General features: G+C 44.8%; 1 pseudogene; it reads left to right on the forward strand.

Annotated features, from left to right (window-relative positions):
• The first annotated feature begins 67,429 nt into the window (after positions 1 to 67,429).
• On the forward strand, positions 67,430 to 114,184 carry LOC141088522 (cytosol aminopeptidase-like; annotated as a pseudogene).
• The last annotated feature ends 10,889 nt before the right edge of the window (positions 114,185 to 125,073 follow it).

The raw sequence follows: 125,073 nt of genomic DNA on the forward strand, positions 1-125,073 counted from the left end.
AAAGCGGAAAGCTGGAGTCCCAGAGGTACTCAACGAAAGAGAGACCGGGAGGCTGTCAGAGGTTGTACCGGACAGCGCTGTAGGGAAGACAGGAATCCGTACCACAGAAGAATCACCGGCAAGGAGTGAGAGCCCTGTGGAGTGCTAAATAGGAAAAAGGCAGGACATAAGCACAGGAAACAGTGAAGCAGCCAATCACCAGAACGGAGGAAGAACAATGAACGAAAAAGAACTAGTTGAACAGAAACTGTATATTAAGAATGGTTGTGTGGCACAGCAAGTAAGGCAGCGAGACTTGCTGTGGAACACAGACTAGACCCCGGTACGAATCCTGACATTACCCCCTCCTTTATGAGGGGCCCCTGGACCCTCACACAGGGAAGGCTTCTCAGGAAAATTGATATGGAACCTCTTACATAACCTGGGAGCATGAACCTCAGAATGAGACACCCACAACCACTCCTCAGGGCCATACCCCTTCCAGTCCACCAGGTACTGCAGGACCCCACGAACTTTCCTGGAATCCAAGCTCTTTTTTACCTCAAACTCGGGGTGACCAAGTACAACAACAGGAGCAGGAGGTGTGTCAGCCGGACAAACTGGAGGTACATAAGGTTTTAGGAGAGAGACATGGAATACCTTATGCACTCTCATCGCCTGGGGGAGATCCAATTTGACAGAAACAGAGTTGATTATCTGAGATATTTTAAAAGGACCAATGTACCGGGGAGCCAGTTTACCAGAGGGGACTCTTAGTTTCAGATTTTTAGTAGAAAGCCACACTTTCTGCCCAACTTCAAAGGAAGGACTTCTCCTCCTTTTCATATTAGCAAAGTGGCATTGTGACTCATGAGCCTTTTTGATGTTGCTTTGGACTTGCTCCCAAACTGACCGCAGATCAGAGGAAACAATCTCTACCTCAGGATTGTCCGAGGGGTCCTCAGAGAAAGAGCTGGATTTAGGGTGAAATCCCATGTTGCAGAAGAAGGGAGATATCCCTGTGGAAGAGTTCACCCTATTATTTATGGCAAACTCTGCCAGGGCAATAAAAGATGCCCAGGTCTCTTGCTTATCAGCCACATAGCAACGTAAGAATTGTTCAAGGGCTTGATTGGCCCGTTCTGTCTGCCCATTGGTCTCCGGGTGAAAGGCCGATGAGAAAGCAAGGGAAACGCCAATCTTACTACAGAAAGCTCTCCAGAATTTGGAGACAAATTGGGTACCCCTATCTGACACAATATTAGAAGGAATTCCATGCAGCCGCACCACATGATTTAGAAACAAGGGGACCAATTGCTTGGCGGATGGCAATTTGGGTAAAGGAATAAAGTGCGCCATCTTACTAAAGCGATCCACCACAACCCACAAGGTAGTCATTCCCAGGGAGGAAGGTAAATCAGTAACAAAGTCCATGGAAAGATGGGTCCATGGCTTGGAGGGAACAGGTAGAGGACATAGTTCACCCAAAGGCCGTGAGCGGTTAACCTTAGACCGGGCACAAATGTCACACGCCTTGACATAGGCAGTGGCATCCCGGCGTAAAGTCGGCCACCAAAAATTTCTGGAGATTGACTCCATAGTACCAGAGATACCAGGGTGACCTGAAAGAGGAGAGTTGTGGTGTTCATTCAGCAGTCTCAAACGCAAATGACAGGGAACGAACCATTTATTATCAGGAGAGCCGGACGGAGACAAATGTTGAAATTGCTTAACTTCAGCAAACAAATCAGAGGAATTAGCAACCAAAAATACTTTATCAGGTAAAATGGGAACAGGTGGGATGTTTGACGGTTGTTCAGGCAAGAAGCTTCTAGATAGCGCGTCTGCTCTGGCGTTTTTGCAGCCGGGTCTGAAAGAAATCACAAAATTAAAACGTGAAAAGAACAACGCCCACCTTGCCTGTCTTGGATTAAGCGGTTTGGCCGTTTTGAGATATTCAAGATTCTTATGGCCGGTGATTCTGTTATGATTACACCACACGGCAGGGGAAGAGGGTGCCACTGAGCTTCACCCACCACTGACCCTACCTACTTGCCGGTCCCACCCTAGCCGGTGGGCGACAACTGGGCGGCGGTCCCTACCTCAGCGTAAGTGCAGAGAGCTACAGTGAGGGTAAACCGAGGGTGGAATGAGTGCAGGACAACCTAAGGGAGACAAGCAGCAGCAAGGAGGACTCCTAGAGTGAAACTAAAGAGTGAATGAACCTGAAGGGTAAAACCACGAAACCCCAAGCTAACACAAAAAATACTAAGATTTCAGCAAAGACCAAAGAGGAAAGCTGGAGTCCCAGAGGTACTCAACGAAAGAGAGAACGGGAGGCTGTCAGAGGTTGTACCGGACAGCGCTGTAGGGAAGACAGGAATCCGTACCACAGAAGAATCACCGGCAAGGAGTGAGAGCCCTGTGGAGTGCTAAATAGGAAAAAGGCGGGACATAAGCACAGGAAACAGTGAAGCAGCCAATCACCAGAACGGAGGAAGAACAATGAACGAAAAAGAACTAGTTGAACAGAAACTGTATATTAAGAATGGTTGTGTGGCACAGCAAGTAAGGCAGCGAGACTTGCTGTGGAACACAGACTAAACCCCGGTACGAATCCTGACAGATACTGAGTTCCCAAACTTTTTGCATATCGAATACCGAAATTGGAAGTTCCCATAATGCTATGAGCCAGTTTGATTTGATTCAGCCAATGAGGAATCCTCAGAAGTGTGGGCACATCCTGTTAGGCATGTAGGCATGTTAAGTAATGGCATGGCTGTGATTGGCTGCTGAAATGATGTCATGATGCACTATAAAAGCCGCCGCTGCCATTTAGGATTCACTCTGCTGTGAATTCAGTTAGGGACAGGCTGCTGTTCAAGACTCTGAGGGACAGTTAGAAATAGCGATTTGCTAAATAATATTGTGCTTTACCCAGGCTACATTATCAGTCACTGTAGCTTTCTTTTGCCTTGCAGCGCTGTTCACAGCTTTCTGCAAGGTCTGTGTGTGTGCAGCTCATGCTGTAGTGTGTACTGCACCATCTCTGGTTGTAGGCCGCTCAGCGTGCATCACTGCCTCATACATATTTTTGTTTTATTGCTGCTCATTTTTCATTAATTCTCCTATTAGTGTGCATCCATCCGTATCCATATACGTTGGTTGCAAACCCTATAGGAGTAGACAGCGGAGCCTTTCTGCAGCCTTTCAGTGCTAGTGCCCAGTTCTATTGAACTGTTCACGGCTGTCTGTGAGGTCTCTGTGTGTGAGTGCAGCTCACGTTGTAGTGTGTTCTGCAGCCACCTCTGGTTGTAGTCCGCTCAGCGTGCGTCACTGCCTCATACGTAGTCCTTTTTTTGTTTTATTGTAGCTCATTTTTCCTGATTTTTTTATCCTATTAGTGTGCTTCCATCCATATCCATCTACATTGGTTGGTTGCAACACTATATAGGAGTAGATAGAGGAGCCTTTTTGCTGGCTTGTGCCCTGCAGCCGCTGCCAGATTAGTATTAGCCTATTTTTTGGAGCCTGATCTTTTGCATTGTAGGTTACCTTCCTGCATTGTAATAGCTCCAAAAAGTTTGTGATACTATCGCTTTCACATCTTTAGTCACATCCTTTTCGGTTTTTTTTTAAAAAAAAAACACGTAAATAGAGTTCACCAAACACTCCACTTGACAGTTGTGTAGGCCACATTAGCTCATATTAAAGTGTAGTCCACACACTTTATAAGATTAGTGTTTCTTATACATGTTAGCAGCTGTTCAGAGATAAGCACACTAAGCCCCCCCTTTGTACTTTTCTGCCTATCTTTATCAGTCTACCAAGATGAAGAAGGCAGGGAGTATGGCACGTGGTCGTGGGCGTGGAGATTCAGCAGGGAGAGGACGTGGGGATTCTGTGCCTGCTGCGGGCACCAGTGACTCAGCATCCCCCAGTTTTACCTGGCAACAGTCCTTTATGCGCAGCTTTGTAGGACCTCGCCGTACCCCACTGCTCCGGGACGAACAAATTGAAGCCATTGTCGGATGGATGGCAGCTAACGCATCGACTTCAATGACTTCCACATCCTCTCAGGGCCAGAGCCCTGAAGAGCAACTGGGTTGCCCTCCCAGGGCTGTGGTGTACTCTGTACCGGGCCGGTGTCAGCGGGATGTGTCACAGCAGCGGTGACCCGGTCCTTGGCCCTGGGCGCCCATGTAACAGGGGAGATTGAATAGTGGAATGTAGTTAGATGAATAGTTCATGACGCCACCTGTGGTGCTCGGCAAGGGGGTGTTGAGCCGACGCTGCATGCAGATCCGCTGGGACTGATGGTATGGTGCAGTAAAGATGTAAAAGCTCCCCACAGGTGAAGCTGTAGTCCCAGGGCAGTGTAGATGTGGTTGGCACGGGGATGTAGCAGTGCGAGAAAGGTAGGAAGCAGACAAGACACAGCGGGGTGCAATTTCTGTACCTTTACTTGATAACTGCAGTCCAGGGTCCTGATTACAGATGGTAACGGAGAAGGCTAGCCTGAAAGCAACTCAGGGTTTCTCTCTCAGCAGAAGGGCTGTGCAGTCTCCTTTCCTAGCGCTTACTTAAGGGATCTCCAGTACTGAGTTACACTGAAGTTCCTCCTGTCAGATGTTCTCAAGAACCTTACTTCCACGGCAGACAGCTGTAGCCTATCTCGGGAACTCCTTTCTCGTGAGTCCCGGCTCACTATCCAAGCTGCTGTTGTGCCCTCAAGTCTTAGATGGGAATAGGGCATTTACAGCCCCCTACTCCTCTGGTGTCTGTTGTAGGACCGTTAGTATCCATACAACCGTGGAGACCAGGCTCCAGTTCATGCGTTCTCACTTGAGATGAGCTCTTCCTCTCAGCTCTATCTCAGTGCTCCTTCCACACGTCTGCACACTTCACCCTCCACAGACTAACTGACTCCTCCTTCCTCTTGGCCCTCAGAGAGCACTCCTCCCCTTAATTCCGGTTCAGAGTCCCCCCTGCTGGCCTGGAGTGGAACTGTGTTGCATGCATAGATTGACTGCGAGAGAGACCCATCATTGCCTCCAAGCCTGGCATTACCCTCCCTTGGAGGAAGGCAAAGCCAGTGTGGTGGCCATACTCCTGGGGGTGCCATATTCCCCCCTAGTGCAAGTCTGCACTCCTTGGCTGAACAAAACATGAAAACATACAAACAGTTAAACAATAATAATTGTACAAGATTTTAAAAATGAAAAAGTTGCAAAGGCCAAGTGCTTCAAAAATGGTCCTATGATGATAAGTTCAAGCATCATTGTCCATGTCATGGTATCTGGAATTTTGGTCTGACAAGCGAAGGCTTAACATGGTATCTGGAATTTTGGTCTGACAAGCGAAGGGTTAATGGTTGGGGCCTCTCTTTGGTCTCAGGGAGGGTATTTATGGCCACAGGCGAGCAACCTTCCCTGTCGTTTATACGTCATACTTGAGTGTGTCCGACCCTGCCTTTGCTAAGTGCCTCTCGCCTGTTTCCGTGTTTGTGGTGTGTATGACCTGGTGGTCTGGATTTTGGTTTTTGTCTCTAGGCTTCCTGATTTGGTACCATCCTGCTCGACCCGTGTTCTGACCTTTGGCTCCCCTAGACTACTCTCTGACTTTCTGATTTTGTACCGTGCAGCCGACCCGTGCCTGACCTCCTGCTTCCCTGACCATTCTTGCTCTGCCTGACTCTGTACCGCATTGATTCTCCTGTGTATGACTTCTGGATTGCCCGACTATCGCTACTGTATAAACCCCTGGCTCTCTGAGCCCTCTGCCTGTCACTTCAGTGTCCCTGCGATAAGCTCCGCCCCCTCTGACATCACATGTCACGTGGTGCTAGGTCCTGCAGCCTCTGAGTGCTTCTGCAAGCACTCCGCCCCTTCCACAGGTCCTGCGACCTCCCAAGCTGTGCTCCTGCACTGCTCCCTCTGACAGCCCCGTGGTCTGAGTTCCTTCCCCAACACCGGGACCGCTGACCGGTCACGCTACACTCCTGCAGATAAGGGTAAGCGTGATAGTCCATGGTCCATTCCTGGCAAATGGTGAATTATATACAAGTAAAGTTTTTGACCACACAAGTCCTGTGGTACAATGTCCATAAAACAAAACGGGAAAATTTTTAAAGGAAAGTCTTACAGGTTATCTGTAGGCACAAAAATCTTGAGAATAGTTATATATATACATACAATTTCAACATTTACATTCACTTTGCTGTATACGATAGCTGATGGGTGGTATACCTTGTGTGGTGCGGGTAGACCTGCGTAACTCTGATGTGGATAAACTGGGTAAACTAGGTAGCATTCTCCTATGGACTCTTAGACTCACCACGGGTATAACATGTTCACCACTGGCAGGGCAAGGGTTCTCTGGCTCCACTGCTGGTGTGGCATTTGCTGCCTGATTTTCCTGATCCTCAGGGTTTTCTGTAGTTACGTCTCCTGTGCTACCAATTGGGAAAATGTCAACACTGGCACCACTTTCGCATCGTTTACTTTAGTCCAATTCGCAGGGAATTCTCCAAGTATTGTGCTGACCTTCTCTTCTTCCTCTATGGGTTGGATGTTATCTGGTTCTTCCACTCTTTCCCTTAACAAGTCAGGACACAGCTTCAGATGATCTCTTGATATTTCTGCTGAGGTTTCTCCTCCATCTTTGCTAATAAGGCATACCTTGGTATTATCAAAATTTGAGGGCAGAATGGTATAAGGTTCAGCTTCCCATTGATCATCCAGCTTATGCAGTCTTCGTTTTCTCTTGAGAACTTGCTCTCCCGGGGACAAGGGAACTGCAGGTGCATTCTGATTGTAAAGCTTCTCCTGCTTTTGTCTTGCCTGGGCCAAACTCTTTTCCACACGTTCTTGTTCTCTTCTGTACTGCTGTTGTCTTTCTGTATCCTAGTCAGCATCTGGGGATGGCACCTCAGGTGTAAGGACTCCCATGTTCAAATCTATAGGCAATTTGCCAGGCCTCGCTCTCATCAGGTATGCCGGGGTACAGTTGGTGGAGTTCACTGGAATATGATTGTAAAGGTCTACCAGATCTGGCAACTTCTCTGGCCACAGATTTCTCTCCTCCAAGGGCAAAGCCTTCAGAAGGTCAATCACTACCTGGTTCATGTTCTCGCACATGCCATTGGTCTGTGGGTGGTACGGGGTTGTCCGGATCGTCTTACAACCATACAGGTTACAGAATTCTTGGAACACTTCTGCCTCGAAAGCTGGACCTTGATCTGTAAGCACTCTTTCAGGATACCCATGTGGTCTACAGAAGTGCTGTTGGAATGCTCTGGCTGCTGTCCGGGCCATTTGAGCTTTGACAGGCACAACTACCAGGAATCTTGAGTAGTGGTCAACGATGGTAAGAGCATAGATGTAGCCTGACCGGCTTGGAACCAGCTTCACATGGTCCAGGGCCACCACCTCAAGGGGCTGTTTGGTGATGATTGGCTGTAGAGGAGCTCTCTGGCTGTTTAGATCCTTTCTGCGCAGGTTGCAATGTCCACACTCCCGGCACCACCTCTCAATGACTTTCCTCATACCAGCCCAATAGAACCTCTCCCGGAGCAATGCTTCCAACTTCTTCCATCCAAAGTGTCCAGCTCCATTGTGGTATGCTTCCAGGACCATTGATGCCTCTCTCTTTGGGACTATCACCTGCCAGACCAGCTCATGAGTGCGGCGGGTATTGATACTCCTCTGACACAGCTTTCCTTCATAGATGAACAGCCGGCCTCTCTCCTTCCACAACTGCTGGGTTTCTTTAGGGGCATCCGACTCTGGGCGTGAGTCAGCTTGTGCCAGCAACTCTTTCACCAGGTGGACTTCAGGGTCACTATCTTGCATTTCTGCCCAGTCATGATGGGGCAATGGATTCAGGGTGACCTCCTTCAAGCCAGACCGCCCGTTTCTTACTCCTTGAGCACGTTGGGCCGCAATTGGCTGGTGGAAGGGAGGTAGCTCTATTTCTTCAAGAGCCTCAGGGTCTTCTCCTGCATCTGGCAGATTAGGCATCCTGGACAGCGCATCAGGGTTGGCATTCTTGTGCCCTGCCCAGTACATGATGGTAAACTCATAGTTAGATAGCCGAGCCATCCATCACTGTTCCAGTGCACCTAGTTTTGCAGTGTCCAAGTGTGTCGACGGGTTGTTGTCCGTGAAGATGGTAAACTTGGCGGAGGTTGGGTAATGTTTGAACCTTTCGGTGACAGCCCAAACTATGGCATGGAACTCCAGCTTGAAAGAACTGTAGTTGTCAGGGTTCGCAGCTTCCTGCTGGCGTAAGAGATTACTCTTTCTTTTCCGTTCTGTACCTGCGACAGTACTGCTCCTAGTCCCACATTGCTGACATCAATGTACAGCAAAAAGGGTTTGTCATAATCTGGGTAGGCCAGAACTTCGTCACCTGTGAGAGCCATCTTCAATCTGGTGAAGGACCTCTCCAACTCCTCCGACCATTCAAAGGTGGAATTCTTCTGTTTGGTTTTCTTGGACTGCCCCACCAGGAGATGTTGCATAGGGGTGGCTATTTCAGTAAAGCCTTTGATGAATCTTCGGTAGTAACCTACCAGTCCAAGGAATTGGCGTACTTCATGGAGGCTGCTGGGCTTCGGCCAGTCCTGGATGACTGTGACCTTGTCAGGATCTGGTGCCACACCTTCTGCACTGACCACATGACCGAGGTACTGTACCTTGGGCTTCAGGAGGTGGCATTTGGAAGACTTCACCTTCCAAATGGACTCCAGTCACAGAACATCTTTCTTGCCAGTAGAGAAACAGAAATCGGTGAGGAGCAGAATGAGAGAGCTCCTGAAAGGTCACGTTTCCATCAGATCCACAATGAGAGTTTTGGGCCTCATGATGGCTTGTATCCCCTGTGTTCATTGGGCACAGTTTCACTCGAGCCCTGCAGTGAGAGGTCCTGTCAGCCTGGGATCGACGACAGTCTACCCTTGACAGAAGAATATCCTTATCCCCAGCAGAAAGGAGGTCACTACTTTGGTGGATTCAGCCAGGAAACCTAAAAGTGGGCTTTAATTTGATTGCCTCTTCATGGGTGGTAATAACCACGGACTCCGGCAAGTAGCGATGCGGAGCGCACCTGGTAGGAAGTATTCTCCAGGTAGAATGGCCATCGGACATGCGTTCCAGGTCTTCCAACTACAGAGAACTCTACGCTGTGTCGGAAGCCCTAAGATTTAATCGAGCACTGTTAAGGGGCCAGCACGTCAAGATTCTGTCAGACAATGTGACGACGGTGTCCTTCCTGTGTGTCCAAGGGGGTCCCAGACATTGAATGCTCCAGGATCTGGCAAAAGAGATTGTTTTCATGGGCATAGAAGACAGTCCGACAGCAGTTCATCTCGAGGGGTCTCAAAATGTTGTGGCGGACTACCTGAGCAGACCAAAGGTCTGACAACGAAATGGGAGCTAAACAAGGTGTTCCAGTACTTCTGTCATCCAATCCAGAAGCCGTCGACGCATTAAGTCAGAGATGATGACGGTCCCTGTCCTACGCATCCCCCCCATAGCACTCATTCCAGCCATCCTCAGGAAGATACAGGAGGATCAGGCAAAGGTACTTCTGATCACCACGTTCTGGCCAAAAGGAAGTTGGTCTTTGCTGCTGCTAACTATGGCATTAGAAGACTTGGTTCTGCTTCCATGGAGTAAAGACCTCATCTATCAGAGCCCAGTCTTCCATCTGGATCCGGAAAGGCTACATTTTTCAGCTTGGATCCTGAGCAGGACATCCTGAGAGCTTGGAGGCTGTCAGACCAGGTTCTAACCACAATCCAGGCCAGTAGGAAGCCAGTTACTTCTGCAATATATTATAAGATCTGGAAGATCTGTTTTTAGAGTGGCAGTTCTGATTTTATTGCGGGGAAGCCCGATATCCCAAGCGTCTTAGACTTCCTTCAGGCTGGTTTTAATAAGGGGCTTAGACCCAGTACCTTAAAAGTCCAGATAGCGAAGTTAGGCCGGGGTCAGACTTGCGAGAAACTCGCACGAGTCTCGCATCTCAATACCCGGCACTGCTATCGGCACGTGGGACCAGAGTGCTCAGCTGGAAATACATGCAGCTGAGCGCTCCGGTCCCGAGTACTGGTGGCAGTGCCGGATATTGAGATGTGAGACTCATGCAAGTTTCTCGCAAGTCTGACCCCGACCTTAAGCACTTTCTTTGCCTACTCTCTGGCCACTCTCCCATGGGTAATAAGGTTTGTCAGGGCAATCCAGCATCTGTGCCCCACAATCAGGTGGTCAGTTCCCTCCTGGGATCTTAATTTGGTCCTTAGGTCCCCATGTTCGAATCCTTATGTCCCTGGGGAAAAGATGTCCATTTCACAGTGTACCGTAAAAACAGCATTTTTGGTAGCTGGTACTACAGGAAAACATGTACGGGAGATTCAGGCCTTGTCCATTCGGGACCCATATCTTCAGATTTGGGATGACCATATAATCCTAAAATTAGAACGCCTTTTGTACCAACCAAGAAATTGTTCTACCCTCGTTCTGCAAAAACCCCTCAAATGAGAAGGAGCGGCCCTTCACAAGTTATATGTCAAACAGGTTGTCATTATTATTTTTTTTTTATTATTATTATTTATTTATATAGCACCATTGATTCCATGGTGCTGTACACGAGAAGGGGTTACATACAAATTACAGATATCATTTACAGTAAACAAACTAACAAAGACAGACTGATACAGAGGACCCTGCCCTTTTGGGCTTACATGCTACAGGATGGTGGGGAAGGAGACAGTAGGTTGGTGGGTTGCAGCAGTTTCTTTGTTGGTTGAGGTGAGATCACCGGTAGTGGTGAGAGAGAAGGAGGTAGCGGGGTCATTGCAGGCTGTAGGCTTTCTTGAAGAGGTGGGTTTTCAGGTTCCGTCTGAAGGATCCAAATGTGGTTGATAGTCGGATTTGTTGGGGCAAAGAATTCCAGAGAATAGGGGCTATTCGGGAGAAGTCTTGGAGGCAGTTGGGTGAGGAGCGAATAACTGTGGAGGAGAGGAGATTACATGAGGGAAGGTATTGGGAGATTAGTTCAGAGACATGTTATAGATGGCCTTGTAGGTCAGTATTAGTAATTTGAACTGTATACGCTGAGGGTATAGGAGCCAGTGAAGAGATTTGCAGAGGGGAGAAGCGGAGGAGTAGTGAGGAGAGAGATGAATTAGTCGGGCGGCAGAGTTAAGGATAGACTGGAGAGGTGCGAGGGTGTTAGCAGGGAGACCGCAGAAAAGGATGTTGCAGTAGTCGAGGCGGGAGATGATGAGGACATGCACAAGCATTTTAGTAGACTGAGGGTTGAGGAAAGGACGGGTTCTGGAAATATTTTTGAGCTGGAGGCGACAGGAGGTAGAAAGAGCTTGGATGTGCGGTTTGAAGGACAGGGCAGAGTCAAAGGTTACTCCGAGGCAGCGGACTTCCGGTACTGGGGAAAGGCTAGGTCGGGTAAGGAAGATCTGAGAGATGGAGGAAAGATGATGAGTTCAGATTTGTCCACATTGAGCTTGAGGAAGCGAGAGGAGAAGAAGGAGGATATGGCTGATAGACACTCTGGGATTCTGGACAGCAGAGAGGTGACGTCTGGGCCAGAGAGGTAGATCTGGGTGTCATCAGCATAAAGATGGTAGTGTGAATCCGTGGGACTTTATGAGTTGCCCCAGACCAAGTGTATAGACTGAGAAGAGTTGGGGTCCTAAAACAGAGCCTTGGGGGACTCCAACAGGGAGAGGATGGGATGACGAGGTGGTGTGGGAGTGGGAGACGCTGAATGTGCGATTGGAAAGGTATGAGGAGATCCAGGATAGGGAAAGGCCTTTGATGCCAAAGGAGGAGAGGATCTGTAGTAGGAGGCAGTGGTCAACTGTGTCGAATGCAGTGGACAGGTCTAGAAGCAGGAGTATAGAGTATTGTCCATTTGATTTGGCTGTAAGTAGGTCGATAGTAATTTTGGTCAGGGCTGTCTCAGTGGAGTGGTGGGGGCGGAAACCAGATTGTAGATTGTCAAAGAGCAAGTTAGATGATAGGTGGGAGGAAAGTTCAGCATGGACTTGCTGTTCCAGGAGTTTGGAAGCGAATGCGGGCAACGATATTGGGCGATAGCTGGACATAGCGGTTGGGTCGAGGGTTGGCTTTTTAACCCCTTTCTGCCATAAGACGTACTATCCTGTCCATGTGCCCTGGGATTTAATCCCCAGGGACGGGATAGTACGTCTAGCGCGATCAGCGGCGCCCACGTGGTGAGCCCCGCTGATCGCGGCCGGGTGTAGCTGATTATCACAGCTGACACCCGGCACAATGTGTCAGGGGCGGTCACGGACCGTCCCAGACATGGTAACCCCTTGTACACCGCGATCAAACACGATTGCGGTGTAGCGGGGGTTAAAGAGAAGCATCGGCAGGGAGGGGGCTCCCTCCGTGCTTCCCTGAGCCCCCCACGGCAGCGTAATGTGCAGTGCTGCTGCGGGAGGCTCTTTCCCTACAGGCCCCTGCATCCAAGATGGCGACGGGGACCTTCGGGGGCCTGTAGGGAGCTGACTTCCTCACTGCCTGCAAAGCGCAGGCATGAGGAAGTCTGCAGCAGTGCCTGTGACAGATCGCCGATCTGTCACAGTGAGAGATCAGCGATCTGTCACAGGACAGTGATGTCCCACCTGGGACAATGTAATAAAGTTAAAAAAATAAAAAAAAATGTAAAAATAATTTTTAAAAAATCGCTAAATAAATTAGTAAAAAAAAAAAAAAAATATTCCCCAATAAATTCATTTTTTGAAAATAAAAAAAACAAAACAATAAAAGTACATATATTTGGTATCGCCGCGCCCGTAACGACCCGCCCTATAAACCTGTCCCATTAGTTAACCTCCTTAGGGAACCGCTTAAAAAATAAAAATAAAAAACGAAGCAAAAAATAATGATTTATTATCATACTGCCGAACAAAAAGTGCAATAACGCGCGATCAAAAAGACGCATATAAATATTCATGGTACCACTGAAAACATCATCTTGTCCCGCAAAAAAGAGCCGCAATCCAGCATCATTAGCGAAAAAATACAAAAGTTATAGCTCGCAGAATAAAGCCATGCAAAAATAATTAGTTTTTATATAAAATAGTTTTCATTGCATAAAACCGCCAAAACATAAAAAAAGACCTAAATGAGGTATTGCTGTAACCGTACTGACCCGAAGAATAAAACCGCTTTATCAATTTTACCGCACGTGGAACGGTGTAAACGCACCCCCCAAAAGAAATTCATGAAACGCTGGCTTTTGCTCATTCTGCGTCCCAAAAATCGGAATAAAAAGCGATCAAAAAATGTCACGTGCCCGAAAATGGTACCAATAAAAACGTCAACTCGTCCCGCAGAGAATATGACCTCACATGACTCGGTGGGTCAAAATACGGAAAAATTATAGCTCTCAATATGTGATGATGCAAAAACTATTTTTACAATAAAAAGCGTCTTTTAGTGTGTGACAGCTGCCAAACATAAAAACCGCCATAAATAGTAAATCAAACCCCCCGTTATCACCCCCTTAGTTAGGGAAAAATAATAAAATAAAAAAAATGTATTTATTTCCATTTTCCCGTTAGGGTTAGGGTTAGGGCTAGGGTTAGGGCTAGGGTTAGGGCTAGTGTTAGGGCTGAGATTAGGGTTAGGGGTGTGTTGGGGTTAGGGTTGGAGTTATAATTGGGGTGCTTCCACTGTTTGGGCACATCAGGGGCTCTCCAAATGCAACATGGTGTCTGATCTCAATTCCAGCCAATTCTGCGTTGAAAAAGTCATATGGTGCTCCTTCCCTTCCAAGCTCTGCCATGCGCCCAAACAGTGTTTTACCCCCACATATAGGGTATCAGCCTACTCAGGACAAATTGCAAAACAACTTTTGGGGTCCAATTTCTCCTGTTACCCTTAGGAAAATAAAAAATTGGGGGCAAAAATATCATTTTTGTGGAAAAAAATGATTTTTTTATTTTAACGCCTAGGCGTTATAAACTTCTGTGAAGCACTTGGGGCTTCAAAGTGCTCACCACACATCTAGATAAGTTCCATGGGGGGTCTAGTTTCCAAAATGGGGTCACTTGTGGGGAGTTTCAATAGTTTAGGTACATCAGGGGCTCTTCAAACGCACATGACACGCGCAGACCAATCCATCAAAGTCTGCATTCCAAAACGTCACTACTTCCCTTCCGAGCCCCGACGTGTGCCAATACAGTAGTTTTCGCCCACATATGAGGTATCAGGGTACTCAGGACAAATTGGACAACAACTCTTGGGGTCCAATTTCTCCTGTTACCGTTGGGAAAATAAAAAAATTGGAGACTAATTGATGTTTGTGGAAAAAATAAGATTTTTTTATTTTCATGCCCTGGCATTATAAACCTCTGTGAAGTCCTTGGGGGTTCAAAATGCTCACCACACATCTAGATAAGTTCCTTAGGGGATCTAGTTTCCAAAATGGGGTCATTTGTGGGGGGTTTCCACTGTTTAAGTACATTAGGGGCTCTCCAAAGGCAACATGACAGCTGCAGACCATTCCATCAAAGTCTGCATTCTAAAACGTCACTACTTCCCTTCCGAGCCTCGACGTGTGCCCGTACAGTAGTTTTCTCCCACATATGAGGTATCAGCGAATTCAGGACAATTTGGACAACAACTTTTGGTGTCCAATTTTTCCTTGTACCCTTGGGAAAATAAAAAAATTGGGGACTAAAAGATGATGTTTGTTGAAAAAATATGATATTTTTATTTTCACGCCCGGTCATTATAAACTTCTGTGAAGCCCTTGGGGGTTCAATGTGCTCACCACACATCTAGATAAGTTCCTTGGGGGGTCTAGTTTCCAAAATGGGTTCACTTGTGGGGGTTTTCCACTGTTTAGGTACATCAGGGGCTCTCCAAAAGCAACATGACACCCGCAGACCATTCCATCAAAGTCTGCATTCCTTAATGTCACTGCTTTCCTTCCGAGCCCCGACGTGTGCACATACAGTAGTTTTCTCCCACATATAAGGTATCAGCGTACTCAGGACAAATTGGACAACAACTTTTGGGGTCCAATTTTTCCTTGTACCCTTGGGAAAATAAAAAAATTGGTGACTAAATGATCATGTTTGTGGAAAAAATACGATATTTTTAAAGTCAAACGGCGCTCCTTCCCTTCTGAGGCTTGTCATGCGCCGAAACAGTGGTTCCCCCCACATATCAGGTATCAGCGTACTCAGGACAAAATGCACAATAACTTTTGCAGTCCAATTTCTCCTCTTACACTTGGTAAAATAAAAAAAATTGAACCTGAAATATTTTTTTTGTGAAAAAAAGTTAAATGTTCATTTTTTTTAAATATTCAAAAAATTCCTGTGACGTACCTAAAGGGTTAATAAACCTCTTGAATATGGTTTTGAGCACCTTAAGGGGTGCAGCTTTTAGAATGGTGTGACTTTTGGGTATTTTCTATCATATAGACCCCTCAAAGTGGCTTCAAATGTGATGTGGTCCATAAAAATAAAATGGTGTTGCAAAAATGAGAAATCGCTGGTCAATTTTTAACCCTTATAACTTCCTATCAAAAAAAAATTTTGGTTCCAAAATTGTGCTGATGTAAAGTAAACATGTGGGAAATGTTATTTATTAAGTTATTTGTGTGCCGTATCTCTTAGATTTAAGGGCATAAAAATTCAAATTTAGAAAATTGCGAAATTTTCAAAATTTTCGCCAAATTTCCATTTTTTCACAAATAAACGCAAGTTATATGAATTAAATTTTACCACTATCATGAAGTACAGTATGTAATGAGAAAACATTGTCAGAATCACTGGGATCCATGGAAGCGTTTCAGAGTTGTAACCTCATAAAGGGACAGTGGTCAGAATTGTAAAAATTGGCCCGGTCATGAACATGCAAACCACCCTTGGGGCTTAAGGGGTTAAGGATAGGCATGATTGTGGCATGTTTGAAAGCAGAAAGGAAGGTATCGGACATTAGTGATAGGTTGAAGTGGTGGGTTAGGCATGGGATAAGTGTGGTGGTGAGGTTGGAGAGGAGGTGGGATGGGATGGGATAGAGTGCACATGTTGTGAGGTGCGATTTGGAGAAGAGACAACTAAGCTCCCCTTCAGTGATGTTGGAGAGTGAGGTTATGGGGTTTGGGGTTTGGGCATTGGTCTGGTATACAAAGGGGTTGTGGTGGTTGAGTGATGAAGACTTGCCTTGTTTGGTCAATCTTGTTTTTGAAGTGTGTACCAAAGTCCTTGGCAGAGATGAGGGAGGTTGGAGGACGTAGTGGTGGGTGGAGGAGGGAGTTAAAAGTTTTGAATAGCTGTTTGGGGTTGTAAGATAGACCACTGAGTAAGTCCAAAGGATGAAGTAAGGGACAGGAGTTTGGAGGCTGCTGACTGAAGGGTATCAGTGGGGATGTTGAAGTCACCCATGATGATAGTGGGGGTGTCAGTTGAAAGAAAATGAAGAAGCCAGGTAGAGAATTGGTCAATGAAGGCAGTGGTCAGGCCTGGAGGTCGGTATATGACAGCCACTTGGAGGTTGGAGGGAGAGTAGATGCGGACAGAGTGGACTTCAAAAGAGAGGAGGATTAGGGAGGGAAGAGGTGGGATTGGGTTGAAGGTGCAATTGGAAGAAAGGAGAAGACTCACTCCTCCACCGTGTCTGTTGCCAGGGTGAGGAGTTTGGGTGAAGTGGAGGCCCGCTGTAACACAGCGCAGCAGGGGAGGCGGTGTCAGAGGATGTCAGCCATGTTTCTGTGAGGCCGAGGAAGGCAAGATTGCAAGAGAAAAAGAAGTCATGAATCACATGGAGCTTATTGCAGATGGAGCGGGCATTCCAAAGTGTTCCCGAGAGAGGGAGCAGGGGGTTGAGTGTCAATGGCACAGGTTTTAAGTTGGAAAGATTGCGGTAGTTCTTATTAGATAGGGAGCGGTAGGAAGGGGTATTAATGGGGGTATGAGCTGTGGGGGTCCAGGATTGGGAGATATGTCACCAGCAGTGAGGAGAAGCAGAGAAAGGGAGAGCAGATGGGAGAAGGAGAGTGGGCAGCTTGTTTTATGTTTCATTCAGACAGATTTGAGATTGATTAGCAGTTCAGCAGAGGAGGTCAGGTGGGGAGGGAAGAGGGAAGGGGAGATGATTATTTGGTTAGAGGGTGCTGGGGTTTGGGGATAGCGAATAACTGCCATAGTAATAACTGCATCTTCAGATACTTATGCTGCAGGGAGACACACGTGCCTGACCCGCACACGTGCCCCCCTAGGCGGCATCTGAATATATAGGACTGAGTAGAGGATCAGGTGAGAGGGATTGTGGGAACTGATTTGAAATAAATTACCAATTGCCTAGCACACCAGGGGAGGTTAGACAATCAAAGGCACAGGGCCTGGCTACATCCATATGCTAGTAACACCTTACACCTGATAACATCTCTACTGGCCCCAACATGGCTGGACAGCAGTAAGTATTGAGTTCAATGCAACAAATGAATTTAGCAAACATTCAGTAGGCACTGTTATATACCATTAAATGAAAGGTTGCACTAGATGACAGCAAACAGGGAATGTAGCAGGAGCAGAGATTGTACCATTAAAAGAAAGGATTACATAGAAGCCACTTGTAGTTGGAGGCAGGACCATAACTTGTTCCTCTTGTTTGGGGGAAAGAATAGAGGGAAGAAAGACTGGGCATGTGCAGTAGTTCTCTGCGGCTCCCATGCCCAAGATTCTCAGCCCCGCAGTGTGAATAAATCATAAGCGACTGTGGGGCGGGATCTCTGGCAGCGCATCCACACAGGTGCGATAGCCAGGCCATGAAGTGATGTGAGAGAACAGGCAGCGCTAACTGCGCATGCCCAAGAAAATATATTACAGCGCAGGCGCCAGCATTTGAATTGAACACAGAGGAGGCGGAGCAAAGACATAAGGAGGAAATGAATGATGGATGCGAGACATCGGTGTCAGAGGGGGAAAGACCTGCCCCCCGGTCAAAATTCTGGCATGTCTGACTAATTTTAAAAACTCTTATTTCGGTGGTGGAAGGGACGCTAAGTAATGAGCCACCTTGACATAATGCAGCATTAGTGCTGCACAAGGTGTCTCTTTTACTTAAAAATGCCTGGGGGGGTGACAGGTTCCCTTTAAGAGCCCACTCGGCTAGAGTGGTATCAACCTCCTGGGCCAAGAGGGTTGGTGGCATCAGTAGACTAAATTTTTAAGGCCTCAACCTGGGCTAGGCTTAATACATTTTGCAGTCATTACAAATTAGACATGTTATCTAGCTAACAGACTGCTTTTGGGAGAAAAGTTCTCCACGCAGTAATCCCACCCTGAGGAGGTACTTTGGTATTCTCCATGGTGCTGTCAGGAGGGACGTCCTGGAAAATAGGTATTAGACCTACCGGCAATTATGTTTCCAGGAATCCATCCTGACAGCACCATTAGTTCTCTCCCTGATTATGTTATGTCATATGTTGTAATATGATATTGTTTAATAAATGTGTTAAGTTGCTTCATCCATGGTGTGGTACTTGCTAAACACTGAGGGAATTGGGGTGGGGAGGGGCCTTTTAACCTCTTGTGTACTTTCTTGTCCCTGTAAGGAGGAGGAGGACGACCTCCATGGTGCTGTCAGGATGGACACCTGGAAACATAATTACCGGTAGGTCTAATACCTATTTTTGGATCCAAGGGATGCAGACAGTTAGTCAAATGACCTCCAAACTCAGGATACAAGCCATAGTACACTCTGAAGACCGTGAAGCATGGTGGTGCAAGCGTCATAATATAGGCATGTTTCTCTTACTATGGTGCCGGACCTATTTACTGCATACCCGGGATCAAGGACCAGTTTGCATATATTAAAATACTTGAAGAGGTCATGTTGCCTTACACTGAAGAGGATATGCTCTTGAAATGGGTGTTTGAACAAGACAACGACGGTAAACACCAGTAAACAAGCAAAATCTTGGATCCAGTCCAACAAAATTGAGGTTTTGGAGCGGCCAGCCCAATTCCCAGACCTTAATCTGATAGAACATTTGTGGGGCGACATCAAAAATGCCGTTTCTGAGGCAAAGCCAACAAATACCAAAAAATTGTGGGACGTAGTCCAAGCATCCTGGGCTGGAATAACAGCTGTCAGGGGCCAGAAGTTGGTTGACTCTATGCAACATAGATGTGAAGCAGGTGTATAAAAGTGTGAGTATACAACTAAATATTAGGTTAGTGATTCACAGGAATGCTAAATCCACAAAAACAATACATATTGTGACTTTGTAAAGACAATTGCAGACGCTGCTATTTTTTAGAACAGCACAATGTTCATTTTTTTGCTATTTTCAGTAAAGTTGTTAAAATTATCTACATTTCTCTTCATGTTTTAAATTAGAAAACAGTGTCCAATATTCCCAATGCTGGAAATAAAAACTAGTATCAAGATTTTGTGCATAACTCATGTTTTTGAACACACTGCTATTATTTTGAACACTACTGTATTGGGGTCGCTGACTTGGTGCAGATCTGCCCCTCTGGGAACATTTTATACACATATTTTTTATATGGTCGAGATTGTAAGATTCATTTAAGAAATTATTAGTTTTAATCCAAATTAATTTTAACTACAATTTACATAAACATATAGTAATCAGAAAGTTTTTTTTAGATATACTGTCACTATTCAAATGGAAAAAATACTATTGATAAAATCTTACCATAAGACCTACAGACCCATCCTTATGAATGCCTGTCACCTGCCCGTTTGGTAGAATATCCCATGGGATCAATTTATGCTATTAAATCCATAGACAGCCTCTTCTGACCTTAGCACTCCGGTATCTCTAGTATTAGATCAGATAGACATGGTGGACAGCAGTGTGAGCAGTCTCCTCTTTCTGAATCAACCCTGGTATCTCCAGTGTAAGATCACATAGATAGGACACACACAAGTTTTAGTGGCCTTTTCTTACCGCAGCACCTCTGGGATCTCCAGTAGTATTAGTGGAGCACATCTTCCTATACATGAAGGAGGGCGCAGCGTCCTGCTGCACATGCTCGCAGGTACCTGTCCTCACATTCTAGGACAGGTTTCTGTCAGTTTAAGAGGATGGCAGCCATTTTAATTTTGTAGTGATTACCTCCTTAGACAAAATTATTATGATTTGATAATTAAAGGGAACCTGTCACCTCTTTTTCCCTCTATAAAAATGTGGCCACCGCCTTTCAGGGCTTAGGCTGGGATCACATTGCGTTAGGGTCAATCCGCTAGCGCTATCCGTTAGATAGCGGCGCAAACACTATCTAACGGATCCGTTAGCACAGCCATTGACTGCAATGTTAATAACGCATACTAACGCATGCCGTTATTTCCTAACGCATACTAACGCATGCCGTTATTTCCTAACGCACCCTCGAACGCTGCTTGCAGCGTTTTTGGGTGCGTTGGTATTAATGCACAGCGAACAGACCCATTCGCTGTGCATAGGAATGTATGGGCTAACGCATGGTAGCACTAGGTACTGGAGCGCTACCATGCGTTAACGCATACAGTTAGTGCTATGGCGCTAAAGATTCCAAAAATGACATTAACGTTAGGCACTGTGAACCTAGCCTTATCTACAGTATTCTATAATGCTGTAGATAAGCTCCCGGTCCGACCTGAAAGATAAGAAAAATAAGTTTTACTATACTCATCCAGGGAGGCGGTCCGTTGCAGGCCGGTCTAATGGGTGTCGCAGGTCTAGGTCCGGCACCTCCCATCTTCATGCGATGTCGTCCTCCTACTTGCTTTGTGTCGCACTCCTGCGCAGGTGTAACTCTCTGCCCTGTTGAGGGCAGAACAAAGTACTGCAGTGCGCAGGCGCTGGGCCTCTCTGACCTTTCCCGGTGCCTGTGCACTGCAGTACTTTGCTCTGCCCTTAAGAGGGCAGAGAAGTACGCCTGTGCTGGAGCTCAATGCCGGGGAGCTATGAATCAAGCAGGAGAGCGGCGTCACAAGAAGATGGGAGGCGCCGGACCCGGACTGCGACACCCATAAGACCAGACTGCATCGGACCGCCCCCCTGTGAGTATAATAAAACTTATTTTTCTTATCTTGCAGGTCGGACCGGGGGCTTATCTACAGCATTATAGAATGCAATTTTCAAACTTTGAATTTTCATGCCCTTAGATCACAGAGATATATCACACAAAATAGTTAACGGATAACATTTCCCACATGTCTACTTTACATCAGCACAATCTTGGAGCCAAAAATTTTTCATCTTAGGAAGTTATAAGGGTTAAAAGTTGACCAGCGATTTCTCATTTTTACAACAAAATTTGCAAAACCATTTTTTTAGGGACCATATCTGATTTGAAGTCCCTTTAGGGGTCTATATGATAGAAGATGCCCAAAAGTGACATCATTCTAAAAACTGTATACCTCAATGTGCTTAAAGCCACATTCAAGAAGTTTATTAACCCTTCAGATGCTTCACAGGAATTTTTGGAATGTGGAAAAAAAATGAACATTTAACTTTTTTCACAAAAAAATTGCTTGAAACTTTATCTTTACAAGGGTAGCAGGAAAAACTGGACCCCAACATTTGTTGTGTAATTCCTCCTGAACATGCTGATACCCCATATGAGGGAGAAAACTACTCTTTGCGTGCACGGCAGAGATTGGAAGGGAAGGAGCGTCATTTGACTTTTTGAAAGTAAAATTTCTTGGAATCCTTAACAGACATCATGTTTCATTTAGAAAGCCCCTGATAAGCCTAAACAGTGGAAACCCCCACAGTTGACCACATTTTGGAAAGTAGACCCCTCAGGGAATGTATTTAACTGTGTGGTGAGCATATTGAAGACCAGGTACTTCACAGAAGCTTATAACCTTGAGCCATGAAAATAAAAAAAAATCACATTTTCCATTTTGGCCACAAATTTAGCATTTTCATAAGGGTAAGAGGAGAGATTGCACCATACAATTTGTTGTGTAATTGCTCCTGAGTACGCCCATACCCCAAATGTGGGGGAATACTATGTTTGAGGCACAGTGCAAAGCTCAGAAGGGAAGAAGCGCCATATTGGAGTTCAGATTTTGCTGGAATGGTTTGAGGGTGCCATGTCACATTGGCAGAGCGTAAGTACTGTGAAGGATAAATTTCAGCTCACCTTTAGTAAGTTCATGAGAACTGATTGAAAGCTCCGAGCACGGACACGTCTCTGCCAAGACGTATATGGAAGTCCAGAAAAGAAAAGAAAGGTCCAGCTCCAGGAGATAAAATCCAGAAATTTTGATTGAATCATGAATAAAAACAGATTCATGGCTGCTGTGATCAAATATCGGCAAACAAATTGAGTTACCGCGTGGGATATTTCCAAAGATCTCTGTACGTGTATTGTAACTATACAATAGGTGGTTACTGTCCTCCCAGCAGGCTGCTTAACACCACTATTCATTTGAGTATTGGCGCCAGTGGACTCCTTTTCTTTCTGATATCTTATTCCATTTGCCTATATATTTCTCACATCTTTCAGCTAACTTGGCTTTTACCAACTATGTACAAGTTACTTGCTCCTGCCCATAGAGCTTCATGTATAATGATCTTTGTGATACACTTTATTCAAAATCAATTTGGCGATGTCCCTTGATCTATTACTTTACAGGTGCATCTCACAAAATTAGAATATCATCAAAAAGTTAATTTATTTCAGTTCTTCAATACAAAAAGTGAAACTCATATATTATATAGAGTCATTACACGCAGAGTGATCTATTTCACGTGTTTATTTCTGTTAATGTTGATGATTATGGCTTACAGCCAATGAAAACCCAAAAGTCATTATCTCAGGAAATTAGAATACTTTATAACACCAGCTTCAAAAAATTATTTTAAAATCCAAAATGTTGGCCTACTGAAATGTACTGTATGTATACTACATGCACTGAATACTTGGTCGGGGCTCCTGTGGCATCAATTACTGCATCAATAACAATAATAATCTTTATTTATATAGCGCCAACATATTCCACAGCGCTTTGCATTTTAACAGTTTCAAAACACAAGTCATAAATAATGCGGCGTGGTATGGATGTGATCAGCCTGTGGCACTGCTGAGGTGTTATGGAAGCCCAGGTTGCTTTGATAGCAGCCTTCAGCTCATCTGCATTGTTGGGTCTGGTGTCTCTCATCTTCCTCTTGATAATACCCCATAGGTCAGGCGAATTTGCTGGCTAACCAAGCACAGTGATACTGTTGTTTATAAACCAGGTATTGGTACTGTTATCAAAGCAACCTGGACTTCCATAACCCCTCAGCAGTGCCACAGGCTGATCGCTTCCATGCCACGCCGCATTGATGCAGTAATTGATGCAAAAGGAGCTCCGACCAAGTATTGAGTGCATTCACTGAACATACATTTCAGTAGGCCAACATTTTGGATTTTAAAATCATTTTTCAAGCTGGTGTTATAAAGTATTCTAATTTACTGAGATAATGACTTTTGGGTTTTCATTGGCTGTAAGCCATAATCATAAACATTAACAGAAAATAAACACATGAAATAGATCACTCTGTGTGTAATGACTCTATATAATATAGGAGTTTCACTTTTTGTACTGAAGAACTGAAATAAATGAACTTTTTGATGATATTCTAATTTTGTGAGAAGCAGCTCATTCATGGATCACTGCAGCCATTATTGCCATCTATACCATCCTTTCTGTTTAGTTTTATTTTTTTGTCTGCTTGGGTCTCTTATTTCTTTTTTTAATGGTTTTTCAATAACGCTTTCTAATATTTTATATGTATTCCCTATCTGGCATTTTTTATTTCCGTCATTTTCTATTTGCGTTAATATCTTAGGACAGGATATTTTGCTGCTTCTTCGCTCTGTAGGTTTAGCAGTTTTTAATAGTAAACTTTGCAAACAGTGAAATAAATGATCTATGGTGAAAAAAACACGTGAGGTGCAAAATATGTCCAATATTTCCCATAATATGACGCAGCGCATCATTAGGGTATGTTCACCATTGAGCACGAAGATTCTATCACAAGATTCCATTATGACATCACTGGTGATTCTTGGCCATTGTGACATCACAGCTCAGTCACTACTTCTAGAATGTACACTGGGTCACCGGCGCCATTTTTGGTTCTATAGTGACTGAGAGCATTTGCAATTTTTCACTATGGCTGAATTACTTTTGGAAAATCATCAGGTACAAGCACTGTGGGAGATTGTTATCAATAATCGCCCGGACATTTTGCTTCTACCACCCGATGGCGTCCTCAGCTTCACTCACCAGCTGGTGCTGGAGCTAGTAAGGGATTGCCTGAGGAAACACCGACAACGTCGTCTAACGTCAGAGAATCTGACGGATTTATGTCACAACATCAGGACATTACTTCTCCAGGTAAATGGCGGACGCTCCGCACAAAACTTCTCCATAATCACAGAGAATAATGGTGGGAGAGAAGCTTCTTCTTTCCTCCAATATAAAACACGACGAGTCCCCAGATATGGATTCGTTGTATCTGCAGAGAGGAGCAGATGTCACATACAATGGCCGCCCCCATTATGTCCCTTCTCATAATCTCAGGATTTTATTTTTTCTTCTTTATAGGCTGAAATAAAATATCAAAATGGAGATTTGGCTTTTCTTAAAGAACTGGCAGAAGAAGTCCTGTCAGTAATAGAATGTCCGACCCGCCCATTGGATCAACCGGTAAGGACCCATCCAGGGTCATGCATAGAAATCATGGGCCCCATAGCAGAAGTCGACAAAATTGCCCTCTAAACACAGTATGATACCCCGGGGATTTCTAAGATACCAACATCCAGACGCATAGTTTGATGACCCTACATTACCCCCATTCCACAAAGTATAATACCCCACAGTGACCCCAGCACAGTATAATGGCCCTTACTCCTCTCCACACAGTATAATGGCCCCTGCAGAACCCTAATACACAGTATGATAGCCCCAACATAACCCTCCATATTGTATAATGGCCTCATCATAGACCTCTAAATAGTATAATGGCCAACGTATCGCCCCGTAAACTCTTTTAGGGCCCCGAAACAGGGCCCCCACTGCCAATTGACAGCTCCCACTTCCATCATTGCTTTCAACTGTATCCGAATCCAGGATGCGTAGTCTGCCACATTTACTGGTACGCCACTGGACTGCTACGCCACTGCACCTTCATCCTCTCTATCTTCTACAGATCACCAGTTACATATGGCAAGATCTGGTGTTACATTTTACAGGACTCCCTGTCAGTCCCTGGGCTTTGCTACCCAATCTAAGAGCATTAGTATGTATTGGGGCAGAGACCCTGATTCCAGCGATGTATCACTTACTTTATTGGGTGCAAAAATTGTGAGTCTTCTATGCTGCAGATCTAGCCGTGCTCTGAATGCTGATCTTTGCATAACACCGCACACACCACTGATTGGCAGCTTTCTGTGTATACTGTGTATAGACAGAAAGCTGCAAATCATTGATGGGGGCAGGGTTACAGAGAACAATGGGACTACATGACACAATATAGCTAGTCCTTTTGTGACATTCTTCTGCTGATAAAACACTGATTTTATTGAAATACCAGCACATGGCATATTAAGTAACGTAGCTGGAATCAGGGTCTCTACTCCTACAACATGCTGCTCTTACATTACATAGAAAAACCTGCTGACAGATTTCTTGCCTGTGTGATCTTTTGTATTATCCAGCACTTTACAATAATACCGGTGTATAGAGGATCTCCCTTATATTACATCCATGAGGAATGTCCGACTTGTATCGTCCCCTACATCGCATCAGTGTAAATCGGCTGGGACATAATATAGGAGAAGATTTTACAGTCTGAGCTGTTTTCCTGCAGCTTCTATATCTTAATATAATTTCTTATTCTTTTTTAGGACGTGATCAGATCATTGATCCCGGCAGGAGAGCCGCGTATGAGCGACTATGAGACATCTATACTGATCGGCACTGGAGCTTTTGGGTGAGATTTCTGTTCCCATAATCCCCATTTCTCAGGGTTCCCTATGACAATGCTGCTGCCTCTGTGCTCTGCCATTCAGTGTTATCATAGGGAAACGATCAGAGTCCACATCACTGTCCACATCTCAATGTCACTATTCAGCTCAGTTATACACAGCTGAGCGACCAGATCTGTAACAAATCAGTCTGTAAGGAAAGGGATGATATAATACATTACACCCACCGGTCTTAGACCTCATCTGCTCTAATGCTGCCACCTCCACCTCAGCTTCCCCGTCCTCTGCACCGATCTTCTGAGTTTTTTGGGTCCCATTATGAAGCTTAGAATAGTGATTGGCTGCACACGGTCACGTGAGGGGTGACACGATACTGACGCCAATGACATCTGCACCCCCACCCTCCACCATGACCATGTGAGTCCGATCACTGGCCTCAGCTGCAGAAGGGAGAACAACCAAAGACTGGCACAGAGGACGGAGGACTTGACTCCTTCACTCCCATTTATTCTGCCTTAGGGTGTGGAGAACATAATAAGCGTCTTCTTCCAGCAAATAGAGAACTTTCAATTTACACCAATTTACAGTATATTTGGACTGAATCGTATCTACTGGTCGGTTATAGTGAATCTGCCCAAGATGAGTTTCGGTAGATTCTCTCATCTATAATGTGACCTGGGTGAGGGTCCGGCAGACGCGGCATTGTGCAGACCCCCATAGGTGATCTATGTAGTGTTATTTCATGGATTTCTAGTGATGGCCGGACTGCTGGTATCAAACATTACTACAAAAGATCATATAATGACTTGTATATACAGACTGTTAATAAGGGTTCATTATAAACCATGGATTCTCCTTCTCTCCAGGTCCGTCCACTTAGTGCGCCATAAAGAATCACAACAGATCTTCGCTATGAAGAAAATGGCCAAGAGGAACCTGGATACTCCACAGAAAGTGGAATGGGCCTATCTGGAGAGGGACATCTTAGCAATCGCAGATTGTCCCTTTGTGGTCTCCATGCTCTGCTCCTTCCCCACTAAATCTCACCTGTGTATGGTCATGGAGTATGTAGGAGGTAGGACACGTACATTGAATTATATTCAGCCCAGTCTGCTGACATCTTATCACCTCTCATATCATTAAGACTTGTCCTCGTGGACGGTTACATCCCCACACAGCATTTACTCACTTCTCATCACACATCATGGTGATCTGCTGTATAAACCCCTCACCGGTCATATTTCCTTTCTTCTATAGGTGGAGACTGTGGGACCCTTCTAAGCACCAGAGGTCCTTTATCTGTCCCGTTGGCCCGCTTGTACTTTGCAGAAGCGGTCCTTGGTGTGGAATACCTGCATAGTTGCGGTGTGGTGCACAGAGACCTGAAGCCGGATAAGTAAGTGAATACCTGTAGTGTAGTTAAGAGGGAGAGTTATCATTTATTATCTCACAGTCTGTGAGACTAAACCCATCTTCTCTTTCACAGCCTCCTGATAACGTCTTCTGGACACATAAAAATCACCGATTTCGGGCTGTCAAAATTTGGTCTAATGATATCAAACACCAACATCTACAAGGAATCAGCAGAGGACATCAGCAGAGAGTTCCAGGACCGTGAGGTTGGCGTTACTTACAAGAACTCAGCTAGTTCTTTATAAATCTCATCACAGTACTGTCTCTTCTCTACGTTCTTCATTTCTAGAGAACTTTTCCATTGATGCTATCTTCTTTCCTTGTGTTTTCATGGAGAGAACTTGTAATAACTACAGTATAGTTTCATCAATCTGATCTTTTTTTCCGTTGGTTTCCAGGTCTGTGGCACCCTATATTACACAGCCCCCGAGGTCATCCTGAAACAAGGCTATGGAAGACCTGTTGACTGGTGGGCAATGGGGATCATCCTTCATGAATTTCTTCTGGGATGTGTACCATTTGATGAAGATTCCCTGAATAAGCTATATAAAAATGTTCTTCTTGGTAAGTAGAATAATGTAATAATTTTTGACTGTTTATATTGGTTTAGTTATTTCTTTTGCTTTATATTGCAGTTCATTAAAGAGGTTTTATTTTCTATAATTTTCCATACAACAGGAGACATAGTTTGGGATTGTGACGGCGCTCCTCCCCTGGATGCTCAGAACATCATCACTGAGCTGCTCAGAACAAATCCTGAGCATAGACTTGGGACAGGTAACAGAAATAATAGAGTTAATATTTAGTTGTTACACCAAGGACAAATCGCTCATGTCTATGAGGATCAGCTCTTCTCTATCTGCTCTTCCAATTCTTGATCTCCGCACTAAGACTTTCAGTCATTTTCCTTCATGTCGGCTCAGTTATATCATTAGGTCAGATTATGATATACTGCTCAGATATGGAGCAGTGGCTGACAATATCGGCATCACTTTTGTTTTTCATTTTCCAGGAGGAGCATTTCAGATCAAGGATCATCCATTCCTTAATGACATAGACTTTGACAACCTCCTAAGTCAGAAGCCGGAGTATGTCCCTCAGCTTTTATCAGACATGGACACCAGCTGCTTCATCGGTAAGTAGAATGAGACGTCATATAGACTACGTGTCTGATTGTCTCCTATTCCCTAATATGTAACCATTGGTTCCCTTCAATATTAGTGATAAATGGAGACTGTGTTATACTGACAACCTCTAATAACACTTCATTACTTATGTCTTGTAGATAACTCTGATATAAACAACCAGCTGGTCTCACAGGATGAGGAGGACACTAGTGTGGACAATGAGAGTCTTGACTTTCTAAATTTTATGTCATCTTCTGAAAGGCATGCTAAAGTAAGTGTGGGATCAATAAATCCAAGTTAGGTAAAAAAATATTTGAGTAAAAACAATATTTCATATCTTATTGTTGTCCTCATTTAGCTCTCTACCACCGATATTGGGATGAAGAATGATGAGGATCCCAAGTCCCCTCCAGAGTGTACCTCAACATCCAACACTGACATCTCAGAAATGTGAGTAGATTATGGGGTCATTACTGGGAGCTCCAGGCTGATATATGTGCACAACACCAAATATAGGACATAAATACCGTAATATCACATGCAGCATCCACCACCCCATTGTTAGCATCATTGAGCTTTTGGCTGTAGAAGCCACTGGTGATAACAGCCCATGATTGCGGCCAGTCAAGCATTTTTAGTGCTGTCTCCCACACTGTAGGAGAGATGTAGTATTACATGCCAGACATTCTTGGTAGTTCTTTAACGCTCTGCTTTATAAAACGTAGTTTACTTGTGATTTACACATTTTTCTTCTTCCAAACAGGCAGAAAGAATCTGTTTCTGTATATGATAGAGGCGATGATATTACCATCTTGCCATCCTCGTCCTCACTATCAGGTATGTCCATGTTTGCAGCACCAACAATGTGAATGTTGACTTCAAGATTCAAATATTTCCACATGGTTTTTCTGCGATTGTTCTCCTATGGTATCTATATTTCATGGATCCCAATTGTGTTGACCATGGGCCCATACTGAATCCCTATTTCTCTAATTTGTACAGGACTTTTTATGTTTTCCTTGAATGACTTTGTAGCATCCAGGAACCTAGAGATAAATAGCGACTGTGTTATACTGACAACCTCTAACAATACTTCCTTACCTATGTCTTGTAGATCACTCTGATAAGAGCAACCATCTGGTCACAGAGGATGAGGAGGGCAAAAGTAAGAATGAGGAGAATATTTTCTTCCTAAAAATAACATCTTCTGAAAGTCTTTCTAAAGTAAGTATGTGATCAGTAAATCCAAAATATATAAAAAAAAACCTCTAAAATAAAGGACCTCTAAGAGTAAAAAAAAATATTTAATATCTTTTTGTTATCCACATTTAGCACTCTACCACCACTAACGGGACGAAGAACGATGAGGATCCCAAGTCCCCTCCAGAGAGTAACGGGACGATGAACGATGAGGATCCCAAATCCCCTCCAGAGTGTACCCCAACATCCAACACCGACAGCTCAGAAATGTGAGTAGATTATGGGGTCATTACTGGGAGCTCCGGGCAGATATATGTGCACAACACCAAATATAGGACAGAAATACCATAATCTCACATGCAGCATCCACAGCCCCATGGTTAGCGGTCATTGTGCTTTTGCCCTTACAAAGTGCTTGTGATAACAGCCCATCATTATTGTAGCCGGTCATGCATTTTTCGTGCTGCCCCCCACACTGTAGGAGAGATGTAGTATTACATGTCAGACATTCTTGATAGCTGTTTTCCTCTCTGCTCTATAAAAGTTAGTTTTGAGCATTAGACCTTCCCCACTATGACAGTCACATGTCCTATTAGGCCTTATAGTCGGTGTTCTTATAGTGAGACAACCCCTTATACTGGGTTTACCTGTGATTTACGTGCTTTTCTTCTTCCAAACAGGCAGAAAGAATCTGTCCCCGAACCTGATAGAGACAACGTTACTACCATCTTGCCATCCTCGTCCACACTGTCAGGTATGTCCATGTCTGCAGCACCAACAATGGGAATGTTGACTTCAAGGCTCAAATATTTCCAGATGTTTTTTATAGAATACTATAGGTTTCCTATGTCATCCATGTTATGACAAAGCAGATCCTATAAGGACAAATCGTTACTGACTTTTTTTTATTTTCTGATCAGAATTTCCAGCTCAGGAAGAAAGAAAATCTGCAACAAATCTGAGTAATGATACAGAAAAACCAGAAAAGGGGAAAAAGAGACGAGGTAAGTGTGAGAATCAGCTCCATGTTATGTGATGTCTGTGAGAATCATTCGTGGGGAGCAGATGTCATCTGTCAGTGATGGGATTGTCACATGTATGATGGCTGACAATGACCCCTGACCTCTATGTGATAATATTCCTCTGCCGTCCGGCTACAGCGACTGCACAGTAGTATCATGTCATATGGAGTCCCATCACTTACATTATATTTACTTCTCTTCTCATAGGTTCCATCTTCCGCCGGACATTAGCATCCTGCCGGCGCGGATTATCCAGGGCTGCTCGCATATTTGCTTGCTGTTACTGTTGCCCTAGAACCATCTAAAGGACAGGAAACCTAAGCATCCAGCACCCTGAAGACCAGCAGATCCACCATCAGCGCTGGAGTTGTATAGAAGGACCTTCACCAGCTACCTGTGACCACTGACTCTCATCCTTCTGTCCTAATTTTCTTCTTTTATTCTTTATTTATGCCAGAAATTATAATTTAACATCTTTGACATTGCAAACCATCATTTACAGCAATGAAATAAAACATCATATTAAATGACTTCTGGATATGGCACGGACCCTCATTTATTAGCACATAACCCAAACTACATAGCCCAATAATATAAAATATACAACACGGTATTTTTTTGAGCACCTGAATGAGCTCTCCCACTAAATACAGAAAACCTATAAAGACAGATACAGGATCACTAGCCAAGGGGACTGGAAAGATTTTCTTTATTACACAAATATCAAAATCAAATTTAAAAGATTGTCAGACATAAACATACATACAATAACCATACATGAAGCCTCCAAATGTAGAGCTATAATGGTGCACTCAAAATGTATCCCAATATGAAGGTGAGAATCTAATCTAATAGGTAATTCATATCACATCAATATGATGGTTATATATATATAGTGGAATAATAATCCTACATATAAACTATCAACCTCTTGATAATTATCAAATCTTATATAGACGAGTATCAATCAATAGAAGAATGTGTGCTGCATATTCCAGGGAAGTGATAAAAGCATGTATAATGCAGCAAAGTGTGTACAGGACATATAGTAACAAGTGTTGAGCGAATGTGCTTGCCACTACTCGGTTTTCGCCCGAGTATCACTTTACACTGTGAGCACCGAGCATTTCTGGGATTACTCGGCGGGAACTCGGGTCTCCACCCAGCACTTTTGGCGGACTTTAGAGACCCAATCACGCTGAAGGGATTGTCTGCCAGGCAATGAAGCGCCGCAGCCATCTTTGTCATGGTCGTGCAGTGATTAGCTGGCCACACAGCATCATCAGGGGTTATAAAAGACCGGATGCCGTCTTGCTCAGCGCATTCAGCTCCGGATTGAGAGAGTGTAGGGAGAGCGGCTGCCTTGATAGGGTCAGAATTGGGGATTTCTTAGTGAGTGTGGGGTCTACCATCCTAACTAATCACATCCAGGTAAACCAACAGTCCTTCTAAGAATTGATTCGGGAGAATATAGGTTCCAGTGTTAGGCAGGCAGGGTAGTGTACGTCGCTGTACACGCATCAGTGCCAGGCCTGCAGGCACTTTATGTGTGTATATAGAGCATTGCATATATCAAGAGGGTCCATTCCCTTCCTGTGTTCTGGTTCTGCTACTGCTACCTGTGGGATATCTTAGCCGTATATAGCTAGCCCCAGGTGTAATTAGAATACAGGCCACACATTTTTTGGTGTGGCATCTCCGTTCCGGCTCATATCTGTGCGTGCTCGAAGTTTGGCCAGTTTAAGGCTGCTATCTTTTTTTGGGCGGCCTGTCACTTTTGGTTAAATACAGCAGTATTTAGCCCAAAAAAAACCAGGCCTCACATTTAATGTAGTGGTATCTCCGTGTCAGCTCATATATTTGCGTGCTCAATAATTTGCCAGTGTAGGCGCTTTTCTTTATTTTTCCTGGGTTAAGCTGTACTTATATACAGCACTAGTTAGGCCAAAAAAAAAACAGGGCATACATTTGTCGTAGTAGTATCTCCTTGGCAGCTCATATCTGTGTGTGCTCAAAGTTTTGCCAGTCTATCTCTGACACGCCTCATACATCCGTGTGCCAAAAATTGAGGCATTTTAGACCTAAATTCCCTTTTTTGGCAGTCTGTCACTCTCGTTATATCTAGCAGTCTTTTAAATCCACCAAAAAACAAAGAAACATATTTGACAGTGTGGTATATCTGTGACACGCCTCATATGCCCGTGTGATAAAAATTTGTGGAATTTAGGCCGGTGCTCCAGTGATTTCCTGTCTGGTACTCAACTTATATACAGCACTATGTTGCATTATTTTGAAAAACAGGCCACATTTTACAGCGGGGTCTATCTCTGACATGCCTCAAACATCCGTGAGCCAAAAATTGAGGCATTTTAGGCCTAAATTCCCTTTTTTGGCCAGTCTGTCACTCTCGTTATATACATGCAGTGCCTGGGCTGACAAACATTTCCCCATGGGGGCTACAGTTTTTAAAAATATACTATGGGCATCATAGACACCATTGCCAAAAATTGGACTGCCTGTAGCAGCACAGAATCATAGAATCATAGAATCGTAGAGTTGGAAGGGACCTCCTGGGCCATCTGGTCCAACCCCCTGCTCAAAGCAGGATTCGCTAAATCATCCCAGTCAGATGTCTGTCCAGCCTCTGTTTGAAGACTTCCATTGAAGGAGAACTCACCACTTCTCGTGGCAGCCTGTTCCACTCATTGATCACTCTAACTGTCAAAAAGTTTTTTCTAATATCTAATCTGTGTCTCTTCCCATTCAGTTTCATCCCATTGCTTCTAGTCTTTCCTTGTGCAAATGAGAATAAAGTTGATCCTTCTACAATGTGACAGCCCTTTAGATATTTGTAGACAGCTATTAAGTCTCCTCTCAGTCTTCTCTTTTGCAAACTAAACATTCCCAAATCCTGCAACCTTTCCTCATAAGACAGGGTTTGCAGACCGGTCACCATTCTGGTCGCTCTTTTCTGAACTTGCTCCAGTTTGTTGATGTCTTTTTTAAAATGTGGTGCCCAAAACTGGACACAATATTCCAGATGAGGTCTGACCAAAGAGGAGTAGAGGGAAATAATGACTTCACGTGATCTAGACTGTATGCTTCTGTTAATACATCCTAGAATTGCATTTGCCTTTTTTGCTGCTGCATCACACTGTTGACTCATATTCAGTCTGTGATCTATTAGTATACCCAAGTCTTTTTCACATGTGCTGTCACTTAGCCCTATTCCTCCCATTCTATATATGCTTTTTTCATTTTTATTGCCCAGATGTAGTACTTTGCATTTCTCCCTGTTAAAAACCATTCTGTTAGTTGCTGCCCACTTCTCCAGTTTATTTAAATCTTTTTGAATCCTCTCTCTCTCTTCTCTAGTATTAGCTATCCCTCCTAGCTTTGTGTCATCAGCAAATTTAATCAGTTTACCCTCAATTCCTTCATCTAAATCGTTGATAAAGATGTTGAACAATACAGGGCCCAGGACAGAGCCCTGTGGTACCCCACTTGAGACATTCTTCCAACTGGATGTACAGCCATTTACGACCACTCTTTGGGTCCGATCACTAAGCCAGTTATGAATCCACCTAACAGTTGCCTTGTCCATTCCATACTTAGTCATTTTTTCAATAAGGATTGTATGAGAGACTTTGTCAAATGCTTTGCTGAAGTCAAGATATACTATATCTACAGCATTTCCTTGATCCACCCAATCAGTGATACCGTCATAGAAGGAAATTAAGTTAGTCTGACATGACTTATTAGTTAGAAACCCATGCTGACTCTGTTTAATCACTTCATTCTTATCCAGGTATTGACATACATGTTGTTTAATAATTTGTTCAAAGATCTTTCCTGGTATAGAAGTCAGACTCACCGGCCTATAGTTGCCTGGGTCCACCTTCTTCCCCTTTTTGAAGATAGGAACAACATTTGCTCTTCTCCAGTCTTCTGGCACTTCTCCTGTTCTCCAAGAATTTTCAAAGATTATGGAGAGGGGTTCAAAAATTTCTTCTGCTATCTCCTTCAGTACTCTGGGGTGTAATTCATCTGGACCTGGAGACTTGAATTCATTTAGGTTAGCTAAGTGTTTCCTCACTATCTTTCTGTTTATAGATATCCTGGATTCCTCTATTTCCTTAATAGGACAGTGAATAACAGTTGATGTTGCATTTCCTTTCTGAGAGAAAACAGATGCAAAATAGGAATTTAAAAGTTCAGCCTTCTCAACATCCTGTCTTACCATTTCATCATTTTCATCCTGTAAAAATCCTATAGCATCTTTGACTTTTCTTTTACTTTTGACATATCCCCAAAATCCTTTATTATTGCTTTTGACATCTCTTGCAAGCCTCAGTTCATTTTCAGCTTTAGCTAATCTGATTTGTGCCCTGCAGGTTCTGCAGACAGCATTATATTCTTCTTTAGATATGCCTCCCTCTTTCCATTTTATAAACATTTTTTTCTTCCTTTTTAGCATGTGCTTAAGTTCTGTGTTCATCCATCCTGGTTTCCTTAAATGCTTCCTATTCTTCCCTCTTTTCGGAATTGTTAACAACTGTGCTTTGAGAATTTCATTTTTCAAGATTTCCCATCCTTCCTGGACATTTTTGTCTTTAAGGATATCCAGCCATTGGATCCCTCCAATTCTCTTTCTGAATCCCTTAAAATCTGCCTTTCTGAAATCTAACCTTGACGTCTGAGTCTTCACAGGTCTTCCACCTCTAGTAATCCAAAATTCTAAAATAGCATGGTCGCTACCTCCTAGGGTCCCAGCCACTTTTACCTCCTCAACCATTTCCTCCCTGTTTATAAGGATTAGATCCAAGGTAGCAGTTCCCCTTGTTTTCTCCCTTACCTTTTGGAAGATAAAGTTGTCAGCAAGAGAGGATAAGAATTTCCTTGACCTGTTAGTTTTGCCTGAGAGAGATTCCCAACAAATGTCTGGATAGTTGAAATCTCCCATGACAACTATGTCATATTTTTTGGAGAACTTGGCCATCTGATGCATAAAGAGTTCATCTATATATTCGGCTTGCACAGGCGGCCTGTAGTAAATGCCTACAATGGTGTCCTTTCCATTGTTCTGTCCTTGTATTCTTACCCAAACAGTTTCCACAGAACTCCCAGTCTCTGAAGCTTCAATCTCTGTGCAGATATACGCATTTCGAACATACAATGCGACACCCCCTCCTCGTTTATCAAGTCTGTTTCTTGCAAATAAGTTGTATCCTTCTAGTCTTGTATTCCAATCATGTGTATTGTCCCACCAAGTTTCAGTGATTCCAATTACATCATATTTCTGTTCCTGTGTTAGTAGTTCCAGTAGTTCCAAGAAGACGTTAACCCTGGTGATTTAGTGGCAGAGAATGAGGAGACATAATGATAAATCATACTGAAATCAAACAAATAAAAAATGTGAATCCACCTATGAAAGAAAAAACAAAAGGGAGGGGCGAACACAGGTTCATAGATATGAAGCCAGAATGTGCCCAATGAGATATGTTTGTCCCTAGCAACAGCTCAGAGACAGGGATATAAATTAAAATATAATATAATAGTATTTCAATATTTTTATATTGTAGAGATATACACTAGGTCCTTAGAGGATGGTCCAGACATAGTAAAACTGGAAAATATAAGAATAAGTGGGAAGAATAAACGTACATCTCATTTTTATGACAGTCCCCACTGGGGGAGTAACATTTGTTTTGGTTTCAAATTAGTAACGGGCATCATACAAACACCCTTCCTCAAAAATTGAGTGACTTTTGCATCACGGAATACGTTCACCCGGGTGTTCTACTGGTTGTGAATGATGAGAATGAGGATAAGGAGGAGGATAACACCAAGGAGACCAAATCATGAAGCGGATGTGTGGTTGTGAAGAGGTGCATGAGAATACACCTCCACAAAAAAGACAATGTATTTGAGGTTATGTTTCGCTGTTTTCATTCGGTGGTGTACAGAAGTCTTTCCCAATCCAGGCCTTGCTCATTTTTATAAAAGTCAGCCTGTCAGCATAGTCAGTTGACAGGCGGATGGGCTTATCTGTTATAATTCCACCAGCGGCACTAAAAACCCCTCTGACAGAACGCTAGCAGCAGGGCAGGCCAGGACCTCTAAGGCGTAAAGAGCCTGTTCATGCCACATGTTCAGCTTGGATACCCAATAATTAAAAGGCACAGAGGAACCTCGGAGGATGTTTATACAATCTGCAAGGTCCTCCCTCAGCATCTTCCCAAACATTGCACTTCTTGTGCCAGCACCCCTTGCCTCTGTGCCGGCACGATGGGAGGGTCTGAGAAAAGTGGCCCAGAACTTTGCCATTGTTCCCCTGCCTGAGCTTAATAGTACTTCTGTCTCTGTCGCTTGGACTCCTTGGTTGTACAACAAACTCTGACGTCTGCTGCCAGCGTTCTCACATGAGAATATTTTCAGTAATTCTGCTACAAGGGCCCTCTGGTACAGCAACATTTTTGTACACTTCTCTGCCTCTGGAAGAAGAGATTGAAAGTTCTCCTTGTAGCGTGGATCTAGTAGTGTCACCAACCAGTAATGAGTGTCACCGAAAATGTTTATAATGCGAGGGTCAAGGGAAACGCAGTGCAACATAAAGTCAGCCCAATGAGTCCCAGACTCTTAACAGGCAACACTTCCGTGTCCTCGCCCCAACAGGATGACTGATCATGCTGTCCTCCTCCTCCTTGTCCTCAGGCCTACAACACTTACAACGAACCTCAGTAAGATCAGAGTACAAACATTGCTGTAAATACCTTCTTGTAAATACACCACTGTAGTTTTAAGATCCCCCCACCTAATTTTAGATTGTAATTTGTCACGAGCAGGATTGTTTTGTTTGGGTTGAATTATTATCATCGTTGTTGCTTACTGTAGCTTGTAAGCTGTCATAAGCAGGGTAGTTTTATTTGGGTTTAATTATTTGATTATTGTTAGCCTTGTTATTTAGGACTGTTGTGTTTGAAACTGTTAAGCTGTAAGTATGTTTTCGCTCTATAATAACTTTCAAGATTCAAATTAGAACACAGAAAAGCAGGATGGAGACATTAGTCATGTTGTCTTTGAAGCTCACCATCTTGGTGGATTTCTCAAAGTTTTGGAGGATGGCACACATGTCAGACATCCATGTCCACACCTCATATGTTATGTGTGAAGACAGAATAGAATACCGACAACCTTGTTGATGCTGGTAGATTAGTCACGAACTGCCCTTTTCTGCTCAGAAATCCTTTCCTACATCTGCAGTGTTGAGTTCCAAGACCTGGGGTCATCACACACCAGTCAGTGAGCCAGAAGTAGCAAGTGCTGCTGAAATCACGGCAATGGCGGATGAAGCTGTAGCTGACTTTCTAAAATGGGTATTTAGAGCGTTGTATTTTTACCAGCAGATCTGCCAGCTCCATGTCGCTTTTCAAAAAACATTGACCAATTTGGTTAAGTGCATGAACCAGGCATGGCAAGTGTGTGAGCTCGCCTCGCCAAAGACCAGCCACCAGGTTCCACCCATTGTCACACACAAACATGCCTGACTGTGGGTTCACCAGTCTCATCCACAAATATGCCTGCTGTTTCATAGCTGTCCACAACTTTACAGCATTGTGGTGTTTTCCACAGAAGCATATTAGCTTCAGCACAGCCTGTTCCCACTTTGATTAGGCAGTGCTGCAGTGTTCCAGCATGAGATTGATGTGCTACCTTTTTGAGCTGGAGGCTGAAGAGGAGACGAAGGGGGGCAGTGCACTATGCACCTAATGCGCCAACACTGTGTCAAAATGCAGCAGACAGACCCATTGACCTAGTGGCATGGGGCCAGCTTAAGATAAATCGGGCAAGACATCAAAGATTTTTGGCGTGGACAAGCAGCGCATCGGACGCTGAGTAGCGTGCTCCGTCCTTACAGCAGTGGATGTTATGATTGGGTCATCGAGGAGGAAAACAAGACCAAGGTAAGCCACAGAAAACCAGAGAGGTTGGTAACTAAGTGGATTGCAGACCCCTGATCCTATCCACACAACTAACAGTAGCCGTGGAGCGTACCTACGATGATTCTAGATGCCTTGACACAGCCGGAGGACTAAATAAGCCTAAAGCAAGAAAAAGGGAAATTTAAACTGCCCCAGAGCAGACCCCAAAGGAATAGACAGCCCCCAAACATATATTGCCGGTGAGACAAGATGAAAACACAAACACAGGTAGGAAAATAGGCTGCGCAAACGATGTGGCCCACACTAACTAGAAAGGACAGGAAAGGAAAGATGCTGTCTGCAATCATGCCAAAAAACCCTGCAAAAATGTCCAACACATCTGATAGCAAAAAAACCCTGAAGTCACTAGACTTCACCCACTATATCAGCACTCTGGCATATTCTGAAAACAGAGCAAAAGAGGCCAATCTAATAAGGGCCAAAAAGCAACCTGGCACAAACAGTAACATAAGAATGGAAATTCAGCACAGCCCCAGCAGGGCCTGGCTGAGCACACAAAACTGAATAGACAAAACCAAATCAAATGTGAACAATAGCAAAGAATACTTAGCTTGAGAATGCAGGGACTGAACTGGAAAGTAAGACCTCAGGAGGCAGGTAAAATCACCAGCATGGATAGAGGGAGTCGGCTGTCTTAAATCCAGTCAGAGACTCCAAATGTCCAATCGTCGTCCTCATTATCAGGTGGCTGGTCTCTGTTAATTAGATCAGCTTCATTACCTCCTGCAACCACCAGAGGTAGCCCGGAAAGAGAACTCACGACTCCTCTGTCAATACAATCAGCTCCACCACCCTCACCAGCAACCAGAGGTAGACCAGAAAGTGAATTCACAACAGTACCCCCCTTTGAGGAGGGGTCACCAAACCCTCATCCACGCCACCAGGCCGATCAGGATGGGCACAGTAAAAAGCACAAACCAATCTATCGGCATGAATGTCAGAAGCAGAGACACAAGAATTATCCTCCTGGCCATATCCCCTCCATTTGACCAAGTACTGGAGTCTCCGTCTAGCCAAACAAGAATCCAATATTTTCTCTACCTCATATTCCACATTGCCTTTAACCAATATAGGGTCAGAAGGCGCCGCCATGGGAACTACTGGCTCAACAAACCTCTTCAACAGAGATTTATGAAACACGTTATGGATAGTGTTGAGCATTCCGATACCACAAATATCGGGTATCGGCCGATATTTGCGGTATCAGAATTCCGATACTGAGTTCCCAAACTTTTTGCATATTGAATACCGGAATCGGAAGTTCCCATAATGCTATGAGCCAGTTTGATTTGATTCAGCCAATGAGGAATCCTCAGAAGTGTGGGCACATCCTGTTAGGCATGTAGGCATGTTAACTAATGTCATGGCTGTGATTGGCTGCTGAAATGATGTCATGATGCACTATAAAAGCCGCCGCCGCCATTTAGGGTTCACTCTGCTGTGAATTCAGTTAGGGACAGGCTGCTGTTCAAGACTCTGAGGGACAGTTAGAAATAGCGATTTGCTAAATAATATTGTGCTTTACCCAGGCTACATTATCAATCACTGTAGCTTTCTTTTGCCTTGCAGCGCTGTTCACAGCTGTCTGCAAGGTCTGTGTGAGTGCAGCTCATGCTGTAGTGTGTCCTGCAGCCATCTCTGGTTGTAGGCCGCTCATGGTTTGTCACTGCCTCATACATATTTTTGTTTTATTGCTGCTCATTTTTCATTAATTCTCCTATTAGTGTGCATCCATCCGTATCCATATACATTGGTTGCAAACACTTTAGGAGTAGACAGCGGAGCCTTTCTGCAGCCTTTCAGTGCTAGTGCACAGTTCTCTGCACTGTTCACGGCTGTCTGTGAGGTCTCTGTGTGTGAGTGCAGCTCACGTTGTAGTGTGTTCTGCAGCCACCTCTGGTTGTAGTCCGCTCAGCGTGCGTCACTGCCTCATACATAATCCTTTTTTTGTTTTATTGCAGCTAATTTTTCCTGATTTTTTTCTCCTATTAGTGTGCTTCCATTCATATCCATCTACATTGGTTGGTTGCAAACACTATATAGGAGTAGATAGAGGAGCCTTTTTGCTGGCTTGTGCCCTGCAGCCGCAGCCAGATTAGTATTAGCCTATTTTTTGGAGCCTGATCTATTGCATTGTAGGTTACCTTCCTACATTGTAATAGCTCCAAAAAGTTTGTGATACTATCGCTTTCACATCTTTGGTCACATCCTTTTTGTTTTTTTGAAAAAAAAACACGTAAATAAAGTTCACCAAACACTCCACTTTACAGTTGTGTAGGCCACATTAGCTCATATTAAAGTGTAGTCCACACACTTTATAAAATTAGTGTTTATTATACCTGTTAGCAGCTGTTCAGGAATAAGCACACTAAGCCCCCCCTTTGTACTTTTCTGCCTATCTTTATCAGTCTACCAAGATGAAGAAGGCAGGGAATAAGGCATGTGGTCGTGGGCGTGGGCGTGGAGTTTCAGCAGGGAGAGGACATGGGGATTCTGTGCCTGCTGCGGGCACCAGTGACTCAGCATCCCCCAGTTTTACCTGGCAACAGTCCTTTATGCGCAGCTTTGTAGGACCTCGCCGTACCCCACTGCTGCGGGACGAACAAATTGAAGCCATTGTCGGATGGATGGCAGCTAACGCATCGACTTCAATGACTTCCACATCCTCTCAGGGCCAGAGCACTGAAGAGCAACTGGGTTGCCCTCCCAGGGCTGTGGGGTACTCGGTACCGGGCCAGTGTCAGCGGGATGTGTCACAGCAGTGGTGACCCAGTCCGTGGCCCTGGGCACCCATGTAACAGGGGAGATTGAATGGTGGAATGTAGTTAGATGAATAGTTCATGACGCCACCTGTGGTGCTCGGCAAGGGAGGTGTTGAGCCGACGCTGCATGCAGATCCGCTGGGACTGACGGTATGGTGCAGTAAAGATGTAAAAGCTCCCCACAGGTGAAGCTGTAGTCCCAGGGCAGTGTAGATGTGGTTGGCATGGGGATGTAGCGGTGCCGGAAAGGTAGGAAGCAGACAAGACACAGAGGGGTGCAATTTCTGTACTTTTACTTGATAACTGCAGTCCAGGGTCCTGATTACAGATGGTAACGGAGCAGGCTAGCCTGGAAGCAATTCAGGGATTCTCTCTCAGCAGGAGGGCTGTGCAGTCTCCAGTACTGAGTTACACTGAAGTTCCTCCTGTCAGATGTTCTCAAGAACCTTACTTGCCCGGCAGACAGCTGTAGCCTATCTCGGGAACTCCTTTCTCCTGTGTCCCGGCTCGCTATCCAAGCTGATGTTGTGCCCTCAAGTCTTAGATGGGAATAGGGCATTTACAGCCTCCTACTCCTCTGGTGTCTGTTGCTGGACGGTTAGTATCCATACAACCGTGGAGACCAGGCTCCAGTTCATGCGCTCTCACTCGAGATGAGCTCTTCCTCTCAGCTCTATCTCAGTGCTCCTTCCACACGTCTGCACACTTCTCCCTCCGCAGACTAACTGACTCCTTCTTCCTCTTGGCCCTCAGAGAGCACTCCTCCCCTTAATTCTGGTTCAGAGTCCACCCTGCTGGCCTGGAGTTGAACCGTGTTGCATGCATAGATTGACTGTGAGAGAGACCCGTCATTGCCTCCAAGCCTGGCATTACCCTCCCCTGGAGGAAGGCAAAGCCAGTGTGGCGGCCATACTCCTGGGGGCGCCACATTCCCCCCTAGTGAACAAAATATGAAAACATACAAACAGTTAAACAATAATAATTGCACAAGATTTAAAAAATGAAAAAGTTACAAAAACCAAGTGCTTCAAAAATGGTCCTATGATGATAAGTTCAAGCATCAATGTCCATGGTCCATTCCTGGCAAATGGTGAATTATATACAAGTAAAGTTTTTGACCACACAAGTCCTGTGGTACAATGTCCATAAAACAGAACGGGAAAATTTTTAAAGGAAAGTCTTACAGGTTACCTGTAGGCACAAAAAACTTGAGAATAGTTACATATATACATACAATTTCAACATTTACATTCACTTTGCTATATACGATATCTGATGGGTGGTATACCTTGTGTGGTGTGGGTAGACCTGCGTAACTCTGTTGAGGGTAAACTGGGTAAACTAGGTAGTATTCTCCTATGGACTCTTAGACTCACCACGGGCATAACAGGTTCACCACTGGCAGGGCGAGGGTTCTCTGGCTCCACTGCTGGTGTGGCATCTGCTGCCTTATTTTCCTGATCCTCAGGGTTTTCTGGAGTTACGTCTCCTGTACTGCCAATTGAGGAAATGTCAACACTGGCACCACTATAGCATCGTTTACTTTAGTCCAATTCGCAGGGAATTCTCCAAGTATTGTGCTGACCTTCTCTTCTCCCTCTATGGGTTGGATGTTATCTGGTTCTTCCACTCTTTCCCTTAACAAGTCAGGACACAGCTACAGATGATCTCTTGATATTGCTGCTGAGGTTTCTCCTCCATCTTTGTTAATAAGGCATACCTTGGTATTATCAAAGTTTGAGGGCAGAATGGTATAAGGTTCAGCTTCTCATTGATCATCCAGCTTATGCAGTCTTCTTTTTCTCTTGAGAACTTGCTCTCCCGGTGACAAGGGAACTGCAGGTGCATTCTGATTGTAAAACTTCTCCTGCTTTTGTCTTGCCTGGGCCAAACTCTTTTTCAAACATTCTTGTACTCTTCTGTACTACTGTTGTCTTTCTGTATCCCATTCAGCATCTGGGGATGGCACCTCAGGCGTAAGGACTCCCATGTCCAAATCTATAGGCAATTTGCCAGGTCTCGCTCTCATCAGGTATGCTGGGGTACAGTTGGTGGAGTTCACTGGAATATGATTGTAAAGATCTACCAGATCTGGCAACTTCTCTGGCCACAGATTTCTCTCCTCCAAGGGCAAAGTCTTCAGGAGGTCAATCACTACCTGGTTCATGTTCTCGCACATGCCATTGGTCTGTGGGTGGTACGGAGTTGTCCGGATCTTCTTACAACCATACAGGTTACAGAATTCTTGGAACACTTCTGCCTCGAAAGCTGGACCTTGATTTGTAAGCACTCTTTCAGGATACCCATGTGGTCTACAGAAGTGCTGTTGGAATGCTCTGGCTGCTGTCCTGGCCATTGATCTTTGACAGGCACAACTACCAGGAATCTTGAGTAGTGGTCCACAATGGTAAGAGCATAGATGTAGCCAGACTGGCTTGGAACCAGCTTCACATGGTCCAGGGCCACCAACTCAAGGGGCTGTTTGGTGATGATTGGCTGTAGAGGAGCTCTCTGGCTGTTTCGATCCTTTCTGCGCAGGTTGCAATGTCCACACTCCCGGCACCACCTCTTAATGACTTTCCTCATACCAGCCCAATAGAACCTCTCCCGGAGCAATGCTTCCAACTTCTTCCTTCCGAAGTGTCCAGCTCCGTTGTGGTATGCTTCCAGGACCATTGATGCCTCTCTCTTTGGGACTATCACCTGCCAGACCAGCTCATGAGTGCAGGCATTGATACTCCTCCGACACAGCTTTCCTTCATAGATAAACAGCCGGCCTCTCTCCTTCCACAACTGCTGGGTTTCTTCAGGGGCATCCGACTCTGGGCGTGAGTCAGCTTGTGCCAGCAGCTCTTTCACCAGGTGGACTGCAGGGTCACTATCTTGCATTTCTGCCCAGTCATGATGGGGCAATGGATTCAGGGTGACCTCCTTCAAGCCAGACCGTCTGTTTCTTACTCCTTGAGTACGTTGAGCCGCAATTGGCCGGTGGAAGGGAGGTAGCTCTATTTCTTCTAGAGCCTCAGGGTCTTCTCCTGCATCTGGCAGATTAGGAATCCTGGACAGCGCATCAGCGTTGGCATTCTTGTGCCCTGCCCGGTACTTGATGGTAAACTCATAGTTAGATAGCCGAGCCATCCATCGCTGTTCCAGTGCATCTAGTTTTGCAGTGTCCAAGTGTGTCAACTGGTTGTTGTCCGTGAAGATGGTAAACTTGGCGGAGGCTAGGTAATGTTTGAACCTTTCGGTGACAGCCCAGACTATGGCAAGGAACTCCAGCTTGAAATAATAATCTTAATAATAATCTTTATTTTTATATAGCGCTAACATATTCCGCAGCGCTTTACAGTTTGCACACATTTTCATCACTGTCCCCGATGGGGCTCACAATCTAAATTCCCTATCAGTATGTCTTTAGAATGTGGGAGGAAACCGGAGTGCCCGGAGGAAACCCATGCAAACACGGGGAGAACATACAAACTCCTTGCAGATGTTGTCCTTGGTGGGAAGAACTGAACTGTAGCTGTCAGGGTTCCTCTCGGTGGGACGCAGCTTCTTGCTGGCGCAGGAGATCACTCTTTCTTTTCCGTTCTGTACCTGCGACAGTACTGCTCCTACTCCCACATTGCTGGCATCAATGTACAGCACACAGGGTTTGTCATAATCTGGGTAGGCCAGAACTTCGTCACCTGTGAGAGGCATCTTCAATCTGGTGAAGTACCTCTCCAACTCCTCCGACCTTTCAAAGGTGGAATTCTTCTGTTTGGTTTTCTTGAACTGCCCCACCAGGAGATTTTGCATAGGGGTGGCTATTTCAGTAAAGCCTTTGATGAATCTTCGGTAGTAACCTACCAGTCCAAGGAATTGGCGTACTTCATGGAGGCTGCTGGGCTTTGGCCAGTCCCGGATGACTGTGACCTTGTCAGGATCTGGTGCCACACCTTCTGCACTGACCACATGACCGAGGTACTGTACCTTGGGCTTCAGGAGGTGGCATTTGGAAGGCTTCACCTTCCAAATGGACTCCAGTCACAGAACATCTTTCTTGCCAGTAGAGAAACAGAAATCGTTGAGGAGCAGAATGAGAGAGCTCCTGAAAGGTCACGTTTCCATCAGATCCGCAATGAGAGTTTTGGGCCTCATGATGACTTGTATCCCCTGTGTTCTTTGGGCATAGTTTCACTCGAGCCCTGCAGAGAGAGGTCCTGTCAGCCTGGGATCGACGACAGTCTACCCTTGACAGAAGAATATCCTTATCCCCGGCAGAAAGGAGGTCACTACTTTGGTGGATTCAGCCAGGAAACCTAAAAGTGGGCATTCATTGGATTGCCTCTTCATGGGTGGTAATTACCACGAACTCCAGCAAGTAGCGATGCGGAGCGCACCTGGTAGGAAGTATTCTCCAGGTAGAATGGCCATCGGACATGCGTTCCAGGTCTTCCAACTACAGAGAACTCTACGCTGTGTCGGAAGCCCTAAGATTTAATCGAGCACTGTTAAGGGGCCGGCACGTCAAGATTCTGTCGGACAATGTGACGGCGGTGTCCTTCCTGTGTCTCCAAGGGGGTCCCAGACATTGAATGCTCCAGGATCTGGCAAAAGAGATTTTTTTCATGGGCATAGAAGACAGTCCGACAGCAGTTCATCTCGAAGGGTCTCAAAATGTTGTGGCGGACTACCTGAGCAGACGAAAGGTTTGGCAACGAAATGGGAGCTAAATGAGGTGTTCCAGTACTTCTGTCATCTCTGGGGAAGGCTTCAGAGAGATCTGTTCGTGACCAGGAAAAATGCAAAGACAGACGGATTATACTCGCTGAACTCATCATACAATCCAGAAGCCGTCGGCTCATTAAGTCAGAGATGGAGACGGTACCTGTCCTACGCTTTCCCCCCATAGCACTCATTCCAGCCATCCTCAAGAAGATACAGGAGGATCAGGCGAAGATACTTCTGATCACTACGTACTGGCCAAAAAGAAGTTGGTTTTTGCTGCTGCTAACTATGGCATTAGAAGACTTGGTTCTGCTTCCATGGAGTAAAGACCTCATCCATCCGAGCCCAGTCTTCCATCAGGATCCGGAAAGGCTTCATTTTTCAGCTTGGATCCTGAGCAGGACATCCTGAGAGCTTGGAGGCTGTCAGACCAGGTTATAACCACAATCCAGGCCAGTAGGAAGCCAGTTACTTCTGCAATATATTAGAAGATCTGGAAGAAGATCTGTTTTTAGAGTGGCAGTTCTGACTTTATTGCGGGAAGCCCAATATCCCAAGCGTCTTAGACTTCCTTCAGGCTGGTTTTAATAAGGGGCTTAGACCCAGTACCTTAAAAGTCGAGATAGCGATGTTAGGCCAGGGTCAGACTTGTGAGAAACTCGCACGAGTCTCGCATCTCAATACCCGGCACTGCTACCGGCACGTGGGACCAGAGTGCTCAGTTGCATGGAAATACATGCAGCTGAGCGCTCCGGTCCCGAGTACTGGTGGCAGTGCCGGATATTGAGATGTGAGACTCATGCAAGTTTCTCACAAGTCTGACCCCGACCTTAAGCACTTTCTTTGCCTACTCTCTGGCCACTCACCCATGGGTAATAAGGTTTGTCAGGGCAATCCAGTGTCTGTGCCCCACAATCAGGTGGTCAGTTCCCTCCTGGGATCTTGATTTGGTCCTTAGGTCCCCATGTTGAAAGCCTTATGTCCCTGGGGAAAAGATGTCCATTTCACAGCATACCGTAAAAACAGCATTTTTGGTAGCTGGTACTACAGGAAAACATGTAGGGGAGATTCAGGCCTTGTCCATTCCGGGACCCATATCTTCAGATTTGGGATGACCGTATAATCCTAAAATTAGAACGCCTTTTGTACCAACCAAGAAATTCTTCTACCCTCATTCTGCGAAAACCCCTCAAATGAGAAGGAGCGGGCCCTTCACAAGTTATATGTCAAACAGGTTGTCATCGATTATTATTATTTTTTTATTATTATTATTTATTTATATAGCACCATTGATTCCATAGTGCTGTACATGAGAAGGGGTTACATACAAATTAGAGATATCACTTACAGTAAACAAACTAACAATGACAGACTGATACAGAGGACCCTGCCCTTTCGGGCTTACATGCTACAGGATGGTGGAGAAGGAGACAGTAGGTTGGTGGGTTGCAGCAGTTTCGATGTTGGTTGAGGTGAGATCACTGGTAGTGGTGAGAGAGAAGGAGGTAGCGGGGTCATTGCAGGCTGTAGGCTTTCTTGAAGAGGTGGGTTTTCAGGTTCCGTCTGAAGGATCCAAATGTGGTTGATAGTCGGACTTGTTGGGGCAAAGAATTCCAGAGAATAGGGGCTATTCGGGAGAAGTCTTGGAGGCGGTTGGGTGAGGAGCGAATAACTGTGGAGGAGAGAAGGAGGTCTTGGGAGGACTGGAGATTACATGAGGGAAGGTATTGGGAGATTAGTTCAGAGACATATGGGGGAGACAGGTTATAGATGGCCTTGTAGGTCAGTATTAGTAATTTGAACTGGATACGCTGAGGGAATGGGAGCCAGTGAAGAGATTTGCAGAGGGGAGAAGCGGAGGAGTAGTGAGGAGAGAGATGAATTAGTCGGGCGGCAGAGTTAAGGATAGACTGGAGAGGTGCGAGGGTGTTAGCAGGGAGACCACAGAAAAGGATGTTGCAGTAGTCGAGGAGGGAGATGATGAGGGCATGCACAAGCATTTTAGGAGACTGAGGGTTGAGGAAAGGACGGATTCTGGAAATATTTTTAAGCTGGAGGCGACAGGAGGTAGAGAGAGCTTGGATGTGCGGTTTGAAGGACAGGGCAGAGTCAAAGGTTACTCCGAGGCAGCGGACTTCTGGTATTGGGGAAAGTGTGATGTCATTAATTTTTATAGCTAGGTCAGGTAAGGAAGATCTGAGAGATGGAGGAAAGATGATGAGTTCAGATTTGTCCACATTGAGCTTGAGGAAGCGAGAGGAGAAGAAGGAGGATATGGCTGATAGACACTCTGGGATTCTGGACAGCAGAGAGGTGACGTCTGGGCCAGAGAGGTAAATCTGGGTGTCATCAGCATAAAGATGGTAGTGGAATCTGTGGGACTTTATGAGTTGCCCCAGACCAAGTGTATAGACTGAGAAGAGTAGGGGTCCTAAAACAGAGCCTTGGGGGACTCCAACAGAGAGAGGATGGGATGAGGAGGTGGTGTGGGAGTGGGAGACGCTGAATGTGCGATTGGAAAGGTATGAGGAGATCCAGGATAGGGAAAGGCCTTTGATGCCAAAGGAGGAGAGGATCTGTATTAGGAGGCAGTGGTCAACTGTGTCAAATGCAGAGGACAGGTCTAGAAGCAGGAGTATAGAGTATTGTCCATTTGATTTGGCTGTAAGTAGGTCGTTAGTAATTTTGGTCAGGGCTGTCTCAGTGCAGTGATGGGGCGGAAACCAGATTGTAGATTGTCAAAGAGCAAGTTAGATGATAGGTGGGAGGAAAGTTCAGCATGGACGTGCTGCTCCAGGAATTTGGAAGCGAATGGGAGCAACGATATTGGGCGATAGCTGGACATAGCGGTTGGGTATAGGGTTGGCTTTTTAACCCCTTTCTGCCATAAGACGTACTATCCCATCCATGTGCCCTGTGACTTTATTCCCAGGGACGGGATAGTACGTCTAGCGCGATCAGCAGCGCCCACGTGGTGAGCGCCGCTGATCGCGGCCGGGTGTCAGCTGATTATCACAGCTGACACCCGGCACAATGTGTCAGGGGCAGCCACGGACCGCCCCCAACACGTTAACCCCTTGTACACCGCGATCAAACACGATCGCGGTGTACCGGGGGTTAAAGGGAAGCATCGGCAGGGAGGGGGCTCCCTCCGTGCTTCCCTGAGCCCCCCACGGCAGCACAATGTGCAGCGCTGCTGCGGGGGGCTCTTTCCCTACAGGTCCCCGGATCCAAGATGGCGACGGGGACCTTCGGGGGCCTGTAGGGAGCTGACTTCTTCACTGCCTGCAAAGCGCAGGCATGAGGAAGTCTGCAGCAGTGCCTGTGACAGATCGCTGATCTGTCACAGTGATCTGTGATGTGACAGATCAGCGATCTGTCACACGACAGTGATGTCCCACCTGGGACAATGTAATAAAGTTAAAAAAAAAGTGTAAATATAATTTTAAAAAAATCGCTAAATAAATTAGTAAAAAAAAATATTCCCCAATAAATTCATTTTTTGAAAATAAAAAAAAAAACAATAAAAGTATACATATTTGGTATCGCCGCGTCCGTAACGACCCGCCCTATAAAACTGTCCCATTATTTAACCCCTTTAGTGAACCCCTTAAAAAATAAAAAAAAAAAATAATGATTTATTATCATACCGCCAAACAAAAAGTGCAATAACGCACGATCAAAATGATGCATATAAATATCCATGGTACCGCTGAAAACGTTATCTTGTCCCACAAAAAACGAGCCACCATACAGCATCATTAGCGAAAAAATAAAAAAGTTATAGCTCGCAGAATAAAGCGATGCAAAAATAATTATTTTTTATATAAAATTGTTTTCATTGCATAAAACCGCCAAAACATGAAAAAAGACCTAAATGAGGTATCGCTGTAATCGTACTGTCCCGAAGAATAAAACTGCTTTATCAATTTTACCGCACGCGGAACGGTGTAAACGCACCCCCCCAAAAGAAATTCATGAAACGCTGGTTTTTGTTCATTCTGCGTCCCAAAAATCGGAATAAAAAGCGATCAAAAAATGTCACATTCCCGAAAATGGTACCAATAAAAACGTCAACTCGTCCCGCAAAGAATATGACCTCACATGACTCGGTGGGTCAAAATACGGAAAAATTATAGCTCTCAATATATGGTGATGCAAAAACTATTTTTACAATAAAAAGCGTCTTTTAGCGTGTGACAGCTGCCAAACATAAAAACCACCATAAATAGTAAATCAAACCCCCCGTTATCACCCCCTTAGTAAGGGAAAAATAATAAAATAAAAAAAATGTATTTATTTCCATTTTCCCATTAGGGTTAGGGTTAGTGCTAGGGTTAGGGTTAGGGCTAGGGTTAGGGCTAGGGTTAGGGCTAGGGTTAGGGCTAGGGCTGAGATTAGGGTTAGGGGTGTGTTGGTGTTAGGGTTGGAGTTATAATTGGGGGTTTCCACTGTTTGGGCACATCAGGGGCTCTCAAAATGCAACATGGCGTCTGATCTCAATTCCTGCCAATTCTGCGTTGAAAAAGTCAAATAGTGCTCCTACCCTTCCAAGCTCTGCCATGCACCCAAACAGTGTTTTACCCCCACATAGAGGGTATCAGCATACTCAGGACAAATTGCAAAACAACTTTTGGGGTCCAATTTCTCCTGTTACCCTTAGGAAAATAAAAAATTGGGGGCAAAAATATCATTTTTGCGGAAAAAAATGATTTTTTTATTTTCACGACCAGGCGTTATAAACTTCTGTGAAGCACTTGGGGGTTCAAAGTGCTCACCACAAATCTAGATAAGTTCCGTGGGGGGTCTAGTTTCCAAAATGGGGTCACTTGTGGGGAGTTTCAATAGTTTAGGTACATCAGGGGCTCTCCAAACGCGACATGGCATCCGATCTGAATTCCAGCCAATTTTGCATTGAAAAAGTCAAATGGCGCTCCTTCCATTCTGAGGTCTGCCATGCGCCGAAACAGTGGTTCCCCTCCACATATCAGGTATCAGCGTACTCGGGACAAATTTCACAATAGCTTTTGCAGCCCAATTTCTCCTGTTACCCTTGGTAAAATAAAAAAAATTGAACCTGAAGTATTTTTTCTGTGAAAAAAAGTTAAATGTTCATTTTTTTTTAAATATTCAAAAAATTCCTGTGACGCACCTAAAGGGTTAATAAACTTCTTGAATGTGGTTTTGAGCACCTTTAGGGGTGCAGTTTTTAGAATGTTGTCACTTTTGGGTATTTTCTATCATATAGACCCCTCAAAGTGGCTTCAAATGTGATGTGGTCCTAAAAATAAAATGGCGTTGTAAAAATGAGAAATCGCTGGTCAACTTTTAACCCTTATAACTTCTTAACAAAAAAAAATTTTGGTTCCAAAATTGTGCTGATGTAAAGTAAACATATGGGAAATGTTACTTATCAAGTTTTTTGTGTGCCGTATCTCTGTCATTTAAGGGCATAAAAATTCAAAGTTGGAAAATTGCAAAATTTTCAAAATGTTCGCCAAATTTCCGTTTTTCTCACAAATAAACACAAGTTATTTGAATGAAATTTTACCACTAACATGAAGTACAATATGTCACGAGAAAACAATGTCAGAATCACCGGGATCCATGGAAGCGTTCCAGAGTTATGACCTCATAAAGGTACAGTGGTCAGAATTGTAAAAATTGGCCCGGTCATGAACGTGCAAACCACCCTTGGGGGTGAAGGGGTTAAACAAACTGCACAGTCTCTCTTTAAATTCACTCAGGGTATGTAACTCACCCGAGTACTGCGGTAGCCAGTCCGCTCCCGGTGTGTAGGGCATTGACAGCGGCATTATGGGGACCGCTGCGGCAGGCGCTCCTCCTTGCGGTGCTGCGGGGTTGGCAACGGCGTCCACCGCTGCATTGCCATCTGGTGCGGACATTCTCTTCCCCCCCTAGTTAACATTAGCCAGGGCCGAGGGTTGTGTGAGCTCACCGGCGGCCACTTCGCAGGCCCGACGCTCCGGGCTGTAGGCCTCAGCTCCCACTCTTCTTGCACCCTGTCCTCTCTTCCCGCGCGGCACTTCACTTCTTTGCACTCTGTGGCAGGCTCCGCCCACGAAGGCCTGCTCCTTTTTCTTCCCGCGCGCACCAAGCAGCGCGGCAATGGCGGCAATTGGCGCCAATTTCACACACAGGCTTTTTCTATGGCACACAGGACCCGGGGGGTACCGGGCTCCGTAATCCTGTTCATGAAGCCAAAATGGGTCGCCCTCCCAGGGCTGTGGTGTACTCGGTACCGGGCTGGTGTCAGCGGGATGAGTCACATCAGCGGTGACCCGGTCCGTGGTCCTGGGCTCCCATGTAACAGGGGAGATTGAATGGTGGAATGTAGTTAGATGAATAGTTCGTGACGCCACCTGTGGTACTCGGCAAGGGAGGTGTTGAGCTGACGCTGCATGCAGATCCGCTGGGACTGATGGTATGGTGCAGCAAAGATGTAAAAGCTCCTCACAGGTGAAGCTGTAGTCCCAGGGCAGTGTAGATGTGGTTGGCACGGGGATGTAGCGGTGCCCGAAAGGTAGGAAGCAGACAAGACACAGCGGGGTGCATTTTCTGTACCTTTACTTGATAACTGCAGTCCAGGGTCCTGATTACAGATGGTAACGGAGCAGGCTAGCCTGGAAGCAACTCAAGGATTCTCTTTCAGCAGGAGGGCTGTGCAGTCTCCTTTCCTAGCGCTTACTTAAGGGATCTCCAGTACTGAGTTACACTGAAGTTCCTCCTGTCAGATGTTCTCAAGAACCTTACTTGCATGGCAGACAGCTGTAGCCTATCTCGGGGACTCCTTTCTCCTGAGTCCCGGCTCACTATCCAAGCTGCTGTTGTGCCCTCAAGTCTTAGATGGGTATAGGGCATTTACAGCCTCCTACTCCTCTGGTGTCTGTTACAGGACTGTTAGTATCCATACAACCGTGGAGACCAGGCTCCAGTTCATGCGCTCACTCGAGATGAGCTCTTCCTCTCAGCTCTATCTCAGCGCTCCTTCCACACGTCTGCACACTTCACCCTCCACAGACTAACTGACTCCTCCTTCCTCTTGGCCCTCAGAGAGCACTCCTCCCCTTAATTCCGGTTCAGAGTCCCCCCTGCTGGCCTAGAGTGGAAATGTGTTGCATGCATAGATTGCCGTCATTGCCTCCAAGCCTGGCATTACCCTCCCCTGGAAGAAGGCAAAGCCAGTGTGGCGGCCATACTCCTGAGGGTGCCACACAACCATCTGTCTCTTCACCACCTGCCAAATTGCCCAGGCAGTCAGAGAGCCCTGGACAGGAGCCATCTCATTCTCTACTTCTGTTCTCTGAATCTGTTGGCTTGGAAAGAGGGGGTAGAAATACAGCACAAAAGTGGATTAAATACCCACAAATTCTCACGATACAAAGTAGCAAATCAGCAATAGAGAAATAACATAAAACATAACTTTTAATAATAGATGTAAAAGCTACCAAAGATAGTAGTGCAAGTAAATCACTAAATCAAATGCCACAAATCATAATGGAGGTAACTGTATAAGTCTCTGTAACAGATTACTACCAATATATACATGTGGCTATTCCAAGTCCAAAATTTTGAGAGATTGGACCAAAAAGGTACTTGCACTAAACCAGTGCAAAAAAGTCCAAGTAAAAAATGAACAGTTTCCTTATCAGAGGAACTAAAGAGACCTCTACCCTGTAAAGGTTATCAAGGAATATGCCTATTCATGTATATAACAAAGACATCATAATAATAAGGCCATCAACATAATGTGAAAAGGAAAGATCTCACCACATGAAGATGGAGGATGTCCAGGATCAGATGTCCCATCAGAGTCATATCAGGTCAGGAAGAAAAGGGGTTCACCCTATACAAGCCCTGTTTGAGCTACAAATACTGACACCCATGACTCCCGCCCTAACAAGGGCAGTCCACATCTAATCCCTATAAACCATAGCCCTACAAAGTCCCTGTGCATCCCGACGCGTTTCATCACTTAATGACTCTTCAGGGGACCTATTAGCACAAATTGGGCATCATCACAGAGTATACAGGCTGCCTCCTAAGATGACAATGGAGTGAGGCAGACTGATGAGGAGGGCACTTAAATGAACTGCCAATCAAATAGAACACATCCACCTGAGATGACTTGGAACGCACGCCGTCCACCATTACCCCTTGTGGGACGCAGGCACATGATGAGTGTGTTAATAAGAAACGCCCATCTCCTATACCAAGCAATAGTGTGTAAACGCCGGCGTATCCCGCGGCAAAGGCCGCCCTATTTCCGGTTGCGTCATACTGCCCAAAAGCAAAATGGCCGCCGCACTTCCGGTCATGCGCACTCATCGGTGCCAGCAAGAAAAATGGCCGCCACACTTCCGGTCATGCGCACTCATGTTTAAGCAGTGCCAGCAGGGCGGAAGTAAAGCATGCGACAAAGGTCGCAATACTGCTAGAAGGCAATATCGTCATACGCGCTTTAATCAGTCCGTGAGCCGATATTAAACAAGCGGATAGACAGATCATGCATCTCTAAAAGGCCTCAACCACCAAAATGATTGCGAAAAATAGTACCCAACAACCTAAAACATGGGATGGATATTGTCCCAATCAGAAGGCCTCAAGAGAGCATTGCCAGAATCAAAATAAATAAAAAGGTGGAAAATAACAAAAATTCAAACTCAGAATATAAAGGTAGCAAACACATATATAAAAAAGGGGGTATTTTACAGTATATACAAAGGAAATAATAAACAGCACACATATCAAACCCTAGATATAGCAGCCAAAATTGAGTTGGTCATTAAGCCCTCTTGGGGTCATGGTGTTCAAACAAAAGATCCACTTAGTCTCTTTTTGTAGAATGATGCGATCCCAATTACCACCCCTTGGTGGTTTTTTTACCCTTTCAATCCCCAGAAATTGGATGGAATTAACATTCCCTCCTTGACACTGATTAATGTGGCGTGAAATAGGGGTATCTCTCTTATGGATAATGTCTCCAATATGTTCCCCAATCCTACGTTTGAATTCCCTAATGGTTTTACCCACATATTCTTTGCCACATGTACATGAGGCCTTATAAATGACTCCCTTGCTGCTACAGTTAATAAATTCCCTAATTTGATATGCCTGTCCAGTAACATTACTGACAAAGCCAGCACCAGGGGAAATGTGGGAACAAGCAACGCAGTGGCCACATCTAAAGCAACCATTCACATTGGTGGGCAACCAAGTTGTACGGGAAGGTCTGGTGAAATGACTGTTGACCAGCCGATCTTTCAATGAACGGCCTTTCTTGTACGTTATTAGAGGTCGTATCGAAAGTTCTCCTCCAACATCCTTATCCATTAATAACACAGGCCAATGTTTGGCCAGGATAGCACGTACATCACTTGCTCCATTATCAAAAGTGGTAATCAACCTCATTTCACCTTTATTTTCAACTCTGGGTCTGGGTTTAAGGAGTTCCATTCTGTTTTTACCCTTAGCATGTTTGTAGGCACGTTTCAAAACATCAAGAGGATAACCCCTATCCAAAAATCTGTCTCTGAGTTCTCTCGCCTGTCTCTCAAAAGATTCATCTGTAGAGCAATTTCTACGTATCCTGAGGTATTGACCCTTGGGTACTCCACGTTTAAGATGTATAGGGTGACTGCTGTCCCACCTCAACAAAGAGTTAGTAGCCGTGGGTTTCCTGTAAGTGCAGGTGGTAATAGTGCCATCATTTTTCCTCTCAATCAATATATCAAGAAAGGACAACGAAAACGGGTCAATCACAGAAGTAAAAAATAGACCACACTCATTGTGATTCAGTGTATCTACAAATACAGAAAAACTATCCTTAGAACCCTTCCACAAAATCAGGATGTCATCAATATATCGAACCCACAGCTCGATTCGTCCCATGACATCCAAGCCACTCCTGAAGACCTAGGTCTCCTCCCACCAGCCCAGGAACAAATTTGCATATGCCGGGGCACATGGACTCCCCATAGCGGTGCCCCTGAGCTGGTGGTAGATCTTATGATCAAACAAGAAGAAATTCTTAGTGAGACAGAAACGAAGTAGTTTGATGACAAACTCGCTGTGGGCACGGTATTGACATCCTCTGGTGTTCAGGAAATATAACACAGCTTCAAGCCCCTTATCGTGCGGTATGGAAGTGTAAAGCGCCTCCACATCAATACTACCCAGATTAACCTCAGGATCAACACATAATCCCTCTATTCTCCGAAGAAGATCAGGGGTATCCTGCACGAAGGATCGTAAAGAGGCGACGAAGGGTTTCAGGACACGATCTAAATAAATGCCAATGTTGTGGCTAATACTGCCCATTCCTGACACAATAGGTCTCCCCTTTAAAGGGGAAAGACCCTTGTGTAATTTCGGTAGGCAGTAAAAGGTAGCAACTATTGAATCTTTAGGCATTAAAAAATCAAATTCAGATTTGTCAATAACTCTCATGGATAGACCTTCATCCAAGATGCTTTTAAGTTCAAACAAATAATCAGAGGTAGGGTTATGATCTAAAATCTCATAGCTCACTCTGTCCTCAAGGAGGGTCTCACACATTTTGGAATATTGTGTAGAGTCAAGGATGACCACATTGCCACCCTTATCTGAGGGTTTAATGACAATGCGGTCATCCTGCTCAAGCTTATTGATAACTGCCATTTCTGTTTTCGTACAATTATACCTGGAAAAGATCTTCTTTCCTTGTAAGGATTTCAAATCTTCTGTAACCAAGTTTTCAAAAATATCTATAGCAGACACATCTCCAATGGGAGGGGGCATTTTGGTGCTCCTGTTTTTTAAATCAGTAAAGGGACCCCTTCCAAGATCGTTGGGGTTCACTACACCAATACTAGATAACAGGCGTACGTCTGGCAACAAATCAACAGGAATCCCCATATCTATACAGGTACGGTTATCCTGTTGAAGAAAAAACTTTCTCCAACGTACCTTACGTAAAAACAAATTAAGATCTTTTATAGACCGAAACAGATCAAAGTCTGTACTGGGGACAAATGTAAGACCCTTTTGCAAGACCTGTAGTTCTTCACGGTTGAGCACCCTGGAGGACAGATTAACTACTTGTATACCGTTAGCGACCGATGAGGATGCTGAATTAGGGACACGACTGATAGGTAAAGTAATATTAGAATAGTTATCCTCAGGAATGATTCTTATTTCCGTACCGGATGTTGACGGTTCCTTAGAGGATAACTCTGATCTAAAAAATGCGATCCCGCAGTAGTGTCGGATCTATCCAGGGGACCACGATGACCACGGCCTCTAACTCTACCTCTATTCCTCCCCCTATTGCTTCTACCCCTTCCCTCAGTATCAGAGAAGTCAGTATCCGTAGAAGACAAATCAGTTTCAAGATCAATATTGTTAATACGATTACTAATAACTAGAGTTGAGCGACTTTTGGTTTTTTAGGGTCGCGTTTCGTTTCGTGAAACCCGACTTTTCCAAAAGTCGGGTCGAGCAAGATCGTCCGATTATAGGGAAAAGTCGGGGTCGTCCTGAAACACGAAACCCAATGTAAGTCAATGGGGAATAAAAGTCGGCAGTGAGAGGAGGACAGGAAACACACCTACAGTGCCCATTTGAATGCCAAAAGCATCAATTCTTCTTTCTTAAGCTTGTCAACCTTAATTAACTTCATAATACAAGTTACGCACTGAAAAATGGGGGTTATTTGGCTACAAACTGGGGGGGGGAGGGCTGGCTCCAGGTTTTCATGTGCCCTGGGCGAAAGAGCGCCTCTTTAACACATACCACAACTCATCATGCTCCGATACGGCAGAGAAATAGCGGTATAGTACAATGAAAAATACCTCACTTTTTACATCTCATGACGAGGCCCATCTATTTCTCCATACAGAATCATTGGTCCCATATAATGTTTGAAACAGTATATGATGAGCTCCACATAATGCTACAGTATATGTTGGTCCCCATGGATGAAGCTCCACTGTCTTATGGGCCCAAATAATGCTCCAAACATAATGGGCCCCATTTCTAATGCTCTAGTGTATAATGGGCCCTGTAAATGCTGCTCCAGTGTCTGATGTCCACCTTTGGAATGTTCCAGTGTATGGTGGGCCCCATCTATCATTCTCCAGAGTATAGTGCTCCCCAAAAATTGCTGTCCCAACATTGAAAACAATCAAATAAGTCTCCTCGCTAGGGAATCCCTGTACTTGTCTGGACAGGTGCTGTAGCTTGCTTAACAGCTCGCCAGCCGTTCTCACGCCCAGTATGGATTACACGTGATTGCACAAAGGTGAGAAAGGGTACCGTATCCCCAGATAACATGTATGGATAGCGTACACATTCAAAATATATGTCTCAGGAGGCAGGCTCAGACGGTGTTAGGCCCAGTATGGATTGCACGTGATTGCACAAAGGTTAGAAAGGGTACCGTATCCCCGGATAACATGTATGGATAGCGTACACATTCAAAATATATGTCTATACAGCATGAGGCAGGCTCAGACGGTGTTAGGCCCAGTATGGATTGCACGTGATTGCACAAAGGTTAGAAAGGGTACCGTATCCCTGGATAACATGTATGGATAGCGTACACATTCAAAATATATGTCTATACAGCATGAGGCAGGCTCAGACGGTGTTAGGCCCAGTATGGATTGCACGTGATTGCACAAAGGTTAGAAAGGGTACCGTATCCCTGGATAACATGTATGGATAGCGTACACATTCAAAATATATGTCTCAGGAGGCAGGCTCAGACGGTGTCAGGCACAGTATGGATTTGACGGCCCAGATTACACAGCGGAGGAGCAGGGAGAGGTAAAGATTGCAAATGCTGGGGCCCTGCCCAAGCAAGGGGGGCCCACTCGTGGGCGTCGGTACTGGCACTGGGCCCCTCATAGTACAGCGGTGTGTCTGACGGCGGGTGTGCACCACCACCGTCAGAGACACTTGATTGCACTATGAGGGACCCTGTGCCAGTGCCCGCGCCCAAGAGTTGGCCTACCCACCTGTCCAGGGCAACGGCACTCGCACGGTGTCATGCGGTAGGTGGTGACCCTGGCCATGGGGGGGGAGGCAGCACAGTTAGGGAGTTTTAGAAAGTGGCATATGTTGATGTTGGACATTCAGCTGATGCAAAAGGCGAAATAGGTGAAGTACCAGGAAGAGGTGGACCAAAGCAAGCCATTTTTCTGTCACCCTATGTGTCATCAGGGGAAGGTGGGACAAAATCCTTGGAAACCCATGCGTGGTTCATTTTAATGAAGGTTAGATCATCCACATTTTGGGTTGACAGACGGGTCCTTTTTTCTGTCAGGATTGATCCAGCTGCACTGAAGACTCTTTCCGATAGCACACTTGCAGCTGGGCAAGCGAGCTCCTGTAAGGCATATTGTGCCAATTCAGGCCAGGTGTCCAGTTTAGCGGCCCAATAGTCAAAGGGGAATGACCTGTGTGGGAGAACATCGATATGGGAGGAAAAGTAGTTTGTTACCATAGTTGACAACTGCTGTCTCCTGTCACTTTCCATCGATGCAGTATTACCAGTTGTGTGAGCGGTATTTGAAAAATCAGTCCACAACATTGTCATGAAACCCCTGTCTCCAACGCCACTTCTGCTGTGTGCACCACGAACACCTCTGCCAAGCTGCCCCCGGCCCGTACGGCTCGTGTGAGAACCATCACCGCTGCTGTGTGCTGGGAATGCCTCAAGCAACCGATTTACCAGAGTTGCTTGTTTATTAGCCAATATTAGGTCAAGGTTCTCCTGTGGCATGATGTTTTGTAATTTGCCTTTATAGCGTGGATCCAGGATGCTGGCCAACCAGTAGTCGTCATCGTTCATCATTTTGGCAATGCGGGGGTCCCTTTTTAGGATCTGCAAGGCATAATCTGACATGTGGGCCAATGTTCCCGGTGTCAATGATGCACTGCGAGTGCTGGGTGGAGGAGCACTTTCTGGCAAATCCACATCCCTCCAGTCACGCACAAACCCTGTACCAGACCTTGCCACGCCAACATTTTCACTTGCCCCACGAGATGCATCCTCCTCCCCTAAGTAATCATCCCCATCATCCTCCTCCTCCTCCTCTTCTTCCTCCACCTCGTCCAGGAGAGGTCCCTGAGCAGACAATGGCTGAATGTCATCAAGGATTCCCTCCTCCTCTTCCTCCTCATCAACATTGGCTGCAGACGCCTGCTCCTTAAGGTGCGTCAAAGTTTGCATGAGCAGACGCATAAGTGGGATGCTCATGCTTAGGATGGCGTTGTCTGCGCTTACCAGCCGTGTGCATTCCTCAAAACACTGAAGGACTTTACAAAGGTCTTTCAGCTTCGACCACTGCACACCTGTCAACTCCATGTCTGCTCTCAAAGTGCCTGGCTGTGTATCCTCCCACAAATGCATTATGGCCTGCCTCTGCTCGCACAGCCGCTCCACCATGTGCAGGGTGGAGTTCCACCTTGTTGCAATGTCGATAATGAGGCGGTGGTTGGGAAGGTGGAGCAATCGCTGCAGCTTCTGCATACGAACGGAGTGTACAGGCGACCGGCGGATGTGCGCGCACAGTCTTCGCACCTTCTGGAGCAGGGCTGTTAACTCTGGATAATTTTTGAGGAAGCACTGCACCACCAGGTTCAAGGTGTGAGCCAAGCAAGGTATGTGCCTGAGTTTTGAAAGGGCTATGGCTGCCACAAAATTACGGCCGTTATCACTAACTACCTTGCCTGCCTCAAGATGTACACTGCCCAGCCATGACTCAGTTTGTCGCTTCAAGTACTCGGCCAGCACCTCGGCGGTGTGTCTGTCGCCCAAACACATCATCTGCAACACAGCCTGCTGACGCTTTCCACTAGCTGCTCAATAGGGGGACACATCGTGTGCAACAGTGGCAGCTGCAGATGGAGTGCTCGTACGACTGCGCTCTGTGGACGAGCTTTCGCTTCTGGAGGAGGTGGAGGAGGAGGAGGGTCGAACGCCTACAGCCAACTGTTTCCTATACCGTGGGCTAGGCAGCACTGTCCCACCACCGCTGTCCCCTGTGGACCCTGCATCCACCACATTAACCCAGTGCGCAGTGATGGACACGTAACGGCCCTGGCCATGCCGACTGGACCATGCATCAGTTGTGAGGTGCACCTTTCCGCTCACTGACTGCTTGAGTGCATGGACAATGCGGTCTTTCACATGATGGTGGAGGGCTGGGATGGCTTTGCGAGAGAAGAAGTGGCGACTGGGTAGGTCATAGCGTGGTACTGCATAGGCCATGAGTTCGCGGAAAGCTGTGCTTTCCACCAACCGAAAGGGCATCATCTCAAACGAGATTAGTTTGGCAATGTGGGCGTTCAAACCCAGTGTACGCGGATGAGAGACTGAGTACTTTCTTGACCTACTCATAGTGTCTGGGAGGGTGAGCTGGACTTGAGAGCTGCATATGGTGGAAGTAGCGGTGGACAGGGCGGACTGAGAGAGGGTTGATGATGGTGATGGAGTTGGTGTTCTTTCTGATGGCCTAGAATCAGTCTTTCGTTGATATAACAGTGGGATTCCCTGACTGCTGTGGCCTTGCAACGACACCTCAACATTTGCTGCTGTGCTAACCGGTGGGCTTACAGTGGGGGAAACAATGTAGCGTTGCTGACTACCTTCGTTGTGATCAGTTGCACATGTGGCACTTGAGGTTTGGTGTTGTGTCCACGCTTGCAAGTGCATGCTGGTTAAATGTCTAAGCATGCAACTGGTATTCAAATTTTTCAGATTTTTCCGTCGGCTAAAGGTCTTTGCGCACTTCTTACAGATAACCTTGGCCTGATCATGAGGATTTTGTTCAAAAAAGTGCCACACTGCACTCTTCCTACTTTGGCAGACATTTTGCGGCCTAGCACGCTGTGATCTTTTGACCCTCTGGACAAGCTGTCCAGCAACTCTTTTGATGTTTGGAACCTGTCTTTGGAGTGCTCCGGGCCTGCCAGATAACAGCTGTTGCGATGTCGATGTCTGCTGTGGATGCTCCTCATCTGAGCTATTGGAAGCAGCACCCTCTTCCCCCAATGGATGCCAATCTGGGTCAACAACTGGGTCATCCATCACCTCCTCTTCTATGTCATGTGCACCTTCCTCTGTGTCACCGTGTATGGTGGTATAGTGTGCGGGAAGGGGCACCTGAGTCTCATCAGGGTCAGAATCTGGCTCTGTACACTGCGAGGACAATGTAGTGCTCTGAGTGAATGTACCAGCAGAATCATCCATCAGCGGCTGTGCATCAGTGCACTCCATGTCAGATTCATCTTGGCCTGGGTAATTCACCATTTCACTTGATAATCCAGGCATGGTATGTGAAAACAGCTCCATGGAGTAATCAGTAGTATGGCCTGCGTCATCCTTCAATCTTGGTTGGGGTGAAGGACACAAGGAAAGGTGTGGTTCATGAACATGAGCCTCCAATGACGACTCAGTGCTTTTACTTTTTACAATTGAAGAAGAGGAGGCGATAGAGCTGGAGGCTGAGTCAGCAATGTAAGACAAAACTTTTTCCTGATGCTCTGGCTTTAAAAGCGGTTTGCCAACTCCTAGAAAACTAAGCGTTCGAGGCCTTATGTAGCCAGACGATGACGCAGGCTCAACACCTCCTGCATTCGGTCCTATTTTGCTCTTGCCACTACCATCAGATCCACCACCAACACCATCATTACCAGCTGCCAACCCCCGCCCAATTCCACGGCCTCTTCCACCAGCCTTCCTCATTTTTGGTAGAAATGTAGACAAAATCCAACAAACTATATAGTATGTAAAACAAGGTGTCTATATGACAGGGGAGATTTTGAATTTCTGCACACACTTTTGGACACTGGACACTTTTGGATTGTGTGAGGCCCACTGATATCTGAGCGCTATGTGACAGGCTCGATGGCACAGCTGTGACCTAAGTGACTAGAGAATAAGTGAGATTTTGAATCTCTGCACACACTTTTGGACACTGGACACTTTTGGATTGTGTGAGGCCCACTGATATCTGAGCGCTATGTGACAGGCTCGATGGCACAGCTGTGACCTAAGTGACTAGAGAATAAGTGAGATTTTGAATCTCTGCACACACTTTTGGACACTGGACACTTTTGGATTGTGTGAGGCCCACTGATATCTGAGCGCTATGTGACAGGCTCGATGGCACAGCTGTGACCTAAGTGATTAGAGAATAAGTGAGATTTTGAATCTCTGCACACACTTTTGGACACTGGACACTTTTGGATTGTGTGAGGCCCAATGAATATCTGAGCGCTATGTGACAAGCTCGATGGCACAGCTGTGACCTAAGTGACTAGAGGATAAGTGAGAGTTTGAATCTCTGCACACACTTTTGGACACTGGACACTTTTGGATTGTGTGAGGCCCAATGAATATTTGAGCGCTATGTGACAAGTTCGATGGCACAGCTGTGACCTAAGTGACTAGAGGATAAGTGAGAGTTTGAATCTCTGCACACACTTTTGGACACTGGACACTTTTGGATTGTGTGAGGCCCAATGAATATCTGAGCGCTATGTGACAAGCTCGATGGCACAGCTGTGACCTAAGTGACTAGAGAATAAGTGAGATTTTGAATCTCTGCACACACTTTTGGACACTGGACACTTTTGGATTGTGTGAGGCCCAATGAATATCTGAGCGCTATGTGACAAGCTCGATGGCACAGCTGTGACCTAAGTGACTAGAGAATAAGTGAGATTTTGAATCTCTGCACACACTTTTGGACACTGGACACTTTTGGATTGTGTGAGGCCCACTGATATCTGAGCGCTATGTGACAGGCTCGATGGCACAGCTGTGACCTAAGTGACTAGAGAATAAGTGAGATTTTGAATCTCTGCACACACTTTTGGACACTGGACACTTTTGGATTGTGTGAGGCCCAATGAATATCTGAGCGCTATGTGACAAGCTCGATGGCACAGCTGTGACCAAAGTGACTAGAGGATAAGTGAGAGTTTGAATCTCTGCACACACTTTTGGACACTGGACACTTTTGGATTGTGTGAGGCCCAATGAATATCTGAGCGCTATGTGACAAGCTCGATGGCACAGCTGTGACCTAAGTGACTAGAGGATAAGTGAGAGTTTGAATCTCTGCACACACTTTTGGACACTGGACACTTTTGGATTGTGTGAGGCCCAATGAATATCTGAGCGCTATGTGACAAGCTCGATGGCACAGCTGTGACCTAAGTGACTAGAGGATAAGTGAGAGTTTGAATCTCTGCACACACTTTTGGACACTGGACACTTTTGGATTGTGTGAGGCCCAATGAATATCTGAGCGCTATGTGACAAGCTCGATGGCACAGCTGTGACCTAAGTGACTAGAGAATAAGTGAGATTTTGAATCTCTGCACACACTTTTGGACACTGGACACTTTTGGATTGTGTGAGGCCCAATGAATATCTGAGCGCTATGTGACAAGCTCGATGGCACAGCTGTGACCTAAGTGACTAGAGAATAAGTGAGATTTTGAATCTCTGCACACACTTTTGGACACTGGACACTTTTGGATTGTGTGAGGCCCACTGATATCTGAGCGCTATGTGACAGGCTCGATGGCACTGCTGTGACAAAAGTGACTAGAGGATAAGGGAGATTTTGAATATCTGCACACACTTTTGGACACTGGACACTTTTGGATTGTGTGAGGCCCACTGATATCTGAGCGCTATGTGACAGGCTCGATGGCACTGCTGTGACAAAAGTGACTAGAGGATAAGGGAGATTTTGAATATCTGCACACACTTTTGGACACTGGACACTTTTGGATTGTATGAGGCCCACTGATATCTGAGCGCTATGTGACAGGCTCGATGGCACTGCTGTGACAAAAGTGACTAGAGGATAACGGAGATTTTGAATATTTGCACACACTTTTGGACACTGGACACTTTTGGATTGTGTGAGGCCCACTGATATCTGAGCGCTATGTGACAGGCTCGATGGCACTGCTGTGACAAAAGTGACTAGAGGATAAGGGAGATTTTGAATATCTGCACACACTTTTGGACACTGGACACTTTTGGATTGTGTGAGGCCCACTGATATCTGAGCGCTATGTGACAGGCTCGATGGCACTGCTGTGACAAAAGTGACTAGAGGATAAGGGAGATTTTGAATTTCTGCACACACTTGTGGACAGTGGACACTTTTGGATTGTGTGAGGCCCACTGATATCTGAGCGCTATGTGACAGGCTCGATGGCACAGCTGTGACAAAAGTGACTAGAGGATAAGGGAGATTTTGAATTTCTGCACACACTTTTGGACACTGGACACTTTTGGATTGTGTGAGGCCCAATGAATATCTGAGCGCTATGTGACAGGCTCGATGGCACAGCTGTGACAAAAGTGACTAGAGGATAAGGGAGATTGGATTGCTTTTAAAAAAGCAGTTTGCGGAGCAGTGGGTAAACAGCAATGCAGGAATGTCAGGAAGCCTTAGAAGGCAGCCCAACAACCAACACCACTGATACACCACTATATAGCCTCCCCTTGCACTGCACACACAGTGACTGGTGTGTTGTGCAGGCCAAATTGCTAGCAGCAGAAGCAGTTTTTTTTTCTTCTCAGCAGGACAAAAAAAAAAATTGGGATTGCTTTTAAAAAAGCAGTTTGCGGAGCAGTGGGTAAACAGCAATGCCAGCCTGTCAGGAAACCTTAAAAGGCAGCCCAACAACCAACACCACTGATACACCACTATATAGCCTCCCCTTGCACTGCACACACAGTGACTGGTGTGTTGTGCAGGCCAAATCGCTAGCAGCAGAAGCAGTTTTTTTGTCTTCTTCCCTGCCTAACGCTCTCCCTACAGAATCAGCAGCAACCTCTCCCTATACTAAGATCGGCAGAAGTAAGATGGCGGTCGGTGTGCACGCCCTTTTATACCCCCTGTGACGCCCACCAAAGCAAGCCAATCACTTGCATGCCCTTCTGAAAGATGGTGGTGACCCGTGCCTATGTCATCACGTTACCCACAGTGTCCGTGGATCCTGATTGGCTGAAAAAGAGCGCAAAACAAACTTTTGAAACGCGACTTTGGCGCGTAAGTCGCCGACCTCGTGGCCGACCTCATCCTAGGGTCGGGTTTCGTTTCATGAAACCCGACTTTGCCAAAAGTCGGCGACTTTTGAATTTTTTCGACCCGTTTCGCTCAACTCTAGTCTTTAGTGCCGCAGGTGGTGTACTAACAGACCGTCGCACGCGACTATCCTCCGATAACATTGACCGGCTTACTTTTCTGAAAATGAACAAGGCCTGGATCTCGCCGGAATTTGCCAGTCCTCTTCCAGAATAAATAATTGGTTGGCAACAGTATCCAGGTCTGCTGTTGTGTTTATGTTTCTGCCACCTGAACTGTAATCCCTGGGCTCCAACACCACCAGTTGCTGCTCAGAAGTGCCGTCTGCACAGAGAAAAACACACGCTCCAGTGTTAGTGGGGTTCAGTAACGCCAGCTGCTCCCCTGCTGTGTGTCCGGCAATGTCTCCTGCTCCCTCCACATTCACATTACATCAGATTTTACACTTGCTCCAAGTAGGCCTCAGCCTACTCCATGATTGATCCTGGGCTCCAACACCGCCAGTTGCCAGTATTTTTGTTTTTTACATATCATGAAATCTAAATTCTGATGGAGCTTTTTAAGGACGTCAAAAACAACAAATTTTTCAAGTGGAACCGCTTCAGGAAAAACTCCTTTTTTGGGGAGGTTTTTATTATCCAGTATAGTGTGTGTATATATATATATATTATAATATGAAATGTTTTTTTTCAGCTGTTTTACTTGATGTGTAAAATTCGGAGTGGATTCCAGAAGATATTCGCCTCAGAGAGGTGACATGTAGCCGAAGAGGAAGAAAATGCTCAAAAACAAGATTTGAACAGCAGGGTGGCTTAACATTGATGGGTAAGCTCTGACCCAGTACAGTGATGGAGAGCGGTCTGCTTTTATTGTTTTTTATTCTTCACATATGAGAAAGGAAACAGACGTGAGACTGAGACCTCAGAACAGTTTGTAGATCTTCTTAGAGCCTTGCAGTATGATGTACCGCCACAAGGTGGCACCCATGAGCTGTGATAGGTTTCTGCTGCCTGTGGCTGACGTCAATGCAGGGAGGCCGGGCGTCGTGGCTCCGTGTGATGACGTCATCATCCTGGGTCTCTGTGCACATGTGCGGGGCACCAGCTGAGCCTCAGTGACAGCTACTGCCACTCCAGAGTGGAGATCATGCTGCAGCCCCTCAAAGCGGCGCTCCACAGCAGTGTGCACAAAAGCTGCTGCAGAGCGTTCTCCGTGTCTGCACGTTCCTACAACTCTGGGCGCAAGGTAAAACCCCGCTATAACGCGAGCCGCCCTCATCTCGCCCCTTGCTATCGGTTCCTTTAACCTGTTCACGTCTGCACACATCTGTGTCATGCCCTGGCTGTATCTGTGCTGTTCCCCTGTGCAGTATACGGTGGAGGATGGCGCTGCGGCTGGCGTATTAGGGCGCTCCGACTGCCGGCAGCTTTTTTTTTTTGCCCTCTTGATCTGACTGATCAAACTCAACCGTGGGTCTGTTATAAAAACACGAAAAACCTCTCGGCTGCCCCCCGACCATAGGTAATAATGGCAACAGAATTTATTTCCCATGGCTCATAAATGGCTGAGAATTGGATCCAATACACTGGTTACATTTTTGGCTCCCCGGATTTGCTGCTAGCGCCATGTTCTGAAGCCGTGTGCATGGCCCACCGCACCTTCCACCATTTGTTACCTCTGTGATATAGATGTTTCCTTTCCCTCCCAGAAGCCGTGGTGGTGGGGGAGCATGAAGAAGCCTCGGAGTGGTATGGGGGCCATTATGGCGCCATATTACACATCGCGGAGCCGTACTGCAGCCTCAGCTATTTCCATCTTTCTGCTTTAGGGCCTTGTTCTCGGTGTATATGATAAGAATAAGGAGGATGAAAGTCTCCCCCTGAGCCGGGCCGCAGACAGGTTCGACAATGCTGTTTCAGGAAAACTGCGACTTCAGCTGACAAGGTAGAAATCCAATGTTATCCGTGTATAACGCAGACTGTTCCCACCCCATCGCCCCCATAGTAATCCATGGTCTTCCTTTACAGGTCCGGGCCTGCACTGAAGAAGGGGAAGACGCGAGTGTTTTATGGTTTGCATGAGGCACGTTCTCATTATTACTATGTGATGTGTAATTATCTGGTAATATAGCGGGAAAGATGAAGGAGTATTATGAGGGTCCCGCTGTTTTGTGTATAAAGCCTTTATGCAGCCCTATGTGTCGCCATGGCTACACCCTGTCCTATAGTTGTGTATTACCCCTGTCCATCTGCTGCCATTTTTTGTATATAGGTCAGGGGAAGGATGGGGTGTAGACAGCACTTATATGTGGGTTTACATTCTGCCGTATCATTACTATGTCAGGGTTGAGCAGGGTGGATTTGATTTAAATCTAACTGATTTAAATCACGATTTAAATCACTAGTCAGTAAGGCTTGATTTAAATCAGTGATTTAAATCAAAGTTTCTACCTAAACTAGTTCTTGCTACTTTAACATGCAAGTAGATGAAGATTTTTAGAATCACTTTTTATATTACTTTTTTCTCCCCAGTTTAATGGGTTAATCATTCATATTTGGACACCACTGTTCTGTTGTACTTAGGAAGGAGAAAAATAATCCTGACCTTAATAACAATTTAAATAGATTTATTCAACTGAAACAATAACAACATTACAGCATAAGTTATTTGCTTACACAAACATCCATGTTTGTTATCTAATTTGGCTAAACAAAATATATATATATTTTAAGAAACTTAGACTGTCAGCCCAGCTGACACATGAAAAACTTAAATACTACTGTCCCTGCTGTCCTCTGTAGCTCACTTGTCGTCATCTTCATCATCATCTTCTTCTTTGTTCCTATTCATAATCTGGAAAAGAAAAACAAGCTTTCCTGCTTTATTGGGTCCCAACTGATTTCTCAATTTAGAATGAATGAGTCCAAAGGAAGAGAATATTCTTTCAACGCCTGCAGAAGAAGCTACTGCTGTTAAAAGTGAAATCATTACTTGAACAGTCTCTAAATCCAAGCGCTTAAGTGACTTCCACCAGTTTACTGGTGTGACCTTCCTTAAAATATCTTCAGCAAACATATATTTCTTGAATGGTTCCCCCTTAGCTTTGAAGTTTATTATAGTTGGCATTAAAGATGGATGATTGCTGGATACCCATGTCATAGCTAACTCCTCTTCCTCAGCACTTAGGTTTTGACCCTGATATTGGATATTGACAATATTTGCCAAAAAATGAGCTGGAGTCAGTGCTTGTCCCATTCGTTTGTTTACTGCTTGTAATTTAATTCTGTCCATGTGTAGTTCTGTTTTTAAGTGTTCACTCAGTTCCTTCCAAATTTCAACAGCATCCGCAATAAAACAGCTATTTTTCTGTATTTTGTTTAAAGCTTGAGAGATGGGTTTCAGGAAGCTCAGCATATGTTCAACATTTCTCTTAAGCCCAATGTTGAGGATTTTGGCCGTGACAGTGCCATCTATTTTATCTCGATTTTCTTCACAAAGTGTCATCAGAATAGGCCAGTTTTTGATATACTGCTTAAAACAGTCCACCACAGAGTTCCATCTAACATCTTGTGGGAGCGTTAGCTTGGTTCCACCCATCCTTTTCAGAGCTGCTGCAGCAAAATGATTATTACGGAAGTATTTAGCAATTTCAACAACATTAGCCTTTATTTCTGGAACACTTAAGTCTTTGGCTAAGAGGTGCAGCAAATGAGCACTGCAACCATATGTTATTAGCAGCTTTGTATTCCCTCCCTGCTCTTCTAAATCTCTTCTCATCTTGGATACGTTTGCAGCATTGTCAGTGACCAAACTGCGTACTAGACATTTGAATTTTTGTTCACATGTCGTTATAGCTTTTACTGCCACTTCGTGTAAGTATTCTGCTGTGTGTGCATTTCCTGACTTATCAGTTGTTTGTGCAAGGAAGACTTTACCTTCTTCTGTTGTTATACAAGCACATACAATAGGATCATTGTGGACATTACTCCACCCATCAATACTTAGGTTAACAATTTTACCCTCCAGAGCTGTTGCACATTGCTCCATTTCTCTGTCATGCACTTGATCCAGCAGTTTCCCTGCAACATCAGCTCTGCTGGGTGGACTGTATCCTGGTCTCAGTGACTGAACCATATTAATGAAATGTGGGTTCTCAGTCAGACGGAAAGAAGAGTTCGTTGCATAAATAAACTGGGCAATTTTTTCATCAATCAACTCTTTTTCTAATCTGCTAGTTCTTATCACAAACCTATCTATGGTGGTTCCAGGAGGTAAAGGTTTTGTCTTCCTTTTGGGTGATGGTGATATGTGGCTGTGGGTGTCTGATGATGCTGCTGCTAATGAAGCACTATCCTGGATGGATAACTCTGAAACTGTAGAACAGGATGATGGTGATCTTGGAGGTGGATAGTTTCCAGAATCCATGAATTCCCCTAAACAAAAAAAGTCAATGCTGTTATTTTATTGTTTATACAATTTCTGCTTATTGTACACAACACATCACTGCCCCTGCCCCAAAAGGAATATTTGTTTTTCTTCATAACTGTACCAAATGACAGTAACATGCAGTAATAATAAGAAATATAATTTTTCTCACACATGACAGTTCAGTCTTTAGAAATAGGATTCAATAAAAATGTTTACCAACCTGAAGATCCTGTCTGTTCAGAAGTGTTTCTTTGGTCATCTTCATCACCGCACTTCTCATGATGTTGCCTCATTCGCGCCACCAGGCCTTGCATCTCTTTGTTGCATCGTTTGCATTTTGCACGCATGCCTGCCTTACCGATTAAAATATTCCCAAACTGGGTCTCTTTTACGGCCTGCTGCCATTATAAGGAAAGAATGTAATAAACCTCAGATCGTACACACAAACAGTGGCTATGCTGCAGTATTGTGCTCAAAGTTTCACTTTCATTTTCTTGTCTGCTTGCCCTTCCTCCTCCTCACACTTAGATTCACATTCTTCTTGTGTTGTGCAGATCTATTCCACTCCAAACAATCAGAAACATATTGTCTAACTTCTTGGACTTGGCACTGAAGGGGTTGATTCTGTATTCATAGGTTTGTAGAACAATAGGATTAAGGTCTTTTTCTCAACTCTGTTCATGTTGTAACATTTTTGCCGTGAAGAAGAGGCTGGGACCTCTGCGGAGTCAAATTCAGTTTTGAGAACTGCGTAAGTAAAGCGAGCGTCTGTGATAATATAGGAGAGAAACTGCCCACTAATCCTACAGAAACCTCTGGAAGAGCATGGCATTGTGAATGTTACACATATACAGCCTTTATTCTACTGAGTTAAACAATTCAGCTTTATCTCATGATGGAAGAACCTTTGGATGGTAAAATATTTTCCTCAAAAAGCAGTTTATTGAAAAAAATCCGATTTAAATAAAAAAAAAATCCGATTTTTTTTTTTATTTTTTTTTTAAAAAAACATTGATTTTTATCCACCCTGGGGTTGAGTAACTTATCCCAAGCGGTGACATGAGACTGGCTGAGTAGGGCCGAACCAATAGACTAAAACTAATTCTGTTCAGTGTTAATATATTTTTGTTAATTTTATCATTTAATATTGAGCAGAATTAAGTATGTCTGGCTGTTACTGCTATTACATGTTAGGATTGGGATTACTGTAAGGTTTACGCTTATCAGTAACCACTAATCAAAACCATATACATCACTGTTTTCTATTATCATACATATCCGATTCAGCTTTTGTGCCATGATCAATAGCAACCCCCCGACGCTCAGTATGATGTGCCCCTCGCCACCATGCCCAACGCTCAGTATGATGTGCCCCTCGCCACCATGCCCAACGCTCAGTATGATGTGCCCCTCGCCACCATGCCCAACGCTCAGTATGATGTGCCCATCGCCACCATGCCCAACGCTCAGTATGATGTGCCCCTCGCCACCATGCCCAACGCTCAGTATGATGTGCCCCTCGCCACCATGCCCAACACTCAGTATGATGTGCCCCTCGCCACCATGCCCAACGCTCAGTATGATGTGCCCCTCGCCACCATGCCCAACGCTCAGTATGATGTGCCCCTCGCCACCATGCCCAACGCTCAGTATGATGTGCCCCTCGCCACCATGCCCGACGCTCAGTATGATGTGCCCCTCGCCACCATGCCCGACGCTCAGTATGATGTGCCCCTCGCCACCATGCCCGACGCTCAGTATGATGTGCCCCTCACCAACACGCTCAGTATGATGTGCCCCTCACCAACACGCTCAGTATGATGTGCCCCTCACCAACACGCTCAGTATGATGTGCCCCTCACCAACACGCTCAGTATGATGTGCCCCTCGCCACCATGCCCAACACGCTCAGTATGATGTGCCCCTCGCCACCATGCCCCTCTCCAACACGCACAGTATGATGTGCCCCTCACAGCTCTCCCCGACGCAGAGCATATGGGACCCCACAGCCCTTCCCCCCACAAGCAGTTTGATGGCCTCACACAGCATGATGGAGCCCTCCCTCCCACAGCATGGGGGATCCCACAAACCTTTTCAACACACAGCGAGAGGGACCCTAAAGCACTGTCCTCCAAACACCGTGTGATGGCTTCCTCATAGTACAGCATGATGGATCCCCCAACCCTCCCCCACACAAAGTATGATGCCTCCCAGACTTCCCTCACTCACAAGTGAATGACTACTCGCCTCGCCTTGTTTCTCCGATGTGCTTTGCTGTAAGTACTGAGGCTCAGTAACAGACATCTAGTAATGTCATCTTGCCCGCTGCGCTGTCTCATTCTGACTGGTGGAGGAGGGAGCTGACTCTTGCCTGTTCGACCGTTGTGTTCAGCAGTATCTACACTCTGAGGATGCAGATAGTGTTATACTGTACTTGTGATGCTATGCCATACCAGGCCCCTCACCCTGCCACCCCCAACTCCTGGGCGGTACTCCGCTGATTCCATGCCTTTGGCTGTTCCAGTCCACACGAAACCGCCAAAGGGCTGCATGTGACCCACAGGCCGGCCACAGTTTGTCCTAAGTGAACACTATGGCGGTGTCCTGACCACATTTTATCTCGGCATTTGATGGGTCTGACCTATTTCTACGTACAATTGTACCCATGAGCTGTGAACAGAATTTCACCCCGTCATTAACAGGTCTCTTTCAATGGCAGGATTTCCACAGTGTGGTGACGGTGGGGTTGGGGAAGCAGTCGCCAGGTGTCCACCAGCAGGAGCTCTGGAATGAAAGCAAGGAGAACATTAGGGCTGCGGTATCAGGTAACTTAGTGTGACCGGTCGTGGCTGTGGTTACCGCTGACCTTTGTATTTTTGGCAGTGATTCTCTTAATACTTCAGTAGTGAACTAAAAGGAAAATGTACATCAGCTTATTAGTTAAAGGGAATGGCTAGACTTAGTCTTGTCACATTCTTGACACGTTTTTTTTTTTTTGGAAGTGCATTGAGCAGCAAGGTGGTGTGCTGGTAAAAGGGGGGGGGGGGGAAATCTTTTAAATCTTCTGCCTGAGCGAGTGTGAACGAGCAGAGTGTGACCTGAGCGTATGTGCGAACTGTGGTAAGTGTGTGACTTGAGATTCAGTGAAGAGGTGTTTGGAAAACCTATAACAAATACCTGTGTGAGTTGCTGAATTGTAGGTTGCTGAGTGCTTTCTACCTGTCCCAATTTTTGGGGGGCTTGGGGGCTTGTTTAACCTATTTTTTTTTTTTCTCTCTCTAATCTTTAATCTCTTATTTTACTATCTGTGTTTTTAAGGGTTAACTATATTGAATTTAAATCTTGAGGTGTAACTATATTCACAAGGGGTTAATTAAGAGTGGGAGTTCATACAGTAATTAAGGGTTTATAAGGGGCAGCTGGTTGGGGCATAACTCCTTTTGGAAGTGCATTGAGCAGCAAGGTGGTGTGCTGGTAAAAGGGGGGAAAAAAAAAAATTCTTTTAAATCTTCTGCCTGAGCGAGTGTGAACGAGCTGAGTGTGACATGAGCGTAAGTGCGAACTGTGGTAAGTGTGTGACTTGAGATTCAGTGACTTTGGATTCAGGGAGTTTCCAAGGGAGGTATTACTGAATTGCTGTTATATTTTATTAATACTTTTTATTTATTTTTGCTTATCGTATTGTCTTTTGCAATCCCCATTAGGATGTGCTCCACTATTGCCAATGCCATCCAGTGCACGTCTTGCCGCATGTATGAAATCCTTGAACAGCCGGTCGAGGGTGCATACTGCTGTGCGAGATGTGAGCACGTTGTGCATTTGGAAGCCCAGATTCTGGATCTAAATGTGCAGCTGGCAACACTGAGATCCATAGACAATATGGAAAGGAGTCTTCTGCTCACTGAGCAGACGCTCAATGGGATAGATGAGGGGGGATGCTAGGTTGGAGCTGCAGGACAATGAAGCAGCTAGCTGGGTGACAGTTAGAAGGCGGGGTAGAGGGAAGAGCACCAGGGAGGCTAGTCCTGATCTGGCACACCCCAATAAGTTTGCTAAGTTGGCAGATGAGGGGAGTGTTAGTGCAGGAGTAGCACTGCTGCAGCAAGGCATGTCCTCTGAAAGCCGGAGGAGTGTCTGCTCCAGTAAGGGGGGAAATAGGAGAGCAGGGCAGGCCAGACAGGTTCTGGTAGTGGGAGACTCAATTATTAGGGGAACAGATAGGGCAATCTGTCACAAAGACAGGGATCGTCGAACGGTGTGCTGCCTACCTGGCGCTCGAGTCCGACACATCGCTGATCGGGTTGACAGATTACTGGGAGGGGCTGGTGAGGATCCAGCGGTCATGGTGCACATTGGCACAAATGACAAAGTTAGAGGTAGGTGGAAGGTCCTTAAAGATGATTTCAGGGAATTAGGCTGTAAGCTTAAAGCAAGGACCTCCAAGGTGGTATTTTCGGAAATACTTCCTGTACCACGTGCCACGCCAGAGAGGCAACGGGAGATTAGGGAGGTTAATAAGTGGCTCAGGAATTGGTGTAGGAAGGAGGGGTTTGGGTTCCTGCAGAACTGGGCCGACTTCTCCGTTGGCTACAGGTTCTATGCTAGGGACGGGCTGCACCTCAATGGGGAGGGTGCAGCTGTGCTGGGGGAGAAAATGGCTAGAAGGTTGGAGGAGTGTTTAAACTATGGACGGGGGGAGGGTATTCCTTTTATAGGAGGGGAAGACAGTGCAGATAGAGACCTGGGCACAAATAATGAAATTGGGGGTGGGGGTGGCATGGGGGGTGGGGTTAGAACAGTTAATAATTTAAGAGAGAATAGAGGTACATAGAGATACATAAAGTGCATGTATACTAATGCCAGAAGCCTCGCCAACAAGATGGAGGAATTGGAGTTAATGTTGTTGGAGCATAATTATGACATGGTGGGGATATCTGAGACATGGCTGGATGAGAGCCATGACTGGGCGGTTAATGTACAGGGCTATAGTCTGTTCAGAAATGACCGTACTAATAAACGAGGGGGAGGCGTGTGTTTATATGTAAAATCATCCTTAAAACCCATCCTGCGTGATAATATATATGAATCTAATGAAAATGTAGAGTCCCTGTGGGTAGAGATAAGGGGAGGGGGGAAAAATAATAAATTACTGATAGGGGTTTGTTATAAGTCTCCAAAAATAATGGAAGCAACAGAGAATATCCTCATAAAGCAAATAGATGAAGCTGCGACTCAAGGAGAAGTCATTATTATGGGGGACTTCAACTACCCTGAAATACATTGGGGAACCGAAACCTGCAGTTCCAGCAAAGGGAATAGGTGTCTGATAACTATGAGAGACAATTACCTTTCACAACTGGTTCAGGACCCAACAAGAGGGGGGGCACTGCTAGACCTAATATTATCCAACAGGCCAGACCGCATATCAAATGTAAGGGTTGGGGGTCACTTGGGTAATAGTGATCACAAATTAATAAGTTTTCATGTATCCTTTAATAAGATGTGTAGTAGAGGGGTTACAAGGACACTAAACTTCAGGAAGGCAAATTTCCAACGGATGAGAGATGATCTTGGTGCAATTAACTGGGACGATATCCTGAGACATAAAAATACACCAAGAAAATGGGAGACGTTTATTAGCATCCTGAATAGGACCTGTGCACAATATATACCGTATGGGAATAAATATGCGAGAAATAGGAGGAAACCGCTATGGCTAAATAGAGCTGTAAGGGGCGCAATAAGAGATAAAAATAAAGCATTTAAAGAATTAAAGCAAATAGGTAGTGATGAGGCATTAACTAAATACAGAAGATTAAAAAAATTCTGTAAAAAGCAAATCAAAACAGCAAAGATTGAGACAGAGAGACTCATTGCCAGAGAAAGTATAAATAATCCCAAAATATTCTTTAACTACATAAATAGTAAGAAGCTAAAAAATGATAGTGTTGGTCCCCTTAAAAATAGTCTGGGTGAAATGGTGGATGAGGATGAGGAAAAAGCCAATATGCTAAATAACTTTTTTTCGACAGTGTTTACACAAGAAAATCCCATGACGGATAACATGATCAGGGATAAAAATTCTACATTAAATGTCACCTGCTTAACCCAGCAGGAAGTACGGCGGCGTCTAAAAATCACTAAAATTGACAAATCCCCGGGCCCGGATGGGATACACCCCCGAGTACTGCAGGAATTAAGCACAGTCATAGACAGACCATTATTTTTAATCTTTAAAGATTCCATAATAACAGGGTCTGTACCACAGGACTGGCGTATAGCAAATGTGGTGCCAATATTCAAAAAGGGGACAAAAACTGAACTTGGAAATTATAGGCCAGTAAGTTTAACCTCAACTGTGGGTAAAATCCTGGAGGGTTTTCTAAGAGATACTATACTGGAGTATCTGGAGAAGAATAAACTTATGACCCAATATCATCATGGGTTTACAAGGGACCGTTCCTGTCAGACTAATCTGATAAGCTTTTATGAAGAGGTAAGTTCCGGACTGGACCAAGGGAATGCAGTGGACGTGGTGTACATGGACTTTTCAAAAGCTTTTGATACGGTGCCACACAAAAGGTTGATACATAAAATGAGAACAATGGGGATAGGGGAAAATATGTGTAGGTGGGTTAAGAGCTGGCTCAGGGATAGGAAACAAAGGGTGGTTATTAATGGAGCACACTCGGACTGGGTCACGGTTAGCAGTGGGGTACCACAGGGGTCAGTTTTGGGCCCGCTTCTTTTTAACATATTTATTAATGACCTTGTAAGGGGCATATAGAGTAGAATTTCAATATTTGCAGATGACACTAAACTCTGCAGGGTAATCAATACAGAGGAGGACAATTTTATATTACAGGAGGATTTATGTAAACTAGAAGCTTGGGCTGATAAATGGCAAATGAGCTTTAATGGGGATAAATGTAAGGTCATGCACTTGGGTAGAACGAACAAGATGTATAATTATGTGCTTAATTGTAAAACACTGGGTAAAACAGTCACTGAAAAAGACCTGGGTGTATGGGTGGACGACAAACTCACATTTAGTGGCCAGTGTCAGGCAGCTGCTGCAAAGGCAAATAAAATAATGGGATGCATTAAAAGAGGCATAGATGCTCATGAGGAGAACATAATTGTACCTCTATATAAGTCACTAGTGCGACCACACATAGAATACTGTGTACAATTCTGGTCTCCGGTGTATAAGAAAGACATAGCTGAACTGGAGCGGGTGCAGAGAAGAGCGACCAAGGTTATTAGGGAACTGGGGGGTCTGCAATACCAAGACAGGTTATTACACTTGGGGTTATTTAGTTTGGAGAATCGAAGGCTTAGGGGTGATCTTATTACAATGTATAAATATATGCGGGGACAATACTAAGACCTTTCTAATGATCTTTTTACTCTTAGACCTGTGACGGGGACAAGGGGGCATCCTCTACGTCTGGAGGAAAGAAGGTTTAAGCATACTCACAGACGCGGATTCTTTACTGTACGAGCAGTGAGACTGTGGAACTCTCTGCCATATGATGTTGTAATGAGTGATTCCCTACTAAAATTTAAGAGGGGACTGGATGCCTTTCTTGAAAAGTATAATATTACAGGGTATATACACTAGTTTCCTTAGTGTTGCGTTGATCCAGGGAGCTAGTCTGATTGCCGTATGTGGTCGGGAAGGAATTTTTTTCCCCAATATGAAGCTCACTGTTTGCCACATGGGGTTTTTTTGCCTTCCTCTGGATCAACATGTTAGGGCAAGTTAGGATAGGATATGGGTTGAACTAGATGGACTTAAAGTCTCCCTTCAACCTTAATTACTATGTTACATCTGACACCCAGCAAATATTCTGCTTGGTCCTCCTTTTCTAATTAAGGGCTATTCACCTTTTGGGAACTTTTTTTTCCCCTCTCACGTGAAAATATCTGGGGCTAAAAAATCATTTTGAAATAGGTTTCATTAAAAGTTTTTCACCCTTTGACTTCTGAAGCCTCGGAGTTGCACGGCCTATTGCTTGCAGCCGGATGAGTTAACTGAGAATCTATCAGTGAGCTTGGTCTGAATGAATTCTTTGAAAATTCTTGGAGAACAGGAGAAGTCCCAGAAGACTGGAGAAGAGCAAATGTTGTTCCTATCTTCAAAAAGGGGAAGAAGGTGGACCCAGGCAACTATAGGCCGGTGAGTCTGACTTCTATACCAGGAAAGATCTTTGAACAAATTATTAAACAACATGTATGTCAGTACCTGGAAAAGAATGAAGTGATTAAACAGAGTCAGCATGGGTTTGTAACTAATAAGTCATGTCAGACTAACTTAATTTCCTTCTATGATGGAATCACTGATTGGGTGGATCAAGGAAATGCTGTAGATATAGTATATCTTGACTTCAGCAAAGCATTTGACAAAGTATCTCATACAATCCTTATTGAAAAAATGACTAAGTATGGAATGGACAAGGCAACTGTTAGGTGGATTCATAACTGGCTTAGTGATCGGACCCAAAGAGTGGTCGTAAATGGCTGCACATCCAGTTGGAAGAATGTCTCAAGTGGGGTACCACAGGGCTCTGTCCTGGGTCCTGTATTGTTCAACATCTTTATCAACGATTTAGATGAAGGAATTGAGGGTAAACTGATTAAATTTGCTGATGACACAAAGCTAGGAGGGATAGGTAATACTAGAGAAGAGAGAGAGGATTCAAAAAGATATAAATAAACTGGAGCAGTGGGCAGCAACTAACAGAATGGTTTTTAACAGGGAAAAATGCAAAGTACTACATCTGGGCAATAAAAATGAAAAAAGCATATACAGAATGGGAGGAATAGGGCTAAGCAACAGCACATGTGAAAAAGACTTGGGTATACTAATGATCACAGACTGAATATGAGTCAACAGTGTGATGCAGCAGCAAAAAAGGCAAATGCAATTCTAGGATGTATTAACAGAAGCATACAGTCTAGATCACGTGAAGTCATTATTGCCCTCTACTCCTCTTTGGTCAGACCTCATCTGGAATATTGTGTCCAGTTTTGGGCACCACATTTTAAAAAAGACATCAACAAACTGGAGCAAGTTCAGAAAAGAGCAACCAGAATGGTGACCGGTCTGCAAACCCTGTCTTATGAGGAAAGGTTGCAGGATTTGGGAATGTTTAGTTTGCAAAAGAGAAGACGGAGAGGAGACTTAATAGCTGTCTACAAATATCTCAAGGGCTGTCACATTGTAGAAGGATCAACTTTATCCTCATTTGCACAAGGAAAGACTAGAAGCAATGGGATGAAACTGAATGGGAGGAGACACAGATTAGATATTAGAAAAAACTTTTTGACAGAGTGATCAATGAGTGGAACAGGCTGCCACGAGAAGTGCTGAGTTCTCCTACAATGGAAGTCTTCAAACAGAGGCTGGACAGACATCTGACTGGGATGATTTAGCGAATCCTGCTTTGAGCAGGGGGTTGGACCAGATGGCCCAGGAGGTCCCTTCCAACGCTACGAATCTATGATTCTATGAATTCGTAACTTTTCTGAGTTTCACTCATCTGATCTATAACCACAGACCACATCGAAATGTGAGAAAACCTAAGAGCCTGGAAAAGCTAAACTGTGCACAATGTTTAATTAAAAAAACGCAATGTAAAAAATTATATTTTCTGCTCCAAATACATGTTTCTAAGCAAAAAAAAAAAAATCCTATATCTGTTGCCGGTGTATGCAGCCAGAATTGACTATTGTTGATGCTGTAAATGGACCCATTTCTCATCCTGCTGCTTTATTTTTCTGTGTTATTGTGATTAATTATGGCAAATAACTACAAATGTGAATAAAACCCCATTACACATTACTCTAAGGCTAATTTCACATTAGGCTACTTTCACACATCAGGTTTTCGGCGTCAGGCGCGATCCGGCGTTGTGCCGGAGCGCCGGATCCGGCAAATATTTCATAAAACCGGATGTGACGGATCCGTTTTTCTGCCGGATCCGTCTTGTTCTTGACAGACAAAACCGGATCCGTCTCATCCGGTTCATCCGTTTTTCGACGGATTACGCCGGATCCGGTTTTTAAAAACACCCCTTGTGGCCTTCCGAACGGGATTGGCTACTGGAAAACTATATATAGCGTGTTCCTACAGCCCTTCTTTGACAGGTTGTAGAGGAGAAAGTGCAGGTTGGAGAGAAAAGCAAGTTACTGGCGAAGATGGATGTTGTCATTGGAAATATTTTGAAGAATTTGGCGGATTTTATAGCGGAGGCGAATCGTTTGAGGGTGATTGTTCTGGAGAAGGAGAGAGCGAGACAGCAGCGCATCAGGCATCGTAGACGACGTTTGTGGATCCACCCCATCACAGCCAAGAGAATGACGCGTGGGGTCTATTCTACACTATGCATGGACCTTCGACGAAACCCGGATAAATTTTTTGGATATGTTCGGATGAAAATGGAGAATTTTGATTACTTGGTGGAGCGCATTGCACACCTCATAAGAAAAGCAGACACCTATTGCCGCTTCTCTGTTTCACCCGCAGAGCGTCTGATGGTGACTTTAAGGTAAGCCACATTTATTGGATGTGATCGCATCAGAGCACACTTTCACTGCAAACTTGTTGGTGGTAGTTTGTATCTCCAAGTGTTATAGCTGAGTTTTGGTATGTAATGCTGTGATTTAAAACTAATTGATTGTTTTTTAATTCTCCACAGATTTCTTGCAACTGGAGAATCCCTTTCGTCACTGCATTTCCAGTACAGACTCGGGATTTCCACCATATCTGGAATAGTGAAGTACACATGCCGTGCACTCTGGGACTCCTTAGCTGAAGAGTTTTTACCAGAGCCAACAACAGAGAGGTGGATTGAATTTTCAGAAAAGTTTCAACAGATATGTCAGTTTCCCAACTGCTTGGGCGCTGTGGACGGGAAACATATCCGCATTGTAAAGCCAGCCGGATCGGGATCGGAATATTTCAATTACAAGAAATATTTTTCAATTGTCCTCATGGCCATCGCTGACGCGGAATACAAATTTATTGCTGTTGATATTGGGGCCTATGGCCGCTCCAATGACTCTCAAGTTTTCAAACTGTCTGCCATGGGGCGTAAACTGTATGGAAACACCTTCCAGTTCCCACCCCCTAGACCGCTGCCGCAAACATCTGGTCCACCTATGCCATTTGTCTGTGTAAGGGATGAAGCCTTCCAGCTGTAAGAACACCTTTTGAAACCGTACGGTAGCAGAGGATTGTCAAGAACAAAACGCATTTTTAATTACCGCCTCACAAGAGCAAGAAGAATGGTTGAATGTACCTTTGGTATTCTGACAGCCAAATGGCGGGTCCTATTGACTGCGATCAACCTCAAGACAGAAACTGTGGACGAGGTGATCAAAGCGTGCGTGGTACTCCACAATTTTGTTATCTGCAAGGAACCCATTTCCATTGAGGACACCTCTGAAGAAACCACCTTGCAAGATTACCATGACATTACCACTAGAAGTTCTGTGACGGTTTCAGTAATGAGGGACAATTTTGCACTATACTTTATGTCCCCTCAAGGCAGAGTACACTGGCAGGATGACAGAGTGTGAAAGATTTGTGCCCTTAACCAAAATTGTGTACCTTCTGTACCAACAGTATATACCTTTGCCAACCAAAGTTGGCTATCTTGTCATGGTCTTACTATTTTTAGCTTTAGGCCACAGGTGTGTACCTGGTTGTGTTTTATGCAAAGTATTTCACCTTTTAACAAAAGTTGTGTACATTGTTAGGAAATCACCAACAATAAACACAACTTTTCATAGAATCATAGAATCATAGAATCGTAGAGTTGGAAGGGACCTCCTGGGCCATCTGGTCCAACCCCCTGCTCAAAGCAGGATTCGCTAAATCATCCCAGTCAGATGTCTGTCCAGCCTCTGTTTGAAGACTTCCATTGAAGGAGAACTCACAACTTCTCGTGGCAGCCTGTTCCACTCATTGATCACTCTAACTGTCAAAAAGTTTTTTCTAATATCTAATCTGTGTCTCCTCCCATTCAGTTTCATCCCATTGCTTCTAGTCTTTCCTTGTGCAAATGAGAATAAAGTTGATCCTTCTACAATGTGACAGCCCTTTAGATATTTGTAGACAGCTATTAAGTCTCCTCTCAGGCTTCTCTTTTGCAAACTAAACATTCCCAAATCCTGCAACCTTTCCTCATAACACAGGGTTTGCAGACCGGTCACCATTCTGGTCGCTCTTTTCTGAACTTGCTCCAGTTTGTTGATGTCTTTTTTAAAATGTGGTGCCCAAAACTGGACACAATATTCCAGATGAGGTCTGACCAAAGAGGAGTAGAGGGAAATAATGACTTCACGTGATCTAGACTGTATGCTTCTGTTAATACATCCTAGAATTGCATTTGCCTTTTTTGCTGCTGCATCACACTGTTGACTCATATTCAGTCTGTGATCTATTAGTATACCCAAGTCTTTTTCACATGTGCTGTCACTTAGCCCTATTCCTCCCATTCTATATATGCTTTTTTCATTTTTATTGCCCAGATGTAGTACTTTGCATTTCTCCCTGTTAAAAACCATTCTGTTAGTTGCTGCCCACTTCTCCAGTTTATTTAAATCTTTTTGAATCCTCTCTCTCTCTTCTCTAGTATTAGCTATCCCTCCTAGCTTTGTGTCATCAGCAAATTTAATCAGTTTACCCTCAATTCCTTCATCTAAATCGTTGATAAAGATGTTGAACAATACAGGACCCAGGACAGAGCCCTGTGGTACCCCACTTGAGACATTCTTCCAACTGGATGTGCAGCCATTTACGACCACTCTTTGGGTCCGATCACTAAGCCAGTTATGAATCCACCTAACAGTTGCCTTGTCCATTCCATACTTAGTCATTTTTTCAATAAGGATTGTATGAGAGACTTTGTCAAATGCTTTGCTGAAGTCAAGATATACTATATCTACAGCATTTCCTTGATCCACCCAATCAGTGATACCATCATAGAAGGAAATTAAGTTAGTCTGACATGACTTATTAGTTACAAACCCATGCTGACTCTGTTTAATCACTTCATTCTTATCCAGGTATTGACATACATGTTGTTTAATAATTTGTTCAAAGATCTTTCCTGGTATAGAAGTCAGACTCACCGGCCTATAGTTGCCTGGGTTCACCTTCTTCCCCTTTTTGAAGATAGGAACAACATTTGCTCTTCTCCAGTCTTCTGGCACTTCTCCTGTTCTCCAAGAATTTTCAAAGATTATGGAGAGGAGTTCAAAAATTTCTTCTGCTATCTCCTTCAGTACTCTGGGGTGTAATTCATCTGGACCTGGAGACTTGAATTCATTTAGGTTAGCTAAGTGTTTCCTCACTATCATTCTGTTTATAGATATCCTGGATTCTTCTATTCCCTTAATAGGACAGTGAATAACAGTTGGTGTTACATTTCCTTTCTGAGAGAAAACAGATGCAAAATAGGAATTTAAAAGTTCAGCCTTCTCAACATCCTGTCTTACCATTTCATCATTTTCATCCTGTAAAAATCCTATAGCATCTTTGACTTTTCTTTTACTTTTGACATATCCCCAAAATCCTTTATTATTGCTTTTGACATCTCTTGCAAGCCTCAATTCATTGTCAGCTTTAAATAATCTGATTTGTGCCCTGCAGGTTCTGCAGACAGCATTATATTCTTCTTTAGATATGCCTCCCTCTTTCCATTTTATAAACATTTTTTTCTTCCTTTTTAGCATGTGCTCAAGTTCTGTGTTCATCCATCCTGGTTTCCTTAAATGCTTCCTATTTTTCCCTCTTTTCGGAATTGTTAACAACTGTGCTTTGAGAATTTCATTTTTCAAGATTTCCCATCCTTCCTGGACATTTTTGTCTTTAAGGATATCCAGCCATTGGATCCCTCCAATTATCTTTCTGAATCCCTTAAAATCTGCCTTTCTGAAATCTAACCTTGACGTCTGAGTCTTCACAGGTCTTCCGCCTCTAGTTATCCAAAATTCTAAAATAGCATGGTCGCTACCTCCTAGGGTCCCAGCCACTTTTACCTCCTCAACCATTTCCTCCCTGTTTATAAGGATTAGATCCAAGGTAGCAGTTCCCCTTGTTTTCTCCCTTACCTTTTGGAAGATAAAGTTGTCAGCAAGAGAGGATAAGAATTTCCTTGACCTGTTAGTTTTGCCTGAGAGAGATTCCCAACAAATGTCTGGATAGTTGAAATCTCCCATGACAACTATGTCATATTTTTTGGAGAACTTGGCCATTTGATGCATAAAGAGTTCATCCATAGCTTCAGCTTGCACAGGCGGCCTGTAGTAAATGCCTACAATGGTGTCCTTTCCGTTGTTCTGTCCTTGTATTCTTACCCAAACAGTTTCCACAGAACTCCCAGTCTCTGAAGCTTCAATCTCTGTGCAGATATACGCGTTTCTAACATACAATGCGACACCCCCTCCTCGTTTATCAAGTCTGTTTCTTGCAAATAAGTTGTATCCTTCTAGTCTTGTATTCCAATCATGTGTATTGTCCCACCAAGTTTCAGTGATTCCAATGACATCATATTTCTTTTCCTGTGTTAGTAGTTCCAATTCTCCTTGTTTGTTGCCCATGCTTTGTGCATTAGTATAGAAACATTTTAGTTTGTGATTGGTTTCTCTTTCTCCAATATTTTTATTAATTATATTCTTTCGTCTTTGTTCTTCCTTTCCACTTCTAATAGCAGAGTTCTCAATAGCATTTGTCAGGTGTATGGCTTTTTCTGGTCTTTTGCTTCCCTTCCCATGTTGTTCTAGTTTAAAGCTCTCCTTACAAGTGTAGCAAGGCGACTTCCAAATACATGCTTTCCAGTCTTCGTAAGGTGCACCCCATCTCTAGCAAGTAGTCCATCGTATAAGTAGTTCACTCCGTGATCCAGAAATCCAAATCGTTGCTGACGGCACCATCGACGTAGCCAGTTGTTCACCTGCAGAATCTTATTCCACCTCCTTGTTCCATGGCCATCCACTGGGAGGATGGAAGAGAAGACCACCTGCGCTCCCAGTTCTTTCACTTTCTTGCCTAAGTCTTCAAAGTCTCTGCAGATGGTTTCCAGGTCGTTTCTTGCGGTGTCATTTGTCCCCACATGTAGTAGCAGGAATGGGAAGTCATCTGTAGGTCTGAAGATTCCTGATATCCTGTCAGACACATCTTTAATTTTTTTAAAGATTTTTAGGTGAAATACTTTGCTTCAAACACAACCAGGAACACAATTGTGGCAAAAAGCTAAAATTTACCCACAGTTATATACCTAGTTTTGAATACCTTTTTACCTTTTAAATACCCTGTATTTAACCTTTTTGGCCGCAGAAAGAAATGACAGACAACCAGTGTAAAATAATTTAACTTTTATTGAAAAATGTTTTTTTTAGTAAACTGTTTTTAAATTTTAATAAACTTTTTTAATAAAGCTTTGAAACCATAAAACTGGTCATTTTTATTAAAATACACATATTATAAATCTGTGTAGTGTGGGGTGGAAATACTGCTGGAGGGGCTGCGGGACACTTCGACACTGGGAGTGTGGAGAGAGGACTGGGATCGTGGTGGGGAAGGAACAGTTAGAGGTGAAGGTGTGGAAAAAGCTACAGAATGGGTGGACATGTGGGAGGCAGAAGAGGTGGTGGGCGGTGGAGTGGAGGATTGGGCAGGGACTGTAGGAGCAGATGATGTTGATGGCAAGTTGTATGGGGAAGGAGTTTGGTATGGGGCAGGTTGCTGGAAGTGGGGAGGTTGCTGGTACTGGGGAGGTTGCTGGTACTGGGGAGCTGGATGGTATGTAATAGGAGGGGGAGGATGGAAAGTGGCTGGAGGGGGTGCAGGTGGAGGAACTACTGGGGTGGGAGGAGAAGGTTGGGAGGTAACGTGCTGGAGAGCACCGTGGCATGAATGCATTACATGCATCTGCTGGGTAGGAGATAGCGTTTCCATGCGCTCCACAACAGACCTGAAAAAGGTGTGGTTTGGCGAAGATCTTGCTTCTGAATGCATGGTTTGCAGAAGTGTCTTCACCTCCAGAATGCTGGAGTTGATCTGCTGAAAGCCTGAGGAGATTTGCTCTGACAAGACTTTTAGACAGTTCTGGAAAGATTCATTCAGATGCAAGAACTCTGGCGCATAAGTCTTTTCCTGACCCCTCTGCCGCTGCCGCCCAGTACCCGCAGGTGTACTAGAGGTGGCAGGGGCAGAAGGGTGGGGTAAAGGGAAAGCGATCTCCTCACCAGCAGCTTCATGTAATGTAGGCGGCCACGATGCTCCTGTGCTGGTGGATGGGACAGAGGGGTCGAATGTGTTGGAAGGCTGTGAAGGTGCAGATGTACCGGGGCGGTCGAAGTGTCCCTCGGTGCCGGTCTCCTCAGGGATCTCCTCAGTAGGGTCCAACCGTGCAGGCTCCCGAGTGCTGCTCACCGTGCTGTGGAATAAAGAGAAAAAAAAACAATTAAAATAGTGACATGGTATGGCCCTGGCTGAAAAAAAATTGTTACATCTAAACATTTTTTTTTCACATGTGGTGTGTAATATTTACCTTCTGGTGACCATTGTATCCTGGAGGAACGACAGGGCTTGTGCGTACTTGTACTTGCTCCTGCGTCCTCCAGATCCACTCGGGGCCCGCATCTCTTTATTGAACTCCTTCTTGAAACGATCCCTCACAGACCGCCACCGCTTCACAATTCTGTCCCCTGAAACGAGAAAGGACAAAGTGGTTAGTATACAACATCAGTGTTTCCCAAACTCCAGTCCTCATGGTCCCCAGGGGTCATGTTTTCAGGATTTCCATAGTAAATAGAAATCCTGAACACATGATCCGTGGGGACCACGAGGACTGTTGTTCGGGAAACACTGGTTTACATCAAGCAACCGGTACTGTATATACTTACGCTCTTTAATCTGGGCCCGAGCATCGAGGTCCTCCCAGCGGTCCACAAGGAGCGAACAGATTTCCTCCCAGAGTCGTCGGGTAACGATCAGGTCAGCGTGGCGTCGGTCAGCCATATTCCAGAGCGGCTCCCTTTCTCTGACGAGATCGATGAGGTGGTCCACATCGAGTCCTCCATCCTCACCGTCAGAGTCGGGACCACTCTGTGAAGGCTGTTAAAGAAAAAGACAAAAATAACATAATTGGCCTCCACAAAAGAAATGAAATAAAAAGTGCAAAAAAAAAAAAGCAAAAATATTTATACTTACACGCTGGTGACCGCCGCGTTGCTGTCGCCGACGACCCTGGGAGGCACTGCGAGGACCTCTTGACCGAGCACCAGATTGGGAAGACTAGAGAAGAAAACAAAAAATGTTATTTCTTAGGATGTAGGCATTTGTTTGCTGTGTGTGGTCTGCAGAACATTGTTTTCTATGTGTTGTGTGTAGTGTGATGTTGTGTTTCTGCGTTTGATGCCAAAAACTTACCAATTGTGAGCCCACTCCAGGTGTCTGTCCACCCCTTCCTTCTTTTTCTGGGAGCTCCTCTTCAGCTTGTGATTCCTGTTTTGAAATAAAAGGCAATGAATACACATATATTCCAGAGATGATGGATTTTGGAAATAAAAACTTACCGTCAAACGCTGACGATGAGAGGGAGGGCTCCCAGAAGAAGATGTGCTGTCTTCCTGCTGGCCAGACTCCATGGCTGTGGGTGGTGTTGCTGCTGCCAGTGCTGCTGCTGCAACTCTTGGGCGGCTGTTGAATAAAGAGAAACAAAGGGCCAATGAATATCTTGATATTCCATGGCCCTAGTTTGGAGGAATGGGGGATTTGATAATTACCGTCTCTCATCTGCTGCTGGACTCCCCTCCTCAGCATGTTCCATTTGCTGCTCCATTTGGCGTGGTGGTGGTGCTGATGGTGCTGCTGCAGTGGTCTCCTGCCTTCTCCTGCGCCTGGTTGCTGTCTTGGGTGGCATGTTGGGTGTGGCTGAGGGTCCCACTGTCTTGCTTTTATATATGTGTCTTGTGGGCAGAGCTACTGAGCATGCTCAGACCAAAAAAAACGAATCCGGCGCATTGCGGCGCTCATAGGCTTTCATTGTGTGAAAAAGCCGGATGCGCCGGATCCGGCGTGTCCGGCTTTTTCGCCGGAGACAAAAAACGTTACAGTAGCCGTTTTTCCAGACGCCGGATTGAGACACATTGCCAAATCCGGCGAAAACCGGATGAAACGCATGGCCATCCGGCGCGATCCGGCGCAAATGCAAGTCAATGGGGGGAAACCGGATCCGGCATTGCATTTCGCCGAATCCGGTTTTTGTCAAAAGCGTCGGATCGCGCCTGACAGCGAAAACCTGATGTGTGAAAGAGGCCTTAGTGTTTTTTTGTGCAGCGCATCGTGCCCAATACAAACGCATACAAAAAACGCATGATGTGTTTTTGCATGCGTTTGCGTTTTTTTTGCGCATTCGTTCTCTAGGGGTTAAAACCAGTTTCTACACATATTTACCCCAAAAACGCATGCGCACGAAAACACAGACGAGCGCATGTCCATGCACACACCTGCATTCCCATAGACTGTAATGCGTTATTTTGTCACATTCTGTGCGCATGCGTGTTTTTACGCCTTTCAGCAGACCAAAAAATGCAACAGGTTGCGTCGGGCGCGCCTAGGCGCACACGGCGAAAAAACACGTGTGCACGAAAATGCGTATGAACGCGTGCAAACGCAAGACCATGCGCGCGCCATGTTAAACATAGGTAGGCATGCCCATGGACACGCACGTTGTGCTGCGCAAAAAATGCTAATGTAAAACCAGCCTAAAGTGGACTGACCCTGCCAATGTGTGAGAGGTCAGCAGTGAGTCCGTGTACGGGGGTCTATGACAGGTCAGACACCTGTTTAAAAGCATCAACCCTTTTGTTCTCCATGGAGATGAGCTGACGCTGGAGGAGTCCGACAGCGGCCCCCCCATAGAGAACACAGGAACACTCGGCCATGTAGTGAGGGGTCTGGTGCCTTAGCAGTCAGCCGGACATCTATTGCGTGTGGGGGCTTTACCTGCCCTGACTTCTGACTGTTTGTTGCTTTCCCACCCAGCGGGCTGTAGGCACATGCAGGATTTGGAGATTGCACATGTTGACGTTGACCCCTGCAGAGACGCTCAGGCCGCGGCAGAAGGGGCCGTTCTGGGGTTATATGAATATGATGAGCTTAAGGCCAAAAAGAAGAAAAAAGTCTCAACAATGCCGTATGGAAGGTAGAGTTTATTTTATTCCACTATATAGCGCCATTAATTCCGCAGCACTTTACAGACATCATCCCTGTCCCCAATGGGGATCACAATCTAGATTCCATATCAGTCTGTCTTTGGAGTGTGGGAGGAAACCCACAAAAACACTGGGAGAACATGCAAGCTCCTTACAGATGTTATTGGCGGGATTCAACCCAGGACCCCAGTGCTGCAAAGCAAGTGTTACACACTGAGCCACAGAAACCTTTCCTGCAAAGGCTCAGTAAGCTCTTCACATCTACAGTGCCTTGCAAAAGTATTCGGCCCCCTGGAACTTTTCAACCTTTTCCCACATATCATGCTTCAAACATAAAGATATCAAATGTAAATTTTTGATGAAGAATCAACAACAAGTGGAACACAATTGTGAAGTTGAATGAAATTTATTGGTTATTTTGAATTTGTGGAAATTCAAAAACTGAAAAGTGGGGCGTGCAATATTATTCAGCCCCTTTACTTTCAGTGCAGCAAACTAACTCCAGAAGTTCATTGTGGATCTCTGAGTGATCCAATGTTGTCCTAAATGACTAATGATGATAAATATAATCCACCTGTGTGTAATCAAGTCTCCGTATAAATGCACCTGCTCTGTGATAGTCTCAGGGTTCTGTTTGAAGCACAGAGAGCATCATGAAGACCAAGGAACACAACAGGCAGGTCCGTGATACTGTTGTGGAGAAGTTTAAAGCCGGATTTGGATACAAAATGATTTTAAAAACTTTAAACATCCCAAGGAGCCCTGTGCAAGCGATCATATTGAAATGGAAGGAGTATCATACCACTGCAAATCTACCAAGACCCGACTGTCTCTCTAGACTTTCATCTCATACAAGGAGAAGACGGATCAGAGATGCAGCCAAGAGGCCCATGATCACTCTGGATGAACTGCAGAGATCTACAGCTGAGGTAGGACAGTCTGTCCATAGGACAACAGTCGTACACTGCATAAATCTGGCCTTTATGGAAGAGTAGCAAGAAAGCCATTTATCAAAGATATCCATAAAGAGTGTCATTTAAAGTTTGCAACAAGCCACCTGGGAGACACACCAAACATGTGGAAGAAGGTGCTCTGGTCAGATGAAACCAAAATCGAACTTTTTTGCAACAATGGCAAACGATATGTTTGGCGTAAAGGCAACACAGCTCATCACCCTGAACACACCATCCCCACTGCCAAACATAGTGGTGGCAGCATCATGGTTTGGGCCTGCTTTTCTTCAGCAGGGACAGGGAGGAAGGTTAAAATTGATGGGAAGATGGATGGAGCCAAACATAGGACCATTCTTGAAGAAAACCTGTTTGAGTCTGCAAAAGACCTTAGACTGGGATGGGAGATTTGTCTTCCAACAAGACAATGATCCCAAACATAAAGCAAAATCTACAATGGAATGGTTCACAAATAATCGTATCCAGGTGTTAGAATGGCCAAGTCACAGTCCAGACCTGAATCCAATCGAGAATCTGTGGAAAGAGCTGAAAACTGCTGTTCACAAACGATCTCCATCAAACCTCACTGAGCTCGAGCTGTTTGCCAAGGAAGAATGGGCAAGAATTTCAGTCTTTCGATGTACAAAACTGATAGAGACATACCCCAAGCGAGTTGCAGCTGTAATCGCAGCAAAAGGTGGCGCAACAAAGTGTTACATTAAAGGGGCCGAATAATATTGCACGCCCCACTTTTCAGTTTTTGAATTTCCACAAAAATTTAAAATAACCAATACATTTCATTCAACTTCACAATTGTGTCCCACTTGTTGTTGTTTCTTCACCAAAAATTTACATTTGGTATCTTTATGTTTGAAGTATGATATGTGGGAAAAGGCTGAAAAGTTCCAGGGGGCCGAATACTTTCGCAAGGCACTGTATGTTCTCTGGGCGCTCAACACTGCGAGTCAAGTGCAGGAACATCATAATTGTGCTGCAACGTCTGTGCCGCTATAGGAAAAGCACCGGATTAACTGTACCCCACATGGAATGACACTTTTATAGCATTTTGCATAATGTTTCCCAAGACGTTTGCAGTAAACGTGTTCCAGAATTAGCTGCATTGTCGAAAATCTATATATATTTATCACAGTATTAAAAGGGAATCCATCAGCAGGTTTTGGTATGTAATCTGAGAGCAGCATACTATAGGGACTGATTCCGGCGATGTGTCACTTGATCAGCTGCTTGCTGTAGTTTCAATACAATCATTGTTTTATCAGCAAAGAGATGATCATTGGAGGACTGGATGTAGCGTGCCAGGCAGTCCAGCTAATCTATGTAACCTCCACCACTGATTGGCAGCTTTTTGCCTATACACAGTAAGTTGCCAGTCAGGGATGTGGGTGGGATTATACACAGCTCAGGGTTCACAGCGCTATTACATCTGCAGCAGAGACCAGGGATTTTATGAGGTAGTATGCTTATCATATCTTATAAATAAGATATCTAGTACTTCACACGCCTCCTGAGGAAGTACTGGATGAAACGTACGTTGGGGCGGTGGGAACGCTTTAACAAGTAGGACCTTTTATGTAAGTAATGCTTCCATGCTGTAAGCTATTTGGCTTGAACTGTTGGATGTTTTGCCCCTTGTACCGTTGTCTATGCTGCTTTATAAGATACAGTTAGGTCCATATATATTTGGACAGAGACAATATTTTTCTAATTTTGGTTCTAGACATTACCACAATGAATTTCAAACAAAACAATTCAGATGCAGTTGAAGTTCAGACTTTCAGCTTTCATTTGAGGGTATCCACATTAAAATTGGATGAAGGGTTTAGGAGTTTCAGCTCCTTAACATGTGCCACCCTGTTTTTAAAGGGACCAAAAGTAATTGGACAGAATAAATAATTGTAAATAAAATGTTCATTTCTAGTACTTGGTTGAAAACCCTTTGTTGGCAATGACTGCCTGAAGTCTTGAACTCATGGACATCACCAGACGCTGTGTTTCCTCCTCTTTGAGGCTCTGCCAGGCCTTCACTGCGGTGGTTTTCAGTTGCTGTTTGCTTGTGGGCCTTTCTGTCTGAAGTTTAGTCTTTAACAAGTGAAATGCATGCGAAATTGGGTTGAGATCAGGTGACTGACTTGGCCATTCAAGAATATTTCACTTCTTTGCTTTAATAAACTCCTGGGTTGCTTTGGCTTTATGTTTTGGGTCATTGTCCATCTGTAGTATGAAACGACGACCAATCAGTTTGGCTGCATTTGGCTGGATCTGAGCACACAGTATGGCTCTGAATACCTCAGAATTCATTCGGCTGCTTCTGTCCTGTGTCACATCATCAATAAACACTAGTGACCCAGTGCCACTGGCAGCCATGCATGCCCAAGCCATCACACTGCCTCCGCCGTGTTTTACAGATGATGTGGCATGCTTTGGATCATGAGCTGTACCACGCCTTCGCCATACTTTTCTCTTTCCATCATTCTGGTAGAGGTTGATCTTGTTTTCATCTGTCCAAAGAATGTTCTTCCAGAACTGTGCTGGCTTTTTTAGATGTTTTTTTAGCAAAGTCCAGTCTAGCCTTTTTATTCTTGATGCTTATGAGTGGCTTGCACCGTGCAGTGAACCCTCTGTATTTACTTTCATGCAGTCTTCTCTTTATGGTAGATTTGGATATTGATACGCCTACCTCCTGGAGAGTGTTGGTCACTTGGTTGGCTGTTGTGAAGGGGTTTCTCTTCACCATGGAGATTATTCTGCGATCATCCACCACTGTTGTCTTCCATGGCGCCCAGGTCTTTTTGCATTGATGAGTTCACCAGTGCTTTCTTTCTTTCTCAGGATGTACCAAACTGTAGATTTTGCCACTCCTAATGTTGTAGCAATTTCTCGGATGGGTTTTTTCTGTTTTTGCAGCTTAAGGATGGCTTGTTTCACCTGCATGGAGAGCTCCTTTGACCGCTGTTTCCTTCACAGCAAAACCTTCCAAATGCAAGCACCACACCTCAAATCAACTCCAGGCCTTTTATCTGCTTAATTGAGAATGACATAATGAAGGGATTGCCCACAAATGTCCATGAAATAGCCTTGGAGTCAATTGTCCAATTTCTTTTGGTCCCTTTGAAAACAGGGTGGCACATGTTAAGGAGCTGAAACTCCTAAACCCTTCATCCAATTTTAATGTGGATACCCTCAAATGAAAGCTGAAAGTCTGAACTTCAACTGCATCTGAATTGTTTTGTTTAAAATTCATTGTGGTAATGTCTAGAACCAAAACTAGAAAAATGTTGTCTCTGTCCAAATATATATGGACCTAACTGTATGATAAGCGTACTACCTCATGTCACCGGTACTTTATAGCGTCCCCACTATTGACTGTCCAGTAGTTCCTTTGTTCTTCTTTTGTTGTGTCAATTTTAACATGTATAATAATAATAATAATAATAATAATAATAATAAATAATAAACATTTTAAGGCTGGGTGCCCACGTTGCATTTTTGTATGCGTTTCCCCAGCGTTTGTGCCGGCTCAGACGCTGCAGAAATGCTTACAAGATGCTTCTAATTCATTTGCATGCATTTTTGGCTTTTTGTGCCAATGCATGCGTTTTTAACCGCTCAGGAATCGCTTAGCAGCTAAAAACGCAGCATGCTCATTAATTCCCGCATTGCTCAGCGTTTTTAGCCATCCCCAATGATCCCAGAAATCGCGTGTCAAAAAAACACGTCAAAAACGCGTCAAATCGCGGAAAAAGACGCGCGTTTTCTGGGAAAGGGGATCCTTTTCCTGAGCGTTTAAAAACGCTAGCGTGGGCACATAGCCTAAAAGTATATACTCCTTGGTTATTTTCCCGTATTTTTGTTTTTTGTTTTTTGTGTGTGCGCAAATGTGATAACATTCAGCAAAATTGTCACATTATTGTACATATGGCACAAATATTGGGATAACAATATAATAAGTATACATTGGAAATCGTCCTAATGTAAAAATAAGGAAATATTGGTGGCAGATTAGTACTTCAGTTGTATAGTATTAGTGGTGATGTGGAGAATGCGGTTGCAATCTTACTCTTACACAGGTACATCTTTTGTTATTGTATCTTTTTTTTTTTCCTTCCCTTTTTTTGCGTATTTGCTGCATATTAGAAAATCTGTGGACGGCTTCCATAAAGTTGGAAAAAAAATCATCTTTGTATCTAGCCTGCAGTGTGTTTACCCAGAATGATTTGTTCTATTTAGTGAAGAACTAGATGCCTGGCAAAAAGGAGTTTCCTACGCGAAGGGGCAGAACTTGGCTCGTTACTTGATGGAATCTCCAGCGAATTATGTGACTCCGTCAAAGTTTGCTGAGATAATTCAACAAAAGACTGGAGCATTGGGGGACGGGGTTAAGGTGCTCACTAGGTAAGACTGCGGACATATCTGCTGTAAATATTGCAGAAAGGATGAGATGTGAGATGAAGTGTTTCGCAAGAAATGCTTCTTCCAGGGGATATTCTAAATGTATTAATACAACCACCCCATCATTCTCTGCAGTATACCTTTCTTGTATGTATTTTATGTTTTGAGTTTTTTCTTTTTTGGGCTTTTTTTGTGCAATTTAGAACTCTTGTAACTAGGACTGAATTTTGGTTATTTGAATACATACAATGTTGCATTTTTTTTAACCAGTAGACTATAGTTACAGCGACTGTATGCCATGCAGTGATATGCTTCCACTTTGGTTTCCTAGATCAAAGTCCTGGATAGAAGAGCAACAAATGGGAGCGTTTTTAAGTGTGGCCAAAGGATCTGATGAGCCGCCGGTGTTCCTGGAAATCCATTATACTGGCAGCCGTGATCCTAACGAGCCTCCTCTTGTGTTTGTGGGGAAAGGAGTTACTTTTGACAGGTCAGAGACACATCACGTACGGTATGACATTGGGTTGCACAACCTTTGAAAACACTTGCTGACTACTATTGGACAGTATGGAGGTTTTTTTACTTGTGTGTACCTAGATGATGGAAGCAATGTATTACTACTAGCACAGTCCCTGCCCCGGGCAGCAACTATCAGCTGGGCGCACATCCTCCTGATGAATATGTGCAGACTAAAACTACAGAGCATTTTGTGCCTTGTTGAAAGTACCACTGACCCCAAAATGTCTCTTTTTCTAAGTGGTGGGATTTCCTTGAAGCCATCATCTGGAATGGATGCAATGAGAGCGGATATGGGTGGTGCAGCGACGGTCTGTTCTGCCATCTTGACTGCTGCGACTCTCAAATTACCCATTAACCTCATTGGTAAGTAAGTGTGGTTATCCCCAAAAATTATCAGATGCACTTTTTAGTAAGAAAAACTTACTACTAAAAAGTGTGTGTCTTAAATTCCGGAGGAAGCTTCCTGTGATGGAGGAGAACGCAAACTCTAGTGGTTCACGAGCGACCCCGTACAAAGAACTGGCTCTGTGAACGAAGAGAGCCAGCATCCCAGTGAGGGCCACCTGAAGTCTCTGAATGGCTCTCACTGGGGGTAAAATTACAGTGTTTGGTGGCTGAAACCCTGCCAGCAGTTGTATTGGTTGGCTACACGTTTGCGGGGTTTCGGCAGTATAAAGTCCATTTTAAATGTGTGTATGTGTCCTCTAGGGTGATCTCACATTTAATTGGGATCCAAAGGAGCCCTGCTCTCTTTGAGCGAAGCCAAATTATCCAGGTCACCCGAAATAGTCAGACTGCCCATTACTAGACACCGCATCCTTTCCAATCACTGTGTGTCTATAAATGTGCAAATGTAGCGAGCAGTGTGCATCTATAAATGTGCAAATGTAGCAGAGCTGTGTGCATCTATAAATGTGCAAATGTAGCGAGCAGTGTGCATCTATAAATGTGCAAATGTAGCAGAGCTGTGTGCATCTATAAATGTGGAAATGTAGCAGAGCTGTGTGCATCTATAAATGTGCAAATGTAGCGAGCAGTGTGCATCTATAAATGTGCAAATGTAGCAGAGCTGTGTGCATCTATAAATGTGGAAATGTAGCAGAGCTGTGTGCATCTATAAATGTGGAAATGTAGCAGAGCTGTGTGCATCTATAAATGTGCAAATGTAGCAGAGCTGTGTGCATCTATAAATGTGGAAATGTAGCAGAGCTGTGTGCATCTATAAATGTGGAAATGTAGCAGAGCTGTGTGCATCTATAAATGTGCAAATGTAGCAGAGCTGTGTGCATCTATAAATGTGCCCATGTAGCAGAGCTGTGTGCAACTATAAATGTGGAAATGTAGCAGAGCTGTGTGCAACTATAAATGTGCAAATGTAGTGAGCTGTGTGCATCTATAAATGTGCAAATGTAGCAGAGCTGTGTGCAACTATAAATGTGCAAATGTAGCAGAGCTGTGTGCAACTATAAATGTGCAAATGTAGCAGAGCTGTGTGCAACTATAAATGTGGAAATGTAGCAGAACTGTGTGCAACTATAAATGTGCAAATGTAGTGAGCTGTGTGCATCAATAAATGAGCAAATGTAGCAGAGCTGTGTGCAACTATAAATGTGGAAATGTAGCAGAGCTGTGTGCAACTATAAATGTGCAAATGTAGCGAGCTGTGTGCATCTATAAATGTGATACGGCACAGACTTGAAAATCCACCAATAATAGAAAACAGCAAAAGAGCAAAAAGGTTTACCCGTCCAGGCATCCAGACAAATGCAGTCAGGATGCAGTGGACCCATATAATTAAGATGGCCAAAATATCAGCTTAGGATTTAGTGTTGGGTACCCGTAAACGTGGAGATTTTTGACGCAGGTTACGGGCTCGCGTATTTTGGCCAAAATGTCAGCCAATGCTCCACATTTTTTAATGTGTTTTTTGCACTTTTTATTCAGGGTGCACTTGGGCCCATTTGGTCTTGTAAACTGCGGTGTCTGTTCACATGGCATGCATTTTGATAGCGCTGGGCCAGCCCGCCTGAGCTCATAGAAGGGTGTCTCTACTAGGCTGGCCTGGATGCTGTGCATGGCCATAGTGTGAACAGCGCCGCATACAAGTGTTTTGTTGTGCATTAACATACCAGGCAACCGCCCCCTCCATGTATTGGTAGGCTGCGAGCGGTTGTTTCATCGGTATTCTTGCACCTGTGTTGCCATCTTAACCCGTTCACGACCCATGACGCCTACGTAGGCGTCATGAAAAGTCGTGCCCAAACGACCTATGACGCCTACGTATGCGTCATGCTATAAATAGCCCCCCTGCGGGTCGGGTGACTGGGGTCACTGAAAGGTCACCCGACCCGCACACAGAGGACACTCTACGGTTAATCCCAGGGGGCGTGGCTTAACCCCCACGTGCCTACGATCGCTCTGATTGGCTGTTAAAAGTGAAACAGCCAATCAGCGATTTGTAATATTTCACCAATGAAATTTGGTGAAATATTACAATCCAGCCATGGCCGATGCTGCAATAGCATCGGACATGGCTAGACACCGACACCCGACCCCCCCCACACCGACTGACCCCGGTCACCCGACCCGCAGGGGGGCTATTTATAGCATGACGCCTACGTAGGCATCATAGGTCGTTTGGGCACGACTTTTCATGACGCCTACGTAGGCGTCATGGGTCGTGAAGGGGTTAAGATGGCAACACAGGTGCAAGAATACCGATGAAACAACCGGTTGCCGCCGCCGTCATCATCTGCTCCCCCTCCCCTTCCTATCGCTCCCTCCCACCTTCCGATCCCCCCTGGGACCTCCGATGGTGCTCCCGGTGTCCCGCCGTGGCTCCCAGCGGCCCGCCATCTTGGAAAATGGCGGGCGCATGCGCAGTGCGCCTGCCATTGTCCAAGATGGCGGCGCCCATGAATTTGCCGGCTGCCCGTTCATTTTTCATTTTGATCACTGTGATACACTCTCACAGTGATCAAAATGAAAAAAAAGTAAATACACCCCCCTTTTATCACCCCCATAGCCAGGCGCAAATAATAAAATAAAAAAAATATTTTTTTTTTCCATTTAGGGTTCGAACTAGGGTTAGGGTTGTAATTAGGGTTATAGTTAGGGCTAGAATTAGGGTTAGGGCTAGAATTAGGGTTAGGGTTGGAATTAGGGTTATGGTTAGGACTAGGGTTAGGGTTGGAATTAGGGTTAAAATTAGGGTTAGGGTTGGAATTAGGGTTAGGGCTGGGATTAGGATTAGGCTTGTAGTTAGGGTTAGAGTTGGGATTAGGGTTAGGGGTGTGTTGGCGTTAGGGTTGTGGTTAGGGTTATGGTTGGGATTAGGGTTAGGGGTGTGTTGGGGTTAGAGTTGGAGTTAGAATTGAGGGGTTTCCACTGTTTAGGCACATCATGGGGTCTCCGAACGCGACATGGCGCCACGATTTATTCCAGCCAATTTTGCGTTCAAAATGTCAAACAGCGCTCTCTCCATTCCGAGCCCCGACGTGTGCCCAAACAGTTGTTTACCCCCCACATATGGGTATCAGCGTACTCAGGAAAAATTGCACAACAACTTTGGGGGTCTAATTTCTCCTGTTACCCTTGGGAAAATAAGAAATTGGGGGCTAAAAAAATGATTTTTTATTTTCACGGCTCTGAGTTATAAACTTCGGTGAAGCATTTGGGGGTTCAAAGTGCTCACCACACATCTAGATAAGTTCCTTGGGTGGTCTAGTTTCCAAAATGGGGTCACTTGTGGGGGGTTTCCACTGTTTAGGCACATCAGAGGCTCTGCAAACGTAACATGATGCCCGCAGACTATTCCATCAAGTCAGTATTTCAAAACGTCACTACTTCCCTTCCAAGCCCCGACATGTGCCCAAACAGTGGTCCCTCCCCACATATTGGGTACCAGCGTACTCAGGACAAACCGGACAACAACTTTTGGTGTCCAATTTCTCCTGTTACTATTGTGAAAATAAAAAATAGCGGGCTAAAAAATCAAATCAAAAAATCAAAAAAATTTTGAGGAAAAAAAAATATTTTTATTTACACAGCTCTGCGTTATACACTTCTGTAAAGCACCTGGGGGGTTCAAAGTGCTCACTATGCATCTAGATAACTTCCTTAGGGGGTCTAGTTTCCAAAATGGGGTGATTTGTGGGGGAGCTCCAAAGTGTAGGCAGACAGGGCCTCTCCAAACACGACATGGTGTCCGCTAACGATTGGAGCTAATTTTCCATTCAAAAAGTCAAATGGCGCTCCTTCCCTTCTGAGCCCTGCCGTGCGCCCAAACAGTGGTTCCCCCCCCCACATATGGGGTGCCAGCGTACTCAGGACAAACTGAACAGCAACTTTAGGGGTCCAATTTATCCTGTTACCCTTGTGAAAATAAAAAATATCGGGCTAAAAAAATCATTTTGAGGAAAAAAAAATGATTTTTTATTTTCATGGCTCTGCGTTTATAAACTTCTGTGAAGCACTTGGGGGTTCAAAGTGCTCACTACACATCTAGATAAGCTCCTTGGGGGTCTAGTTTCCAAAAGGGGGCATAATAGATGGCCATCTTGACTGGGGGCATAATAGATGGCAAACAGAAAAATATGATATCTAACATAGTATTTGACCAAAAAAGAGCGCCAAATGTTTTACCAGTATCTAGTGCATCACATAGCGACTATATTAGGCACCATGGATAAGTATCCAATAGCATAGGTGGATAAGGTAACCGCACATGCGCAAATGACCATAAAAAATTTATATACGGCCATCAAAGATGGAAACACACCTAATAGTAAGCGTAAAAAATACCAATGTATTTATATGAAAATTTATAGATTGTTACAAAGCATAAAAAATGATTAAACACAAGGGTTATAAGGATATAGGGTAACCCAATGTATTCCAGTCCTATACAGGTTTATGACAACAATATATATACCCCATGCATTAGTTTAGTCAAAAATTATAGCCATAAAAATGTACATAGTCCTATTATAATCTAAATGGAATAAGTTAGCCCAAAAATAATGCTATTACAATGAAATATAAAGAATAATCTCTATCAGCCGCATTATTATGCATTGCCCCCATATATATAACTACATATGCTTGTAAATAGAGGTGTATACAGCCATATATCAATGATCACCACATAGAAGTCCACCCATAAAAAATGGAAAAAAAATGGGCAACAAAGAGAACACATCTTCATCTTCTTGTATAGGAGAATGTTGATATATTCATAGAAGAGACGATCATATTTATCCAAAGCCTCCAGAAGATATTTCGGACCCAGACAACCCAACCAAAAAGATGCCAAATCTAAAAGACTAAAATAAAACAAAGTTAAAAAAGTTAAAAAAGACACAACAAATGTCACTCCAGAAGTGTAACAGTACCACAACGGGGGAATAGGTGGAGGAGAAGAGGGAAAGATAAATGGAAAACTCACAAAAATGGAACGAATGAAAGACATTCGTTAAGGCCATATGGATGGACTGTTTTCAATTTCCAAATCCATTTAGCTTCTAATTGACTCAATCTTTTAGAGAGACCCCCACCTCGAATATCAATTTTCAGGGCCTCAATGCCCCATACCATAAGTGAGGTGGAATCACAGCCATGGTGCTCCTTGAAATGTCTAGGTATAGTCCTCAGGGTGGAAGCATCCGTGTGGCCACGAGCCGCCTGAATCCCCAACACGTGCTCCCTGACTCGGACCTTGAATTGTCGCGTAGTAAGGCCTACATAAATAAGGCCACAGGGACACGTAGCATAGTATACGACATACCTAGTCGTACAGGTAATGCGTTGTCTAATACTGAAGACCTGATCTCCACTCGAATTGTTAAATTCAGTACACCGCATAATGTTGGGGCAGGCGACACAGTGGCCACACGGATAACAACCAACCCCGGGAATGTGACCATCCAGAAAGGTAGTTTTAGAGCCCACAGCGTAGTGGCTCATAACCAGATGATCCCTTAAGTTTCTAGACCGTCGGAACGCCATGGCTGGTCTCTCTGTTGTGATCCTGTTAATGACCGGGTCAATGCGGAGGATAGGCCATGCTTTATCAAGGGCAGAACGAACAGCCTCTGATCTAGAGCTAAAAGTAGTAATAAACCTAACAGTTTGGTTACCCCTAGATGTATTGGACATCCCTGATCTATATAATAAATCCTGCCTAGTAGCATGCTTAGCTCGATTGAAAGCAATTTTGATGGATCTCCGGCTATATCCACGTTCTAGAAATCGTTGACGAAGCTCATCCGCCCGATGAAAGAATGTCTCATCTGTAGAACAGATACGGCGCAGTCGTAAAAATTGACCGATGGGTACCGCCTTAATGACATGTCTTGGATGTGCGGATGAGGCGTGCAGCAAGGAATTTGTCGCGGTAATCTTTCTAAATATGTCTGTTTGCACCATCCCATAGGGGTCCCTCCTTACGGTAACGTCCAAAAAGTCCAATTCATTAGCATCAGATGTAAACGTAAGTATAATATTACGGTCATTGCTGTTCAATTTTGAGATAAGCTGCGCAAGGTCGACGGAGCTGCCTTGCCAGATGAAGAATATATCATCAATGTACCGCGTCCAAAGGGGGACACGGCACATTGACGCATCCTCATCTGACAAAAAGAGGTCCCTCTCCCACAGCCCCAGGAATAGGCCAGCATAGGTGGGCGCAAAGGCCGCACCCATGGCGGTCCCCTGGAGCTGGAGGTAGAAGGACCCCTTGAACACAAAAAAATTGTGCGTGAGGGTGAACTCTAATAGTTCCAGCAGAAGGTCCCTAAGCCTGGGAGCCAAAGGAGAAGTCTCCAAAAAGAATTTCACGGCTCTCAGGCCATCCGAATGTCTGATGTTAGTATATAGGGACTCCACATCTGCTGAAACTAGAAGAGTGTCACCCTCAAGGCAGAGTCTGTTGACCCTGCGCAGCAGATCCCCAGTGTCACGGAGGAAGGAAGGGAGGCTCATAACAAGAGGTTGCAGGTGGTAATCTATCCATTTGTTTATATTTTCCAGAAAGTTGCCACGTCCCGACACTATAGGTCGTCCGGGTGGCACCGAGGAGCTCTTATGTATCTTAGGGAGCAGATACAGAGTTGGGATCTTGGGTTCAGGAACCATTAATGCTGAAAATAATGGTTTGGTGATAACGCCATCCCGTAGAGATCTTTTCAGAATTGTTTCCAGCTGAGATAAGTATGAGAGGGGGTTATAGGTCAATTTTCTATAACAGGTCTACCTCCAGCTCCAGGGGACCGCCATGGGTGCGGCCTTTGCGCCCACCTATGCTGGCCTATTCCTGGGGCTGTGGGAGAGGGACCTCTTTTTGTCAGATGAGGATGTGTCAATGTGCCGTGTCCCCCTTTGGACGCGGTACATTGATGATATATTCTTCATCTGGCAAGGCAGCTCCGTCGACCTTGCGCAGCTTATCTCAAAATTGAACAACAATGACCGTAATATTATACTTACGTTCACATCTGATGCTAATGAATTGGACTTTTTGGACGTTACCGTAAGGAGGGACCCCTATGGGATGGTGCAAACAGACATATTTAGAAAGATTACCGCGACAAATTCCTTGCTGCACGCCTCATCCGCACATCCGAGACATGTCATTAAGGTGGTACCCATCGGTCAATTTTTACGACTGCGCCGTATCTGTTCTACAGATGAGACATTCTTTCATCGGGCGGATGAGCTTCGTCAACGATTTCTAGAACGTGGATATAGCCGGAGATCCATCAAAATTGCTTTCAATCGAGCTAAGCATGCTACTAGGCAGGATTTATTATATAGATCAGGGATGTCCAATACATCTAGGGGTAACCAAACTGTTAGGTTTATTACTACTTTTAGCTCTAGATCAGAGGCTGTTCGTTCTGCCCTTGATAAAGCATGGCCTATCCTCCGCATTGACCCGGTCATTAACAGGATCACAACAGAGAGACCAGCCATGGCGTTCCGACGGTCTAGAAACTTAAGGGATCATCTGGTTATGAGCCACTACGCTGTGGGCTCTAAAACTACCTTTCTGGATGGTCACATTCCCGGGGTTGGTTGTTATCCGTGTGGCCACTGTGTCGCCTGCCCCAACATTATGCGGTGTACTGAATTTAACAATTCGAGTGGAGATCAGGTCTTCAGTATTAGACAACGCATTACCTGTACGACTAGGTATGTCATATACTATGCTACGTGTCCCTGTGGCCTTATTTATGTAGGCCTTACTACGCGACAATTCAAGGTCCAAGTCAGGGAGCACGTGTTGGGGATTCAGGCGGCTCGTGGCCACACGGATGCTTCCACCCTGAGGACTATACCTAGACATTTCAAGGAGCACCATGGCTGTGATTCCACCTCACTTATGGTATGGGGCATTGAGGCCCTGAAAATTGATATTCGAGGTGGGGGTCTCTCTAAAAGATTGAGTCAATTAGAAGCTAAATGGATTTGGAAATTGAAAACAGTCCATCCATATGGCCTTAACGAATGTCTTTCATTCGTTCCATTTTTGTGAGTTTTCCTTTTATCTTTCCCTCTTCTCCTCCACCTATTCCCCCGTTGTGGTACTGTTACACTTCTGGAGTGACATTTGTTGTGTCTTTTTTAACTTTTTTAACTTTGTTTTATTTTAGTCTTTTAGATTTGGCATCTTTTTGGTTGGGTTGTCTGGGTCCGAAATATCTTCTGGAGGCTTTGGATAAATATGATCGTCTCTTCTATGAATATATCAACATTCTCCTATACAAGAAGATGAAGATGTGTTCTCTTTGTTGCCCATTTTTTTTCCATTTTTTATGGGTGGACTTCTATGTGGTGATCATTGATATATGGCTGTATACACCTCTATTTACAAGCATATGTAGTTATATATATGGGGGCAATGCATAATAATGCGGTTGATAGAGATTATTCTTTATATTTCATTGTAATAGCATTATTTTTGGGCTAACTTATTCCATTTAGATTATAATAGGACTATGTACATTTTTATGGCTATAATTTTTGACTAAACTAATGCATGGGGTATATATATTGTTGTCATAAACCTGTATAGGACTGGAATACGTTGGGTTACCCTATATCCTTATAACCCTCGTGTTTAATCATTTTTGATGCTTTGTAACAATCTATAAATTTTCATATAAATACATTGGTATTTTTTACGCTTACTATTAGGTGTGTTTCCATCTTTGATGGCCGTATATAAATTTTTTATGGTCATTTGCGCATGTGCGGTTACCTTATCCACCTATGCTATTGGATACTTATCCATGGTGCCTAATATAGTCGCTATGTGATGCACTAGATACTGGTAAAACATTTGGCGCTCTTTTTTGGTCAAATACTATGTTAGATATCATATTTTTCTGTTTGCCATCTATTATGCCCCCAGTCAAGATGGCCGCGACCATTTTGTGGCCGTCTGCGCATGCGCGGGTGACGCGCGCCTAACTCCACCCCCATCCGCCCGTGGTCTGGCGTCTGACGTCACGGGGCCCCGTGTATTGTCAGCGCCAGCCCGGACGTGTTGGTGGGTGGGTGGTTGGTCGCTCCCCTGATTGGCGCTCAGGTTTATTTGGACCCCTATTTATAGTACACCCGGTGGCCTTTTATGACACACCCCCTGAGGAAGGAAGCGGTGTAGCTTCCGAAACATACGTTGAGCTGTCTTCCTTGCGCCGGTGGTCCAGTGCCCCCTTAGGTATGAGTATTATGTTTGTATTTTGATCTCTCATAACCCCCTTCTTTGGGGTTGCCTGACGGTCTGGGGATTTTACCCTTTATTTCACTATGACTAGTCGGCTTGTATATACCACTAATGGAGATACATTATACCATATTGATATACCTTAGGGAATCTCTGTACCTCTGTGCGTTCTGCTTGTGTCACTTCTGTCATGCCAATTTTTATCTGTGTCCTTAATAAAGATTCATGTTATTTCTGCCTATTTTGGATGTTTATGCACTGTTTTTTCAGTTGCTTCTTTATAAGAGGTACAGGGAGTGGACTGCTGAGGACTGGGGTAAAGTCATTTTCTCTGATGAATCCCCTTTTCGATTGTTTGGGACATCTGGAAAACGGCTTATTCGGAGAAGACCAGGTGAGCGCTACCACCAGTCTTGTCTCATGCCAACTGTCAAGCATCCTGAAACCATTCATGTGTGGGGTTGCTTCTCAGCCAAGGGAATGGGCTCTCTCTCAGTCTTGCCTAAAAACACAGCCATGAATAAAGAATGGTACCAGAATGTCCTCCAAGAGCAACTTCTCCCAACCGTCCAAGAGCAGTTTGGCGATCAACAATGCCTTTTTCAACATGATGGAGTACCTTGCCATAAAGCAAAGGTGATAACTAAATGACTCAGAGAACAAAACATAGAGATTTTGGGACCATGGCCTGGAAACTCCCCAGATCTTAATCCCATTGAGAACTTGTGGTCAATCAACAAGAGACGGGTGGACAAACAAAAACCTTCAAATTCAGACAAAATAAAAGCATTGATTTTGCAAGAATGGACTGCTCAGTCAGGATTTGATCCAGAAGTTGATTGAGAGCATGCCAGGGAGAATTGCTGAGGTCCTGAAGAAGGGTCAACACTGCAAATATTGACTTGCTGCATTAACTCATTCTAACTGTCAATATAACCTTTTGCTACTCATAATATGACTGCAATTATATTTCTGTATGTGATAAAAACATCTGACAAACACACATAAAAACCAGAGGGCAGCAGATAATGTGAAAATATAATATTTGTGTCATTCTCAAAACTTTTGGCCATGACTGTAGATAAGTTCCTTGGGTGGTCTAGTTTCCAAAATGGGGTCACTTGTGGGGGAGCTCCAATGTTTAGGTACACAGGGGTTCTCCAAACACGACATGGTGTCCACTAACGATTGGAGCTAATTTTCCATTCAAAAAGTCAAATGGCGCTCCTTCCCTTCCGGACCCTGCCGTGCACCGAAACAGTGGTTTATGACCACATGTGAGGTATCCTTGTACTCAGGAGAAATTGCACAACAAATTTTAGGATCCAGTTTATCCCATTGCCCATGTGAAAATGAAAAAACTGAGGCTAAAATAAAATTTTTGTGAAAAGAAAAGTCTTTTTTTTTTTTTTTTTTTTTTTACGGATCAATTTGTGAAGCACCTGGCGGTTCAAAGTGCTCACTATGCATCTAGATAAGTTCCTTGGAGGGTCTAGTTTCCAAAATGGGGTCACTTGTGGGGGAGCTCCAGTGTTTAGGCACACAGGGACACGCCAAACGCGACATGGCAACCGCTAAATATTACAGTATATTTTCCATTCAAAAAGTCAAATGGCGCTCCTTCCTTTCTGAGCCCTGCCATGCGCCCAAACAGTGGTTTATGACCACATATGAGGTATCGGTGTACTCAGGAGAAATTGCCCAACAAATTTTAGGATCCATTTTATCCTGTTGCCCTTGTGAAAATGAAAAAATTGATGCTAAAAGAAAATTTTTGTTGGAAAAATTAAAATGTTCATTTTTTCCTTCCACATTGCTTTAGTTGCTGTGAAGCACCTGAAGGGTTAATAATCTTCTTGAATGTAGTTTTGAGTAGCTTGAGGGGTGCAGTTTTTAGAATGGTGTCACTTTTGGGTATTTTCTGCCATATAAACCCCTCAAAGTGACTTCAAATGTGAGGTGGTCCCTAAAAAAAATGATTTTGTTGTAAAAATGAGAAATCGCTGGTCAACTTTTAACCCTTATAACTTCCCAACAAAAAAAAAAATTGGTTTCCGAAATTGTGCTGATGTAAAGTAGACATGTGGGAAATGTTATTTATTAACTATTTTGTGTCACATAACTCTCTGGTTTAACAGAATAAAAATTCAAAATGTGAAAATTGCAAAATTTTCAAAGTTTTCGCCAAATTTCCGTTTTTTTCACAAATAAATGCAAACATTATCGACCTAAGTTTACCACTAACATGAAGCCCAATATGTCACGAAAAAACATTCTCAGAATCGCTAGGATCCGTTGAAGCGTTCCTGAGTTATTACCTCATAAAGGGACACTGGTCAATATTGTCAAAAATGGCCAGGTCGCTAAGGTCAAAATAGGCTGGGTCATGAAGGGGTTAATTGTATGGGTCCACTGCATCCTGATGGTGCATTTGTCTGGAGGCCTGTACCGGTAAACCTTTTTGCTCTTTTGCTGTTTTCCATCTATAAATGTGGAAATGTAGCAGAGCTGTGTGCATCTATAAATGTGCAAATGTTTCAGAGCTGTGTCTATACGTAGCAGATCTGTGTGTGTATAATACACATTAACAATTGATCTATTACATTCCTATTCTACCCTAGTGCATTAAAATTAGTGATCATGACCTCTCCATTTTACCCGGGAAGTTTTAGTTAGTAGGAAAAATGTTTTTCCTATTTTGTGCTCTCTAAACCTAGAGTGTAGTGCAAAATAATACAGTATTTATCTTTCAATTTTAGTTATATAAAGGCTATATGAAAATGACAGTTTTATTCACTTTTACTTTTATGCCACCAATTGAACCACATACCGTGGTATGAGCTGTGTACACAAATTTGTGGAATATTTGAAAATTAATTTTGTTTTAAATGCAGTGGAACAATTTTTAAAAATCTGGCTGTAAATGTTTTCCCCTCCCAATTTAAGTACGGTAACTTCCGACACATCAACTGTTTTGATTAATGGTGTCGGAGTGCTGAAACCTTCGCAGACCACTTATATACTTTTGTGAGCATATACAATGCTAACCCTGCCCCTCCAAAAATGAGCTAAAAGGGCACAATTCTGATTATAGTGCCCCTGACCTTTTTGTTTTATGGATCAGTGGGGGGGTGCTAAACTCGCATACCCTCACTGATCAAAACTTAAAGCGTTTAAGTGTGACATATAAAAAGTTCTCTAAAATTGCTTTTTGTCTTCCATGGAGGGGGGGAGAATTGCCCAGAATTGTGGCACTTTTTTTTGTGAAGTTTCTCTAAAAGAAAAAAAAAACTGAAGAGGGAGATTGGAGTAGATAGCTGACCTGCATTTTTTTCTTTTTAAATCCATTGATGAATCGGACAAAAACTCCACGAAACCACCCAAACTCTGGCAACAATGGCGGGGACAGCAAAAACAGAAAAATAGACACGTAAACACACAAAAATAAACTTTAAAACAGGCAAAATGCGATAATGGATTACTTTCTTGTCCCATCCCATGGACCACTTTTTAGGACATTTTTTTTATATTTGATTATTCTGCAGTAAATTACTTAAAAAAATCAATTTGGTACAAAGTAAAACACCCGTCACGCAGCGGCTTATCAGAACAGTAGGAAGTCGGCCAAGTCTTTGATCCTGTTGCCAAGAGGCTCCCAAACAGCGGCCATTGTAGTTACTCAGCATTGGTCCTAGGTTTTCTATGGCATCTCTACTCCTGTCTGATACTTTTTATCTTGTATGTAATATGTTTCTGTAAAACTAATGATGGTGTTAATCTCGTCCTGTAAGGTTTGGCTCCACTGTGTGAAAATATGCCCAGCGGCAGAGCTAATAAGCCTGGGGATGTGGTGAAGGCCAAGAACGGGGAAGACCATCCAGGTAATCTTCACCCATTGCCGGCTGTGGTGACGGCCATTATCCTGACTAGTAGGAGTTTAGTAGGGTGACGAATACAAATATCAGCTTTGCCCTAGGTTTCCTCAGCTTTTGGCTCCCTAGTAAACATGATATAAATGGAGATCTGGCCCCTGGGTTTATGCTCTTATCTCATTGTAACCCAAGGCAATGTGTAGCGGGGCCTGTGATGGGTTGGACCATTAGATGTACATGGTCAGTGTGAAGCTGGAAAGTGTTCTGTACCAACACCACCAAACAATGGAGAACCAGCTCAAAACTCGCCACCCTGAGCCATTGTTAGTAGTGCTATCCAGTTCAAAGTGGCACTGAGGAGTGGCCATACATTTGTCATGTATAGTCAATGGCGTAGCGTGTGTTGGGGGCCCCGGTAAGGCAAGTGTTTTCATTGTGCTGTGTAGTATTAGTATAGAGTCCCTTACACTAATCCAGTACTGAACCCCCAAACATATTATTGTTTTTGTTTTTTAACCCCTTACTGATATCTGTCGGCACCCTGTCTTTGATGCGAGCTCAGGAACTGAGATTGCATCTTTCCCAGCAGATGATGGCTGTGTTATTCAGCCATCATCTGCCTCTAACATCCTTGTGTAGAGCGGAGCTCTGTCCACAGGTGTTAACCTGTTAAACTTAGCTGCCAGTCTTTTGACAGCGGCATTCACAGCTCACGTCCTGAGGAGCGCGCTGTTCTAATTGGCTGTTGGCTCCAATGCGAGGTGCTCGCGGTCTCACAATGGGTTGCCATGACAGCTGGGGGTCTGCTGAAGACTCCTTATGGCTGTCATGGTGGTGCTCCAATGAGAGCGGGATTTTTTCCTATATAAAGCAACACTGGTATTGCTGAATCCTATATATCCAAGGAGGATAATGGTAGACACTTCACTATTCAATACACCACCTATATCTGGTCCTGCAATAGTCAGTAGCTGTCAGATAGGAAGAGATTCCAGCTTCATAATTAAAATATTGACTTTTTCGATGGATATATAAAAACAAATTACAATTGAAAAGACAAGGCAAGAAGCCTCCACAGAAGGGGGACATGAGCAAAATATAAACCCATCCCACAATAGTGGATAAATTGCTGTATTCAGTCCTTCAGGGTTTAGATTTATTACAGTGCAGGATCTTTCTAGAATAGACCACGATAGAGCCGGATTGTTCTCTAATGCCACCAGTTTTGTGACTATTATAGATAAAGTGCGAGTCCTATAATTCAATAGAATACAGATATCTAACCGCAAGATGAAGGGTTCTCCTCTAATAAGTATTGATCCCTTGCCCTGTACTGATCAGATCTGAACAGCAATTTAGTTTGTTTTATTTTATAGATGGCAAAGTAGTAAATCCATGACTGCTGCTGTTTCCTCACAGGTAGATAACACTGACGCGGAGGGACGGCTGCTGTTGGCGGACGCTCTGTGTTACGCACACAACTTTAATGCAAGAGCGATCGTAAATGCAGCGACATTAACAGGTATGGGAGCTGCGTACACATGATGGAAGGGGCTGGAAGAATGTACACATGGGCTCCGATTCATTAAGTGTGGGGTCTCAACGTGAGAGGCGCGCGCCACTTAGGATGCCCCAAACTCGTTATCACTGCTGTGCGGATCCATGCACCTCGCAAGAAACAGGACTGGAGTAACACTTGTAGAGTAAGAATCACCCCCCACTTTTGATGAATTTAATGGGCGGGTGTAGCCAGGCCCCATCCCCCTTCACCAGCTCAGAATAGATGATCCGTTACTGATCGGTGAGGGTCTGACCAGGGAATAACTGTCCCTGATTGAGCTTTTTTTTTTAATTCAAGTTACAAAATTGAGTGGCAGATTGGATACTTGATTACTGCTCCATACCTCCTCTTACAGGGCTGCCAGAAAAAGCCGAGTGCAGCACTGGGCAGCCCCCCATAGGATGAGCAGAGCAGCGGTCAGGTATCTGCATTGCCGCTCTATTTAACCAGAGATAAAAGTTCCAATTTTGCCGATCAATACGGTTACCGATCAGTAAGATTTCACCAGTAGACTTGGGCGACTTTGCAGAGGGAACCCGGGTTCCTGGATCACGCCTGCCCATCAGCTGATCGCCGCCGCAGCTGCATATGTCACATGCTGTGACTGACACAGGCGCGACACATGCAGCTGCAGAGCCGTTCAGCCGGTGTGATCCAGGAAGCCGGGTTCCCTCTGCAGCTTATTTGGTAAGCGCTTATAGCTTGCCGAATAAGAGGGAACCCGAACAAATTCGCTCAACTCTAATCACCAGTCCTATGGATGGGTAATAACTGGAGAACCCTTTTAATTTGGATTTCAAAAAAATATAATTAATGTATGTCGTAGAGAAATAATGTTTGTTTTTTCTTTAGCTGTATATTTTATTAGTTTTGCATTGTCTGTCTGGTGGTCTGTGCTTTATGGCGGCTGCAATTGGGTGGAATATGAATGGTGGAAGAAGTGTCAGTAGACACAACCAGCTACCAGGATGTGATTGGTGCAGATGGAGCCCGGCTTTATCCGTTTCACTTTGTGGGATTGTACTGCAGCTGTATGCAGTTATTGTATGTAGATGTCTGCCTGTGTCTTCTCACGAGGAGCACGGCTCACCGGGAATTGTTGTGTAGGTGCAATGGACGTAGCCCTGGGATCTGCAGCCACTGGAGTCTTCACCAATTCTTCTTGGCTTTGGAATCACCTTCAAGAGGTCGGAAACATTTTACTTTCTATCTTCTTGTCATAACATGCTCTTCTGTCTGAATCATTGTTCATTTCACTTTATTCCCCCCCCTTTCCTTATTCCAGTAGCTCTTTATTTGTCCACTAACATAACTGTACGAGAGATTTTTTTTTTTTTTTTTTTTGGGTTGGGAGGAGGGTGTGTTCTAGTTTTGAAAGACACCATTCACTTTTTGTACTATATTTGTCTTTTTTTTTAATTTTTTTTTTTATAGCGCTCATTGTGCAGTAAATGACCTGGAACACAATTATTCAGGTCAGTGCAATTACAACAGTGCCAAAGCTGCATAGGTTTGGGCTCCCCCCTTTGTTTGGTCTTAAAGAAAACATTTGGAACTTTTGTAATAAATAAAAAGAATAAAAAAATTTCTTCCATTCATATAGCTGTGCAAGAGCTTGTTTTTCACATGGCGAGATTTTTTTTTCTCTTTCTTTTCCTTGACCCAATTATGGGGTCCATGCAACGTTTTGATTTTTCACTGCATTTTTTGGAGGTTATGTTGACCAAAAAAATGGTCAGTTTGGCTTTATTTTTTGTCTTTTCCAGTATTGTAATTCTTAACATTTTTCATTGTTTTTCCTTCATTTTGCAGCAATGCCAAATAGATTCAGATCAGGAAAGGAATTCAATTCATACTGTCAGGGTGTGTTTTTCTTTACTTGAACTTGTTCTGTATACTGCAGCAATATATAGTAAAAATTACCAGTCGCCTATTAAGATAGGGCAAGGCTGCGTAGGAGCACAAAGATGGAGGCAATGAGGGCCTTCAGAAGGTGTCTGGCTGCCAACGAAACCATCAGCACCTTCCCATTCAGCACTATTTCAGCTGTCATACAGCGATCTGAGCTAGCTCCAGTTGTTGCTACTAGAGGCAGTTGCCAGCTGTGTAACACTGCCAGCATCTGTTCTGTATGGGGGCGGCTCAGCTCCTGAGAGAACTCCGTACACCTGCACCTTTTGTGGGAAGGCACCAAGTATGTATTCTAGACCTGTGGGATGTCCTCCACATTGCTGAATTTACTGCTGATGTTTCATGTTCCTTCCAGGCCAGCGTCGTGACTGGGGATCGTGTATGGAGAATGCCTCTCTTTGATCATTACACTAAACAAGTGACTGAGTCGGCCCTCGCAGACCTTAATAATGTCGGGAAGTACAGCAGGTAATGGATGTAAATATGGTGGTTGTAGTAGGTTTCTAAAGTATCTCATAGAGCGACCCCCGCCTCTGAGACCTCCATCCATCACCAAAACGGAGATCCAGATTTGCTCATCTGTTGGAATTCCTATAGAAATGATTGGTGAGATCCTAACCACATGGGTGCACCCCTACAGGATATGTCATCAATTTCTATCATGGGAATATTATTATTATTATTGGGGTTTTTTTTTTCCTTTTTATGTGGATTTTATTAAAAAATAAACCTACAATTTCCACATCAGTAGTATACATGAGGTAATGTATCTTGCTCCACAGAAACTAATGAAAGGTTTTCTTCTCGCAGATCTGGGGGTGCGTGTACGGCCGCGGCTTTCTTGAAGGAGTTTGTCACGTCCCCGCACTGGGCTCACCTGGATATAGCCGGAGTCATGTCCAACAAGGATGAGGTCCCTTATCTGCGCAAGGGCATGTCCGGCCGCCCCACAAGGACTCTGGTAGAATTCGCCGATCGGCTGAGTAAGGACAAGAAGCCCAAATAATCCGGACATCAGTTACCGGATCTGCTTCGTCCTATGTGGACGTAATGAACTAAAGCGCAATGACCTTGCTATGCACTTATTTTTTTACTAACACGACCAAAGCAAATCTAGAATCTGCGCCTCCATCTTCAGATGATTCTGCAATTTTAATACATCTACGTGCTGAGTGGAGAAATGTCTGAAAATAAAGAAAAAATCAAAAATTTTATCTGCCAGTCATATCTCACACATTTGTTTTATAGGTGTTGAACGCTTTAGGCACGATTCATCATTGCATTTTGGACGTGACAAATTAATCAAACTATTTGTACTTTTTTTTTTTTCCTCCAAGCGGTTTCTGATTTTTATGTCAGTGTGACTTTCCAGATGAATTAAACAGATTCATTAAATGCGACTATTTAAAAAAAAAAAAAAGTTGCAAAATTTGGCACAATTCTACTCTTCTAGTCCTCCCTGGAGTGAATATATCAGTTATTTGGCTGCAACTTTTCCCATTTAAGCACTCGCAGAACCAGTTAGGAAAAAGACAGCTTGAGGTTATGCTCAAAACTCGAGTCTCATGTGCCATTTTGATGAATCTAGTGCAACAAAGTCAGCAAAAACCACAAGTTGAAAGACTTAAAGGGTTCAATTCATCATGAGCTGGGTATATTTTACTATCTGCCGTGCATGTACTGTGCAAGTCATGTGTGTATGGAGCTGGGCCGCAAAGTGTAAATGATTAAGTCACGGGTTTCCCTGAATCTTCTATATATCAATCTGCTCAGCTCCTGGTCACGCTACAAAGCAGTTGTGGAGTTTCTCACTCAGGATGCTGTTTTCTCTGTAGATGTAGATTTACTGAATATATTAGTGGAAGGGATCTTCCTGGCATTTGTTCTCAGTAGATTCCTTTTGTATAGTTAATGGGGACCTGTCTCCTTGGAAAACGCCACCTTCAAGTCCACACTCACTGCAGCAAAACAAATCTGCTTCTCATATCTTATATCCTCCCTGTCTCGCAACCCTAATCAGCTATTCAGTAGTTTCAGTTGTCTCTTCCATCCCCCAGCACCCCCTCTCTCTCCTCTCATATCAGCTGCAGACTTTGCTTAATTCTTCAAGCAGAAAATTAACATCTGAGAAAGCTCAGGCCTACAGCCCTTCCTCATAACTCAGCCCTCCTCCTCCAAAACCAGTGTCTCTGCCATTATAGAAGACCAACTTTCCGCTCTACTCTCCAGATCACATCTCGCCACCTGTGCACTTGACTGATCCTGTCCCACCTCATACCAAACCTCACCAGTCTTCATCCCACCTCTTCAACCTCTCACTAACAACTGGGGTCTTCCCCCTTATGCTTTATATGTACCTTGATCACGCCCACCCTTGACCCATCCTCTGTATCTAGCTATCGACTCATATCACTTCTCCCCTATGCCTCAAAACTACTGGAACAACACGTCCATCTTGAACTGTCCTCCCACCTCTCTTCCTGCTCCCTCTTTGACCACTTATAATCTGGCTTCCAGCTGCATCACTCCACTGAAACTGCCCTGACTAAGCTCACCAATGACCTACTAACTGCCTAAGCCAAGGGACACGACTGTCCTCCTCCTAGACCTGTCCTCTCCCTTCGACACAGTGGACCACTCCCCCTTACTACAGATTCGCTCATCTCTTGGCATCACAGACTTGGCCCTATCTTGGATCTTGTCATACCTAACAGACCGGACATTGTCTCCCTCTTGCACACCACCTCATCACCCCCTATCTATAGATGTCCCCAAAGGTTCAGTTCTAGGACCCCTGCTCTTCTCAATCTACACCTTTGGTTTTCAGTATCACCTCTATGCTGATGACACACAGATCTACCTCTTTGGACCTGATGTCACCTTCTTGCTTACCAGAATCCCAACATCTGTCTATTTCATCTTTCTTCTTAGCTAAATTTCTAAAACTTAACATGAACAAAATAGAATTTGTCACCTTTCCCCCATCTCTCTCAACCCGCCTCCCAACCGACCTGGCCATCAAAGTCAACGCCTGTTCACTCTCCCTAATCTCACTTGCTCGCTGCCTTGGGGTTATCCTTGACTCTCATCTCTCTTTCAAACAACATATCCAAGCCCTTTCCACTTCTTGCCAATTCCAACTCAAAAATATTTCCTGGATTCATGCATTCTTGGTTCAGGAATCTGCAAAAACAATAGTGCATGCCCCCATCATCTCCCATCTCAAAGACTACAATCTCCTGCTCTGTGACCTCCCTTCTAACACACTTGCATCCCTCAATACTATCCTAAACTCTGCTGCCCGACTAATACACCTATTCCCCCACCTCTTCTCCCTGTCAATCCCTTCACTGGCTCCTCATTGATTGACCAGAGACTCCAGTTCAAAACCACAATCATGGCATACAAAGCCATCCACAACCTGTCTCCTCCATACAGCTGTGAGTTAGTCTCCCAACATCTATTCTCACCCACCATGGGAACCTTCATAAGAAACCTAAAGACTCACCTCTTCAGACAACCTGCAGTAACCCTTGTTCCATCATACTGCTGCACAAACAGCTCTACCCTCCCTATTGTAGCCTCACACATCCCTTGTAAACAGTGATCCCTCACGGGCAGGGTCCTATCTCTCCTCCTGTACCAGTCGATGACTTGTATTCATGATTATTGTACTTTTTTTTTTTTACACTTTTTTAACATGTAAGGTGTCATGGACGTAATGGTGCTAGAAGAATAATCTGCCCTTTAATAGCAATATAATGTTCCCTGTCCGCCTTATTGAACATTCAGATATAGGGAGAAAATTAATCTCCTGAGAGCTGCTGGATCATTTACCCCTTCATGACCTTTGACGTACATTTACGTCAAAGTTTGTGCCTGTCTTTGATGCGGGCTTGCACACCGACCCACAACTTTTCCCCGCACATGATGGCAGATTTAATCAGTCACCATGTGCCTTTAACAGCCTTGAGTGTAGTGGTGCTCTGCCCGTGGCTGTTATCCGGTTACATCTCGCTGTCTACTACTGTCTATTACTAACGGTGGGATTTAACACGTGCCGGCCAGAAGTGCGTCATGCATCTTGACCATCAATGCACCCGACACGTGATCGTGGGGCGCAATTGGATTGTCGTGACAGCCGGGAGTCGGCAGAAGACCTCTGCACCTGCCATTACGATCCTACTGTGAGCATCGGCTTATGGCTGGCTTTCATAGAAGACTGTGATCTCTGCTACACACAGCAATGCTGATGCACAGGGGTGGATTAAGGGTAGCCAGGGCCCCGGGCTGTTCAGACTCCATAGGCCCTCCGGTCATGTGACGGGGTCGGGAAGTCACTAGTTTTCATGACGCATACGTGGCGGGAAGGGGTTAAATACTGAGGTAAAAAAACTCTGCAAATACGCAACGTGTGCACGAGGCCTCACAAATACTGAGGTAAAAAACCCCAAATGCTCAGTGTGTCCATGAGGCCTTACAAATACTGAGTGAAAAACTCACCAAATACTCAGCGTGTGCACGAGGTCTTACAAATAGTGGAAGGCTTCCACCCAACATCTAGTCCTGACTCACCTGTACCTAACATCGAAACCAGCTAATAGCCTGCAATCACCTGCTGACCTGGACCCATGACCTGTCAGACAAGTTACTTCACATGAGTCACACAGAGGCTTCTGCTTCATGAACTTCCCCAGATAGAAGAAGCAGCCTCCGATGTGCAGCCTGTGGCCGGATACACAGGAAGAGACGCTCCTCGTCACAGGCTGTGTCCAGCATGGCAGCAGAGGGGTTAACGCCACAGACAAGTCGCCGTCTCCTCACACACTGAACACGACGCTGCATCTGGCGACGAACAAGCGCACATTGCGCAATGTTAGTCATGTCCCAGATGTTCAGCATGTGGAGGACCAAGGGGGACCAAAAAAGACCCCAGGATTGGAACAGGAGCATGGGAAAGTGGACGGCGGTTGGAGGGGCAGGGTTTATATAGGGGTCGGAGTAAGTATATATATATATATATATATATACACAGACACATATTACTACATGCGGGCAGTGCACACATGCACAATCCTCAGGTTGTACAACTTCCAACTGGTCAAAACATTTCAGTATGCCAAGAAATATAGCAGGAATAAAATACATCTCATAGTAACTTGTGTGAGGCACAGGTGACAAGAACCCGCCATCTCGTGCCCACCTTACTAGAGGTGCCCACATATAACAAAGTTGATGGAAACAGATGCCTTCCACTATGATGATTGGCTACCGGGCGCCCGACCACACCCATTTCACAACTAGTCACACCCATGTCCACGCCCCAACCACACCCATTTAGCACTGCTGATCACACTGACTGGTACTGAGGGCACAGTGGCTGGTACTGTGGGCACATTGACTGGTACTGAGGAAAAGAGAGAAAGAAAGAACAGAGAGAAACAAAAAAAGAACAGAGAGAAAGGAAAAAAGACCAGAGAAAGAAAGGGGATAGAAAAAAAGAACAGAGAGAAAAAAAGAAAGAGAAAGAAAGAGGGGAAAGAAAGAACAGCGAGGGAGAGAGAAAGAAAGAGGGGAAAGAAGGAACAAAGAGAGAAAGAAAGAAAGAGAAAGGTGAAAGAAAGAATAACGAGAGAAAAAAAGAAAGAGAAAGAAAGAGGGGAAAGAAAGAACAGCGAGGGAGAGAGAAAGAAAGGGGAAAGAAGGAACAAAGAGAAAGAAAGAGAAAGGTGAAAGAAAGAATAACGAGAGAAAAAAAGAAAGAAAGGGGAAAGAAAGAACAGAGAGGGAGAAAGAGAGGGGAAAGAAAGAACAGAAAGTGAAAGAAAGAACAGAGAAAGAAAGAAAGAAAAAGACAAGGAAAGAGGGGAAAGAAAGATTCTATAAAGATACTATACCAGCTCACATTGTAGTGCCCACCTGAGCCTCCTGGTGCAGGACATATCATGATCCACTCACATGGCCGACATCCCCGAGTCCAAGGCGATCCCGCTGTCCGCGCTCTCAAAGGAGGACATGGTGATGATCTGAAGCATTCCCTGAAGAGCCTCCATGGTTCCGTCACAATCTCCTCTGGTCATTTACATCTCATAGTAACTTGTGTGAGGCACAGGTGACAAGAACCCGCCATCTTGTGCCCACCTTACTAGAGGTGCCCACTGCCCACATATAACAAAGTTGATGGAAACAGATGCCTTCCACTATGATGATTGGCTACCGGCCGCCCGACCACACCCATTTCACAACTAGTCACACCCATGTCCATGCCCCAACCACACCCATTTAGCACTGCTGATCACACTGACTGGTACTGAGGGCACAGTGGCTGGTACTGTGGGCACATTGACTGGTACTGAGGAAAAGAGAGAAAGAAAGAACAGAGAGAAACAAAAAAAGAACAGAGAGAAAGGAAAAAAGAACAGAGAAAGAAAGGGGATAGAAAAAAAGAACAGAGAGAAAAAAAGAAAGAGAAAGAAAGAGGGGAAAGAAAGAACAGCGAGGGAGAGAGAAAGAAAGAGGGGAAAGAAGGAACAAAGAGAGAAAGAAAGAGAAAGGTGAAAGAAAGAATAACGAGAGAAAAAAAGAAAGAAAGAACAGAGAGGGAGAAAGAGAGGGGAAAGAAAGAACAGAAAGTGAAAGAACAGAGAAAGAAAGAAAGAAAAAGACAAGGAAAGAGGGGAAAGAAAGATTCTATAAAGATACTATACCAGCTCACATTGTAGTGCCCACCTGAGCCTCCTGGTGCAGGACATATCATGATCCACTCACATGGCCGACATCCCCGAGTCCAAGGCGATCCCGCTGTCCGCGCTCTCAAAGGAGGACATGGTGATGATCTGAAGCATTCCCTGAAGAGCCTCCATGGTTCCGTCACAATCTCCTCTGGTCATTTTCCATCACGTCACTTCCGATAGAATGTCATGTGCAAGTTTTCAAGTGCTCCTTGGGGCTCCGCCATATACTCCTGTGTCCACGGGAAAAGTAAGCTCCAGGTCGGGGCAGTGGGGCAGACTCTCAAAATCTGGTACGGTTGGGAGGTATGAATGCTCCCCATCATACACCTTGTACACACATGGCTCCGCACACCTCATTCACACACTGTTCCGCTTTGTATGCCTCGTACACACGGCTTCGCTCCGTACACCTCGCACACACAGCTCCATTCAGTACACACATCGTAAACCTCGTGCACATGCGGCTCTGCTCCGTACACCTTATACACACACCGCCACACTCTGTACACCTTGTACACACATGGCTCTGCTCTGTAAACCTTGTACACATGCGGCTTTGCTCCATACACCTCATACACACATGGCTCCGCTCCGTAAACACATGGCTCAGGTCTGTACACTTTGTACACACAGGGATCCGTTCCGTACACCTCGTACACACACGGCTCCTCTCCGTACACCTGGTACACATGCGGCTTCGCTCCGTACACCTCGTACACACACACGGCTCCGCTCCGTACACGCGTGGCTCCGCTCCGTACACCTCGCACACGTGCAGCCCCGCTCCGTACACCTCGCACACGTGCAGCTCAGCTCTGTACACACAGGGCTCCGTTCCGTACACCTCGTACACACATGCGGCTCCGCTCCGTACACCTCGTACACACACGCGGCTCCGCTCCGCACACCTTGCACACGTGCAGCTCAGCTCTGTAAACATAGGGCTCAGCTCTGTACGCCTCGTACACGCGCGGCTCCCCTCCGTACACCTCTCGCGTGCGCAGCTCTGCTCCATACATCGCGCGCGGCTCCGCTCCGCACACCTCGTACACTTCGTACACACACGGCTCCACTTCGTACACACACGGCTCCGCTCCGTACACTTCGTACACACACGGCTCCGCTCCGTACACCTCGTACACACACGGCTCCGCTCCGTACACCTCGTACACACACGGCTCCGCTCCGTACACCTCGTACACACACGGCTCCGCTCCGTACACCTCGTACACACACGGCTCCGCTCCGTACACTTCGTACACACACGGCTCCGCTCCGTACACTTCGTACACACACGGCTCCGCTCCGTACACTTCGTACACACACGGCTCCGCTCCGTACACTTCGTACACACACGGCTCCGCTCCGTACACCTCGTACACACACGGCTCCGCTCCGTACACTTCGTACACACACGGCTCCGCTCCGTACACTTCGTACACACACGGCTCCGCTCCGTACACTTCGTACACACACGGCTCCGCTCCGTACACTTCGTACACACACGGCTCCGCTCCGTACACTTCGTACACACACGGCTCCGCTCCGTACACCTCGTACACACACGGCTCCGCTCCGTACACCTCGTACACACACGGCTCCGCTCCGTACACTTCGTACACACACGGCTCCGCTCCGTACACTTCGTACACACACGGCTCCGCTCCGTACACCTCGTACACACACGGCTCCGCTCCGTACACTTCGTACACACACGGCTCCGCTCCGTACACTTCGTACACACACGGCTCCGCTCCGTACACCTCGTACACACACGGCTCCGCTCCGTACACCTCGCACATTCGCGGGTCTGCTCCGTACACCTCGCACACACACGCAGCTACATCCATCCTGTAAACCCCTCCTGACCCCACACATACTTTCCTCATCCAGCACCATGACAACCAGCACAGCAGAGTCCCGCATACAATACAATGATGGCTGTGTGCACAGGACCTGTGATGAAGTCACAGGAGGGGAGGAGTCAGGGGTCACATGATCAGGGGCCTCTACTGAAACCCCTGACTCCTCCCCTCCTGTGACCTCATCACAGGTCGTGTGCGCACAGAGCAGGGATTTATCAGTGAGGGGCTGGCGCTGCGGTGGCCGGTGGGTCTGGGAGGGGGAGGAAAGGGTTGATACATGGGGGCGTGGCGCTATGGTGGCGGATTATAATGGGGCAATTTTCCCTGGGCTGGTGGGCCCCCCACACCGCTGGTCACAGACCGCTCCCGGCACTTTATCCCCCGGAATACTGTGATCGAATGCGATCACAGCATCCTGGGAGCAAGCAGAGGGCTGACAGCCCCTCTGCCTTTGGATCGGAGACCCCCGCGGCGTGACGATCGCTGCTATGGCAATCCGACAACACCCGGGTACCAGAGCTGAGAAACTTCCTGTCATGCGCAGTGCATGATCAGGAAGTCTCTCAGGTCAGTGTGCAGAAAGTGCAGCGCTGACAGCTTCTATAGCATGCAGATCTTCATCTGCATGCTATAGTCTAAGCGATCAGCCTGCAAAAAATGATTGTCCCATGGTGGGACAACATGTAAGAGATAGAATGAAGTAAAAAAAAAGTTTAAATAACTGTAAAAATATTTTAAAAAAATCTATATTCTATAATTGTAAAAATATTTAAAAAATAAAAAAAATCAATATTCTATCACTAAATAAATATTTGAATTAAAAAAATCTAAACAATAAAAGTACACATATTTGGTATCGCTGTGTCTGTAATGACCTCTCCTATAAAACTGTCTCACTAGTTAACCCCTTTAGTGAACCCAGTAAAAAAATAAGCAAAAAACAATGCTTTATCATCATACTGCCAAAGTGTAATAACACGCGATCAAAAAGACGGATATAAATAAACATGGTACGGCTGAAAACGTCATCTTGTCCCACAAAAAAAAATAAGCCGCCATATAGCTCCATCACCTGAAAAATAAAAGTGATAGCTCTCAGAATAAAGCAATGCAAAAATAATAATTTTTTATATAAAAGTTTTTATTGTATAAAAGCACCAAAACACAAAAAATGATATAAATGAGGTATTGCTGTAATCGCACTGACCCAAAGAATAAAACTGCTTTATCAATTTTACCACACGTGGAACGGTGTAAACGCCCCCCCCCCCCAAAAAAAAAAGAAATTCATGAATTGCTGGCTTTTGCTCATTCTGTCTCTCAAAAAACGTCATGTGCCAAAAAATGGTCCCGCAAAAAACAAGACCCCACATGACTCTGTGGGCCAAAACATGGAACAATCATAGCTCTCGAAATGTGGTGATGCAAAAATTATTTTTTTGCAATAAAAAGCGTCTTTTAGTGTGTGACAGCTGCCAAACATAAAAACCCGCTATAACGCCTCTTTCACACTTCCTGATATTTCCGGTACCGGAGATGTCAGTGTCCATGTGTGTAATACTTACGGCACACGTGTGGCATGCGTGTGCAGCATCAGTACCACATGGACGGGCGCCAGGGAAGAAGCGTTACAGTAAGCACTGTTCCCCGGCGCCGGATGCTGATCTTGTCATTCTCCCCTGCTCTGCGGGCGATCAGTACAAGAAGGGGAGACTGATGAGAGCTATAATCAGCACCCGGCGCCGGGGAACAGCACTTGCTGTAATGCTTCTTCCCCGGCGCCGATGCGTGTCGCATGGATGACATCCATGTGTGTTATGCGTATGCACGTGTGATGGATGTTTTGTGGCCAGCGACGACATTGAAAAACGGACATGTCAGCATGTTTTGCCCATGGACACATGGTCTGTGGAACACACTGACATGTGCACAGAGCCATTCACTTGAATAGGCAAATAGCTCTCCGTTTCTCCTGAGTCTCTTCGCATGGCTGTCCAATGGTATAAAATTCTGTGACATACCCATGGTGTCAATATGATCACTGCACCCCTAGATGAATTCACTGAGAGGTGTAAGTCATAAAATGGGCTCACTTATGGGGGGTTCTGCTGTTTTGGCACCTCATGGGCTCTCCCAGTGAGTCATGGCACCTGCAAACCATAACAGTAAAATCTGGCGCTGCTTCCCTTCTTAGCTCTGCCATGCGCCCAAACAGTGGTTTACCCCCACATATGGGGTATCAGCGTACTCAGGACACATTGCACAATAATTCTTGTGGTCCAAATTCTTCTGTTACCCTTGGGAAAATAAAAAATTGGGGTCGAAAAGATCATTTTTGTGGAAAAAATGATTTTTACATTTTTATGGCTCTATGTTATAAATGTGTGTGAAGCACTTGGGGGTTCAGAGTGCTCACCCCACATCTAGATAAGTTCCGTAAGGGGTCTAGTTTCCAAAATGGGGTCACTTGTGGGGGTTTCCACTGTTTAGGCACATTAGGGGCTCTCTAAACGTGACATGGCGTCCGATCTCTATTCCAGCCAACTTTGCATTGAAAAGTAAGACTATGTGCACACGGAGTTTTTTGCCTCTGCGGATTTTGTAGTGAAAACTGCAGATAAATCTGCAGGATTAAAGTCCTGTGGTTTATCTGCGGTTTTACACCTCATAATGGATGAAAAGAATTGACATGCTGCGGATTGTAAACTGCAGCAAAACCGCGCGGAAAAATCCGCAGCATGTGCACAGCGGTTTCCAGTTTACCATTGAAAGCAATGGTACTGTACAACGCAGCTAAATCTGCTGCGGACCAACAGGACCAGAAACGCTGCGGATCCGCAGCAGAATCCGCACCGTGTGCACATGGCCTAAAACGGCGCTCCTTCACCTTCCGAGCTCTGCCATGCGCCAAAACAGTGGTTCCCCCCCACATATGAGGTATCACCGTACTCAGGACAAATTGCACAACACATTTTGGGGTCCAGTTTCTCGTCTTACCGTTGGTAAAAAAAAAAAAATTGGATTTGAAGTAATTTTTTTGTGAAAAAATTTAAATGTTCATTTTTTTGAACATTCCAAAACTTCCTGTGAAGCACCTGAAGGGTTAATAAACTTCTTGAATGTGGTTTTGAGCACCGTGAGGGGTGCAGTTTTTAGAACGGTGTCACTTTTGGGTATTTTCTATCATATAGACCCCTCAAAGTGGCTTCAAATGTGATGTGGTCCGTAAAAATAAAATGGTGTTGTAAAAAGGAGAAATCGCTGGTCAACTTTTAACCCTTATAACTTCCTAACAAAAAAAAATTTGCTGCTCCCAAATTGTGCTGATGTAAAGTAAACACGTGGGAAATGTTACTTAGTAAGTTTTTTGTGTGCTGTGTCTCTGTGATTTAAGGGCATAAAAATTCAAAGTTGGAAAATTGTGAAATTTTCAAAATTTTCGCCAAAGTTCCGTTTTTTTCACAAATAAATACAAGTTATATGAATGAAATTTTACCACTGACA

This window comes from Dendrobates tinctorius, unplaced genomic scaffold (genome assembly GCF_039654945.1).
Source record: "Dendrobates tinctorius isolate UK_male_01 unplaced genomic scaffold, ASM3965494v1 ptg000039l, whole genome shotgun sequence".
Taxonomy (NCBI): domain Eukaryota; kingdom Metazoa; phylum Chordata; class Amphibia; order Anura; family Dendrobatidae; genus Dendrobates; species Dendrobates tinctorius.